Source organism: Aethalodelphis obliquidens, unplaced genomic scaffold, assembly GCF_003676395.1.
Source record: "Aethalodelphis obliquidens isolate GAN/ISIS:26980383/991018 unplaced genomic scaffold, ASM367639v1 scaffold73, whole genome shotgun sequence".
Lineage (NCBI taxonomy): Eukaryota > Metazoa > Chordata > Mammalia > Artiodactyla > Delphinidae > Aethalodelphis > Aethalodelphis obliquidens.
In genome coordinates, this window is record NW_020838017.1 from 3,601,193 (window position 1) to 3,745,371 (window position 144,179).

The 144,179-nt window shown below is 40.0% G+C and overlaps 2 protein-coding genes, 1 non-coding gene and 1 pseudogene across 17 annotated transcripts in view; 3 read left to right on the forward strand and 1 right to left on the reverse strand.

Annotated features, from left to right (window-relative positions):
• Positions 1-977: 977 nt before the first annotated feature.
• On the reverse strand, positions 978-1,532 carry LOC113612192 (myelin protein zero-like protein 2 pseudogene; annotated as a pseudogene).
• A 6,734-nt stretch (positions 1,533-8,266) lies between these two features.
• On the forward strand, positions 8,267-8,401 carry LOC113612225 (small nucleolar RNA SNORA61). The gene has a single exon (XR_003429784.1). It is a non-coding gene; the product is annotated as a small nucleolar RNA SNORA61 (small nucleolar RNA).
• Positions 8,402-28,054: 19,653 nt separating this feature from the next.
• LOC113612167 (uncharacterized) lies at positions 28,055-107,644 on the forward strand. 12 transcript variants are annotated; one of them, XR_003429746.1, is made up of 7 exons: positions 28,055-32,338; positions 32,833-33,010; positions 34,024-34,144; positions 90,239-90,387; positions 100,014-100,048; positions 106,968-107,068; positions 107,353-107,644. XR_003429746.1 is itself a non-coding variant. In XM_027091814.1 (6 exons), exons 1-6 carry the CDS (start codon positions 32,284-32,286, stop codon positions 107,555-107,557), a joined length of 651 nt encoding a protein of 216 aa, XP_026947615.1. In that variant the 5' UTR covers positions 28,055-32,283; the 3' UTR covers positions 107,558-107,644. The 12 variants fall into 12 exon arrangements, 6 of the variants coding, with proteins under 6 accessions (XP_026947615.1, XP_026947613.1, XP_026947614.1 ...); XR_003429749.1 differs by lacking the exon at positions 32,833-33,010; XM_027091814.1 differs by lacking the exon at positions 106,968-107,068 and having other exon boundaries at positions 107,445-107,644.
• Positions 107,645-117,239: 9,595 nt separating this feature from the next.
• The window catches only part of BICC1 (BicC family RNA binding protein 1), a 307,358-nt gene continuing 280,418 nt past the window's right edge, over positions 117,240-144,179 (forward strand). For 3 of the 4 annotated variants that reach the window (XM_027091823.1, XM_027091822.1, XM_027091821.1), the window contains exon 1: positions 117,240-117,637. In XM_027091823.1, coding sequence (XP_026947624.1) covers positions 117,448-117,637 — 190 coding nt within the window. In that variant the 5' untranslated portion in view covers positions 117,240-117,447. The remainder of the gene's footprint in view (positions 117,638-144,179) is intronic. The other variant, XM_027091820.1, reaches the window with a different exon arrangement.

Here is a 144,179-nt window from a genome sequence, read left to right on the forward strand (position 1 = left end):
CTCCGAGCTTCCACTGCAGGGGGCACGGTTTGATTCCTGGTCGTGGAATTAAGATCCTGCAGGCCACACGGAGTGCCCCAAAAAAAAAAAAAAAAAAGTTAAAAAAACCCCACTTTAACGCAGACATAGAGAATGGACTTGAGGACATGGGGAGGGGGAAGGGTAAGCTGGGATGAAGTGAGAGAGTGGCATGGACATATATACACCTACCAAATGTAAAGTAGATAGCTAGTGGGAAGCAGCTGCATAGCACAGGGAGATCAGCTCGGTGCTTTGTGACCATCTAGAGGGGTGGGATAGGGAGGGTGGGAGGGAGACGTAAGAGGGATGGGATATGGGGATATATGTATACATATAGCTGATTCACTTTGTTATACAGCAGAAACTAACACAACATTGTAAAGCTACAATAAAGATGTTAAAAAAAACCCCACGTTAATGCTTAAGTTTTCTAATAAGCTATAGAACACAAAATAAATATCATTTTTTGTATTGTTTTAATTTCCCAATACACTTTTTTTTTTGGTGTGGGGAGAATTAGCTCACCTTTTAATTGAGTGTGAGAAGGAAAGAGTAAACATGTTAACTTTAGCAGCAAGAATGCTGCTCTAAGGATTATGAAAGGCAAGTTGGCTTTTATCCAATTTGATGCCAATATATGTGTATACAAGTCATAATCCACAAGGAGTGTTTAAGGGCAAAAATGTAGCTTCTTAGCATACAAAAGCTAATGAGCATTTGAAAAATATTTGAACTTGGAAATTAAATAAAACCTTAGTAACAGGGCTGTGTGCGAGTCTGGTGATATCTGCTCAAGGACGGCCCTATGCTGGCACCAGAAGAACATTGCTTGTCTAGGTGTTTTTATACTGCAGAGCTGGTTGGAAGACAGGTTACAACTGGAAAAGCCAAAGAAAAGCTTCCATTAACTTCATCTTATTTTAGGGTTCTGGTTCTTGGAACGCTTCAGCTTCCATCTAAGAATGTTGGTCTGTGTCTTCCAAACGGAGAATATTTTTCTTGATTGAGCTTTTCTTTTTCTTTTTCTTTTATCTCCACCACTTTATGAGCTCTTTCAGCCCATCACTTTTTCCAGAAATCCTGGAAGAGGACCACCACAATTACTATTCTGACCATCAGTGCACAAGCTGAGCCGATGGCCAGAGCAAGGAAGTGGATCTCAGAGACACGTACAGTGTGCACGATGCTGAGCCAGATCTCCCCTATCAGCACATCAACATCACGTGGGTTCTTCACCTTGCAGGTTTATGTCCACTGTCATCAAACTGCAGCTTACAGAGGATGATGGAGACATCATACCGGCTCGGGGTTCCCATCCCAGACCACCCGGTCCTTGAAACGCCCACTCATGGGTTTGAAGGGATCCACATGGTAGTCGAAAACAAACTGCTCAGACACCCCCACCTCCAGGTCACTGTTAGTGCATCAGCCATAGGGGCAAAGCTGGAGAAAGTGCACAGAAGATAAAGAGAATTAAATTGTCCTGTTCTTGCGTTTAGAGAGTGTACCATAAAGCTCAGGGAATTTTATTCTCTTTTTTTTTTTTTTTTTGTTTGGTACGCGGGCCTCTCACTGTTGTGGCCTCTCCCGTTGCTGAGCACAGGCTCCGGACGCGCAGGCTCAGCGGCCATGGCTCACGGGCCCAGCCGCTCCGCGGCATGTGGGATCTTCGCGGACCGGGGCACGAACCCGTGTCCCCTGCATCGGCAGGCGGACTCTCAACCACTGCGCCACCAGGGAAGCCCAGGGATTTTTATTCTTAAGAATAAAAATTCTCGGGAGTTCCCTGGCAGTCCAGTGGTTAGGACTCCACGCTTTCACTGCCGAGGGCCTGGGTTCGATCCCTGGTCTGGGAAATAAGATCCCACAAGCTGTGTGGCGCAGCCAAGGAAAAAAAAACGAATAAAGATTCTCAGGAGTCACATGTAACTAAAGACTCTGAGAATAGAAAATTTGATTAAATCACGTGGTAATCAAATACAAAGATTACTACAAAAACAATACAGCTCCAGTCAATCCTTGTCTAAAATATATTATCAAGCACCTGTGAGCAACCCTAAATTGTACTGAAAACCACAGTACACTTAGGCCCTAGAGGGAAAGTCAGAAGCAAACCTTGATAATGCTTCCTGTCACTCCTTCACCCTAAGATTTTGAATGTCTGTGCTCTTCATAAATGAGACTTCATAAAAGCTGCTTTTAAATTTCAGACGTTGGATCACAGTAAATTCAGTGTGAAATAATCCACTGTGGGATAAAAGTTCACAGGGGTGACAAATGGAGTTAAGGGAGTCTCTGGTGCCTTCCTTCTGAGAAATACTACACCCACAGTTACAGTGGATGGCTAGCACCTCAGAAGGCTACACTTCCTCTGTATACAAGTGAAACTGCCTCAAGGAAACAGAAGCTTTTTTTCTGAAGTGATTAGTATGAGTACCACACCTAAGACTTAAATAACAGGTTCTAACCCCTCCAGGTGGAGTGAAGAAAGGCAGTGGCTTAGAGCAGGGACAGAGCCCCAGGGCAACCCTTTCAGAGTGGTAGCTGAAGATAGTAGGATTTCTGGTTCTCTTTTCCCTTCATCTAAAGCTGCACTGTGTGATAACGGGGCCATTTAGCCACATAGGCTTGTTGAACACTGGAAATGTGGCTAGTATGACTGAGGACCTGACTTTTTACTTTGTCAAGTACACAACATAACATTTACCATCTTAAACATTTCTAAGTTCAGTAGTGTTAAGTACATTTGGTATTGTGCAACCAATCTCCATAGTTCATTTTTATCTTGAAAACCTGAAACTCTCTGCTTATTAACAACTTCCCATTTCCTGCCTCCCCCCAGTGTCTGGCAGCATCACCATTCTAATTTCTGGCTCTATGAATCTGACTACTTTTGATACTTCATGTAAGTGGAATCACACAATACTTGTCTTTTTGTGACTGGCTTATTTCACGTAGCATAAGGTCCTCAAATTCATGTTCCAGAATTTCCTCCCTTTGTAAAAAGGCTGAGTAATATTCCCTTGTCTGTATATACCACATTTTGTTTATTCATTCATCTGGCAATGGACACTTGGGTTGCTTCCAACTTTTGACTATTGTAAATAATGCTGCTATGAACATTGGTGTACAACTATCTCTTGAGACTGTGCCTTCAATTCTTTCAGTTACATATCCAGAAAACAGAACTGCTGGATCATATGGTAATTCTTTTTAAATTTTTTCCACAGCAGCTGCAACATTTTACATTCCTATCAGCAACACACAGAGTTCCAATTTCTCCACATCCCTGCCTTAATGTGAATTTAAAACTCATAATTCAGTTATGGAAAAACTTTTAAGTATGTTTGGAACAACATGGATATAGGAATCTGCTTTTTCAACTCTAAATTTTATGAAATCTAAATATACATTAAGTATTCCTAATAAAAATTAAAATTCCTGACTTAAAAAAATATATGGAGATGTGCTGTAGGTGGAAGACACACACCAGGCTTCAAAGAATAAAAAAAGAACATAAAATGTCTCATTGATAATGTTATATATTGACTACATACGAGATATTTTGGATATGTTGATCCAAATAAAACTATTAAAATTAATATTACCTGTGCTTTTACTTTTGTAAATGTGGCTACTAGAAAAAATTTAAATTACATTTGCAGCTCACATTATATTTCTATTGGACAGCACTGCTATAGAGGTAGCTACTACCACTCGTACCACATAATGAAAGGCATCAGATTCTGGAAGACAAGCTCCTTCTGCAGTCCACATTGTTTTAAGTCAAGCAAGCCCTTTTTTTCTTTTTTTTTAAAATAAATTTATTTATTTACTTTTGGCTGCGCTGGGTTTTCGTTGCTGCGCGCGGGCTTTCCTTAGTTGCGGCGAGTGGGGGCTACTCTTCGTTGCGCTGCAGGGGCTTCTCATTGCAGTGGCTTCTCTTCTTGTAGCACATGGGCTTCAGTAGTTGTGGCACACGGGCTCAGTAGCTGTGGCTTGCAGGCTCTAGAGCTCAGGCTCAGTAGTCATGTCGCACAGTCTTAGTTGCTCCGCCCGCACCAGGGTTCGAACCCGTGTCCCCTGCATTGGTAGGCGGATTCTTAACCACTGCGCCACCAGGGAAGTCCTCAAGCAAGCCTTTTTCAACCTCTCTTCTGCCCTTGACATCTATATGTATCTTTCTTTTACTACAGGAGGATTACCTGAATGAAAATTTCTATCCACTGTTACTGTGAAAAGCTGGGCTATTATACTTAGTCCCTCAGTGACTATCTGGGGTCCAGGCTTGAGTATCCTATATTCTCTGTTTTGTTGGTGTATCATAGCCTGATGCCTTCCATTACAGTATCAATTAACTCCTGTGCCTGCGTCATGGCTGGGGGCTGTGTGACAACACCACACCACAGAAAGCTCAGGAGATGGGTCCATGTGTTTGCAGAGTCGAAAGAGGCATTTTCATTTCTTCTTCTTCGACTTGACAGTGCTTCCTTGACACAACTTCTCCTCCTGTATCTTTGTGATTCTTACCCACTTACAGCTTACTTCCACTCTGAAAGCAGTCAGGAATCTTACTTTTGTCTATGTGATGACAAAATAGTGGGGCAGGACCTAGACCAGGTGTGGTCACTTTCAGTGACTGTGGCTACAATCCCAGAGGGATGGAGGGGAGGGGAGGGGGGGCTATGGCGGGGCCCCAGTTAGGAACCCTGAAATGTCAGGTAGGGAAGATCCAGAAGCTGGAATTGAGGCAGAAGAGCTGTTGTGACTAGAGCTGTTGCTCTTGACTACACGTCTTCTCATTTCTGTTGCTCATACTGGGGTCACTCTAGATACAATAACCATCACCCCAGTTCAAAGCAAAAATAATCCTTCTCCCTAAAGGGTAAATTGGGCATAAGCTTTTTTTTTTAATGTTTTTTAAAAAATTTATTTATTTGGCTATATCAGGTCTTAGTTGCGGCACATGGGCTCTTCATTGTGGCGTGAAGGCTCCAGAATGCACAGGCTTAGCTGCCTCACAGCTTGTGAGATCTTAGTTCCCCGACCAGGGATCAAACCTGTGTCCCCTGTATTGGAAGGTGGATTCTTAACCACTGGACCACCAGGGAAGTCCCTGGGCATAAGCTTTTTTTAAATAAAATTTTTATTTTGGAATAATTTTAAGTCTACAGATAAGTTGCAAAGATAGTACAGGGAGCTCCTGTATACCCTTTACTTTTTTTTCCTGTATTTAATGTCTATATAACCATGTCACATTTGTCAAGACTAAGAAATTCACATTGGTATAATACTCTTAATTAACCTATAGACTTTAGTCTGATTTTACCGTTTATGTCCTTCTACCGTTCTAGAATCCAAACCACAATCCCACATGGCATTTAGCATACAAGCCTTTCATATACCAAGATCTTGCCCCATTTTATCATTCACATTAATGTTTGTTTTGATTTCTCGTTAGAGTATAGGCTCTAAAGTTTTGTATGGTTATGTATAATTCATAAATATAAGTTTATTCATACTGGTGATGCCCACCAAAGACTACCGAAACATAGTTATGGTCAAACAATGAAGGGTTAACTGCTATAGTGAGGGAGACCTGACACTATGGGCAACCATGCATCTCAGGAAATGGGTGTTAAAGAGGGCTTATTATATAGTGCTTGGGCTTGTGTTAGGTGATTTGGGGGCAGGCCCAAGGAAACAGGGGTCTGCTCTGGTGCTGTCAGAAAGCGGGGCAATTCAGTGATTCGCTTAATAGTTTTTATCTGGAAAGCAAGAAAAATGGATCATCACTGAAGCAATAGTCATTCATGTTAGCTAGGGAAGGGATGTTTGGTCATCTTTTTGTGGTTGCAGTGTCCATCTGTTTAGGCACGATTAGTCTTATTTTCTTCACCTTCCATCTCATCAGAGACTTCATCTGACATCAAAATTCCATGACGTCGCTTATGTGTATCAGGGCATTCAGGCCAGCTACCAACGGTGGCTCTGGGGGCTCCTTTACTTCTTAAGAGCTGAACCTGATCATAATTAAGATGGAAAGCAAAAGGAGATTGCTTAGCAGTTTTTACTACAGGATATGACAACTGCTGGAAACTGACACTGCTAATTCGACACTGTACATGTGCTTAACAAATAACTCGTCGCCAAGGGCTGGAAAGTTCGATCTGTCTTTTTCAGAGCAGAAACACGGCTGGTTTGGATGTAGCAGGAACTCAAATGACACTGAACTGGCGTACGTGTTTCTTCCAGAAGTGAAGGTCTTAGTGGTGGCATCCTCTGTCCCAGCACTTTGTCTCTGAGGACCAGGCCTGAACCGAAAGCCCTGCGGACCTGAAGCAAGGGTCACCAACCCCCTGGGGCCGCTACCAGTCCCTATCCTGTTAGGAACCCGGCCACACAGCAGGAGGTGAGCGGCAGGCAACGAAACTTCATCTGCTGCTCCCCATCGCTCACATTACCGCCTGAACCATCGCTGGAATTACTGCCAGAACCATCCCCCCCACCACTCGCATTACCGCCTGAAACTCCACCCCCCCAAAATTGTCTTAAACAGTCCCTGGTGCCAAAAAGGTTGGGGACCACTGGTCTGAAGGAACAAGCCGAGGGAGCCAGGCGAGGTCCCGTGACCCTGCGGAGCAGCGACCCAAGACCTGACAGCACAGCCTGCGGCCGCTCCTCAAGTTCTGCCTCTAGAGCCGCCATTAACGGTCTCCGCTGTTCCCGGTTCCCTCCCTCCTTCTCAACAGGAAATGAGTCTCATTTCCTTCTACCACGCTGGTCTTCAATCCAGGCGTCGTCTGGGCTCACTGTTTGGGGGACTCTCCCAGTCAGCAACTTTAGAAGCTCAGGCGTGCCTCACAAGCCCTTCCCTACCCCCGAGGAGGGATCACGTAGATCCCTCGCCTCCCGTCCCAGCAACGCCCGGCTCTGCAAGCCCCGGCCCCGCCCTGCGCCTGGCCGACCAATCCCCGGCTCCGCTCCGGACGCGTCACAATGGCGCCCTCGTGGCCCCGACCCCGGACGCCCTCCTCGGAGACCCCGCCCCGGCGCGGTCTTTGCGTCCTTCCGGCTAGCTTTCGGAAGTAGGATTGCGCCGCGTCTTCCTGGAGAAGAAGGTGGGGTTTGGCGAGAACCCGGAAGCGGGGCGGGGGCGCGGGTTCCTGGGGCTGTAGTTCCCTGATGCTTGGGCACAGGACCGACAGGGGGCAGAACACGCCGAGAGCCGAAGGGCTTTCGGAGGCGATGCATGCGCACGACGTGCGGGAGTTGTAGACTCCGGCCAGCCGAGCTCCTGACCACGCCCCTCGGAAGCCTCGCCCAGGGGTTTCCATGGTGATGTTAAACCAGCCTCAACTGCGACTGCAGAATTCGCCGCGTTTCACCCTCCTCTAGGTTCGCAGAGGGATAGGGACGACCGAGGTGCCGGATGTGGAGAAGAGCGGGAGCATGGAGACTCAGAACCCTAAGTGAAGGGTGGGACGGGGGCGGGACAGAAGGGGACGAGTTTGGGGAAAATCCCTTTTTTAGGGCAGGGATGTCTGGGAGTCCTGGACGGGTCCGCATCCTAGGACCCGGGGGTATGAGAGGTCTGCGCCAACATGTAGGGACACCTTTAAGGGTGTAGACGTGGTTGGAAGAAAGCTCTTTTTACTTTAGTTTGTTTTATTTCTTAAGGCAGTACATTCACATAGTTAAAGACTCACAAACTTGCAGAAGGCTTTATTACTCAGAAAATTTTCTCCTACCCATTTCCTGTACTCTGAGGAAATGTTTTCAAACCTTTGAATTTTTCTTCTCCAGAAGTTTTATTTCTTCCTTTTGTATCTGCATCTCTTCTCTGTATTTTTCCTTCATCAGCTTCACTAAATTTGAATACTTCAATCTGAAATATTTCCTGATTGATTTCCTTTGCCTCCTGGTCACACTTTGCTGCAGCATGTGTGTAGTCAGCCATTTGCTCTTCTCTTTTTCTAGTCATACCCTTGACTACATTTTGCACTGGTTCCTTTTTGACATCTCATTTTGGAATGAGCCTGAATTCAGCAGGTTGTGGGAGTGGGTCCAGGGCTTTGTCTCACGCTCTCACATTTTTCTTTATTATAAAGATTTGATTGTAGTTATGTTTTCCCACTTTAAAAATATGACATATACGAGATATATTGTAAAACATATCTCGAAGGTGTAAAGAATACAACTCAATCCGGGATCTGTGTATCCACCACTAATCTTAAGATGTAGTACTCTACCCGGTCCCCTTTCCCATTAGATCTGAACACTGCTCTTAGTGGTCATAAAGGGAGGAATAGTAGGAATGAAGCTGTCCTCACAGTGCTTGTAGTCTGCTATATAGCATGTGGGCTAGTTTCAAACAAGGTGTAATTCTCTTAGAACTTGTTTCCTCCTCCCCTGTAACATGGCATAATCTTAGGCTTAAAGGGAGGCTGTATGTGAAGCTTGGGCAGTTGGTACAGTGATTGCTGACTGGTATTTCTGTATTTGGGAGGGATTTATCAACGGCTTTCTTGACTCTTGATTGAAAGTGTTCCTTTTTCCTAAGATCTGTTACCAGTAAAGCTGCATTCATCTGTGACTGTGGATCTATAGAGTTGGGAGGGAAACTTTATGGGAAGACACAAGCTAAGAGATAATAGGCTCTTTTATGTGGAAACCTTGACCTTTTGTGGGTTTTTTTTTTTTGTTGTTGTTGTTAATGTTGGTACCTGGCATATAAGTGAACCAATAAAAGACTCCTGGATGTAAAAAACAAAGAAAGAAATAGAACTCCACCTTTTTTCTTATGACCCTTTGTGTGATCCCGATCATCACAGCTCCCCTCATCATTGTCTTGGATTTTATGTTTGTCAATTACTTGCTTTTCTTTATAATTTGATTAAAATTGTATCCCACAGAAAAATGTATTGAATAGTTTTGCATGTCTTTGGATTCTGTATATGTTGTTTTCATACTTTATGTTTTCTTCTGTGCCTTTCTTTAGTTAAGACCTTGTGTTAACCTTGTCTTAAGACCTTGTCTTAACCTTGTCTGTTGTCTTCACAGGAGTATTCCAAGACCAAGCGTAAAGCTCGAACCCATGTCCCCTGCATTGGCAGGTGGATGCTTAACCACTGCGCCACCAGGGAAGTCCCAATTTTTGCTGTTTTATAGTATTCCATTTAGTAAGTGGTCAACAACTTATTTCTCCAGTATTCTGTTAAGTGACTTATATGTAGGTTGTTTCCAGTTTTTGGTATTATAAACAGTGATGCTTTGAGTCAGCACATATCTTCTGGGGCACATGTGCCAGACTTAGTATTGGGTTCTATACATGTAATGCAATGGCATGTCATTGCATGAGGGATATTGCTCTACTGTTCTTTTTTTATGTTTTTGGGTTTGGTATAAGGGTGTACCTGACCTCATTAAATGAGTTGGGGCAGTGTTTCCTCCTCTTCCACTTTCTGAAAGATATTGTTTAAAGTTGGTTTTAATTCTTCTCTAAATATTTGGCATAACTTTTCAGCAAAACCATCTGGTCTAGAGATTTTGGGGAGAGTTTTTAAATTCAATTTTAAATTTATTATTTATTTATTTAAAAAATCTAAGTACAGTCACTATTATATGTTTACAGCTCATTTTTAAATGAATTTATTTATTTGTTTTTGGCTGTGCTGGGTCTTTGTTGCTGCATGCGGGCTTTCTCTGGTTGCAGCAAGCAGGGGCTACTCTTCGTTGTGGTGGGTGGGCTTCTCATTGTGGTGGCTTATTTTGTTGCGGAGCACGGGCTCTAGGCGCGTAGGCTTCAGTAGTTGTGGCACACAGGCTTCAGTGGTTGTGGCGCACAGGCTTAGTTGCTCCGTGGCATGTGGGATCTTCCCGGACCAGGGCTTGAACCCATGTCCCCTGCATTGGCAGGCAGATTCTTAACCACTGCGCCACCAGGGAAGTCTGCAAGTTCAATTATTTAATAGTTATAGGGCTGTTCAAATTATCTATTTCATATTGGGGGAGCTGTGGTAGTAGCTTTTTGAGGAGTTGGTACATTTCATCTAAGTTGCCAAATTTATGTGAGTAGAGTTCTTTATAGTTTTCCCATATTACCCTTTGAGGTTGTTTTGCCAAAATTGGAGTATTTTCGGTCATTATTTGTTCGGATACTTTCCAGGACCACACTCTTTTTTTTCCCTCCTGGGATCCCATGATGTGAACGTTAGCTCTTTTGTTATAGTCCCACAGGTTCTGGAGGCGTTGTTCACTTTTGATGCTCTATTTTCTCTCTCATTCAGATTGGATAATTTCTATTGTTCTTTATTCAAGTTCTCTGACATTCCCCCCTCTGTTGGCTCCATTCTGCTTTTGAGCCCATCTAGTGAGTTTTTAATTTTGGTAATTACATTTTTCAGTTCTAGAATTTTTACTTGGGTCTTTAAATCTTCTGTTTCTTTGATGAGTTGTACCTTTTCACTTGTTTCAAACATGTTCATAATTGCTCATTGAAGCATTTTTGTGATGGCTGCTTTAAACTCCTTGTCAGATATTCCAAATATTAGTGTTCATGTCTTCTGGTTTCCTTTGTTTTTTTTTTTTTTGTTGTTTGTTTTTGCCACGCCACGTGGCTTGTGGTGTCTAGTTCCCTGATCAGGGATCAAACCCAGGCCCCCTGCAGTGGGAGTGTGGAGTCTTATCCACTGCACCACCAGGGAAGTCCCTGATGATTTTTTTTGATACTGGACACTTTCAGCATTTTCATGAGACTCTGGCTCTTACCCAAATCTGCTCTTTTTAGCAGGTTTTCTCTGACACCACACTGGCAAAGGAAAGGGAGATGCTACCTCATTACTGCCAGGTAGGGTGGAAGTTCAGGTTCTCCATTCGGCTTCTGTTGACTGTCTGGGGATGGGCAATGGGAGAGGTGCCTCATTCTAGGGAACTGGGGCGGCTGTCAGGTTCTCTACTGGACCTTCAATGACAGCAGCTTGGCTGGGAGGGTGAGATGTGTGTGTTGCAGTCTGGTGAGGGGAAGTCTAGGCTTCCTGTTGGGCCTTGGCTGACATGGGTGAGGGTGGCATCACACTTTTTTTCTATGGAGCTTGGCTGGAGTAGGGTAGTTATTGTCTAAAAGTTTTGTCTTACAAGGCTGCCCCTTTCCTCATCCTTTGGCTCAGAAGAGCAGGCTTCTCTTAGCACCCATTGATGTTTTCATACTGCTGCCTTCTCAAACACCCAGTGTAGAATACATGAGGCAAAAAGAAAACCCAGGAGCCCAATGTCATGTCATTTCTTGGGCCCCAAGATCCCTTCTTGGTCTGCTGTTTTCTCTCCACCTTGTTATGTTTATTTATATAATATTCAGGATGTTTAGCTGTATTTAATGGGAGGAATATGAAGCACACCTTCTTTATCTTGTCCTGAACTGGAAGGTTTGCCTTCGGTTTTGAAAGGTATTTTTGCTCTCTCTGAAATTAGAGTCTGACAGTTTTTTCTTTCAGGACTTTAAAGATGTCATTCCACAGTCTTCTCTGTTGTATTGTTTCCAGTGAGAAATTTGATGTCATCCTTATATATGTTCTTTATTTAACATGTCTGTTTTTCTGGCTAAGATTTTTTTAAAATCACTTGTTTTGAGCAATTTGATTCTGATGTTATTTGGTGTCTTTTTTTTTGTGTTTCTTTAGGTTAGGGTTCATTGAGCTTCTTGGAACTGTAGGTTTATAGGTTTTTTTAAGTGTGGAAAGTTTTAGGCCATCGTTTTGTTACCGAACAGAGTTCGTGTGCCTGATGCACAGTGAGGCCAAACAAATCAAAATGTTGGCGTTTGGAGCAGGGAAAGGTTTATTGCAGGACCAAGCAAGGAGAACGGGTGGCTAATGCTCAAAAGCCCTGAACTTCCCTATGGTTTTAGGGGAGAAGTTTTTATAGGCAAAATTTGGGTGAGGGCTGCAGGGTGTGTGACTTTTTTGATTGGTTGGTGGTGAGGTAGCATAGCTGAAATTCAGTGTTTGTGCGCTGGTACCGAACTGAATCTTGGAGACAGAGTTTTGGGCAAAGTACAAAAGAATAGCTTTATTGCTTTGCCAGGCAAAGGGGGCCACAGCAGGCTAATGCTCTCAAAACTGTGTGTCCAACCCAGAGGTGGTAGTGAGGAGTTTTATAGTAATGGTTCACAGAGGAGGGCGTGATCAGCTTGTGGACGTTCTTCTCATTGGTTGGTGGTGAGGTAATTGGGAGTCAGCATCATCAAACTTCTGGTTCCAACCCGTCTGGGGTCTACGTGCTTGTGGGCAGCATACCATTAACTTCTTCCACCTGGTGGGGGTTTTGGTATCTGCAAAACAGCTCAAAGATATTGTTACGTGTATCCCTTGATGGGGAACCAGGACCCTGCCCCAAGGCTGCACTATTGTTTCTTGACTGCTCCTCCTCTTGTCTGAATCCCCTCCCTTCCCTGATTAGCAGTTGTTTGAACCTGCCCTTTGGAACTCAGGGAAGGTCATGGAGGCTGAATGAAGCCTATTTCCTACAAATAAGAAATGGGGGACACAGAAAGACTTTTGTGCCTGGGAGCCCACAGAGTCCTGCTCAGTTACAAAACCAGGATCAGATTCCAGAACCAAGAGATTAGAGTAAAGAACATCATCCACCTGGAGTCTGAAGTTCATCCCCTGCCCCCTCAAGCTGCACCACATGGCTTGTGGGATCTTAGTTTCCCAATCGGGGATTGAATCCATGCCCCCTGCAGTGGAAGCAAGGAGGCCTAACCACTGGACCGCCAGGGAATTCCCCCAGAACCTGTCTTCAGCAAATTAAAATAAGAATCATCTGCAAAACACGTAAAGTGCAAATTCCTGGGTGTCTCAGTAGGTCAACAAGAAGCTCAAATGATTCTGCTGCAAATGAAATATTGATTGTAATTTGAGAAATACCAATGAGACTATCAGAAAGACCAATTTAATGAAGAATCAGCAGGCTCCTAGGAGATATATTCTCTCGTTTTAGGACGGATTTTTTTTTTTTTTTTTTTTTTGTTTGGGCCCTTTTTTAAATTTTTTTTTTTTTTTTTTTATATTGCTTTTTTTTTTTTTTTTTTTTTTTTTTGGTGTGGACCATTTTTAAAGTCTTTATTGAATTTGTTACAATATTGCTTCTGTTTTTTGTTCTGTTTTTTTTTGGCTCCAAGGCATGTGGGTTACTAGCTCCCTGACCAGGGATTGAACCTGCACTCCCTATGTTGGAAGCCGAAGTCTTCTACTGGACAGCCAAGGAAGTCCCTAGGACAGATCTTAATATATGAATGGAGATTGGGGTTATCTACCAGGAGTAGAGCCATACCAGATAGATCTTTAGCTAGTCCTATCTGAAAAAGTGGTTGTTGATCTGGTATAGTTGAGAGGGAAGGCTGGCAATTTCCCCCTTAGAACATTTGGCTTTTGTAGACACTTTGATTGTCATGATTACGGGCAGTACTATTGGTATTCAGTGGATAGAGCACAAGGTTCCTGCTAAACATACATTGTGCAGGATAGTCCCCCAAACAAAAAAATTATCTGGTCCCAAGTGTCAATTTTGCTGCTGTTGAGAAAGCCTACTCTAAATCCTGTGTTGCCTGAAAACTGGGTTCTCCTCTTGGTGAGTGTTGAGTCAAAAGACACAACCAAGCCAAAGATCGGGAGAAGGATTTATTACTTGCAGCAAGTGAGGAGAACACCGGGGATCTTTCCCAAAGCACTGTCCCCCTAAACAGCAAAACTGGGAAAGTTTTAAGCTAAGGGTACATGCATATCCTTGAAGGGGCTTGAACAGGTGAATTCGGCATAGAATTGGGGCACAGGGTGAGAAAGTCCAAACTTTAGTTAATTGAAGTTGTGAAGGTCAGAAAAGGTCAACATCATCATCCCTCATGTTCCAGTTGATCTGGTGGTTGAGCTCTCAAGCGGGGTTTAAATTCAGCAAAGCAGTTCAAGAAAGTGCCTCAAGCTAATCTTTGTCATTGAAACAGAACTGGGAGTCTTTGCAACTGATTTACTATCTTTGCTATTGTTATCTCTCTTGCCTGATAACAGGTTGTTCTTTTGTTCCCTTAAATCATTATTACTGAGACCTGTTGAAGGGCAAGCATTGTGGCCAGGCTTAGATTCCAAAATGGCTTAGGCCAAAAATGGCTTCTCTTATGACAAGAAAGCCATGCCTAGTTCTTTTTCTCCTGGGATCCCCTACCCAATCTTCTTACACCTGGACTAAGAAAAGATCTTGGAATAAAGAGAAGAGTAATTGCTGGCAAGATTTAAGAGACATGGCTAAAGTAGTTCTAACTCATTTTCTTTGGGAGTTGCTACCATTAGCAATACCCACACCACCACCAAAAGAAATACTAAGCTTTGTGGCAAGAGAAGGATTAAGGGAAGAGTATACAATGGCCCAGGAAAGCCCCAGGAGCTCCCCTTACATCCGTGCTGTGAAGACTGATCCACGTTGATGACTATTTGCATGGTCTTGGAGGTCCTTGTAGAAAGCGACCAGCAAGGAGAGCTTGTATGTGTAAAGCACTTAGGTTTATGAAGCACTTATACATTCCTTAGCTTCTTTTCCTTGGGAGGTAACCAGAGTATATCAGTTTCTTGTGGCTGATGTAACAAATTACCACACTTGACAATTGAAAACGATAGAAATTTATTCTCTAATAGCACTGGGGGCTAGAAGTCTGAAATCAAGGGTTTGGTGGGGCTGCAATCCCTCTGAAATCTTTAGGGGAGAATCTGTTCCTTGCTTCTTCCAGCTTCCGGTGGCTGTCAGCATTTTTTGGCATGGAGTAGCAGTATCTCTCTCTGCTCTGTCTTCTTATCAAATTTACTTATGTGTATGTTTCAAAACTCCCTCTACCTTTCTCTCACCGGCAAACGTGATTGCATTTATGGTCTACTCAGATAATTCAGGATAAGGTTCTCCTCTCCAGATCCTTAACTTAATCAAGTCTCTTGCCATGTAAGGTAATATTCATGGGCCCCAGGGATTAGGATGTGAACTTTTCCTTCAGAAGAGTACAATTCAGTCCACTACACAGGGCAACAGCGACCCCCATTTTACATGGCTAATTAATTGTGGAATTTGGCTTTAAGCCCAAATCTTAGTCCCATCTTTTATGACTATACTGTAAATCATAACAAGAAACAAGAGTGAGAAAAATAATAGCTAAGGCACAAAAGGAGAACAGAGGAGAAATAGAGAAGTAGAAAATAAAATTAAATTGCAGATTTGAGATTTTGGACAGTAAGACAAAAGAAATACTGCTGTGAAAAAAGGCCAGTAGATGAGCCCAGGGGCAGTTGCCATTAATGAATAATTACTGCCCTCTGGGGGTTTTCTTTGTCACCACACCTGTGGGTTAATGTTTCAGGCCGGGAACTATCTACAGTGGAGATAATACTACCATTTACTTAGAACAGTGGCTCAGTGCCTTGCAAATAATAGCATTTCATCCTTGGAAGGCACCATAGGTACCAGCCGTGGTTATCAGTTAACATTTTTGTGCTTAAGTTCCATAAGGACTGTTGATTTGATATTTTTATAAACCTTGAAAATAGTTATTTGCCAGATGACTAATACTCTCAAACAGTAAACTGTGTAGCTCTCATTTTTTCTACTCCTTGTGTACCGAGAGAGAATACTATTTTCATACTAGCTGTTATCAACTTTGGGTGCACTTTAGAATCACCTGGGGAACTTTAAAAACCATGATGTTCCTGCCCACCCCAGATCAATGAAAGAGCAACCTTTAGGAACAGGACCGAGAGAAGGGGTACTCAAATTTTTTCCTACTATTTTTTAATTTTCACATTAACATTTTAAAATTGATACCTAAAATTTTATAAGTTTAAAGAGTTGTAAAGTATTAAATTTCTGGCATATTGTAAATATTGACTTCAAAAGATAAAAGTCACATTACTTCTTTAAATAATAGGTTGTAATTACCATGGTGCAACATGTAATAAACTTCTTACCACTGGGAAATTTCCCATCATTCTTTTCCATTCCACTCCCTCCATAGAATTTTATCCTACTAATATATTTTCATGCTTTAGTGTCTTTTATGACCGTCTCATAATTCTCTGGAGCAAAAATATGTATATAAATTTGGATTGAACTTTTAAGATTTCCTGTGTCCACAGGCTTTAAGTACTTAACGGTTCTGGATTGTGGGATCATTATAATACCTATTAAAACATAATTAATAAAAGCAGCATTAATATATTACAGTTTAAAAAAAATTTTATTGGAGTATAGTTGATTTACAATGTTGTGTTAGTTTCAGGTGTACAGCAAAGTGAATCAATTATACATGTACATATATCCATTCTTTTTTTAGATTCTTTTCCTATATAGGCCATTACAGAGTACTGAGTAGAGATCCCTGTGCTATATGGTGAGTCCTTATTAGTTATCTATTTTATATATAGTAGTGTATATATGTCAATCCTTATCCCCCAATTTATCCCTTCCCCCTGGTAACCATAAGTTTGTTTTCTACATCTGTGACTCGACTTCTGTTTTGTAAATAAGTTCATTTGTAGCCTTATTTTATTTTATTTATTTATTTTTTTGCGGTACACAGGCCTCTCACTGCTGTGGCCTCTCCCGTTGCGGAGCACAGGCTCCGGACGCGCAGGCTCAGCGGCCATGGCTCACAGGCCCAGCCGCTCTGTGCATGTGGGATCTTCCCGGACCGGGGCACGAACCCGTGTCCCCTGCATCGGCAGGCGGACTCTCAACCACTGTGCCACCAGGGAAGCCCTGTAGCCTTTTTTTAGATTCCACATATAAGCGATATCATATGATATTTGTCTTTCTCTGTCTGACTTATTTCACGCAGTATGACAATCTCTAGGTCCATTATATTACAGTTTTGAGGGGACAAAACCTAAATTTCCTTCACTAAGTGAGAGGATAGGGATTTACCTGGTGGTCCAGTGGTTAAGACATGGGCTTTCACTGCTGTGGACCAGAGTTCGATCCCTGGTTGGGGAACTAAGATCCCACAAGCCATGCAGTGCGGCCAAAAAAAAAAAAAAAAAAAAAAGGATAAAGTAAATAAGGTATATTTATACAATGGAATGCACAGCAATAAAAAGGAATGAAATACTTATATATACATTAGTATGGATGAATTTGAAAAGCATCATGCTGAGTGAAAGAAGCCAGACAAAAGAATATATACTCTATGATACCGTTTCTATAAAAATCCTAGAAAATGCAAACCAAATCTGTGGTGATAAAAAGCAGGCTTGTAGTTGCTTGGGGCTGGCAGTGGAGGGAAGCACGGATTGCAGAGGGTTATTGGAGAACCCTTAGGGATGATGGAAATGTTCTGGAACTTGAGTGTAGTGGTGAGGTCACAGGTGTAATCATTTATCAAAATTCATCGAATTGTACAATTTAAATTATACATCAATAAGGTCGACGAAAATGTATTCCAAGTTGTTGTTTTTTTAAAATATTTATTTATTTATTTGGCTGTGCCAGGTCTTAGTTGCAGCACGCAAACTCTTAGTTGCAGCATGCGGGATCTAGTTCCCTGACCAGGGATGGAACCTGGGCCCCCTGCATTGGGAGTGTGGAGTCTTAGCCACTGGACCACCAGGGAAGTCCCTGTTCTAAGTTTTAATAGACAGTAAACAGTACACTTTTATTGGAAATATGCAGAAGAATAAATCCCTACTCAGGAATTAAAAGAGACTAAAAGTCTCTCTTTATCTCTCTATCTTTTTTTTTTTGGCTGTGCTGTGCTGCTTGCGGGATCTTAGTTCCCTGACCAGGGATTGAACCCGGGCCCTTGGCAGTGAGCGTGTGGAGTCCTAACCACTGGACCGCCAGGGAATTCCCAAAAGTCTCTCATTTTTGAACCAAAGCCTATTTTGAATAATAGGCTACTGTAGATTCACACCTTCCCCCACCTCCCCATTTCCCTATCTGATCTCATTTCCTGTTCTACCCCTAACTCACCTCATTCCACTCATGTCTCACCCATATATGCACATTTGTGGGGTGTGCTTCTCTTCCTTCCTTTAAGTCTTTTCTCAAATGTCATCTTTCCAGGGAAGCCCATTCTGAACACTCTCTGAACTGGTAGTTTCCATTCCTATACTCCCATCTTTTCTATCCCTTCTTATTTTTCTTTATTCTGTAGACATTAATTCCTTTAAGTACTATATAATTTACTCATTATGTTTAGTATTTATTGCCATTAGGATATAAACTCCATGAGGGCAGCAAACTTTCTTTTGTTCTCTTTTGTACCTGGAATTGTGCCTGGCCCATACTTAGCCCTTAGTAAGTGTTGAATAAAAGAATGGATGAAAGTAGACTTAAAATGGAAGGCTTTCAGGTTAATACATATTTGGGTCAATAGGATCTCTCCTTAAACATTTTAAACCCTTCTCGGGATTTCTATGGGGGTACCCTGTCTGAAACAAAACCAAAACCAAACAACCTTCAGTTCGAAGAGGTTGACTCATTGTTTTTGAGATAAAACAAACAGGTTATATGGAATTCCATGGTGGTCCAATGGTTAGGACTCTGCGCTTCCATTGCCAGGGTCATGGGTTCGATCCCTGATTGGGGAATTCAGATCCCACAAGCTTCGAGGTGCGGCTAAAAACAAAACAAAACAAAAAACAAGCAGGTTATGAATACTATGGAATTCAGGAGTACTCAGTATAGCCATCTGATGAAGTAACACAGGGTCTTGGATTCTCCAAAGCTCAGTGCTCACTCTTCTTCCTCACAAGGAGAGTGCCAGACTTAGGAGGAAAAGTAAATTGGAGGGAAAGTGAATTTAGGATGGTTGTATAGGAGTGTTGAGGTGCCCAACTTGAAGTAAAATACCATTATCTGGGGGAACAAAATTCGTACAGCCTCTAAATAGATGGTTCTTCATATGAACTGAAAGAGCAGACCAGATGTGAAGCAGAATAGGAGACATCTCTGAAGCAGGAGGGGTGCGGCCAAGGATGTTGAACTTCCTACGGGGCTTCTGTTACATTTCTTTAAAAAAATTTTTTTTTGGTATTGTAATTATTGGTTGGATTTTATTTTCCATCTTGATATTTGTTTTCTTTTTCTTTCTTTCTATTTTTTTTTTTTTTTTTTGCCACACCGTGTAGCATGTGGCATCTTAGTTCCCCGACCAGGGTTCGAACCTGTGCCCCCTGTAGTAGAAGCATGGAGTCTTAACCACTGGACCGCCAGGGAAGATTACATTTCAGCTCTGTTACATTTCAGCTCCTTCCTTGTATAACATGAGAACTTTGCGCTTTCAGTCACATCACTGAAACCTAGTTTCTCAGAGCCTTTAATATTTTCCAAAGCAGAGGAACCTCCACCTTTGACACAAAAGTGTCATAGCTTAGGTCGATTTCTATACTATATATGTTAAGCACCCAAAACCTGTACATGGACATAAAAAGTCAGAACTGGGTCAGGAGAAACTGGCCCAGCTGTGAGGTTATTGTCAGCATTTAAAGGGCCTACTGAACTCTGGAATAGATCGAGTAGACAACAGTCTCTAGGAGGTCAGACCCATTAGCCCAATTAAGGGTGGGATGAAGATGAAATGTACAGTATTCAGAGGGAATGGAGACAACAGGCAATACTCAGAGACAAGTAGAAGCAACAGTTATGCCTCAGGAAGCCAGTTCCTAGGTTTCTAGGGCAAAGGCTGGGCTGCATGTCAAGAAGGGTGGGGTGCAAGCAAGGACCCCAGTTCCAGCAGAACTATCAAGACACAATGTAGTTGTAGGGACTGACCTGGAGCAGTGTGATATGTAGGGAAGATTCTTCTGAGAGCGCTGGGGAGGCCACTGAGCATTCAGATTTTGAGACCACTTAACTCTTGAATTAGATAGTATGGGGAGATTTCAGTTGAATATGGATTTCAATTAGGGTCAGAAGTCTAACTTTGACAGCAATACTGAGAGTCAACATGGCGTTGTGAGAATAGCACTTATAGTCTTGTTTGAAGATTAAATTAGTTATATTTATAAAGCATTTAGAACAGTACCTTACGTAGTGAGCACTACTTATCAGGAAACGGGTCTTATGTAGAACAAAATTTTTGAAAATGCATTGTCTAAGTTCTCACTCATTTAGTATGTAACATTGTACTTTCCTGAATAAAATATAAATTTACGGGACTTCCCTGGCGGTCCAGTGATTAAGACTCTGTGCTCCCAATGCAGAGGGCATGGGTTTGATCTCTGGTCGGGAAACTAAGATCCCACATGCCGCATGGCACGGCCAGAAAAAAAAAAAAGTATCTAAATTTAAGAAGTTGGTATTTTAAAAGTATTTATTTCATTTTTGGCTGCTTTGGGTCTTAGTTGCGGCACATGGGATCTTTGTTGCGGCACACGGGATCATCCGTATAGTGCACGGGCTTCTCTCTAGTTGTGGCCCGTGGGCTCCAGAGCGCACTGGCTCAGTAGTTGCAGCACATGGGCTCTGTAGTTGCGGTGCGCGGGCTCCAAAGTGCATGGGCTCTGTAGTCGCAGCACATGGGCTTAATTGCCCTGCAGCATGTGGGATCTTAGTTCCCTGACCAGAGATGAAACCCGTGTCCCCTGCATTGGAAGGCAGATTTTTAACTACTGGACCACTAGGGAAGTCCCCAGAAGTAGATTGAGTAATTTGAACTTTTAAAATTGTAAGCGAGGGCTTCCCTGGTGGTACAGTGGTTAAAAATCCGCCTGCTAATGCAGGGGACCATGGGTGCGAGCCCTGGTCCGGGAAGATCCCACATGCAGCAGAGCAACTAAGCCTGTGAGCCCCAGCTACTGAGCCTGTGCTCTAGAGCCCGCGAGCCACAGCTAATGAGTTCGTGTGCCACAACTACTGAAGCCCGTGCGCCTAGAGCCTGTGCTCCTCAACAAGAGAAGCCACCGCAATGAGAAGCCCACGCATCATAACGAAGAGTAGCCCCGGCTTGCCACAATTAGAGAAAGCAGCAACGAAGACCCAACGCAGCCAAAACTAAAATAAATAAAAATTTTAAGTTGTAAGCGAAACTGTGAATCTTGATGGATTTGAAAAATATTACACGGCTGATGAAAAGAATGATGAGAGTGGTATAAGAAAAACGTATATATGTTGCATATGTATTTACACTTCTATTTTATCTGAATCACATCTAAAAATAACAAAAGAAGTTAAGTAAAAAACAAATGGCAAAGGACAACTAATGAAGGAATAGATTTAAAGAAAAGAAATAAAGGTAATCGACAAAACAATGGAGCTACAATACTCATGCATTATGCGCATGAACTACAGTATGTATAATACGTAGAAGTGTATGAATGATCATTTAAGGGAATATCTATCTCATGTTGTTCACTGAGAAGAAAAGTGTCATCATCTAAATAGAAGTAGTTAAAACATCCTTAAGCCATAAACTGGGCAGCCAATTGTTTTGTGCTCATAAATCCAGATTTCCATCTGTGAATAACTCTGGGTGACCAGCAGTTACCTCTGTTGGATTTCCATTTTAATTATTAGAAAATGATATAGATAGCCTCAAGCTCAAAAGGACCAAAATATGAATATTTGTGGAAGGGCTTGTTTCTGTGAACAAATTTGTCAGAGAACAATAGCCAAATTTTAGGGCTCTTTTGAGCTTGAACTTGAGGCTAAATGGGTTGGCTGGGTTCCCCTCTCATAGATCCTCATCGATTCAGCACAGTGAGAAGACTTTAGTTCATCCCAGATGCTGGTTCTCTGGTTACTATAGCACACGTTCTCAGAGACTGGACCAAGGATCTGCTGCATCAGAATCACCTTTTGTGCTTGTTAAAAAAAAATGCCAGTGGGCCAAAGACCTTAACAGATATACACCAAAGAAGATATACACATGGTAAATAAGCCCGTGAAAAGATGCTCCTCATTATACGTCTTCAGGGAAATGCAAAATAAAACAATGAGATATCACTACGTAACTACTGGAATCTGAAAAGGCTACACACTGTATGATTCCAACTACATGACATTCTGGAAAAGGGAAAACTATGGAGACAGTTAAAAGATCAGTTTCCAGGGGTTAGGAGGGATAAAAAGGTAGAGCATAGAGGATTGTTGGGGCAGTGAAACAGCTCTGTATGATATTATAATGGTGGATACACATTATTATACATTTGTTCAAACCTATAGAATGTGCAACACCAAGACTGAACTGTAATGTAAACTATAGACTTTGGGTGATAATGACTGATGTGTCAATGTTCCTTTATCAGTTATAACAAAAGTACCACTCTGGCAGGGAATGTTAATAATGGGGGAGGCTGTGCATGAGTTGGAGCGGGAAGTATATGGAAAACCGCCATACCTTCCTCTCAATTCTGCTGTGAACCTAAAACTGCTCTAAATAGAAAGTCTATTTATTATTAATTAATTAATTAATCATTTATTTGGCTGCATTGGGTCTTGGTTGCTGCGCGTGGGCTTTCTCTAGTTGTGGCGAGCGGGGGCTCCTCTTGGTTGGGGTGCACGGGTTTCTCATTGCGGTGGCTTCTCGTTGCGGAGCGCGGGCTCTTGGTGCGTGGGCTTCAGTAGTTGTGGCTCGCGGGCCTTAGAGCACAGGCTCAGTAGTTGTGACGCACGGGCTTAGCTGCTCCGCAGCATGTGGGATCTTCCTGGATCAGGGATCGAACCCGTGTCCCCTGCATTGGCAGGCGGATTCTTAACCACTGCACCACCAGGGAAGCCTAGAAAGTCTATTTAAAAGACAAAAATCCCTTCCAATTCCAGGGTCCAACCCCAGACCTACTGAGTCACAATCTCTAAGGATAAATCCCTTGGGACTTCCCTGGTGGTCCAGTGGTAAAACTCCGTGCTTCCACTGCAGGGGGTGTGGGTTCGATCCCTCATCAGGGAACTAAGATCCCGCATGCCGCGCGGTGGTGCAGCCAAAAAAAAAAAAAAGGATAGATCCCTTAAATTTTCATTGTCAGCAAGTAACTCAGATGATTCCTATGCCCACTAAAATTTAAAATCTACTTCACTAGAGGACATAGATACGCTTGTTCCTCAGATGAGGCTGCCCAGTTCAGGAATAGCTCAGTACCCAGCTGGGTGATGTGAAGGCATCAGAGGCTGACAACAAATACTTCCTTCCAGCAAATACTCTTCCCCCCTCTTCCTTGCTTTATTAACCTCAAATGGTCGTGTAATACACATATTATTCTGTAGCTTGATTTTTTTTTTTGCTATTGTTTTGCATTTAGCAATGTATTGGGACATAGAGAACTTTTTTTTTTTAACTGCCCTGTATTCCACTGTATGGCTGTACCATAACTTTTATTTATTTATTTATTTAAAAAATATTTATTTTCTTTTTTTATTTTCTTGATTTTTTAGCTGCGTCAGGTCTTTGTTGCGGCGCTCTGGCTTCTCTCTAGTTGCGGTGCGCAGGTTTCTCTCTAGTTGTGGCGTGCGGGTTTTCTTTCTCTAGTTGTGGCGCACAGGCTCCAGGGTGCATGGGCTCTGTAGTTTGCGGCATGCAGGCTCTCTTGTTGAGGCCCGCGAGCTCAGTAGTTGTGGTGCACGGGCTTAGCTGCCCCACGGCACGTGGGAACCTAGTTCCCTGACCAGTGATCAAACCCGCGTCCCCTGCATTGGAAGGTGGATTCTTTACCACTGGACCACTAGGGAAGTCCCCCATAACTTTTAAAATATGTTCCCTAATGATGGTTCCTAAACATTTGCCATTACAAAAAATGCTGCCATAAATAATCTTGTACATGCATGTATGTACATATCATTTTGCACCTCTTTGAATATATCTGGAGGATAAATTCCTCCAAGTGGAATATGCTGGATTAGGAGTATATGCATTTGCAGTTTCCATCTGTGGTGCCAAGTTACCCTCCATAGAGGTAGTACCAATTACATACCCACCAGGAATATGTGTGTCCTACATTATTTTTTAATGGCTGCGTATTATTCTATTGTAGGGATTACCATAATTTGTTTAATCTGTCTGCTGTTTGTGAACATTGAAATTGTTTCTCTATCCCACATTTCTTTAGCTCTCAAAGCCACACTATTTGATTGTCCTATGACTAAACTACCCAGCATGAAGGATTTGACAATCTTGGGAGGATCCTTGTGGTTGACTTATTATTGTTGTGATTATCGTAACAACAGCACTACAGACTTCTAAGTGTGTCTCCACCTATGATCTCACTTCTGTGGTTAGACCTCACCTCTAGCCCCTGGGAATTTCTTCTGTGAACCCAGCAGGATGACATCCCTTAAGTCAAATTCCAAAGCTTTGAAGCAGATCAGCAGATCAGGGCCCCCTAATGACTGATTACACACAGCTCTGACCCTACACAGCTTCAAGCTTGTTGTTTTCTGCAGCCTTTCATCCCTGCATCCTGAAGATGAGTCCATTTCTTCCCCAGTGGGAAAGCAAACAGTGGAGTGGGAAGAGTGGTGATGCATGTCCCCCAGGCTATGCAAAGGGGGAACACTCTGATCTCTGCAGTGACTTGTTTGCAAATGCCTTTCCCTTCATGCCAGAGGACCCAAGAGAGAAGTGGGAGTGGGGACAGCTCTGGCACCTGGAAACTGAAGTTTTATCTGCGTGAAGCAATACACGAAGTGGTTTCTGCTCAGCATCTCCAGCTTGTTGTATTTTAGTACTGCTGTAGCCTCAAACTTGGATAGTTTCATACTGTTTGTGAAAGAGTTCTAAAATATTTAGAGGTTCTCAGAGATAGTGGTCTTGGGGTGGAGACACTTCTCCGAAAAGAGTGCTACAATTCCAGCCATGATGGCCTTTTCTCGTTAATCTCCTTGTTTTCTCTATCCTGTATCCGGTTAGAAATCAGAGTGAGATTGAAATGCTACTAGAAATTATTTTGGCCAGAGACACATGAATATTTAATCCTACCAAAGAATAACCAAGAAAGGCATATAGTCAAGGAAGGTTAGCAGAGGAAAACAGAGTAACACTTGATTGGTAAATTTGCTTTTGGCCCCTAATCCCAATATAGACAACTCACATGAAGTTGTCTATAAAGAGGAGGCCTATTCCCACCCAACTTCACCATCCAAAGATCCCAAACCATAGTACTGGTGTACCATGAAATGGCCATGAAGAAATAAGACGGAAGAGAAGGATATGACTACAACTTACTTCCTGTGAGCATGGACCCAGGACCTTATCACTTTAGCAGCTTGGAAAGAAGACAAAATAGGGCTTCCCTGATGGCGCAGTGGTTGAGAGTCCGCCTGCCGATGCAGGGGACACGGGTTCGTGCCCCGGTCCGGGAAGATCACACGTGCCGTGGAGTGGCTGGGCCCATGAGCCATGGCCGCTGAGCCTGCGCATCCGGAGCTTGTGCTCTGCAACGGGAGAGGCCACAACAGTGAGAGGCCCGCGTACCACAAAAAAAAAAAAAAAAAAAAAAAAGACAAAATAGCCACACTTCTATGGATGCACTATTGGGAAAAAGCATGTCCTAAGCAGGGAGAAGGTAAGGGCACCGAGGCACAAACATACTTGCTATGCCCAAGGGACAGCTTCTAATCCATGGATTTTATTATTTAATCCATGATTCTAGCAGGTGTTTTGGATTGCAGTTGATAGCTGTGGACTTAATAATTTTAAACGTAGCAGCCTTCACTTCTTGGTTGCACCAGGACTGTTAAGCACTTTGTTTTGTTTTGCTGACATACACTTATTCCTCTTGGCATATAAAATTCTGAACATTAGTGATATCATTCTTTTCCTAATCACCAACTGTGATGGTGGTATGGTCGGGGGGGACCTTGTAAAGATACATAACAAAGCAAGAAAATCAAATTAATACTGGCAATAAATTAAATACTTTGTTGGAAGTCTCTCGGGTTCATAATTTGTGTAAATGATTTATAATTTAATTGATCATCTGCTTTCCTGATTATTACATGAACCACAAGGAATACTTAAAACTACCCCACTCTGTTATGGAGAAAAAAATAACCCATATCAAGAGGTCTGAGTCAATAATATCTTGGCAAAACTTGATCTGAATGTCAATTGGCCGCATCATTTGGAAGCAGTTTTGGTGTCCAGTTCAGTGGATTTTTTCCAGTTTCCATGAAATACAGATATCCATAGCTCTTCATCCTGGAAAACTGCAGCTAGATGTGTTCTGTTTCAGCGTTTCTCAAAAGTAGTTTATTCCACAAACATTAGAGGGCAGCATTTGATAGGGATTTCAAAAAGGCCGAAAATTCTCCACATCAAACCCGCCTGAATGCTCCATTGGGCTAGGCTTTTCTTTCTTCTTTTCTGGTTCCACTTTGATTTCAAGCCAGGAAATGCCTTTCCCTGTGGCTTTCACTGTCCACTGTCCTCTTCTTCCTCAAGGGACACAGCGAGCTGGCTGGGGTTCATAGTGGATTAGTGCTCAGCATCTCTTTTCCCTCCTTTTAGGATGGGGCCAAAGGAATGCCAAAACTCTATCTCCCAATTCCCTTATAGTTAAGATTCCAGATGTGATTTAAGTTTGTCCAGTCAGATGCGCTTTTGGGATATTTGAAAGACAGATATGTACCTGGAGGGGCACTGTTGCTGCTTCTGTTTCCTGCAGGCAAGCCTGGTGCGGAGGGGTTGGGCTTTCTGGAGTAGCATGACCATGTCCAGTCACTAGCTTCATGGGGGTCATGGCGAGGGGTCTGAACATGCAGTTTTTGCTGATGCCAGTGTAGCAGTGTGACTTTGAAAGCAACAGCAGCAGCGGTGGGGCATTGTGATTCCGATTGCTTTGGGCTGTGAGTTTCTGTAGCTAACAGTTCCAGGGCAGTTTCTGATCGTACCTTCTTGATTTTACCTGGTTCCTTGGCAGACAGTTCTGTTGTCTGGGAGCCATTTCTGGAGGCGTTGCCTCAAATTTGCTTCTCCAGATCTTCCAGATTTTTCCTTTTTTTTTCTTTCATTCATTTATTTATTTAATACCTGTATACATGTAGTAGTTTCAGAATTGTTTATGTACACTTGTCTTTAGACTTGCAGTTTCTACTCATTCCCCAAGTTACTTAGGTCAGTTCTCTTTACCCCCATACTCTTCCATGAGATTTATCATAGTTTATTTATTTATTTAAAATTGAAGTATAGTTGGTTTACAATGTTGTGTTAGTTTCTAGTGTATAGCAAAGTGATTCAGTTTTATATATATATATATATATACACATATACACACACACACACATACACATATGCATATGTATGTGTATGTATATATATTCTTTTTCAGATTCTTTTCTTTTTTAAAAATAAATTTATTTATTTTATTTATTATTTTTGGCTGTGTTGGGTCTTCGTTGCTGCACGCGGGCTTTCTGTAGTTGCAGCGAGCGGGGGCTACTCTTTGTTGCAGTGTGCGGGCTTCTCATTGCAGTGGCTTCTCTTGTTGTGGAGCACGGGCTCTAGGTGCCTGGGCTTCAGTAGATGTGGCTTGCGGGCTTCAGTAGTTGTGGCTCACGGGCTTAGTTGCTCCATGGCATGTGGGGTCTTCCCGGACCAGGGCTCGAACCTGTGTCCCCTGCATTGGCAGGCGGATTCTTAACCACTGTGCCACCAGGGAAGCCCCCAGATTCTTTTCCATTATAGGTTATTGAATATAGATCCCTGTGCTATACAGTAGGTCCTTGTTGTTTATCGGTTTTATATATAGTAGTGTGTGTCTGTTAATCCCAGACTCCTAATTTATTCTTCCCCTCTGCTTCCCCTTTGGTAACCATAAGTTTGTTTTTGCTGTCTGTGAGTCTATTTCTGTTAAATAAGTTCATTTATATCATTTTTTTAGATTCCACATATAAATGATGTCATATGGTATTTGTCTTTCTCTGTCTGACTTCACTTAGTATGATAATCTCTAGGTCTATCCATGTTGCTGCAAATGGCATTATTTCATTTTTTTTATGGCTGAGTAATATTCTATTGTGTATATATAGCACATCTTCTTTATTCATTCATCTGTCGATGGACGTTTAGGTTGCTTCCATGTCTTGGCTATTGTAAATAATGCTGCTATGAACATTGGGGTGCATGTATCTTTTCAAATTAGAGTTTTTAAGTGTTTTATACTCACCCAATTCTCTGCATTTCTTAAATGCCTTCCTGCTTAAAATAGCTAAACTGGTTTCTGTTTTTCTAAAAGTGACCCATGAATGATACATTGGCTGAAGGTAAGCAAAAGCTACAGCCCAAGAATAACACTGTCATCCATATCTCTATGATCTTTGTAGCCTTCAGGTGAACTGATGAAAAACCACCATGAAATCTCAGGAGTAATGAGTTACTTCTTCCTGTGTTCCTTGCCCCACTTCTAAAGTACATAATTATATCCCACCACTGCTACTATTATAATGGATGTGAGGTGGTAATCTCTTGGACTGCGTGTTGGCAATCAAGCTCACAGCCATAATTCATTCAAAAATCGTTTACCAAGCAGATGACAGTGAGCCAGTCTAGAAAGGCTTGTTAGGAACTAACCACACTAACATTAGTGTAGTGTGGCTTCCCAGGTCCCACAGACCCACTGGCTGATGCATTCTGATATCACTGGCTTAAGGAATCTACAGATCTGAGGATGCCTGCCAAGTTCCTCAACTATTCTGCATACTTTCCTTGTGAATGAGGCACAGCTGGGATGGGTTCCCTGACATTATCCACACACTAGTATGAGAAATATCTAAGCCCTTTCGACCTCATAGGATTGGCTGTAAACAAGACACATTCTACTTATTTATGCTTTTCAACAACTGCTCTTCCAGTCCAAGGGCACTTTACATGCATATGCAGTATACCAGCCACTCTTAGAATGACATTGTTACTCCAGATGGTGTATCGTATACAGAGTCTCTGGTAAGTGGATTCTTTACTGATAAATGTCCAGATTTTCACATAAGATACTTGATAAGATTTCAAACTGAACCTACAGTGTACAAAATTAACCTCAGAGTTTGATTTTCAGGGAGTCACAGACTGAAATTCCTCAATTTTCTATGACCAGTATGCTACGAGAATCCCTAACTTTTGTAGCTGCAGGGCTGAGATTGCTATAAGAATGAGAAAAGGAATCAGAGATTTCCAAGTACTCAATCTCTCTTAAAAACCCACCATTGAAATTTCACTGCATAAGGAAGCCCTCTACCTTCTTTGTCCATAGAAACTTTTTTGCCATCCTGAGAGCTCCCTTCCGGGAGGAAGCTGATACTCCCCCCTCACATCTGCTGTCAGCAGGCCAGGCACTAGGACCAGGTCCCATTTTTCCCTGGGGTCATATGCAAAACCAGACATTTCAAAAGGAAGTTTATGTTTTGAAAACATTGCAAGAATTGCTTAATTTTTATCAACCAAAAAAAATAAAAAGCAAACTTTTTACAAATTGATGTTGAGCCTATTTGGCTCAGAAGCATGGCTGATACTTTCAGATGGGGTTAAATTTGTTTCCAGGGGTGACAATTCCCTGGTCTTTACCCTACAACTTGCTCCCTGGAACCAATTTTCGTATCTGTTAGGATTCTTCAGTTGTAACAACATAAATCAACTCTGGATAACTGGATTGTTGTAGTGGTTAATAGCTTAGGCTTTCCTAAGGTACAAATTCTGACTCTCTAACTTACTAATTGTCACTGGACAATCAAACTAATCTCCATTTGCTCTCTGCAAAAGGGAATAATAAAAATACTACATACTTCATAAGGCCTTGTGAAGAACAAGTGGGAAATTACATTTGAAGTTTTGGTACATGGTAACAGTTGGGTAGATTTTAATTATAATTTTATTTCTAGCTGGCCCTTCATTTCTTGAAAGAATCATAATGATCATTAAATAAATCCCTGCTGCCTCTCACCCTGGAGTCCACCACGTAGAGTTGTTGATGTAATAAATAAGTTGTTTCCGAATGAGCACTTGTACTTTGCAGTGTCGGCCCTCGTGGCGTTAAATTTGGAGCTTATGCTTGAAATCGTTTGTGTTAGTCCTAGAGTGAGCAGACCTGGACACAAAGTTGGGAATGCAAGAGGTTTATTGGGAGGTAATAAAAGAAGTGGGATCACCTTCAGACTGTGATGTAAACTCTGGTGGCAGCGAAGGGAGAGGAGGAGGAAGCAGGTCTGGGGAAGGAGAGCCTCAGACTGCGATGCAGAGATGACAGAACTTCAGCCAACCCAATGCGGAGCTCTAGAGCAAAGATTGCTCTTAGAGGAATATGCAGAAATGGCCAGGCCCTGATGTCCCTGCTGTGCTGTCATTGGCTGGGGGATGCCTTGGAAGAGAATGGTTTCAGCCTGAAAGTTAATGGCAGATCCCAAAAGCATGCACAGCTGAGGCTGCCAGCAAGTTCTTCCTTGAAGGGAGTTCTGAGTGGTCAGCCTCTATGGCTGTCGTGGTCCACCCCTTGTGCTGCATGGCAGCAGCTTCTCTAGGGTTTCAATGAGCCTCTCTTCCTAATGGCGAAGTTACGGGTTCCAGCTGGTATTCACTGTTCCCCTCCGGTGTCCATTCTAAATTCCTCTCTCCCTCATCTACCCCCTCTCTGTCCTTAGTGGCTTATCGATTGGTTTGACACCCATGTGCTAATTCTAAGGACTCTGAACCCCTAGGAACCATACTCTTCGTCTTCTCAGATCAGGATGGCTGCGCTTGTCCATTTACAGTTATGATTGGACAAGGGAATAACCAGAAGTACCCCAGTGGGTCACCTGAGTTCCACACATATTCCTGCCTGTCGCAGTTGTGTCACAGCAGCCCTGCCTCCTATGGATCGAGCTCAGTAACTCCTGTTAAGGCAGTAACTCCTGTTCTTGCCTGCTTATCCTAAATATAAAGAGACCAAAGTTCCCAGATGGCAGCCGTGTCTTACAGATTAATGGAAAACTTGCTATGTCCCTTTGCAAGGGTATGTCCCCTTTTGGAATCAGGACCTGTAATCCCGCAGAGCCCAGAGTTGTTTGGACAGAAAGCACAAAGTCCCCTGATGGGTCATTGCAAATGATGTTAAGTGGGGCCACTCCTGCTTGGTTCCTGGATCCATGAATTCTTCCTGTTGGGGACGTGGAATCAATAGGTCTCTGATTCAGTGTGTGCACTGCATCCTGGAGGATGGTACCCCATCCTTGCAGAGTATTACCTAGGAGTTAGTACTTCTGTAGGTCATTTCATTATTCTAACAGGTTGGCAGCTTCTGGATGGAGCAATATATGATATGACCATTGGAGCTCATGGTCTTGGCCCCTCCCATCCCTCCTTCTTTTCCCTACCTGATTGGATGCTATACTGTGTAGGGCTTTAAGACTGTGGAACAGGTGCTCCCTAGCCATGCCCTCCAAATCTGTTCTAGGTAACTCATATAAGTGACAAATAACACAATATTTGTTCTTCTGTATCTGGCTTATTTCACTTAGTATAATGTTTTCAATGTTCATCCATGTTGTAGCATGTGTGAGAAGATGACTTTTTAAAAAGCTTTTAATTGAAGTATGACATACAAAGAGAAAAGTGAGTAACTCCTCCCAAGTTGAACACATCAGGGTAAGCAGCACCTAGATAAGAAACCTAGTAACTGGCACCACAGAAGACCCCCCATGCTCCCTTCCAGTCCTAACCCCAGTGATAAGCTCTATCCTAACTTCTAAGAATACAGATTAATTTCACCTAGTATTTAACTTTATATAAATGAAACCATGCAATATTTATTCTTTTTCTGTCTGCTTTCTTTTGCTCAGTATTATGTTTGTGGCATTCATCCATATTGTTGTGTATAGTTATAGTTTTTTTATTCTTGTTGCAATATATGAATATTCTCATTGCTATGTGTGAAGAGTCTCATTCTGTTGTATGAATATACCACAATTTATTTATCCTTTATACTGTCGATGGTACTTAGGTAGTTTCTGTTTTTAGCTCTTATAAATGGTGCTGCTATGAACATTCTTGAACATGTCTTTTGGTGAACCCATGAATAGATTTATATTATTTATATGCATACGTAATATATGTTGAATATATGGTATATAATGTGAATATGTAATATGAACCTATATACAGGTTTCCCCTGTTATCTGAAAGCAGAGCATTCTTATGAAACCTTTTGTAAGCCAAAATGGCGAAGTGAAGAAACAATTACCTAAGGACACATCTTGCTAATGGATGCACAGGATAAATGGAACTAAAGCACAGATGCTCACAGACACAGTTCAAAGCTATGGCCGCTTGATGCTGAGATGCTGAGTGTAGCTCCCAGGGAAGGAGCTTGGCGGGGCCACTCTCATTACTCAGGTGAGCACTGCCTCTAGAATGGCTCCCTGTAAAACAAACACTGAACACTGTTTTCACTTTTCACCTTTTTTTTTTTCAAAAGCAATAATCCTCTTCAGATTTCTTTCAGTTAGCAAAAACAGGTACTAATGTAGCTCTTTCATTAAAGTGAAGGGGTGTAAAACAAACTTTCTAAAATGGGGGATATCTGTATATGCAATATACATACTCATTCAGTGGAAATGCTGGGCCACAGAGTATGTGTATGTTCAGCTTCAGCAGCTTTCCAAAGTGCTTTACCCGTTTAGAAAGGATCACATTCCAGCAGAGGCCCGAAGGACAAAGGGGGATGGAAGCTGCATTGAGATTTCTCTCCTAACATCTCCACGGCTGTTCTGCCAAAAAAGTGTCTTTTCTTAAAGTGGTTAGACCAAACGGGAGAAGTCCCCCACCTCCTTTCTGCTGCGGTCTCCCAGTGACACTTTGGTGAGAGGAGCCTCTGTCATTTCGGTCAGACTCAGGGCGACAGGAGATGATGACTGATGACTCAGCCTCCGTGGCTCCACTTCCCAGAGCTCCACTCACCACATCAGTAAGCCTGGCACTGAGGGGGAGACAGAATCACAACACGTGTTGCTGTCCATTCTCGCAGAGATGTCAAGAGCCAAGGCCCGAGAAGAGGAGAGAACTGGGGTAAATACGTCAGTGGGAAAAAGACCAAGCTAGGGACCTGAAATTCATGTCTAAAGAATTAAGTAACAGTGGCAAATGAAAACAAAAGGCCCGACTGCTAAAATAACCCATGGTACCTGTCTCAGATTCCCAGGCATCTCTATGTTTTGGGGAGGTCTTGGGACTCAGGGCTTGGCCAAATGTGTGGCCTGGGAGGAAAGCCATCAATAGAAGTTGGAATTTGGGCTTTCTTCTCAACAGAAATGAAAGGAGGCAGAAAAAAAACAAAAAAACAAAAACCTGGCCACAGTAATGCCTGTAAATGGTGTGTGGGTGTGAGGCCCTGCCTCTTTGTCCTGGTTCAGGAAGTATGAACAAAACTAGTAGAAATGGGTCATTTTGGGAAAAAGTTTCCAGTGTGAAAAAAGAGTATAGTTGCTTTGCCCTCCGATGTTTTATTAGAGTTTCCTCTGGGTACAGAGAGATGCCAGTGTGCTGTTTTCAGATGGTGCTCATAAAGTCCTGTCTTTTAAAGAAAAGAAACAGTAAAAATGATTGGTGCATCAAGGTGAGGTTTCCTTTTACACACATGTGGCCACAAGTGACTGATCTTTTTCTGAACTGCATGCAGTGTCTTTAAGGTGGCTAAGCAGGTGTGCAGCAAACTGCCCTTAGTCACAGTGCCCAGGGCTATAAAGGGCTGAGTCTTATGCCAAAACCTCTTTTGGTTATTTTTCTTTATTTAGTAGGTACAAAAAGTGAGATTTTGAAAGTAGCACAGGCTCATCATTTTTAACTTTAGTTGAGTGTTCATGTTTATAGATTAGAGCTGTAGATGTAGAAAGCATTAAAGACTGGAATGTATATATCCTGTCACAGTTGTGTGTATGTGTGTTCTAAGAAAATTTCTTGTATGAGATAAGTCTCTTTCATTTATTCGTTTTCCCCTAAGAGTTTTCTGGGAAAATAATGGTTAAATTAGCTAAGAAAATTCTGATTAGTTGAGTTTCACTTATATCAGTTTCCTTCTATAGGCATAAAGGAAAGAAGAAAGGGATAAATGGCCCATTTAAACATGGGGCCCCATGTGGTCCAGTCTGTATGACATGTCACATTCAACTAAACACAGGTTTGACAACTGAGACAAATCAGAAGGTAATTCATACATTTACTGAGACTCTCAAAGAATGTCAAAAGAGTAGAAATCCTTAAAATTATTTCTTCATCTCTTGTTCTATTTCCCACCCACTCTAAAGTTCTTTCCAAAGACTTTCTCAATTCATCAAATCTTTCTCATCCCTGCATGCACTCAGAGTTCTTGTCTTTCCCCTCTTTTTTCTCCCCCAACAAAGTAAGTTTCCACTCCCCCCTCCACTTCTAAGGTTAAAATTATATGCATCCTCAGTTTGTCTTCTAATATTCAGATCTTTCTTTTTAAAAATTTTATTGAAGTATAGTTGATTTACAATGTGTTAATTTCTGCTGTACAGCAAAGTGATTCAGTTATACATATATATATCCTTTTTCATATTCTTTTCCATTATGGTTTGTCACAGTTTGTTGAATACAGTTCCCTCTGCTATACAGTAGGACCTTGTTGTTTATCCATCCTCTATATAATAGTTTGCATCTGCTAATCCCAAACTCCCAGTCCTTCCCTCCCCTTCCTGCCTCCCCTTTGGCCACCACAAGTCTGTTCTCTATATCTGTGAGTCTGTTTCTGTTTCATAGGTATGTTCATATGTGTTGTATTTTAGATTCCACACACAAGTGATATCATTTGGTATTTGTCTTTCTCTTTCTGACGTACTCGCTTAGCATGATAATCTCTAGATCCATCCATATTGCTGCTAATGGCATTATTTCATTCTTTTTTATGGCTGAGTAGTATTCTAGATCTTTCTATCCATTGTTCTGATTAGCTTCACAGAAGGCCTGGAGACAAGCACACAGTCACAGAGGAGCAAAGTTGTAAACTCTTATACATTAATGGTTTTGGTGCCACTTGCTCAGTAATTTTTAATATAATCCACGTAACAGGAAGGGATGAGGGAAAGGGTTGAAATGTGGAACAAGATGAGCACGGCTTTGAGCAGAGAAATAATTCTGCCTAGACCCACCTCTTCCCCTCCTGTGTTGACATCACATATGCCCATACTTTTCCCTGGGAGCCCCATTTCTTGAAACCTGATAATCATAAACCAATAAACCATCCCCTTGGAAATGTGGCTACTTTTTGATGGTTATTTGATCAGAAGAAACCTAAAAGGGAGAGAACAGAACTTCAAGGTCAAGTTTAGCCATTTCTCTGGTATCTCATGTCTAATGCCTGAGAGTTTCTTCATTAAGACTATTTCTTTATTAAAATCAAACAGTATCTGGACTTTCCTGGTGGTGCAGTGGTTAAGAATCTGCCTGCCGGTGCAGGGTTCGAGCCCTGGTCTGGGAAGCTCCCCTATGCCACGGAGCAACTAAGCCTGCGGGCCACAACTACTGAGCCTGTGCTCTAGAGCCCGGAGGCCACAACTATTGAGCCCGCGCACCTAGAGCCCGTGCTCTGCAGCAAGAGAAGCCACCGCAGTGAGAAGCCCGTGCACCACAACAAAGAGTAGCCTCCACTCGCTGCAACTAGAGAAAGCCCGCGCGCAGCAAAGAAGACCCAACACAGCCAAAAATAAAGGAAAAAAACCATATAAGTATATGATTCGATAAGATAAAAGCATGACAAAAAGTTAGACTAGAAAAAATACTAAATACATACTCAATATATACTCAACATTCCTAAGAGATTGTCAGATAAGAGTTTTTATAGTGTGACAGAACAAAAAAATACTTCCTCAATGACTAGTATATTTAGAAAATTTCCATGTCATTTGTACTTGTCTAGAAAGAGCTATTTCAAAAGCATCTAGCTGTCTTGAGATTAAACTTGTCTGCCCTTGGAGAAAGAAGCAATTGCCTGTTCACTCATTCATTAACTCAAAATATATTTAAATAGAATTCACCATGTACCAAGCACAGTATTAGGTACTAGGAGTAGGACAGAGAATAACATGGGGGACTTCCCTGGTGGCGTAGTGGTTAAGAATCTGCCTGCTAATGCAGGGGACACGGGTTCGAGCCCTGGTCCGGGAAGGTCCTACATGCCGTGGAGCAACTAAGCCCGCGGGCCACAACTACTGAGCCTGTGCTCTAGAGCCCGCCTGCCACAACTACTGAAGCCCATGTGCCTAGAGCCTGTGCTTAGCAACAAAGAGAAGCCACTGCAATGAGAAGCCCGCGCACCGCAACGAAGAGTAGCCCCCGCTCGCTGCAACTAGAGAGAAAGCCCGCGAGCAGCAACGAAGAGCAACGCATCCAAAAATAAATAAATAAATAAATTTATATACATAAAAAAAGACTATCATGGGCCTTACCCTCAGGTAGCTTACAATGTAATAGGGAAAGCAGACATTGAGTAGGTTATTACTCATTCAGACATTGAATGTGTGCATTGAGAGTTATGATGGAGAAGTACATGGTGCTATTGAAGCTAGTCAGTCACGGAAGGCTTTAGGAAGAATATGATTTTAAATAAAAGAGGACAGAGTTGCCTTCCTTTCTTTGGCATATTAAACCATGTGAATATGTGTTGAGCGATCCAGGTGCTACTGCTGCCACCTCTGGGCATGTCTCTCTCCTTTGCCTGAAAAGAATACATTAACCTCAGATTAAGCAAAGAGCTCATAAAATGCCTGATGGCACACCGACCAATCAAAACATACCAAGCATTCTTCTCCAGAGGATTGGGAAAGAGATTCATTTTGAAATAATTATCTGGCAATAGGTTCAACCTGAAAAAAATAAACATGAAGCCATAATTATTTTTCAACAGAACTAGAGACATTCATCCTAGTTTTTGAAACTGTATATCTATTTCAGAGCACTGGAAGCTCAATACTATGTTTTATGTTCTAAGGGTAAAAACATGATGTCTGTTTTATTTCACAACATGAATTGAAAGCATTTGTGGGACACGATGTTGTTTTGGTTCAATAGATTGTTCAAGGTTCCTTAGGAGTTTTATCCAGTAACTGCTTTCAGCTTTAAGATATTAATGTTTCCTTTTGGTTTTCAAATCCAAAGACTGTGTAAGCAGATTTTTCTGTTTTTGATGCCTTAGTCTACTGCTAGGGTGGTTTAAGGTCATCAATCACATAACTGAGAGCAATAAAGGACTCTGGCTAAGAGTTTTTACACAAATAAAACTTGCATTGGTTTGAATAGGGATGGAGATTATTCAAGGATTGCGGGAATAGCTTGGAGTCAAACCTCAAAAATGTCCCAGGTTTGCAGCTCATGCGCTGGTTGGGAAGGCTGCCCCTCACGTTAATTCAGGTAGGATGCTGGCCAGGCTCAAGCTAGGAAAATGAGAGGACCTGATGGGAACAATAAAGGGATTGATACCCTTGGGCTATTCAGCAAGTCTTGGGAATCTTTCTGCCAAGAAAACCTGCTCTCTCTCCTTTCTTTCTCCGGGGATCCAAGTCCAGGGTTTGTGTTTAGGAACACAATGAACTAAGTCAAGTTTGTCATAGACTGTTTTCTCTCAGGACCCTTTTCCCCTTCCCGGATCTGTTATTTTTATCTTCCCGTGCTCAGAATTTTCCTACTGCCCTATAGAGGCCCAGAGTTCACCACTGTGGAGCCCTATTTGGTCTGCCCTACTTGGCCCAATATTGCTACCTGTTTTGGTATTTTCCCCCCAATTTTACACTTCCCCACTATTTCAGTTTCCTATTGTTGCAAACAAGTTCCTACAAACTTAGGGCTTAAAACAACACAAATTTATTATTTTACACGTCTGGAGGTCAGAAGTCTGAAATGGTCTCATTGTGTTAAAATCAAAGTCAGCAGGGCTGTGTTGCTTTCTGGAGACTCTAGGGGAGAATCCATTATCTTGTCTTTGCTAGTTTCTATAAGCGTCCTTTCATCTTCAAAGCCAGCAATGGCTGGTTGACTCTTTCTCGCATCATATATCTCTAACTTTGCTTTTGTCATCGCGTTCTATTCTGACTCTTAACTCTCCTAGTATTTCCCTTTCCAGTCATAACACTCTTCCATACCATTGGAGGTAACCATTGAAGTAACTTTTATGGGTTCATTACCTTTTCATTTTAGTTTTGCCACCCAGTTACATATACCTAAACAATATATTTTTATCTTTGAACTTTATATAAGTGAAATCACACACTACCTATTTTATTGTGGTTGACTTTCTCCACTTAAAATTTTTTTTGAAATAAAGTCAAATTTATAGAAAAGTTGAAAATATGGGTCAAAACTTTTTTTTCCCTGCACTATTTGAGATAGATTGCTAACATAATGCCCCATCATTTTAGAATATTTTAGTTCTTTTATAAACAAGAACATTCTGCTGCACAACCTCAATGCAACCATCAAAAGCAGGCAATTAGTCTTGGTGCAGTAACGTCTACTCCTTAGATTCCATTCAAGTTTTGTAAATTGTCCTAATAAAGTCATATATAGCTAATAGACCCCATTCAGAACCACATGTTGCATTTATTTGTCCTGTATCTTTAGTCTCCTGCAATCCAAAATAGTTCCTCAAATTTTCCTTGACTTTCAGGACCATGACACTTTTACAGATTATAGGTCAGTTATTTTGTGGAATGTCCCTTAATTGGAGCTTATCTGATGTTTCCTCTTGACCAGATTTAATTTATGCATCTTGGCAGAAAAACTATAGAAGTGATATTATGTTCTTTGCATTCTACCAGGTGGCACATAATTTCAATTTGTTCCATATTGATGTTGTCCATTTTGGTCATTTGATTAAGCTAAGTCTGCTAGGCTTCTCAGCTGTAGATTTACTCTTTTCCCCTTTATAATTAATAGATATTTTATGGGAAGATTTTTTATGATATTGAAGTACCTCATTTAAATATACCACAAAACTTTAAGCTTATTCATTTTAAAATGTATATTAAATTTGGGTCATGGTTTCCAATTTTACTCAATGGGTTATAATGCTTTAATATATTATTTATTGTGATGCTCAGATCATCCCAGACGGGGTCCCTTCAAGATAGTTCTTTGCCCCTCTGACATATCACCATCATTCTTTGAGAAATTTCTCATTTTCTGGCACAAGAAGAAAGAATGTTCCAGGATTGTCTTCTACTTTCCCTGCCTCTACCCTGGAACCAGCTATACCTCTGAGAAATTTAACTCCAAGATTCCACTTAATGGATATTTAGAGAACAAGATCCAGGCACTATGTGTGCTCACTGCTACTGAGGGTACTGCTGCTCCCATGCCCTTTTAGTGGACATAGCGCGAGAGTATGTGTATGTGTATACATACATTTATATGTATATATGCATATATACCTCATATGTATATATATAATATTCATACATAACAATATTCATTTATATCTGTATTCATTTCTCTATCAATCTATGTGTTAAAAACTATGAGTCCACAATGATAACTCTAATTTTAATTGAATACCACAGGGTTTGTTCTAGTTTTCCCTTTCCATATTTTTACTCCCTTTCTCTGAACAATTAGAAAGCTGCTTCCCATTATTCTTAACAAATTTACTTAATCGATGAATCCTTTGTGTACAACCAATCTCCCATCACAGCTGCTGGTCCCTCCCCTACTTTTCTGCTCTCATCATTTTACTGGTGCTCTGACACCATGCAATGGGCCTGTGACCACCCTTATGACCCTTTGTAATCCCTCCAACTTGCTCTTTCCTAAGCAACCACTTATTTCTATCTCAGTAGATTAGTTCAAATTTTCCACTGTAAGTGGAATCATACAGTGTGTACTCTTTCATTCAGCCTAATTAATTTAAGATTTATCCATGTTGTTGTGTTACTAGTTCATTCCTTGTTATTGCTGAGCTGTATACCATTGTATGGATATATTAAAAATTTGTTTATCTGTTCACCTGTTGATGGACATTTGTGTTGTTTCCACTTTTTGGCTAATAAAAATAAAGCTGCCATAAACATTCATGTGCAAGTCTTTGTATGGATATATATCTCCTTTTCTCTTGGGTATATACCTATGAATCAGATGACTAGATAATATTATAGGTATATGTTTAACTTCTAAAGAAACTGCCAAAATATTTTCCAAAGTGGTGTACCATTTACATTTCTACCAGCAGTGTGTGAAAGTTTCAGGTTTTCTACATCCTTGTCCAAACTCAGTCTTTTTTTTTTAAAATAAATTTATGTATTTATTTATTTTTGGCTGCATTGGGTCTTTGTTGCTGCACGCGGGCTTTCTCTAGTTGCAGTGAGTGGGGGCTACTCTTCATTGCGGTGCGCGGGCTTCTCATTGCGGTGGCTTCTCTTGTTGTGGAGTACGGACTCTAGGCGCGCAGGCTTCAATATTTGTGGCTTGTGGGCTGTAGACCGCAGGCTCAGTAGTCGTGGCGCACATCCTTAGTTGCTCCGCAGCATGTGAGATCTTCCCCGACCAGCGATCAAACCTGTGTCCCCTGCATTGGCAGGAGGATTCTTTTTTTTTTTTTTTTATCTTTATTGGAGTATAATTGCTTTACAATGTCATGTTAGTTTCTGCTTTATAACAAAGTGAATCAGTTATGCATATACATATGTTCCCATAGCTCTTCCCTCTTGCGTCTCCCTCCCTCCCACCCTCCCTATCCCACCCCTCTAGGTGGTCACAAACCACCTAGCTGATCTCCCTGTGCTATGCGGCTACTTCCCACTAGCTGTCTACTTTACATTTGGCAGTATATATATGTCCATGCCACTCTCTGGCAGGAGGATTCGTAACCACTGCACCACCAGGGAAGTCCCAAGGTCAGTCTTTTTTAATTCTAGCCATTGTAATAGGTATGTAGTACCTCATTGTGCTTTTAATTTGCATTTCCCTGATGACTAATGATGTTGAACTTACTTTCATATGCCCTCTGTATATCTTCTTCTTTTTCTAAAAAAATATTGATTTATTTATTTGGCTGTGCTGGGGCTTAGTTGCAGCACGTGAGATCTTTGTTGAGGCATGTGGGATCTTTATTTTTCTTTTAGTTGTGGCATGTGGGATCTAGTTCCCTGACCAGGAATGGAACCCAAGCCCCCTGCATTGGGAGTGCGGGGTCTTATCCACTGGACCACCAGGGAAGTCCCTGTATATCTTCTTTGGTGAAGTATTTGGTTAAATCTTTTGCCTAATTTTTAGTTTTGTTGTTTGTTCTCTTATAGTTGAGTTTTGAGAGTTCTTTGTATATTCTGGTTACAAGTGTTTTATCAGATATATACTTTGCAAAGATTTTTTCCCAGTATGTGGCTTGCTTTTTCATTTTCATTTGTTAATTTCATTTCATTTTCATTCTTTCATTTAAGAATGTTTCTTAAAGAGCAAAAATTTTTAAACTTTGATGAAGTCCAGTTTATGAATTTCCTTGTTATGAATTATCTTTTTGGCATCATATCTAAGAAATCTTTACTTAACCCAAGTTTACCATAAGTATTTAATATTTTTGCTGCTGTTATAAATGGTAAGCCTTTTCAATTTCAATATCCAGATCTTTGTTGCTAGTATATAGATGTAATGCTATTTAGTTCCTCTCCATCATGTTTGGAGGCACATAATGACTGGTTTCCCACTCTTAGTCATGCTAAGATTTTTTTAAAAATAAATTTATATTTATTTATTTATTTGTTTTTATTTTTGGCTGTGTTGGGTCTTTGTTGCCGCGTGCGGGCTTTCTCTAGTTGTTGCAAGCGGAGGCTACTCTTTGTTGCAGTGCGCGGACTTCTCATTGCGGTGGCTTCTCTTGTTGTGGAGCATGGGCTCTAGGCACGCAGGCTTCAGTAGTTTTGGAACGCTGCCTCAGTAGTTGTGGCTCACAGGCTTAGTTGCTCCGCAACATGTGGGATCTTCCTGGACCAGGGCTCGAACCTGTGTCCCCTGCATTTGCAGGCGGATTCTCAACCACTGTGCCACCAGGGAAGTCCCAGTCATGCTAAGATTTGAATTGAGATAGTGTAATCAATATGATCTACAGTATCCATGAAAATGTTACCCATCAACCTTTCACCTAATATTTCTGGACCAAAAAACATTGCCTAAATGATCTATTTTCATTAGGGGTTGCAAACTGATGATATTCTAATGCTATTGTTCTTCTTGCATTTACTAGCTGTGATTCATTTATAAAGAAGAAATTTCCTTGGTCATTTATTTTGTTAGCCTGAAGTAGTGTATCAGGAAACAATATAAAAACTTGATTCTTTCTTTTTTTTTTTTTTTTTTTTGCGGTACACGGGTCTCTCACTGTTGTGGCCTCTCCCGTTGCGGAGCACAGCCTCCAGACATACAGGCTCAGCGGCCATGGCTCACGGGCCCAGCCACTCCGTGGCATGTGGGATCTTCCCGGACCAGGGCATGAACCTGTGTCCCCTGCATCGGCAGGCGGACTCTCAACCACTGCGCCACCAGGGAAGCCCTGATTCTTTCTTTTTATTGATCATTTTTAGAATAAAGATTTCATGCTCTAGCAACTTCTAAAAGTGATGAATGGGGACTTCCCTAGTGGTCCAGTGGTTAAGAATCTGCCTTCCAATGCAGGGGATGTGGGTTTGATCCTTGGTCAGGGAACTAAGATCCCACGCGCTACAACTAGTGAGCCTGTGTGCTGCAACTACAGAGCCCATGTGCTCTGGAGCCCACATGCCACAACTAGAGAGAAGCCCACATGCCGCAACAAAAGATCCTGTGTTCCGCAAATAAACCCGTCGCAGCCAAAAATAAATAAGTATTAAAAAATAAAAATAAAGTGATGAATGAGTTTTTATTTTTGGATTATCATTATGAACACGTGTTTTTGTATATATTTCACATGCTTCAGCTTATCAAGGCTATTATATTTTAGATGCTGGAATTGTCCCATCTTGGCCAGTATGAGACCCCTTCTAATTGGCTCCTGTGTTCTTTCAGTATGACTCTAGTAGTAACTGATAACTTTCTTGCTTTCAGGCCAGACAAGATGTCTCAGATTCATCCTGCATATTTCCTATTACAGATTTGGAACTGCCATTTCTATAAGGTGCCCTGGGTCCCTTCTTGGAGAAATGGTATAGAGAGATCACAATCTAGATGCTAGGGGCACTCATTGCTCTGGGATTGTCATTGTTTCTTTCAGTGGTGAATGTTCATAAGCAGAAGTATTTAATTTAATTTTTGTCAAATTTATTAATTTTTTGGGGGGTGTCGTGCCACATGTCTTGAGGGATCTTATTTCCCCAACTTGGGATTGAACCCGGGCCACTGGAGTGAAAGCACGGAGTCCTAACCACTGGACTGCCAGGGAATTCCCCATATTTTTCTTTTTTTAAAAAATTGATTAATTAAATTTTGCCTGCGTTGGGCCTTCATTGCTGCAGACAGGCTTTCTCTAGTTGCAGCGAGCGGGGCCTACTCTTTGTTGCGGTGCGCAGACTTCTCATTGCGGTGGCTTCTCATGTTGCGGAGCACAGGATCTAGGCGTAGGCTTCAGTAGTTTTGGCTTGTGCGCTGTAGAGCGCGGCCTCAGTAGCTGTGGCACACGGGCTTAGTTGCTCCATGGCATGTGGGATCTTCTGGGACCAGGACTCGAACCCGTGTCCTCTGCATTGGCAGGTGGATTCTTTTTTTTTTTTTTTTAACATCTTTATTGGGGTATAACTGCTTTACAATGGTGTGTTAGTTTCTGCTTTATAACAAAGTGAATCAGTCATACATAAACATATGTTCCCATATGTCTTCCCTCTTGCGTCTCCCTCCCTCCCACCCTCCCTATCCCACCCCTCCAGGCGGCAGGTGGATTCTTAACCATTGCGCCACCAGGGAAGTCCCCCATATTTTTCTTAATATTAACCTTATCTTTTTTGTGTGTGTCTTGTTTGAGAATATTTCCTTACCCTGAAGTTCTAAAAATGTTCTCCTATATCATCTTCTAAAATTGTTTGTTGTCCTGCCTTTCGTACTCAGTGCCATGAGCTAACTGGAATTGATTTCGTTGCATGGTAAGTGTTCCAATATCATTTTCCTCCCAAATACTGCTCAACTTTCCTGTCATTATGTATTGAAAAGTTCACCCATTTCTAATTACTCTGCAGTACTACCTTTGTCCTAAATCATCTATCCATATATGTGTAGGTCAGTTTCTGGAGCACACATACTTTATGCTATTGGTCTAGTTGTCTGTCTGTGCACCACTATTATAGTTTAATGTCAATTTCCAGTAGAGTCAATCTTCCTACTGTAATTATTTCTTGTGTATTCTAGGCTTTTTGTATTTTATACATATTTTAGAATTGGTTTGTTAATATCTCTCTGAAAACCTATGGAGATTTTTATTGGATTGCATTGAAATTTTAGATAAAATTGTTGAGAACTGTTATCTTTATGCTTTTGCATCTTCCAATCCATGTGCATATACCTCTTTATTTCTTTAGGTCTCTTAATTTTCTTTATTAAAATTTTGCAGTTTTTGCTGTATAAATTGTAAAAATCTTAAGTTATAGTTATTCCTAGTTACTTAATATTCTAATATTATAATAAATGGAATATTCTTTTAACTTCTGTTTTCTAAATGTTTGCTGCTCATATACAGAAGTAACAAAAATTATTGTATAAGTTTCAGGTACAGCATTATAATTTGATATCTATAACACTACAAATTGATCACCAGCACAAGTCTAGTTACCATCCATCACCAACAGTTGACCCCCTTTACCAATTTGATGCATCCCCCAGTTCCCTTCCTCTCTGGTAACCACTAATGTGATCTCTGTATCTATGAGTTTGTTTTTGTTTTATTTTATTTGTTCATTTTGTTTTTGTTTTAGATTCCACATGAGTGAACATATATGGTATTTGTCTTTCTCCATCTGACTTATTTCACTTAGCACAATGCTCTTAAGTTCCATCCATGTTGTTGCAAATGTCAGAATATCATTCTTTTTTATGGGAGAGTAGTATTCCATTGTGTGTGTGTATCACTGTCACATCTTTTTTTATACGTTCATCCATCAATGGACACTTAGGTTGTTTCCCTATCTTGGCTAATGTAATTAATGCTGCTGTGAATGTAGGGGTGCATATATCTTTTCATGTGTTTTGTATAAACACCCAGAAGTGGAATAACTGGATCATATGGTAGCTCTATTCTTAATTGTTTTAGGAATCTCCATACTATTTTCCATAGTGGATAAACCAATTTATAGTTCCACCAGCAGTGCACTAGCGTTGCCTGTTTCCCACATCCTCTCCTACCTTTGTTATTTCTTTCTTTTTTTTTTTTTTTTTTTGGTAAAATGCCATTCTAACAGGTATTAGCTGTGAGGTGATATCTCACTGTGGTTTTGATTTGCATTTCCCTAATGATTAGTGATGTTGAACATCTTTTCATGTGTCTGTTGGCCATCTGTATGTCTTCTTTGGAAGAATGTTTATTCAGATTTTCTGCCCATTTTTAAATTGGGTTTTTTTTTTGTTAAGTTAATGAGTTCTTTATACATTTTGGATATTATTCCCTTATAAAATGTACGGTTTGCAAATGTTTTCTTCCATTCAGTAGTCATCTTTTCACTTTGTTGATGGTTTCCTTTGTAGTGCAGCAGCTTTTTAGTTTGATATAGTCCCATTTGTTTATTTTTGCTTTTGTTTCCTTTGCCTTTGTAGTCAGATCCATAAAAACATCACCAGAACAGATGTCAGTGAGGTTACTGCCTATGTTTTCTTCTAGGAATTTTATGGTTTCAGGTCTTACATTCAAGTGTTTAATCCATTCCTAGTTAATTTTTGTGCATGGTGTAAGATAGTGGTCTACTTTCATTCTTTTGTGTGTGGCTCTTCAGTTTTCCCAACACCATTAAATGAAAAGATTGTCCTTTCTCCATTTTATGATCTTTGCTCCTTTGTCATAAATTGTCCATATAATTGTGGGCATATTTCTGGGCTCTCAATTCTGTTCCATTGATCGGTGTATCTGATTTTGTGCCATACTGTGCCAACAGTACCATACTGTTTTGATTACTGCAGCTTTTAAGTAGAGTTTGAAATCAGGGAGTGTGATACTGCCAGCTGTGTTCATTTTTCTCTCAAGATTGTTTTGGCTATTTGGAATCTTCTGTGGTTCATACAAATTTTAAAATTATTCATTCTAGTTTTGTGAAAAATGTCATAGGGATTTTGATAGGGATCATATTGAACCTGTAGATTGCTTTGGGTAGTATGGATATTTTAACAATATTAATTCTTCCAATCCATGATCATGGATTTCCTTTTATTTGTGTCTTCTTTAACTTCTTTCATCCGTGCCTTATAGTTTTCAGATCTTTCACCTCTTGGTTAAATTTATTCCTAGGTAGTTTATTCTTTTTAATGCAATTATAAGTGGAATTACATTTTTTCTCTTGCTTATAGTGCATTATTAGTGTATAGAAATACCACAAATTTCTGTATATTGATTTTGTGTCCTGCCATTTTACTGAGTTCATCTATTATTCCTGAGAGTTTTTTTGTGAAGTCTTTAGGGTTTTCTACATATAGTATCATGTTATCCATAAATAGTGACATTTACTTCTTTCTTTCTGATCTGGAGGACTTTTATTTCTTTTTCTTGACTAATTGCTGAGTCTAGGACTTCCAGTACTGTGTTGAATAGAAGTGGTGAGAGTGGGCAACCTTGTCTTGTTCCTGATTAGAGGAAAATCTTTCAGCTTTTCACCATTGAGTATGATGTTAGCAGTCAGCTTGTCCTATGTGGCCTTTATTATGTTGAGGTATTCTCTATACCCACTTTGTTGAGATTTTTCATCATAAATGGATGTTGAATTTATAAAATGCTTTTGTTTTGCATCTGTTGAGATGATCATATGATTTTTGTCTTTCATTTTGTTAATGTGATGTATCACATTGATTGATTTGCAGATGTTGAACCATCCTTGCATCCCACTTGAATGTGGTGTATGATCTTTTTAAGGTATTGTTGGATTCGGTTTGCTAATATTTTGTTGAGTATTTTACATTTAGGTTCATTAAGGATATTGGCTAATAATTTTCTTTCTTTTTTCAGTATCCTTGGCTGGTTTTGGTGTCAGGGTAGTGCTGGCTTCATAAAATGTGTTTGGAAGGTTTCCCTTGCTTCAGTTTTTTCTTTGAAAGACTTTGAGGGGCTTCCCTGGTGGTGCAGTGGTTGAGAGTCTGCCTGCCGATGCAGGGGACATGGGTTCGTGCCCTGGTCCAGGAAGATCCCACATGCCGCGGAGCGGCTGGGTCTGTGAGCCATGGCAGCTGAGCCTGTGCGTCCGGAGCCTGCGGGAGAGGCCACACCAGTGAGAGGCCTGCGTACCAAAAAAAACAAACAAACAAAAAACCCAAAAAAACTGTATGAAAGACTTTGAGAAGGATAGGTATTAAATCTTCCTTGCGTGTTTTGTAGAATTTGCCAGTGAAGCTATCTGGTTCTGGGCTTTTGTTTGTTGGGAGATGTTTGATTACTGTTTCAATTTCCTTACTAGTAATTTGTCTATTCAGATTTTCTATGAAATAACAGATTTTTGTATTGATTTTGTATTTAGCAATCTTGCTAAACTGAATTAATAATTTATTTCTAGATTATTTTTGTATTTCTATATATAAAATCATATCACCTGCAAATAATGACATTTTTGTGTCCATCCCTAATATATTTCTTTTTTTTGAATTTTATTTTATTTTTTTATACAGCAGGTTCTTATTAACTATCCATTTTATGCTATTAGTGTATATATGTCAATCCCAATCTCCCAATTCATCGTACCACCCCCACCGCTTTTCCCCCTTGGTCTCCATACGTTTGTTCTCTACATCTGTGTCTCAGTTTCTGCCCTGCAAACCAGTTCATCTGTACCATTTTTCTAGGTTCCACATATATGCATTAATATATGATATTTGTTTTTCTCTTTCTGACTTATTTCACTCTGTATGACAGCCTCTAGATTCATCCACATCTCTACAAATGACCCAATTTTGTTCCTTTTTATGGCCGAGTAATATTCCATTGTATATATGTACCACATCTTCTTTATCCATTTGTCTGTCGATGGGCATTTAGGTTGTTTCCATGACCTGGCTATTGTAAATAGTGCTGCAATGAACATTGGGGTGTGTGTGTCTTTTTGTATTATGGTTTTGTCTGGGTATATGTCCAGTAGTGGGATTGCTGGGTCATGTGGTAATTCTATTTTTAGTTTTTTTTTTTTTTTTAACATCTTTATTGGAGTATAATTGCTTTACAATGGTATGTTAGTTTCAGCTTCACAACAAAATGAATCAGTTATATATATACATATATTCCCATATCTCTTCCCGCTTGCGTCTCCCTCCCTCCCACCCTCCCTATCCCACCCCTCCAGGCGGTCACAAAGCACCGAGCTGATCTCCCTGTGCTATGCGGCTGCTTCCCACTAGCTATCTACCTTACGTTTGGTAGTGTATATATGTCCATGCCTCTTTATCGCTTTGTCACCGTTTACACTTCCCCCTCCCCATAGCCTCAAGTCCATTCTCTAGTAAGTCTGTGTCTTTATTCCTGTTTCACCCCTAGGTTTTTCATGACATTTTTTTTTTAAATTCCGTATATATGTGTTAGCATACGGTATTTGTCTCTCTCTTTCTGACTTACTTCACTCTGTATGACAGACTCTAGGTCTATCCACCTCATTACAAATAGCTCAATTTCGTCTCTTTTTATGGCTGAGTAATATTCCATTGTATATATGTGCCACATCTTCTTTATCCATTCATCCGATGATGGACACTTAGGTTGTTTCCATCTCTGGGCTATTGTAAATAGAGCTGCAATGAACATTTTGGTACATGACTCTTTTTGAATTATGGTTTTCTCAGGTTATATGCCCAGTAGTGGGATTGCTGGGTCATATGGTAGTTCTATTTGTAGCTTTTTAAGGAACCTCCATACTGTTCTCCATAGTGGCTGTACCAATTCACATTCCCACCAACAATGCAAGAGGGTTCCCTTTTCTCCACACCCTCTCCAGCATTTATTGTTTCTAGATTTTTTGATGATGGCCATTCTGACTGGTGTGAGATGATATCTCATTGTAGTTTTGATTTGCATTTCTCTCATGATTAGTGACGCTGAGCATTCTTTCATGTGTTTGCTGGCAATCTGTATGTCTTCTTTGGAGAAATGTCTATTTAGGTCTTCTGCCCATTTTTTGATTGGGTTGTTTGTTTTTTTGTTATTAAGCTGCATGAGCTGCTTATAAATTTTGGAGATCAATCCTTTGTCAGTTGCTTCATTTGCAAATATTTTTTCCCATTCTGAGGGTTGTCTTTTGGTCTTGTTTATGGTTTCCTTTGCTTTGCAAAACCTTTTAAGTTTCATTAGGTCCCATTTGTTGATTTTTGTTTTATTTCCATTTTCTAGGAGGTGGATCAAAAAAAATCTTGCTGTGATGTATGTCAAAGAGTGTTCTGCCTATGTTTTCCTCTAAGAGTTTGATAGTTTCTGGCCTTACATTTAGGTCTTTAATCCATTTTGAGCTTATTTTTGTGTATGGTGTTAGGGAGTGATCTAACTTCATACTTTTACATGTAGCTGTCCAGTTTTCCCAGCACCACTTATTGAAGAGGCTGTCCTTTCTCCACGGTACATTCTTTCCTCCTTTGTCAAAGATAAGGTGACCATATGTGTGTGGGTTTATCTCTGGGCTTTCTATCCTGTTCCATTGATCTATATTTCTGTTTTTGTGCCAGTACCATACTATCTCAATTACTGTAGCTTTGTAGTATCGTCTGAAGCCAGGGAGCCTGATTCCTCCAGCTCCGTTTTTCGTTCTCAATATTGCTTTGGCTATTCGGGGTCTTTGTGTTTCCATACAAATTGTTAAATTTTTTTGTTCTAGTTCTGTGAAAAAGGCCAGTGGTAGTTTGATAGGGATTGCATTGAATCTGTAGATTGCTTTGGGTAGTGGAGTCATTTTCACAATGTTGATTCTTCCAATCCAAGAACATGGTATAGCTCTCCATCTATTTGTATCATCTTTAATTTCTTTCATCAGTGTCTTATAATTTTCTGCATACAGGTCTTTTGTCTCTTTAGGTAGGTTTATTCCTAGATATTTTATTCTTTTTGTTGCAATGGTAAATGGGAGTGTTTTCTAAATTTCACTTTCAGATTTTTCATCATTAGTGTATAGGAATGCCAGAGATTTCTGTGCATTAATTTTGTATCCTGCTACTTTACCAAATTCATTGATTAGCTCTAGTAGTTTTCTGGTAGCATCTTTAGGATTCTCTATGTATAGTATCATGTCATCTGCAAACAGTGACAGCTTTACTTCTTCTTTTCCAATTTGGATTCCTTTTATTTCCTTTTCTTCTCTGATTGCTGTGGCTAAAACTTCCAAAACTATGTTGAATAACAGTGGTGAGAGTGGGCAACCTTGTCTTGTTCCTGATCTTAGTGGAAATGCTTTCAGTTTTTCACCATTGAGGACAATGTTGGCTGTGGTTTTGTCATATATGGCCTTTATTTTGTTGCAGAAAGTTCCCTCTGTGCCTACTTTCTGCAGGGTTTTTATCATAAATGGGTGTTGAATTTTGTGGAAAGCTTTCTCTGCATCTATTGAGATGATCATATGATTTTTCTCCTTTAATTTGTTAATATGGTGTATCACGTTGATTGATTTGTGTATATTTAAGAATCCTTGCATTCCTGGGATAAACCCCAGTTGATCATGGTGTATGATCCTTTTAAGGTGCTGTTGGATTCTGTTTGTTAGTATTTTGTTGAGGATTTTTGCATCTATGTTCATCAGTGATATTGGCCTGTAGTTTTCTTTCTTTGTGACATCCTTGTCTGGTTTTGGTATCAGGGTGCTGGTGGCCTCATAGAATGAGTTTGGGAGTGTTCCTCCCTCTGCTATATTTTGGAAGAGTTTGAGAAGGATAGGTGTTAGCTCTTCTCTAAATGTTTGATAGAATTCGCCTGTGAAGCCATCTGGTCCTGGGCTTTTGTTTGTTGGAAGATTTTTAATCACAGTTTCTATTTCAGTGCTTGAGATTGGTCTGTTCATATTTTCTATTTCTTCCTGATTCAGTCTTGGCAGGTTGTGCATTTCCAAGAATTTGTCCATTTCTTCCAGATTGTCCATTTTATTGGCATAGAGTTGTTTGCAGTAATCTCTCATGATCTTTTGTATTTCTGTAGTGTCAGTTGTTACTTCTCCTTTTTCATTTCTAATTCTATTGATTTGAGTCTTCTCCCTGTTTTTTTGATGAGTCTGGCTAATGGTTTATCAATTTTGTTTATCTTCTCCATGAACCAGCTTTTAGTTTTATTGATCTTTGCTATTGTTTCCTTCATTTCTTTTTCATTTATTTCTAATCTGATCTTTGTGATTTCTTTCTTTCTCCTAACTTTGGGATTTTTTTTGTTCTTCTCTCTCTAATTGCTTTAGGTGCAAGTTTAGGTTGTTTATTTGAGATGTTTCCTGTTTCTTAAGGTAGGATTGTATTGCTATAAACTTCCCTCTTAGAACTGCTTTTGCTGCATCCCATAGGTTTTGGGTCACAACAAATTTCTGTGCATTAATTCTGTATCTTGCAACTTTATGAAATTCATTGATTAGCTCTAGTAGTTTTCTGGTGGCATCTTTAGCATTCTCTATGTTTAGTGTCATGTCATCTGCAAACAGTGACAGTTTTACTTCTTCTTTTCCAATCTGTATTCCTTTTATTTCTTTTTCTTCTTTGATTGCCATGTCTAGGACTTCCAAAACTATGTTGAATAATAGTGGTGAGAGTGGACATCCTTGTCTTGTTCCTGATCTTAGAGGAAATGCTTTCAGTTTTGCACCATTGAGATTGATGTTTGCTGTGGGTTTGTCATATATGGCCTTTAGTATGTTGAGGTAGGTTCCCTCTATGCCCACTTTCTGGAGAGTGTTTAAAATAAATGGTGTTGAGTTTTGTCAAAAGCTTTTCCTGCATCTATTGAGATGATCATATAGTTTTTCTTCTTCAATTTGTTAATATGGTATATCACATTGATTGATTTGTGTATACTGAAGAATCCTTGCATCCCTGGGATAAATCCCACTTGATCATGGTGTATGATCCTTTTAATGTGTTGTTGGATTCTGTTTGCTAGTATTTTGTTGAGGATTTTTGCATCTATATTCATCAGTGATACTGGTCTGTAATTTTCTTTTTTTGTAGTATCTGTCTGGCTTCAATATCAGGGTGATGATTGCCTCATAGAATGAGTTTGGGAGTATTCCTTCCTCTGCAATTTTTTGGAAGAGTTTGAGAAGGATGGGTGTTAGCTCTTCTCTAAATGTTCGATAGAATTCACCTGTGAAGCCATCTGGTCCTGGACTTATGTTTGTTGGAAGGTTTTTAATCACAGTTTCAATTTCATTACTTGTGATTGGTCTGTTCATATTTTCTATTTCTTCCTGGTTCAGTCTCAGAAGATTATACCTATCTAAGAATTTGTCCATTTCTTCCAGATTGTCCATTTTATTGGCATAGAGTTGCTTGTAGCAGTCTGTTAGGATGCTTTGTATTTCTGTGGTTTCTCTTGTAACTTCTCCCTTTTCAGGTCTAATTTTATTGATTTGAGTCCCCTCCCTCTTTTTCTTGATGAGTTTGGCTAGTGGTTTATCAATTTTGTTTATCTTCTCAAAGAACCAGCTTTTAGTTTTATTGATCTTGGCTATTGTTTTCTTTGTTTCTACTTCATTTATTTCTGCTCTGATCTTTGTGATTTCTTTCCTTCTGCTAACTTTGGGTTTTGTTTGTTCTTCTTTCTCTAGTTCCTTTAGGTGTAAGGGTAGATTGTTTATTTGAGATTTTTCCTGTCTCTTGAGGTAGGCTTGTATTGCTATAAAATTCCCTCTTAGAACTGCTTTTGCTGCATCCCATAGGTTTTGGATCCTCATGTTTTCATTGTCATTTGTCTCTAGGTATTTTTTGATTTCTTCTTTGATTTCTTCAGTGATCTCTTGGTTGTTTAGTAACATATTGTTTAGCCTCCATGTGTTTGTATTTTTTCCCTATAATTGATTTCTAATCTCATAGCGTTGTGGTTAGAAAAGATGCTTGATATGATTTCAATTTTTTTAAATTTACTGAGGCTTGATTTGTGACCCAAGCTGTGATCTATCCTGGAGAATGTTCCATGCACACTTGAGAAGAAAGTGTAATCTGCTGTTTTCGGATGGAATGTCCTATAAATATCAATTAAATCTGGTCTATTGTGTCATTTAAAGCTTGTGTTTCCTTATTAATTTTCTGTTTGAATGATCTGTCCATTGGTTTAAGTGAGGTGTTAATGTCCCCCACTATTATTGTGTTACTGTCGATTTCCTCTTTTATAGCTGTTAGCAGTTGCCTTATGTATTGAGGTGCTCCTGTGTTGGGTGCATATATATTTATAATTATTATATCTTCTTCTTGGATTGATCCCTTGATCATTATGTAATGTCCTTCCTTGTCTCTTGTAACATTCTTTTTTTTTTTTTTTTTGGTTTTTTTGCGGTATGCAGGCCTCTCAATGGTGTGGCCTCTCCCGTCGTGGAGCACAGGCTCCGGACACGCAGGCTCAGCGGCCATGGCCCACAGACCCAGCCACTCCGTGGCATGTGGGATCTTCCCGGACCGGGGCACGAACCCATGTCCTCTGGATCGGCAGGCGGACTCTCAACCACTGCGCCACCTGGGAAGCCTGCATTCTTTATTTTAAAATCTATTTTTTCTCATATGAATATTGGTACTCCAGCTTTCTTTTGATTTCCATTTGCATGGAATATCTTTTTCCATCCCCTGACTTTCAATCTGTATGTGTCCCTAGGTCTGAAGTGGGTCTCTTGTAGACAGCATGTAGATGGGTCTTGTTTTTGTATTCATTCAGCGAGCCTGTGTCTTTTGGTTGGAGCATTTAATTCATTCACATTTAAGGTAATTATCAATATGTATGTTCCTATTACCATTTTTTAATTGTTTTGGGTTTGTTTTTGTAGGTCCTTTTCTTCTCTTGTGTTTCCCACTTAGAGAAGTTCCTTTAGCATTTGTTGTAGAGCTGGTTTGGTGTTCCTGAATTCTCTTAGCTTTTGCTTGTCTGTAAAGCTTTTGAGTTTTCCATGGAATCTGAATGAGATGTTTGCCGGGTAGAGTGATCTTCGTTGTAGGTTCTTCCCTTTTAGCACTTTAAGTATATCATGCCACTCCCTTCTGGCTTGTAGAGTTTCTGCTGAGAAATCAGCTGTTAACCTTATGAGAGTTCCCTTGTATGTTATTTGTCATTTTTCCCTTGCTGCTTTCAGTAATTTTTCTTTGTCTTTAATATTTGCCAATTTGATTACTGTGTGTCTTGGCATGTTTCTCCTTGAGTTTTTCCTGTATGGGACTCTCTGCACTTCCTGGTCTTGGGTGGCTATTTCCTTTCCCATGTTAGGGAAGTTTTTGACTAAAATCTCTTCAAATATTTTCTCAGTCCTTTCTCTCTCTCTTCTCCTTCTGGTACCCGTATAGTGCGAATGTTGTTGCGTTTAATGTTGTCCCAGAGGTCTCTTAGGCTGTCTTCATTTCTTTTCATTCATTTTTCTTTATTCTGTTCTGCAGCAGTGAATTCCACCATTCTGTCTTCCAGGTCATTTATCTGTTTTTCTGCCTCAGTTTTTCTGCTATTGATTCTTCTAGTGTATTTTTCACTTCAGTTATTTTGTTGTTCATCTCTGTTTGTTTTTTCTTTAATTCTTCTGGATCTTTGTTAAACATTTCTTGCATCTTCTCAAACTTTGCCTCCATTCTTTTTCTGAGGTCCTGGATCATCTTCACTATCATTATTCTGAATTCTTTTTCTGGAATGTTTCCTATCTCCACTTCATTTAGTTGTTTTTCTGGGGTTTTATCTTGTTCCTTCATCTGATACATAGCCCCCTGCCTTTTCATCTTGTCTGTTTTTCTGTGAATGTGGTTTTTGTTCCATAGGCTGCAGGATTGTAGTTCTTCTTGTTTCTGCTGTCTGCTCTCTGTATATCATATTTCTTTGTCTTGCTTAATAGTTTTGGCTAGGACTCCTAGGGCAATGTTGACAAGAAGTGGGACAGTGGCATCCTTATTTTGTTCCTTATATTAAACAGATAATTTTCAGTGTTTCCTCATTAAAACTTGTTTACTTATGGGTTTTTATTTTTATTTTTGAAAATATTTATTTATTTAGTTTTGGCTGTGCCGGGTCTTAGTTGCGGCACGTGGGATCTTCATTGAGGCATGTGGGATCTTTAGTTGCAACATGTGTGGTTCTTAGTTGTGGCATGTGGACTTCTTAGTTGTGGCATGCATGCGGGATCTAGTTCCCCAAACAGGGATCGAATCCAGGCCCCCTGCATTGGGAGTGCAGAGTCTTACCCACTGGACCACCAGGGAAGTCCCTGCTTATGGATTTTTAAACTTTATTTTTATTTATTATTTTCACGTAAGGAGGATCCATTCTATTCCTAGTGTGCTGAGCTTTTTCTTTTTAACTACAAAAGAATATTGAATTTCCCCTTTTTTCTCCATCTATTGAATTTTTGTTTTTCTTCTTGAACTTCTTAAAATGGCAAATTACATTGGTTGATTATTTTCAAGTGTTAAACCAAAACACAGTGTGAATTGCTGGTAAAAACCCTTCCTGGTTTATATCATTTAGCTATACTGCCAATTCAGGTTGCCACTTTAGTGGGGTTTCAAGGATGAGTGAAAGTAGGTGCATGTTTTCAGTGTGCCATCTTTACATGCAAGTTAGTAGTCAGTAATTTTTGCCAGCTGATTTACTATGTTGGCACCTTCACTTCTATGCAGTATTCCTTGCCACCCTTCTACCCCGAATCCTGCCATTGCTATTTGCATTGTCTTCTGGTTGTAAATGTAATATGAAGGTTCCCAGCATTGTGCTTATACTACATTGCAAATATTTTATTTGTGCTAATTTTCCTTTATTGGCAGTGAACTCCTTGATATCCCAATCTTGCATGTTTGTCTTTGTGCTATCAGATGCCTCACACAGTACATGTCTAGTAAATTTTGATGAAAGAGACTGGACAGGAAACTCCATCTTTCCCTGATATGTATCAAAAAATCCCTTACTGTCACATTACCATTTGCTGACTGCTAAGAATGACAGCTGCCAAATGGTGTACAAGAATGGGTTTAAATGCCCCATGAGGTGTAGTAAATTACACTAGTATAGAGCCATTCTATTTAATCTTTCAAAGCATTTTCACAATTATCCTCTTCTTTGATCCTCATAGCAACTGTGAAGTAGGTAAATTAGTAGCTCTAGCCTTACTTTACACATAAGTAAATAGGACCCAGGGAGACTAAATATTTATCCAAGACCATTTGGCTAATGTTTGGTCAAATTTGTGTTAGAATCCAGGTCTCCAGCCATTTAAACTTGGGCTCTTCTCAATAGACCAGTGGTTCTGAAACTGTGGGTCTCAGGGGTTGGCACTGAATGGGGATGGGAGATAGGATGGAGGGTGAATGATCAGGGATCTGAGCCCTCCACCGCTCTCACAGTTCTGCTTTTGTCCCCTTTACACGTTACTCTTCCAAATAATTTTTCTTTTTGAAAATAGCTCTGTTGCTGATTACAACCTGAATTTACTAGTCTTTAAGCACATAATTGCTTTCTGGCACTATGTGATGTTTCAGTTTTACTTTGTACATTCCTTGTCCTAGACTTGGTATCAACCATTTCTCCAAGGAGTCCTGGTTCCTTTTGTGGGGAATGAAATTTAGAATATAATAACTGGGCTCTAGGTGTGCTTATTGCTACTCGTGCCTCATTATTTCTAACTCTTTTCAGGGACAGTACTAGGAAATTACCTTTTTTTTTTTTTTTGAAATTACCTTTTTTAAAAATCCCGAGTGTTTACTGATACATCTAATTCAAATCTAATGCCACAGTGTTTCTTATCTTCTCCCATTCCATTCTTGTATTGCCCTTCTCCCGTTATGAAAACCCTGCTTCCCAAATAACACTGCAAACAATATTTACTCATTTTCTCTATCCTGAAATGCACACAAAACAGTATTAGAACAATGCCACCAGTACCCTTATTCAAAACAAAACTACTAAACAGAGTTCAAATTTTCTTTGTGGTTCTTTTTTTATCCTTAGACTATATCATAGTAAGTGTGAACAGTCAGAGAATTGTGTGCAAAATTTACTTGAATTAGTTATTTTCCCTGTGTGATTAAGTGTTCTATCAACTTGATGTATCGGTAGAGTCATTTGTTTTTGTTTGTATTCAATTTTAGAGTTTGGGTTTTAAAAATCCATTTTGATTTAACTTAAAAATATTTATAATATTTACATGTTTTATGGGTGAATATATATATTTACTCAGAGAAGTCCTGATCCCTATTTCTTCATTCTTCACCCCATTTCCACCTACTCCACTCCATATAGATAATCATTTTCATCTGTTGTCTATCTTTTCTCTGCTTCTGTATACACACTCTTTTTTCTTCTTTCTTATAGAAATGGTAGAATAGTCCATACTCACCCTATTGTACCTAGCTTTAAACTTTTAAAAATATGTTTGAATTTATCAGTTTATAACTTTAGTACTTTTTGTTTCTTGTTTAAGAATCCTTAACTTCCCAAAGGTCATGAAAATTTTCTACTATATTATCCTTTAAATTTTTAAAGTTTTGCCTCTTTCATTTAAGTCTTTAATCAGTCTAGAGTTGATTTTACATATGGTGTGAGAGAGCGATCCATTTTTTTTTTTTTGCTGTTGTTTTTTTTGTTTTTCAGTATGAATGTCCATTCATCCCATATAGTTTGTTGAGTAGTCTGTTTTTTACCCACTGATCTTTAATGTCGGTTTAGTTATATGTCAAGTTGATGTACTTTCATGGATTTGCTTTTGGGCTTTTTTATAAATTTACTTATTTTTATTTATTTATTATCTTTGCTGTGTTGGGTCTTCGTTGCTGCACGCGGGCTTTCTCTAGTTGCAGCGAGTGGGGCCTACTCTTCTTTGCAGTGCACGGGCTTCTCATTGCGGTGTCTTTTCTTGTTGCGGAGCACGGGCTCTAGAGTCTGCAGGCTTCAGTAGATGGAGCACGTGGGCTCAATAGTTGTAGCTTGTGGGCTCTAGAGCGCAGGCTCAGTAGTTGTGGCACATGGGCTTAGTTGCTCCGTGGCATGTGGGACCTTCCCGGACCAGGGCTCGAACCTGTGGCCCCTGCATTGGTGGCAGATTCTTAACCACTGTTCCACCAGGGAAGCCCTGGGCTTTTTTTTTTTTTCTGTTTTACCTGTTATTTCATCTATTTCTGAGAAAAATCTCTTATTTTTAAATTTCAGACATATTTTTTCATTCTACTATTTCCATTTTTAAAAATAGTTACTGTTTCCCTGCTGGAGGATTTTCTACTGTTCATTCATTTGAATGTTTTTCGTCTATGTTCTTGAGGATACTTACAATAAAATCTTTGCTAATTCTAACAAATGGTCAGTCAGTCTCCACTGATTACCTTTTCTCTTGAATGTGCATCACGTTATTCTATTTCTTTATATGTCTAGCAATTTTGAAATATATCCTGGATGCTGTAAAGGCATTTTGTAGACTCTGAATTCTGTTATATTCCTCTGAGAATGTTGATTTTGCAGACAATTAACTTTGCTGAACTCAGACTCCTAAATACGTCTACTTTGCCAGTGAAATCTCTGCTTAACTACTCTAGCCTTAGCAGAGCTGCTTAGAGTCTGTTCCACACATGCACAGTTCAGGGATCAGCCAGAGATTTGGGAAGAATTTATATACAGAATTTGGGACTTTCCCTTTTCAGCTCTCTTCTTTGCTGGATTTCTCCCCTCAGTTTTTAGCTATTGTTTCTGCCCAAACTCTGTCCTTTGGTTTTTCAAGCCACTGACATTACAGACTGAGTTTCAGCCAACTAATTCCTGCCCTCAAATAAAAATCCACTTGAAAATGGAAAACTCACCCAATCTGTTACCTTTATCTAAGTGTAGACTCCTACCCAGTTTCTGCCTGCTTTTATTTTGTTATTATTTTTTTATTTTGAAAGACATTTCTTTTTTTAAATTAATTTTTATTGGAGTATAGTTGATTTACAATGTTGTCTTAGTTTCAGGTGTACAGCAAAGTGAATCAGTTATGCATATACATATATTCACTCTTTTTTAGATTCTGTTCCCATAGAGGTCATTTACAGAGTATTGAGTACAGTTTCCTGTGCTATACAGTAGGTTCTTATTAGTTAGCTATTTAATATATAGTACTGTGTATATGTCAGTCCCAATCTCCCAATTTATCCCTCCCCTCCCCCTTTCCCCCTTGGTAACTATAAGTATGTTTTCTACATCCATGACTCTATTTCACAAAAAGTGGAGTTTTGTAAATAGGTCCATTTGTACCATGTTTTAGATTCCACATATAAGCTACCTGCTTTTAGTTGCTTTCGAGTTCTTTCAGGAAGTTGTCTTTTATATTTATTCTAGAATTTTAGTTCGTATATGTGGAGAGTTAGTCTGATAGGAGCTTCTCAGTCATTATTAGGAACAGAGTACCCACACTATTTTATTTATTTTGGCTTTTAATTAAACTCATATCTTGTATAACAAGTCCCCTCACCTTAGTCTAATTCTTCAGAAATGTATTAGATGTTCTTGTGTAGAACCTGAAGACTTACATAGTAACGCTTCTGCCTCCCAAGTATGAATGGACGGACTTCAGAATTAGTCATGCCAAAGAAAGGATATGTGAAATATAGGGAAGGAAGTTGTTTGTTTATGCATTGTACATGCAACTCTAATGTCAGGGATGATGACAGCCTGAGACACAGGCATGATATACATGTGCGTGTCTGGTGTGCTCAGGGAAGGCCATTTAATCACCAGGACAGAATATTTGAGGACAGTAAGTATTTTAGTTGAATGCAGAAACACCTGGGAAGTCTGAAAATGGAGACATGGGTGATTTAGTAGGCTATGGCAGGAGTCAGGTGAACTGAGAAGCTGAACCAAAGCAGTGTCAATCAGAATGAAGAAAGGGACCAGATTTGAAAGAGAATTAAAAACTGATAAACCTTGTATTCAGTGATATGGTGCTGAAGGAAATATTTATAAGGGTAAGACACATTTTCTCCATTACTCAAATCACAGCATGCATTAACCTCTTACTTGGCTTACACATGTAATAACACTCTAGAAAGTCTAGAAAAAGAGGAAAAATCACCCCAAATTCTACTATCCTTATAAAATAACAAATATTTTATATCCCCTTCCAGGCCTTATTCAGAAACAAAGGTATATTTTTCAAATATGTAATCATACCCCATGTTGAATGGCCTTGATAATTTTGTATTATTTCTATCATCTCAGTGAATAAGAAGATTTCATCTTGCTCGTCTTCATAATTACATCATTTTTAATGTCTGCATATTATTCCATTATTTCACACACCCCAACTTTCTGTACCATTATTCAATTTCTTGGACATTTATATTGCCACTAACACTACTGTAAATAATACTCCATGGGAATTCCCTGGCGGTCCAGTGGTGAGGACTCCGTGCTTCCGCTGCATGGGGCCAGAGTTTGATCCCTCGTCGGGAAACAGATCCCACAAGCTGCGCAGCGCAGTCAAAGGAAAAAAAAAAAGCTCCATGAACATGTTTATGTATATAATTAGTCTTTCCCTTTTGTGGGAGATTGACTGTCAGCATTAAGGTATCTGTAGTAGAGTTGATACATTTAATATTGTTTAATGTATTTTAATATTTACTCCCTAGAGCCCTGACATTACAAAGCCCTTAGAGTGATGTGTGTGAGAATCTTTATATTCTAGATCATTACTAAGAGAAGGGACTTTGCCTGTTGATGGCTGTAGCATCTAGCATAGTGCCTATTATTAAGAGTCATAAGAGCTGTGTTCTGAATGAGTAAATCAGTGAATAAATTAGTTCAGTTGTCTTCTGTGGAGAGTTGAACTCATTTCTCGCCATCTGGATGCAGTTTGATTTCAGGTGTACCCTGTGATATTGGCAAGGTCTGGAGAGCCATTTAGATAGTCACTCCTGCAATCTGGATTTTACAGAAGTCTGGAATGTTGCCCTGAGAACACAATCTGCAACAGCCTCTGTCTGGGATTTTTACTTTTGCTTCCCGGATCACTACAGACCCAAGTATTTCCATGGGCTTCCTTCTGGAAAACAAAACAAAGAATGTGCTCTTTTCTTTCTGGAGAAAACTTTCCCATTAGTTTCTACCTCAGTGGGACAGGTCCTTGTAGGGCAGGCTAAACTTGGGCCAGAACGTTTGGAAATCTTGACTCTATTCTCTCCTTGGCTTCAGAAAACAACTGGGATCACGCTCAGCTTAGACTGGATAAGTTTCTGTTTTGTTGCTGATGCTTTTTCTTTTTTTTCTTTTTTTGTAAAGGGAGCGAAACAATTTTGGTTCAGATCAGTGTATAAAAAAGAAGGTTGGTAATCAGAATCATAGAATTATAGAATAGAGAGCTTCTATCGATGTCATTTTTCTTTTACTAAAAATAATAATGATTACTTATGGCATTTTGTGCCAGGCCTTGTTCTAGCACTTTCCTTACATGACTTCACTTAATTTAATCATCACAACAACCCAGCCTTATGAAGTAGGTATTATGATTTCCACTCTGTAAATTAGGAAAATGCTGAAAGATTTTTTTTAATTGAAGTATAGTTGATTTACAATGTTTTGTTAATTTCTGCTCTATGGCAAAGTGACTCAGTTATACATCTATATACATTCTCTGTTATATTCTTTTCCATTATGGTTTATCCCAAGATATTGAATATAGTTCCCTGTGCTTAAAGATCTTAAGTCATCTTTTCATAAGCACGCACAAGTGGTGGAGTAAGGATTCAAAAATAGGTCTGGCTGATACCAATGTTCATGCCTGTATATCCATTTGCAAAGCACTTTCCTTTCGATTCTGCTCTCTAAATCACAGCTGCAGCATCAGGAAGGAGACTGATTAGTCCTGTGAGGCAGAGGTGGAGACAGAGATTCAGAGATCATGTTCTTTGCCATCCAAGTTCTCACAGGAAAGAATGATAAGAGCCAGGCTGTACATGTGGACTGTCTCATTCCGTGTCCCATACCCTTTCCACTGCTCCCCCTGGAGAGCTCTCTGAATCTTCCCATTATAGTTGAGGAAACTGGGGCCCAGAGTATTGCAGTGATTTACCAAGCTCATACAGCTGGCTAGCAAACTAAGACTGGAGCCCAGATTTTCTGCCTCCCAAGCTAGTGTCTTTATTATTATGTCTACATGGCAAACAAAAGCTAGTTGTTAAAGAATATTCAATGTGAGTTATATTCCAAATCAGAAAAGACATTAACGCAGTCCCTCCAGTGCAGAGACATTTAACTCATCATCTTCATTGTGTTAAAATCTCCTCCATCATATGAGATACCTAGTCGATCTGTTAATCATCAAGTATGTACTGAGTGACTAATATAAATGTGCTTAGCACTGGGAACAGCCCCTGAGTGGGGTCTCCATGGTCAGTCTATGAAAAGTCTCAGGATTAGCAGCTCTCCCTCCTCCAGTATAGACCTCAAAAGAGTCAAAGTAAATAGAATTTTCTGCCTCAACAGCTGTATTTATTTTGGGCTGTTTCTCCACCTACAACGCCCATTTGCTGTCCTTGGAGCTTCTGAACCTGTTTATTTTCAACCTCCCAGAGGCAGCCAGCTGTTGTATTCCTGTGTCATGGCAGAGAGAAGTCTTCTGGAGGGAAGCAAGCCATTTCAAAAGCATAAAGGAAATAACCCAAAGTAGAGTTTACCAACTGAGGCTATTTCCTGAGCAGGACACCAACCCTGCTCTCAAATATCTTATTCAAATAGCTTAACAAGACATAACTGGAGACAGAACTTGAGCACCGAAAATTACACAATAAAATAAAAAGAGCTAAGGAGTAATATAAACTCAGGTCTTAAGTGATATCAAGTGAATGTGATTGAACAGTCTCCTAGTTGAACAGTCTCCTAGTCAGTTAGATGGGACTAAACTCAGAGAAATATTTTGTTTGGGCTACAAGTTTGCTTCTTTATGTGCTTGCTTTTTAGTGACCCAATATTTAAAAACTGAGAGCATTTACCTAAAAATCCAGATTTCTGACTCCTTCTGAAAAAAAATGGAAGGTCTACTAATATGTGTTTGTCCTCATGTGGGGTATCTATGGGCTGGAGAGGTGGGTATGTTAGGTGAAACACACACTCCCCAGTTTGCCACAGTCCTCAGAGGTAGTGTGACAAGCACTGTGGCAGGCATGACAGCTCATTGACTACTCACAGAAGACTCTACTAGGTAGGTATTATCCTTCCTATTTTATAAATGGGAAAAGCAAGGCTCAGAAAGGTTATGAGGTCAGGCGGAAGCCACCTACTTAGTGAATAGCTAGGATTCACACCCATGGCTGCCTGAGTACGTCCCTTCTAGATGCTGCCTCCCAGAGAACTAGGAAGTGATAAAGCTGGGTCTTGAATCCAGACTGACTCCAAGCCTACTGGCCATTCTAAAATGTCATACTATGTCAGAGGCACAGACCCTGCTACATGCAATGGAAGCTAGCAAGTATGTCACGATGAACCAAGAAGAAAAGAACCATTCCTACTGGGAAATGACTTACAAGTCCAGGAATAACTTCTGAAGATAATACATTGTGATAGAAAAATTATAAATAGGCCAGACTATCACCAAACATTTGAGCGGTGCTTCTTAGGTAGGTTGAAAGTTTTGGCCATTAGCAGCATACTAGAGTTACTCGAAAGCACTGTTCGCTATTTTTATGGGAAGGATTGAATCCTGTGAGGAAGCTAAACAAGGAGTACAAATTCCAAATGGCCTGGGCAGAGTAAAGGAGCAGGAAGACCTGTATTTTAGGCCTTGGAGGGCAGACCTAGGCCCACCGTCCCCTGGGCAGTGGCCACCAAGGGCTGGACCTCAAAGAGACTGAAGCACCATGTCAAAACTCATCACTTTGCCTAAAGCTTATCCTGAGTAGTGGAAATACAAAAGATTTAAATGTCAGTTATTCTGTTTTGTATTTTTTTAAAAAAAGTGTTCATAAGTTGCAAAGCTTGGAATCAAGTCCAGGACTTCTTGGGTTCTCTCTACTATATATCACCTTCCAGAAAACAGATGGTAGAGAGGGCAGGGCAAGGTATTCCAGGTAGGGGGATGCTGTGTTAGGAAATTTCAGATTCTGTTTGGATAGAGAAGGAAAGAAAATAATAGAGGTTGAAGCCTCTGACAACAGTCACCAGATTTATCACTTACCCTGTTATCACAGGTTGCAGAGGACTGATCATGCTGTCACCACCGAGATGCCCAAGGGCCGTATCTCTAATGACCACTCTGCCCTTTTTACTCTCCTTTCCTTGGCCATTTAGCCCCACTGCAGGCCATTTAGCCTCCCTACTCCAAGTTCCTGGATCAGTCTTCTTCCTGATCAGGGTAAGTTATAGGCTGGTGGGTAAACCGTGAACCAGCTGTAATGGGAGTAATGTGTAATAACAGCAACACAATCCAAAATGATAATTGCTATAACAGTAATAACAGCAGTTACTTTTACTGAGCCATTTCTGCATTCTAAGCACTTTGTTAGGGCTTCCCTGGTGGCGCAGTGGTTGAGAGTCCGCCTGCAATGCAGGGGACACGGGTTCGTGCCCCGGTCCGGGAAGATCCCACATGCCACAGAGCGGCTGGGCCCGTGAGCCATGGCCGCTGAGCCTGCGCGTCCGGAGCCTGTGCTCCGCAACGGGAGAGGCCACAACAGTGAGAGGCCCGCGTACCAAAAAAAACCGCAAAAAACAAAAAACACTTGTTAAATAACTTACATGCTTTAAACCATTTAACTATTATATCGTCCTGTAAAGTCTCTATTATGAGGAGACAATTCTCTGAGGGTCTCTTGCATTTCTGCACATCTTGTGAGCAAGGCACTGGCTCCCCTTTGTTCCAGACTAACTTTTAAAAAATTTTATTTACTTATTTTTGGCTGCCTTGGGTCTTCGTTGCTGCACACAGGCTTTCTCTAGTTGCAGTGAGCGGGGGCTAGTCTTTGTTGTAGTGCGCAGGCTTCTTATTGTGGTGGCTTCTCTTGTTGCGGAGCACAGGCTCTAGGCCTGTGGGCTTCAGTAGTTGTGGCACGTGGGCTCAGTAGTTGTGGCTCCCAGCCTCTAGAGTGCAGTCTCGGTAGTTGTGGCTCACGGGCTTAGTTGCTCCGGGGCATTTGGGATCTTCCGGACCAGGGCTCAAACCCGTGTCCCCAGCATTGGCAGGCGGATTCCCAACCACTTCGCCACCAGGGAAGTCCCCCAGACTAACTTTTGAAGGATGCTTGTATAACAAACAGCCTTGGAAGATAGAGATGGTGTTTCCTGTCAGAGCGAAGGACAGACATGTTTATTGACCATAATAAATGATTCATGTTCCTTAAACTCAGGGTTCTTCTTGTGTAACACAACCTTCTTTGCATCTCCATGTGGGGAATGGGGCTTGGGGAGCCAGCACAGAAATGGCTGATCCTCTGGCTACTGCTGTTGCCGTTAAGTAACTGTCCTTTGCCTCTGACCCAGGAATTTTATGTCTTCTACTAGCACCCATGAAACTGTGGCAGGCTAATCTATTAGTTTGCAAGTAAGGCAGTGTCTCAGAGTCTACATGGTCTTTGAAAGATTTTATTATTCCCATTTTACAGATTAGAAACTGAGGTTGTTGGAGGTGTTTTCAACTGCTCGTATTTATTATATCTGATGCTATACTTCAGTCTGTTGCCTGGATATTTGGCTTTTAGAGATTAAATCTCCATTTTGAAGCATATTTCTGGCACCCAAGTCCCAGTTTTATTCTCTGTTCCTGAGATAGTCGTCTATTCATCTCTCCCAGTGTTTATTCAGTGCATAATATCTGTGTTGTTCTCGTCAGTTCTCCTAGGGAATGAAATCTTTCCTTGAACTCCAACTCCCATATCTCATAGTATTGTGGTGGAAATTAAGTAAAAATAATGGATGTAAAAGCACCTAACACAAATGATTCTCAAACTTTAGGTGGTATCTGAAATACTGGCCTATTTCTCTTAAAATGCAGAACCCCAGCCCTCATCCCAAGAGATTCTGAATCAGCAGATCTAGATTAAAATAAAAAACCAGGATTTCCATTATCTTAGTCCTTGCTTACTTCTTGTCCTGTCCTTCCTTACCCTGTGCTTTATGTTCTAGTGACTGCTAGCTGTGTGTAATTCTCTCTGCTTCTGCTCTTCTGTACTTTGGCCATCTTTCTTCTCTAACTAGAAGAGCTAACCCCTCCTTATCCTTTAGCTCAGGTGTCTCCTCCTTTAGGAAGCCTTCCCCATCTAATGAGGGGATATCATTTCTTCATCCTCCCAAAGCTTGCTGTTGCTTACCTCTATCATTTACTTGTACCTTTTATTAAGATTATGTGTGTCTCCACCAGCAGACTCTCAACTCCTTGAGGGCAGGTAATTTGTCCTATTCACTTTTACACTTTACATGGGAAGCCTTTTATGGAATAGTAGAGTATCTGGTTCACAACAGGTACTGGACTTTGAAATCAATTTTTGTTGAATGAATAAAAGAACGGGGCTTCCCTGGTGGCGCAGTGGTTAAGAATCCGCCTGCCGATGCAGGGGATGCAGGTTCGAGCCCTGGTCCTGGAAGATCCCACATGCCGCGGAGCAACTAAGCCCGTGCGCCACAACTGCTGAGCCTGTGCTCTAGAACCCGCACATCACAACTACTGAAGCCTGCATGCCTGGAACCCATGCTCCACAACAAGAGAAGCCACCACCGTGAGAAGCCCACGCACTGCAGCAAAGAGTAGCCCCCGCTAGCTGCAACTAGAGAAAGCCCATGTGCAGCAACGAAGACCCATGTCAACCAAAAATAAAATAAATAAATTAAAAAAAAAAAAGAAAGAAGCCATTTGTTTGCAGAAAGCTTTCAATATAAAATCCCATTGGGACTTTCCTGGCAGTCCAGTTGTTAAGACTCCATGCTTCCACTGCAGGGGGCGTGAGTTCAATCCCTGGTCAGGGAACTAAGATCCTACATGCTGTGCAGCCTGGCCAAAAAAATTTTTAAAAGTCTATTAATGATAATACTCTTGATTTTCTTAAAAACGTTTATTTCATGTGAGGTAAGACCAGAAATATGAGGAAAGAGAGAGAAAGCAAGAAGTTGAATTTTAGCATGGGTAGAGAGAGTAAAATGTAATATAGCCTGGCCTCCTCATTGTTTTTTCTTTTCCATTATGGTTTATTAGAGGATATTGAATATAATTCCCTGTACTATACAGTAAGACCTTGTTGTTTATCCATCCCATATATAATAGTTTGCATCTGCTAACCCCAAACTCCCAGTCCCTTCTTCCCCCACTCCTCCTCCGCCTTGGCAACCACAAGTCTGTTCTCTATGTCTGTGAGTCTGTTTCTGTTTCGTAGATAAGTTCATTTGTGTCATATTTTAGATTCCACATATAAGTAATATCATATGGTATTTGTCTTTCTCTTTCTGACTTACTTCACTTAGTATGATAATCTCTAGGTCCATCCGTGTTGCTGCAAATGGCATTATTTCATTCTTTTTAATGTCTGAGTAGTATTCCATTGTATATATACCAGATCTTCGTTTCTTTTTAATTTTAAAAAAATGTATATTTATTTATTTATTTATTTCTGGCCGTGTTGGGTCTTCGTTGCTGCATGTGGGCTTTTCTCAGTTGCGGTGAGCGGGGGCGACTCTTCGTTGTGGTGTGCGGGCTTCTCATTGTGGTGGCTTCTCCTGTTGTGGAGCACGAGATCTAGGCTTGCGGGCTTCAGTAGTTGGCATGCGGGCTCAGTAGTTGTGGCTCGTGGGCTCTAGAGCGCAGGCTCAGTAGTTGTGGCAGACAGGCTTTGTTGCTTCACGGCATGTGGGATCTTCCCGGACCAGGGATCTGAACCCGTTTCTCCTGCATTGGCAGGTAGATTCTTAACCACTGTGCCTCCAGGGAAGTTCTTTTTAAATTTTTACTGGAGTATAGTTGATTTACAATGTTTTGTTAGTTTTGGGTGTACAGCAAATTGATTCAGTTATACATATACATATATCCACTCTTTTTTAGATTCTTTTCCCATATAGGTCATTACAGACTATTGAGTAGAGTTCCCTGTGCCATACAGTAAGTCCTTATTAGTTATCTATTTTATATATAGCAGTGTGTATATGTCAATCCCAATCTCCCAATTTATCCCTCCCCTCCCTTTCCACCCTGGGAACCATGAGTTTGTTTTCTACATCTGTGACTCTATTTCTGTTTTGTGAATAAGTTCATTTGTACCATTTTAAAAAAATTTACTTATTTTTATTTATTTATTTTTGGCTGCGTTGGGTCTTCGTTGCCGTGTGCAGGCTTTCTCTAGTTGCGGTGAGCAGGGGCTACTCTTTGTTGCAGTGTGCGGGCTTCTCATTGTGGCGGCTTCTCTTGTTAAGGAGCATGGGCTCTAGGTGTATGGGCTTCAGTAGTTGTGGCATGTGGGCTCTAGAGCGCAGGCTCAGTAGTTGTGGCACCTGGGCTTAGTTGCTCCATGGCATGTGGTATCTTCCCAGACCAGGGCTCGAACCCATGTCCCCTGCATTGGCAGGCGGATTCTTAACCACTGTTCTACCAGGAAAGTCCCTGTACCCTTTTTTTAGATTTCACATGTAAGCGATATCATATGATATTTGTCTTTCTCTGTCTGACTTACTTCACACATCTCTAGGTCTATCCATGTTGCTACAAATGGCATTATTTTGTTCTTTTTTATGGCTGAGTAACATTCCATTGTATATATGTACCACATCTTCTTTATCCATTCCTCTGTTGATGGACATTTAGGTTACTTCCATATTCTGACCCTTGTAAATAGTGCTGCAATGTATTTTGGGGTGCGTGTATCTTTTTGAAGTATGGTTTTCTCCGGATATATGCCCAGGAGTGGGATTGCTGGATCATATGGTAGCTCTATTTTTAGTTTTTTTAAGGAACCTCCATACTGTTTTCCATAGTGGCTGCACCAATTTACATTCCCACCAACAGTGTAGGAGGGTTCCCTTTTCTCCACACCCTCTCCAGCATTTGTTATTTGTAGACTTTTTAATGATGGCCATTCTGACCAGAATGAGGTGATACCTCATTGTAGTTTTGATTTGCATTTCTCTAATAATTAGTGATGATGAGCATCTTTTCATGTGCCTATTGCTGGCCTCCTCATTTTACTGAGAAGGAAACTGAGATTAGAGAGAATAAGAATAACATCACATAGCTTGTTAGTGGCAAAGCGAGATTGGAAGCTTCATCTCTGGTTTTTCAGTCTTAAGCTCTCTAGACTAATCATGGTCCCTCCCTTCCACCAAGTTATGACCCTACCCAAAGCCCAGCTAAGGTTTTCACCATCCTGGCTTTTATTGACCTCATCTGATATTAATAATGCTGTTATTTCACATTATCTGAACAATTACTACACCATGTTTTCTTTACGTAAATTTTGTTTTCTCTGATGTATACCCAGTGTTGTGGGGTATTTTTTAAAAGCTTTTATTGTGTTTATCTTCGATGTTTAATTAGAGTTTTGCTTCTGTATCCTGTGAATCAAATTTGCCTCCCCATCTTGACTGACTAGTTTTGATCTAATAGGTTTTTCTAGAAAAATGACTCTTTCACTAGTATTTAGGGGAGGAAAATGTGGTATAACATTAAAAAAAATAAGCCTCCTTGGCTTCCCAAATTTCATCCAAAATGTAATCATCTCCATGTGTGTTTCTTCTCTCACTTTTATAATCAGATGTGGAAAATATTTAACATCCCATTGAGTCCTCCAGTTTCAATCAGTACACATGATAAATTGCATGGGGGTGTTTAATTTGCCTTGCAATGGAAACCTTTATCTTTGCCCTGTGGCCTGACTGTAGTTTAATAAAAGAAAGGCCCTTTGAATAGGTCTTGTGCAATGTGGGGTCCCAACCAGGTCTATGAATAATTTATTAGGCATGGATCTTGTTTCTGTTTATGAAATACTATTCTGGAGACCGTTAGGGCTAGACCTGTGCAGTAGTCACAAAGTTCTTCTTGAGTTCCAGCTAGAAATATGCAGAAAATTATTGTTGCTGTAACTCCTCAAGCATATGGCTAGGTTCAGGGCAATCTGTTAACTTCTTGTGTTGTGTCCAAAAGTTTCCAGTTATCAACAAAAGATGGCATACCAGCCCGATTACTCCTGATGTATTCCAGTCAAGGATTCCAAGTAACCATAGTTGTGTGGGCGTATGTGGTCTGAAATAACAGGAATCAGTGAAAATTTCAAGTGTAAATACACAACGGAGATCATTTACATATCACAACCAGATGAACGTATCCCACTGAGCTGAGTGTGCTTTCCACAGGAAGCAGGAATTTTTGGGCCACCTCCCAACCCCTGATTCTCAGCGGTTGTAAACTATTTGAGATACATTTTGTTTCGAGTTTTGCAACAGACTTCTCTAACAGCTTATTTGCTTCATGTGTCAACAAACTTGAAAAACTAGCCTCTTACATAAGATAATGAGAAATGTGAAAAGCTATTGTTAGTGACCTGGTTCCCCCCAAAACTTGGTCAAAGATATTACAGACTGTGACATGGAAGTGGGCTTATCTTGATGGGTCTCAGTATGTCCCTTCAGTTCCTAGGTAACTCTTATGCTCATTGGAATGAATTGGCTTGGGATCCTTTTCAAGGATGTTTATATTTAGTGACTCCATGAGCCAAAAAATAACAGAGTAAGAGAGGGAAGAGTGGACTTTGCATCATTCCAGGAAAATAGTTGCTGCCTGCGTTGGAGGCAAGTTATCCCCCGGGATGAGGCCACAGGGAGATCCCGGAGAGCAAAGTCCTGACCGCCCAGGTCCTGTGACCACACTCAACACTTTCTTCATCTGCTCAGATATTAGCAGAAACTACCAAGCCTGTCTGTGAAAGTGGCAAAAGTTCAAGCTTGATCTTCCCAAAATGCAGCTCAGATGAAGTCGCTGAATTTTTACCGGTTCTCCATCATTTATAAAATTAAGTGCAAACTCCTCAGCATGGCTCTCAATACCCTCCCCAAATAATTATCCAATCTTATCATTCCATTAATCACACAGATTCTGAGAAAGCTAGATTACTGGCTAGTCCATGAAACAGCCCCTATCTTTTCTATTTTGTTGTCTTTGTTCATGCCGTATGACAAACACTATTGATATCGGTACAGTTATTAACTCTAGTATTTGTTCAGTACTGACTGTGTACCGGGCACCATGTGATGACTGTCCATGCATTGTCTTATTTAATTCTCATAACAGTCTGGACACAGACTTACTAATTAATTGCTTAAGATCACAGAACCTGCAAGTGGCAGAGTAAGGATTTTGATCCTCTCATGTCATATGTCTGACACGAGAGCCCTCATTATACTGCATCTGGACTTCCATAAAAAATCTTATCTCTGAGAGAGATCATTTTCTCTACCTTTTTTTTATAATATGTAATTTTATTTGTTAATTGTCCTTTTGAATGCATTTTTGAGGTGGCCGAAATGTAAAGGAAAAAGTAAATCAGCAGAAAAGACAAGAAAAGTTTAATCCAAAGCATCAGTGCTATCATTTCAAAGCATCAGTGCTAACATTTAGCTGAATGGCTATACAATGAAGTACTTTCATAATATATTTTTTAAAAATTTTATTGGAGTATAGTTGATTTACAATGTTGTGTTAGTTTCAGGTGTACAGCAAAGTGAATCAGTTATACATTCTCTACCAGTTTTAAAACTAATCACCTAGCAATCGTTCTGACCTCTTCTCTAACTACATCATGACTCTATATTTTCTACATCCCATGCAACACCGTGGTCTTGCTCAGAGTAGGTCTTCATTTGTTCTAGGCAACTCTCTGATTATCTGGAGATCAGCACAGGACCCCGAAAAGGAAAGCATACTAGACCAAAAGGAGGATTTGGTGAGGTTGATCTCTGTCATCCCAGCCTCTCTCTTTTCTTCCTGAGAGAAGGTCCCGTTCTCCAGTGCACCTTTCTAAACTTTGTGTTTAGAGACGTAACACTGGAAACTTGAAATTGGCCAAGTGGGAGTATTTACACTATGGAAATCAGCTGACACTACAAATTAGGACCCCTGCCCCCCACCAAGGAGCTGGCTTGCCAGTATGCTAGGGTCTGCCCAAAGATGTGAGGGACACGTGATTCCAGTTGCCTCTAGCCTTCTCCCTGCTCCCTTTGACCCTCTCAACTTTTGGACCCACAGAACTTTGTTAAGTGCCTTCTATAAGCAGATACTCTGCCAGGTGATATGAAGAATACTATGATTACTGCCATCTAATTCCTCACGAGGAAAGTAACAGGTACATGAATAACATGAATAATTGCTAACTGATAACCTTATTTGTTTTTTTCTCTTGATTTGTTTTAAAATTATACATATTTACATATATGAAAGTATAGAAAAAATGTAAGTGCCATGAGGATAGGAACTTTACTTTTCACTACTTCTGCCCAAATGCTAGAACAGGGTGAGGCGTGTGCTAGATGTTAAACAGTGAATGAATTTCATTACAGATTAAAAAACTGAAAAGAATATACTAAAACACTAACAATGCTTATCTATGAATAGTGGGATCATGGGTCATTTAAATTTTATCCTTCCTCTTCCTCCTCTTCTTCTTCCTCCTCCTCCTCTTCTTCTCCTTCTTTTTCTTCCTCTTCCCTCTCCTTCTCCCTCCTCCTCCTCCTCCTCCTCCCCCTCCCCTCCCCTCCCCCTCCCCTCCCTCTCCTCCTCCTCCCCCTCCCCCTCCCCTCCTCCTCCTTCTTCTTCCTCTTCCTCTCCTTCTTCCTTCTTCTTGTTTTTCCTCTTCCTCTCCTTCTTCTTTCTTTTTCCTTCTTCTTCTTCCTCTTCCTCCTCCTCTTCCCCTTCCCCTCCCCTTTCCCTTCACCTCCTTTTCTTCTTCTCCTTCTTCTCGCCTTATCTGTATTTTGCAAAATTTTAATAATGTGCTTGTATTATGTTGGAAGACAAATAAAAATAAAAGAAAAAACAACTGGAATTATGCAACATAGCAAACATTAAGAGGCAGAAGGCACAGAAACATAAGACTTATTGAAGTCTAGTTTCAGGAGAGTCTTGTGGGAAGGCTTCTTGAAGGAAAAGAGGCTTGAGGTGCATTTAAAATCTCTTTCCCTTATAGTCATTTTAAGCTAGCTATCACAGGGGAAGAACCAGGTAAAATAGTTTACACTAAGGGCTGAGTGACTGGCAGCTGATGACACCATCCCTCCCAGGAACTGAAAATCCAAACAGGGGGACTGTGCAGTAAAATCTTCTAGAGCTTTACCATTTTTTTTCATTTGCTTCTTTATCAATTACGGAGAAATGTACATTAATATCTCTTACTATGGTAGCAGATTTGTCAGTCTCTCCTTCAAATAAAGTGCTTCATTCTGTGTAATTTTTTCAGATCTATTTTCCAGGTCACTAGTTTTCCTTTCATCTGTGTCTAAACCAATATTTAAACCTTCCATTGAGGTTCAAATTTTAACTATTAATTTTTAATCTTTAGACATTTAAAAATTTGGTCTTTTTCCACTTTGGCTCATCAATTTTGATACTTTAAATACTTTTGTACAGTTCTTTAAACTTAGTTTGTATTTGGTATCTGGTAATTCCAGCATCTGCTGTCTGTTTAAAGCTGACCCTACAGTTTAGTTATTTCATGATGATGATGATGATGATGATGATGACTTGTTTCCAAATACGCTCAGCAACTTTTAAAATTGTGTACCAATTCCTCTGGCATCCTTAAGGCCTGTCTTTAAGCGTGTTCTTCAAGAGAGGATTGGTGTTTGCTTCTGTCAGGTGTTTTATGATGCTATCAACCTGAAGCTGCTTAGACGGTATGAGTTTTAGCTCCAAACCTGCATGAGGGTGGGTTCATGGTGAGTTAGGAAGTATCAGGGGAGATTTTTTTCTTTTGTTCTGCTTCATCTAGAGCTAAGGCTGAAATAGCCTTAGCTCTATAGTGTTCCCACTACCCATCCTCTTATGAATTTTTTTTCCTGTTTATCCACTGACCTCATTATCTTTTAGGGGCTCCTGAATTTATATGGTGGTCTATAATACAACCTCTTACATTGCAGTGGTCTCAGGATTTGTCTTTTGCCACTTGAGCTTAGGCCATTAAACCCAAACTGTCATCTACTAGAGACTTGTAAAATGACCCTCAGTGAAAGGTGGTTCCAGTGCTTACTTTCTTCTTTGAACTTGTACTTTCTTGTTATTTCTTCCTCTTTCTCACCAGTTCAGCTATGTATTTAAAAATAAGAATTTTATATTTTAGAAAAAGTTTTCAGGTGCTCTGTACTTGGGGATCCTGTCTGGAATCCTGATTGCCTTAGGGCCAAAAATAGATTTCCTGTGTCCAGGCAACAACTTGCCATCCCAGTTAAGAGGAAACACTGCCCTTATTACCTTTCCCCTCCTCCACAAATTTTATTCATCCTCATCCTCTCCTCATTATCTTATCTATCCCAACTAATAAATAATAAGAGCTCCATTTATCTGAACGCTTGCTATGTGCCAGTAACTGCTGTAAGTCCCTTACAAGCTTTATTTCATTTAGAATTTAGAGTAGTCCTGTGAGGTAGGTAAAGTTTCAATCTTTATCTTGTGGAAGAGGAGCCTGAGGTTCAGAAAAGTTAAGCTGTGTGCCCACAGACGTCTGTGTGCTTGTCCACCAAACTGTACTGTTTGTCATGACTGATAGGCAAACTGATGTGACATTCTCAATCAATGTCTTGAACTCAAATATGTTCAGGAAACGCAGTTAGTTAAAATTAAAGGGCCTTCTTTGCAGAGGAATCTCCGAGCCTTCAGTACGTTAAATGAGCGCAGTGAGTCGTTAAGGGAGTAATGTGGGTAGCTCTCCCCAGACCCCTCTGAGCACAGAACTCTTTTCCAGGGGAACATCTGCAGCAGGTGTCACAGAACACATTTTGGGAAATCTGGGTCTAAAATAATGAAATTTATCCCTCTCCTTCTGTACATTGAAGCATCAAAAATTTTGGAAACTTCAGAGAAAGATGAAAAAGTCTTTATAGTGCCGATGATGATCCTCACGTACACCAAATGGAGGTACCTAGCTTGATCGTTCTTCTAATCAAGTAAAGACAAATCAAATCAGATTTGTCTTCAAGTGACTTTTCCAGTATTCAAAACTAGCCTCACATGACTTATCACCAAGGGCATTCAAAGGACTATGTCACAATATATACACTACCAAATGTAAAGTAGATAGCTAGTGGGAAGCAGCCGCATAGCACAGGGAGATCAACTCGGTGCTTTGCGATGACCTAGAGGGGTGGGAGGGAGGCTCAAGAAGGGGGGGATATGGGGACATATGTATGCATATGGCTGATTCACTTTGTTGTACAACAGAAGCTAACACAGTATTGTGAAGCAATTAGACTCCAATAAAGATCTATTAAAAAAAAAAGACTATGTCACAGTCTACAGGGACTTAGTTATCAATGGGGATTTGCCAACTCCCTACTATATGGACAGCGTTGTTGGCACAGGTGTGAGCATCAGAGAGATATTAAAGGGGCAACCCTCACTGGGAGTTGTATGTTCAGCAATACTAAAAGCCCAGCAGTCTCACCAAAGGAATACACAAAAGTGTTAACAGTGGTTATGATTGTTATTTTTCTTTAAATGTATCTGTATTTTTAAGTGGCTACAATATTATTTTTATAATAAGAAAAGTACTTTTTAATTGAGATGTAATTGACATATAACATTATGTTAGTTTCAGCTGTACAACATAATGATTTAAGAAAAGTATTTTTTAAAAAGGAATCTTGTAACCACTTAAAAGGGCAAATGCATTTTAAAAATTTCAGAATCTGAAACTCAGAGAGGAAAGTGACTTTTCCCAAGTCATGCAGTCTGTCAGAGGTCAAATTGGAATTCTTAACTCCCTGGTCAGGACACTCCTCAGGATACTCTAAATGACCCCATAGTCACCCAGGGTGAGGCAGTGCCGGGACTGCCCCTCCTCAGGAAAGGAGTCCCCCAAAGAAGAAAAACATGTATCTTCTGGGTGGATGGGTTCCCTCCCTCCCTCCCTCTCTGGGCAAACAGGAAGCATACTGCCAATTCCACGGATTCTCTTGTCCATGCTTCAGGGTTGCGACCATTTTTCTCGCCAGAGGGGTGTCATGAAAGGAAGGAGAAGGGTTTGCATTAGGAGTGTGGGAGAATTCGTCTCTCTCTCCAGGACGCCATCCTATAATCCGCGGAGCTGCTGTTTTTTTTCCCAGGCTGTTTATTCCTGTTGAGCACCCCCGGAAGACGTGGAGAAAGAATGTTACTTGGCTTCCCCTCTAGGGAGGAGTGGCTGGAGCCACCTAATGGGAAAGTTTGGGGAATCTTTGGTTGCTGAGGTTGAGAGATTGGGAGGTCTGTGGTGATTCTGGAACTCATTTTACAAAATAGACAATGAAGTAATTGATTGATTCACTGTTTTCCATTAAGACTGCATTTTTGTGGTTTTTCTTGTGGAAATAAGAGCTCAGAGGGATGATGGTATAACATTGGAGAAAGGATGTTGGAACCTCACACACCTGTATTTGCCTTCCCGTACAACTTGAGCAGTGGAAGTTGGAAAGTGGGTGATGAAATGAGGACTGAGAGCATAGATCCTCTCACAGTGGCATAGAACTGGAAGGAGTACCCAGAAAGCCTTGGTGTCTCCTCAGTTTTCACATGGGGAAACTAAATTTTACAGAAGAGGCAATGGTAGATATTTAAGCATCCATTGAATATCTAGTATGTACTAGAGACTGAGCTAGGCATTGAAGGAAGATCAAAAACCAATATAGATGAGTCCCTGCCCTCTGCAATCTAGAGACCCAGGAGGCGAAATGACAAAACAAACCCCAAACCAGAATCCAGATCTTTTAGGTCCCAATTGGTGATCTTTCTTACATCTTCCATCTGTTATACTTTTGGCACCTAAGTCTTCAATATGATTTTGGGCAACTCACTAAACATACGCAGGCTTCAGTTTTGCTAACATACGAAAAGAAACTTACACATTTATTCGTTCATTATTAATTTATCAAATATTTACTGAGAACCATCTATATCCTAGGTGTATAGAACTCAGAATAGGATCTCTCTTTTTTAACTTTTAATTTTATATTGGTGATTAACAATGTTGTGTTAGTTTCAGGTGTACAGCAAAGTGGTTCAGTTATACATATACATGTATCTAGAATAGGATCTTTTTTTAAAAATATTTATTTATTTATTTATTTGGCTGCGCCAGGTCTTTAGTTGAGGCATGCAGGATCTTTGTTGCCACATGTGTGATCTTTTAGTTGCGGCACGCGGGATCTTTGGTTGGGGTATGTGGAATCTAGTTCCCTGACCAGAGATTGAACCCAGGCCCACTGCATTGGGAGCGCACAGCCTTAACCGCCAGACCACCAGGGAAGCCCCTAGAATGGGATCTTTTTGCTGAGAGTTAATTTCCATCTGTCAGTGAGCAATTCTTTCCAAACAGTAACCAATAGGTAGCTGGAAATTCCAGAGTTGGCTTTATTTTCTTTTTGCCTTTCGAAGTTGTCTTACTCCTCCAAGTATCTGAATCCCAACTTGGATATCTTACTCCCTCTCTCTCCCTCCCTCCCTCCATTCTTTTCTCTCTTGTTTGTTTCTATCCATCCATCTTCCTTCTACCTGATGTGTAAAACAATACCAGTAAATTGATTTACAATAAAATTTCAAGGTCATAAAGCTGAACACTTGGACTGGCACAGTTTGCTGCTGCTCCACATTGTGACTTTTATTTATTATTCCTAAATGAGAACTTCTCTTAAATCTCAAGATTTTATTTAACATAGGGAAGGTCAATACTGGATTATATCCACCACCCTATCAGGAAAACATGTTGCTGGCATTAATCCCAAAGAGGGCAACGTTGAGGGAGAGAAAAAGGAAAAATGCAAAATGACATGACTGATTCTTGACAAGTCCAGATAAAAAGGAAGAAAAAAGCACTGGTCATTATCAGAGCAAATAGTGTTATCTCCCAAAGTACATAAGAATTTCCAATATTAACCAACCTGTACCCTTCAAAAGACATTTTCTCATAGCTGAAGAATCCCATTCATGTTGGCAGCAGATTAATAAAGGCAGGAATGTGTTTCCTTGGACCTCATTAAAATGGAGAATGTGTAGAAATAAGTGGTGCTCATCTGTTTGTTTTTTCAGTTCCCTTGCATGTACGTTTTTGTTTCAACTTTCAGGAGATTATTGGATAGTAGTTACCTGAAATTAGTAAGTTTATGGGCATAGTTCTAAACACTGCATAGTAGCCCTTTCGGGGTCTTATTTCAATAAGTAAACAAGGTGAATCTGCATACTTTTTTTTTTTTTTATTTGCGGTACGCGGGCCTCTCACTGTTGTGGCCTCTCCCGTTGTGGAGCACAGGCTCCGGACGCGCAGGCTCAGCGGCCATGGCTCACAGGCCCAGCCGCTCCGCGGCATGTGGGATCTTCCCGGACCGGGGCACGAACCCGTGTCCCCTGCATCGGCAGGCGGACTCTCAACCACTGCGCCACCAGGGAAGCCCTGCATGCTTTTTTTGAAGATCATTGTTACATCAGCATAAAGACTGACCATCTCACTGAAGCATTCCTCCTGTTAAGCTGGTAGCTCTCCCAGGCACTCTGTGTCCATTCACTGCTCATGGTGTGTGTGTGTGTGTGTGTGTGTGTGTGTGTGTGTGTGTGTGTGTGTGTGTGTGTGTGTGTGTGTGTGTGTGTGTGTGTGTGTGTGTGTGTGTGTGTGTTTCAGAAGGCCCTGGGAGACCTCAGCAAGTACAGGTGATGGATCTGTGGTCTAATTGGTAAAAAAGACGAGTCCTAACTGGAGAAGCACAATCTGCACCTCTCTTTTGGTAGGATCTTGATGCTGCTAGGACTTGGCTTTTCGCAGGCTGGGAGCACTTTCCTGGAGACCAGTTATGTGCCATTTCAGGCATTTTCCTATGGGTGGGAAAAAATGGCAATGTTTTTAGTTTTAGTCTATCCAGAACAAGAGGATCACAGCCAAACAGTAGGCTGGGAAGAAAACTGTTCTCCAGAAAATCCCACTTGATACTCCATTTCACTGTTTTGTTTTGTTTTGACCTCGTGTCTGTACTTCTGTTTCTTCTATTGGGCTGGCCAAAACGTTTGTTTGGGTTTTTCCGTAAGGTCTCACCAAAAAAATTACAGAAAACCTGAACGAACTTTTTGGCCAACCCAATACAATACTGTGCTGCCCATTGCAAATGTAAGTGTTTTGCAGAGTGCCGCAGATAAGTGCTTTGTATCTCTTAGCCACAATTCTTTTTTTTTTTTTTTTTTTTGGCTGCACCACACAGCATGTGGGATCTTAGTTCCCCAGCCAGGGATCGAACATGTGCCCCCTGCATTGGGAATGCAGAGTCTTAACCACTGGACCACCAGGGAAGTCCCATAGTTATTATTATTATACTAGTTTTACTAGTTATTATTATATACTACTACCACACACCACCACTAATGATTGCTGCCACTCTTTTATAATTACTAGTCTGGGTCATCTCAATATTGTATTTGGACACTCAACAACTATAGTATTATTTTGAACCCCAGAAAATTATGTTTTAGAAGTCTGTCTTTGTGCTTCCCTGTGGCACAGTGGTTAAGAATCTGCCTGCCAGTGCAGGGGACACGGGTTTGAGCCCTGGTCTGGGAAGATCCCACATGCCGCGGAGCAACTAAGTCCGTGTGCCATAACTACTGAGCCTGCGCTCTAGGGCCCGCGAGCCACAACTGCTGAGCCTGCGTGCCACAACTACTGAAGCCTGCGTGCCTAGAGGCCGTGCTCTGCAACAAGAGAAGCCACCGCAGTGGGAAGCCCGAACACCACAACGAAGAGTAGCCCCCGCTTGCTGCAACTAGAGAAAGCCCACGTGCAGCAACGAAACCTAACGCAGCCAAAAATAAATAAAATAAATAAAATTTTTAAAAAAGCCTGTCTTTAAGTAACAGAAAATTCAGCTCAAATTGGTGTTTAAAAAAAAAAAACCCACTAGAGTTGCACTGCTGGCAATACAGTGAACTCAGAGAACCTGAAATCTTCCCACTACAAACAAAAAGAAGTGCTGGATAATTTGTTTCTAGATTTTAAACCATGAATTCAATTTCTTAAATAGTTTTGGGCTATTCACATTATTTGTTTCATCATGGATAAGTTTTAGTATTTGTGGTTTTTGAGGAACTGGTCATAGTATTTGTGGTTTTTGAGGAACTGGTCAGTTTCATCTAAGTTGTCAAATTTTTGTGTGTAGTGTTGCGCACAGTATTGCTTTATTTTTTCTTATGTGCAGGGTCTATAGTGATATTTTCTCTTCTATTCTCGATATCAGGATTTATGTCTTCTTTCTTTTTTTGTAGGTTTCGCTATAGGTTAATTTGTATTTTATCGAACAAGATTTTGGTTGTTTTGACTTTATTATTTTTCTTTTTTCAATTTTATTTACGTCTGCCTTTATGATTTCATTCTTTCTGCTTGCATTGGATTTAGTTTGCTCTTCTTTGTCTAGTTTCTTAAGGTTCTTTCTGTAAGCATTTAATGGTATAAATTTCACTCTAAGCATTGCTTTTAATCATCACACAAATTTTGATGTGTTGTATTTTCATTTTTGTTCAGTTTAAAATATTTTCTAATTTCCCGTGAGATTTATTTGATAAATGGGTTTATTTAGAAGGGTGTTTCAAATTTCCAAGTGTTAGGAGGTTTCCTGTTATCTTTCTATAATTATTTATATTTTTATTCTGTTATAGTCAGAGAGCATACTTTATTTGATTTCAGTTCTTTTAAATGTGTTGCAATTTGCTTCATGACCAGAAATAGAGTCTGTCTTAGAAACTGTGCCACATGCACTTGAAAAAAATGTGTATTTTGCTGTCGGAGGCAGAAGATTCTAAAAATTTCAGTGAGATCCACTTGTTTGATGGTTTTCGGTTCGTCTACATCCTTGCTCATTTCCTATTAGTTCTATTGGTTACTGAGAGAGGCAAATTGAAGTCTTTAACTATACTTGTGGATTTGTCTATTTCTATCGTAGTTCCATCAGTTTTTGATTCATGCCTTTTGAAGTCCAGATAAAGGTACAAACATGTTTAGAATTGCTATGTCTTCTTGGTGAAATGAGCCTTTTATCATTATGGGGTGCCCTTCTTGATCCCTAGTAAATTATTTTGCTTTGCAGTTTACTTTTATATTAATGCAGCCACTCCAGCTTTCTTCTTCTTTTTTTTTTTTTTTTGCGGTATGCGGGCCTCTCACTGCTGTGGCCTCTCCCGTTGCGGAGCACAGGCTCCGGACGCGCAGGCTCAGCGGCCATGGCTCCGTGGCATGTGGGATCTTCCCGGACCGGGGCACGAACCCGTGTCCCCTGCATCGGCAGGTGGACTCTCAACCACTGCACCACCAGGGAAGCCCCCAGCTTTCTTTTGATTAGCGTTTGCCTAGAACCTCTGTTTCCATCCTTTTTCTTTTAACCTGCCTATGTCATTACATTTGAAGTAAGTTTCTGAAAGACAGCATGGAGTTGGGTTATATTTTTTCATCTACTCTGACATTCTCTTTTTTTTAGTTAGTGTGTCTCAACTGAAGATGATTTTGTGGCATAGTTGTGACAACCCAGAATTTCTCCAGATACTGCCAAATCTCTCTCTCTCTCTCTCTCAATACTTCTCTCTCTCTCCTTCTCTGTCAGCTATCTACCTGTCTATCTATCTATCTATCTATCTATCTGCCAAATGTCTCTTGATGGGTAAGATTGCTCCCAGCTGAGTGCCATTGCCCTGGAGACTTCAATACACATCCTTAATTCATTACAGTCTCCCTCACCAGTACATTTCCTGGAGAATGTAAGAATCTTCTAACTTGATTCCATTTGCCACGTCCTACCTTTTGTGCTGTTGTTGTCATATATTTTATATTATATGTTTTAAACTCTAAAAGGTGTTACTATCACTGTTGATTTAAAGAGTTAGTATTCTTTTATGTTTTTCCACAAGTGTATATTCTTTTCAGTGCTTTGCATTTCCTCACAATTTTCTTTGTTTCTACCTGGGAAAATTTCCCATCTGTCTAAAGAAGTCTCTGTAGTACTTACATCAACGGTGTGCTGCTGGCAATAAATTTTCTTTGTTTTTGTTTGACAAAAATATTTTCAGTGGTAAATAATTCTAGATTGGCAGGGTTTTTTTTTTTCTTTCACCACTTTAAAGAAATTGTCTTCTGATTTCCATAGTGTGTTCTATGAGAAGGAAACGTTTTTTTCTCTACTTCTGTGTCTCAATTTCTGCTCTGCAAACTGGTTCATCTGTACCATTTTCTAGGTTCCACATATATGGGTTAATATACGATACTTGTTTTTCTCTTTCTGACTTACTTCACTCTGTATGACAGTCTCTAGATGCATCCACGTCTCTACAAATGACCCAATTTCATTCCTTTTTATGGCTGAGTAATATTCCATTGTATATATGGACATACTGTTTCTTTCCAGTTTAGTTTCTCTCTGTGGTTCAATTTGCATAGTTACTATTGATTGATCTTTGAATTCACCAATCCTGACTTTTATGTCCTGTTTGCTCTTAAGGCAACCCAATGAGTTCTTAAATCCAGAAATTCTATTTTTCAGTTCTAAAATATACATTTGTTTTATTTTGTGGATTCTGGTTCTCTCTTTAAATCCTTTGTCATTTCTTTTGTTTTCTTTTACATATTAGGCATACTTACTGTATTGTACTTTAATTATAAGTTCATTATCCTAATCCTCTGGGTTTGTGTTTATTTTATTTTATTTATTTCTTAAAATATTTATTTACTTATTTATTTGGTTGCACCAGCTCTTAGTTGAGTCAGGTGGGCTCCTCAGTTGTGGCTCGTGGGCCCCCCAGCTGCAGCACACCGGCTCCTTAGTTGTGGCATGTGAACTCCTAGTCGCAGCATGCATGTGGGATCTGGTTCCCTAACCAGGGATTGAACCAGGGCCCCCTGCATTGGGAGTATGGAGTCCTATCCACTGCACTACCAGGGAGGTCCCTATTTTATTTTTTGATTGTTGATCACTATTCCTGCTTTTTTCAATATATGATACATTTCGACTGTATGCTGGGCATTGTGTATAAAAGAACAGCAGACGCTTCTGATGATATCTTTCACTAGAGAGGTATCTCCTTTTTTCTTTTTTAGGAAAGTAAGGCCAGGGGCTAATTACCTCAATTCAGTCATAGACTGAGTTGCGGTAGGGCTGGATTTACAATTTTAGCAAGATTCTATCAGTCCCTGGTTTTTCTCTGTCCTTTAGGACAGGCTTTTGATTGAGAGCCTGGAGTATCTATGTCTTCCCAGCCCTAAGAAGGGCTTTTCCCTCTGGACTTTTACTTCATCCAATTCTCCACAGCTCTTTGATGCCTTTAACATGTTTCTTTCCATTTATTCATTTGTTTTCAGTTGTTGCAGCAAGAGCTTTGACCTCCTGTGACCTCTCCTACATTGTAACCAGGAGCAGAAGTGTCTCAAACCTGTTATTCTTACTAATAGTATCACAACAAATAATCTTATAATGCTTCATTTCATACAAATGTGGTACAGCTATAGAACAAATTCTTAGATCAAAGACATGTACAGTTCATAATTTTAATAGACATTTAGAAATCCTCTCCTTAGAGACTGTACCAATTTACACTTCCACCAGCAATATATGAAAGTGCCTGTTTCACAGCACCGTTACCAATGCTGTGTGTTAACTTTACAGGTCTTTGTGCACAAAATGACATGACCAGAGCTTTGCATTAAGAAGGTTAATTCAGTGACAGTTTGATAGATGGATAGGAAAAGGCTGAGGACAAAGTTTACTTACCCCATAGTTTCATTTTGTTTCTAATGATCTACCAAGTGAAAGCCGACTGTATTCATGCTTGAACACATTCCCAAACTTTTCCTATCAGGCTTCTTTATAGCTGAAGAGTTCATGGCTCAAAGTCTTTTCATGGACTCAATACAAACGTTAGGAGATTTTTTAATGGCTGCGGTATAGTACATCTGTTTGTCACGCCAATCTCAGCATTGGAGTCAGGAACAACCAGTTTTGTGATTCAAGAATAGAAGGGACAGAGATGACTGTGGTTTCCCCTTAGGGCTCTAGCAGAGGAGACAATCTAGGGACAGTAAAGACATGAGATGATGTCTCTGTTAAGAAGAAATCTGTTCCTGCCTCATTCTTGGCCCAAACAGCCATAAGCCTGATAAAACAATATTGCATGTTAGTTTCAGGAATGTAACTCAGCCATTTCAGTGTTTCCTTTCTGGGTCTCTGTGGACTTCTAACCCTCACTTTAACAGTAAGGCTATATTATCCTCATTTTCTCCTGCCATCACTCAGCTGTTTTTCTTTCTCCTGCGTTCAGTGAGTCATTTCCTCAAGTCTTCCCTGGTTTGGCTTCAAAAATTTAGGATAATCATCAAGAGCTGTCCTCTTCTTCCCTTCAGGCTTAAATTCCTCTCAGTGTTCGAGACCTTTCGCTTCCCAGTGTGTGAGGTGGGTGGGCTCCAGCTAATATCCTTCCTTAAATCTTAGTATGTGTGCTAGAGAGAGCCCCACAGAATGATCGTAAGAAAGAGGTAACAAAATGAATGTTACAGAGAGAGAGAGAGAGAGAGGCAAACCCATGCCTCATCCAAATTGCTGATATAGATGCATTGTTAAAATATATAAACTATTGGAAGTTTCCTTCAGAATAACATGGAAACATTAAACGCTTTGTGAGAAACTTCACACAGTTTCTATTCTGCCTTCTAGGTATTTATATTCTTTTATCTGATGTTGTTAAGCACACTTGAGTCCTTAAGTGAGATGGATCTGGGTTCAAATACAGAAAATACCACCTCCTAGCTGTCTGACCATTGGCAGGTTATTTGACCTGCCTGTGTTTTTCATTTTTTTATCGGAAAACATGGAGAGCATATAGTATCCATCTCACAGGACCGGTGGAGCAATTAAGTGAGGAAAGTCACATAGGAAGTGCTTTATAAATTGTAGCCATGATTACTATCACTCCTGTGGGAATTTAATTGATGCCCACTATTTGCTCATATGTTTTTCTGGGATGTTCACATGGTGTTTAATAAATAACTAGGTCTAGATCAGGTGTTGAAAAACTGCAACCTACTGGCCAAGTCTGGCCCACACCTTGTATTTGTAAATAAAGTTTTATTGGAATAAAGCCATATCCATGTGTTTATATATTGTCTATGGCTGCTTTTGTTCTACAGTGGCAGAGTTGAGTATTACAACAGAGACCATATGGCCCTCGACACCAAAAATATTCACTAGATGGCCCTTTGCCAAGCCCTGGTCTAGATAGTCATATTTTAAGTGTCTTAAGGTATATAAATAAATAGATGTGGACAAATTTGTAATTCTGTGTCTCAGTTTCTCTAACTGAAAAATGCATATATTAGGTAAGATGACTCCTAAATAGGATCTTTCTAGAACTATTCAGTTATCATTGTAACTTGTGGAATCTGCGAATTTGCAGTTGGTTTATTCTTTCTGGTGGGCTCTTCTATAAGCTGTAAGGAGAGAGGAAAAGCAGAAGACAACCCTCAGTGACTCAGATGTCAAATATCACGGTAAAGCATGAGAAACGATTTATCAGAGAGGGGGAGGGCACTTTTGTGAGGCTTTTACTTTTCTCTCTCTGCTGCCAGGTGCAGGAGATCTTGGTAACCACTGGGCCCCTTCCTGGCTGATTTAACAATTTCGCCAATTCTTTGGCTTCAAAACACCCCCTTCTTCTGTCTCCTCACTGCCTGCCCTCCGTAACACTTCCTCTGCAGGCTGGCCCCTGACTTTTTGTCTTCCTCTAGCCTGACTTATTCTCCAATGGTTTCTCAGCCCTTGGTTCTCCACTCCCTCCCCCAAATGTGATGAAGGCGGGCTGCCAAGTCTCCTGGCCTCCCTCAGCTATGCCAACGGTCCTGCCTCCAGCAGGGCCTCCAGCTCAGGGCCTGAACTTCCAGCAGCAGGGGGACCAGCAAGTCCTATGAAAGGGAAATACCACCAACCAGTAATCTTGTGTCCTTTGAACTTTTGGATTGGGAAGCAGGGAAGGCTGGGAGATGTTTGACGATTTCCATTGAGCACCTAGGGAACAGCCTTAGACAGTGAGTCATGACCCCGTCTCAGCTCTGCCCCAAACCCAGTGCGAAGTCCTTGGGCTAGTCCCTTAGCTTCCCTGAGTCTCAGTTTCTCTGTGTAAAATGAAAACAGTTCCTTTCCTGCTCTCCTCACAGGGCTTTATGCTGGTCACATGTATGTGAAAGAGCTTTCTTTTTTTCTTTTTAAAATAAATGTTTGATTTATATTTTTTCCATTTCAAAATTACCTCATGCTCAATGGAATATTATTCAGCCATCAAAAGGAATGAAATAATGCCATTTGCAGCAACATAACCTAGAGATTATCATGCTAAGTGAAGTAAGTCAGAAAGAGAAAGACAAATACCATATGATATTACTTATATGTGGAATCTAAAATATGAAACATATCAACATATCTGTGAAACAAAAATAGACTCACAGACATAGAGAACAGACTTGTGGTTGCCAAGGGGGAGGGGGTGGGGGAGGGAAGGAGTGGGAGTTTGGAATTAGCAGAGGGAAACTATTACATATAGGATGGATAAACAACAAGCTTCTACTGTATAGCACAGGGAACTATATTCAGTATTCTGTGACAAACCATAATGGAAAAAAATATGAAAAAAAATTGCCTGATGATTATGTGCTATAAGAACATGTGTCATTTTATGGCCACCCAGCAGCATACACACCCTTCATTACACACCCTGATTTCCTCTGGGAGAGTCAGCCTACAACCATTGTGTATCATCTTGATGAGATTAAAAAAGTTCAGCTGCCTGTGCTCTGAGGGCTCAGATTCTTTCTTTCTTTCTTTCTTTTTTTTTAAAAAATTTTTATTGGAGTATAGTTGATTTACAACATTGTGTTAGTTTCAGATGTACAGCAAAGTGAATCAGTTATACATATACCTATTATCCACTCTTTTTTAGATTCTTTTCCCATATAGGCCATTACAGAGTAGTGAGTAGTGTTCCCTGTGCTATACAGTAGGTCCTTATTATATCTGTTTTTTATATAGTTGTGTGTATATGTCAATCCCAATCTCTCAATTTATCCCTCCCCCCTTTCCCCACTGGTAACCATAAGTTTGTTCTCTACATCTGTGACTCTATTTCTGTTTTGTAAATAAGTTCATTTGTATCATTTTTTTAGATTCCACACATAAGTGATATCATATGATATTTGTCTTTGTCTGTCTGACTTACTTCACTTAGTATGATCATCTCTAGGTCCATCCATGTTGCTGCAAATGGCATTGTTTTGTTCTTTCTGATGGCTGAGTAGTATTCCATTGTATGTATGTACCACATCTTCTTTATCCACTCCTCTGCCAATGGGCATGTAAGTTGCTTCCATGTCCTGGCTGTTGTAACTAGTGCTGCTGTGAACATTGGGGTGCAGATTGTTTCTTTCCTGCCTCCTGTGGCCAGAAGGTGGGCTGTGGCTTCAGCTCAGCCCATAGAAGCTCTCTGCTGGGACTTTGATTTTGAATGTGTGAAATTGGTCAGTGAAGGGATTGGCATTCTTTTATCAGGGCAGCAATGTCTCTACCAGGCTGCTCCACTACAAGACCAGTCCTGTAATTCCTGCTTTCTAGCCCCTGAAGCTAAAGCGGTTTCTGCCTATTTCTGGTTGGAGGCCTAGCTCTCCAACTTTTCTGCATTATTTTCAATAAATTTTGTTTAAGTTGGTCAAAATTTATTTCTGTTACCTGTAATCAAAACCCCCAAATGACACACATGTTGAGAACCATTTATGGAGCACTTATTATATGTAGGGCCATGTACTTAGGGCTCTGCATCCATTATTTAAATTAATCTTCCTAAGAACTGGACATTATTATTTCTACATAACATATGAGGAAACTGAGGGTTTGTGAGGCTGAATAACCTACGCACGTTTGTGTAAGGAGCAAGTGACAGAACTGGGAACCAAGGAACCAATGTTTGAACCAAGATGTCTTTGATTCTAAACATTTTAAACTTTATACTATGTGAAAATGGTATAATAGCGAGAGTCTTGTTTTGTAACCTGTGTTTTTGGTTTAGAAATTTATTATGAACTTCTCCATGTCAATAATATTCTTGAACAATATGACAATAATGGCTACCTAATAATCCGTCGTTTGGATTCACTAACACTTACCTAACCAAATTCATATTGATTGAATTATAAAATGCACTTAATGAATATTCTTAAACTTTACTTTTCTACCTATCTCAGATTTTCTCCTTAAAATAAGATCTTAGATATGAAACTTCTGGGTTTAAAATTCCTGCATAATATTAAGGTTTTTGATGCATATTGACACAGTGCCCATCAGAGAAATCTTATCAAGTTTTGTTCCCATTAAGCAGTGTGTTTGGGTACCAACGAAAGGGTTTTTCAATGGGGAATATTGCTAAAACGTTACAAAGAGCTCATAAATTAATGCCCCTCTTATTTGAAAAAAAAGGTAAAATGCACTTCTAAGTTATATCTACCACAGGGAAATAATATAGAAATAAAAATAAATAAGGATGCAAATTAAGGTACAACCCGAAATGCAATTAGTATTCAAAGTGTCGGCATTGGGTTCCTATACAGATCCTTGGAGAAAGGAAATTAGTTTTGAGGGTTTTTTTAAAGGAGCGAAATCAAAGAGGGAAACAGGAGGATGATCATGATGCTGACGATGATAGAGGGGAGGAGGAAGAGGCGGATGGTCATAGTAGCTGCTTAGATTTTCTTTATTTCTGAGGCTTTGCATCTGCATTCCTGCAGGAGACAAAGGAAAGTGAGGTTTCTCAGACTTTTGGTAGCCCCTGTGGTAAGAAGGCCACCCAGACTTACATATTTGAGGCAATAAATGGTGATCAAACAGTATGACTTAAAGGGAACAAAACTCTTCTTCTCCATATACCACCCTTTTTATTCCTCAATAAATACACATTGGTTTCTTTTGTAAGAACGCCTACATTAAGATGAAAAGCTGACATCTGAAAATTTTATTGCCCATCATGAAAACTCTAGCTGTAATTACGTCATAAATTTTATTCCAATCATTTAACAAGACCTAAGAGAATGAGATACAGGACTGAATTATTTTCAAAGGGACAGGGGAGCTAGAAAAGTTAAAAATTATCATAATGAGGAGGAAGAGATACTTCTAGGAAGTTCTGGAGACATTTGGGAAACAGATGGGAGCTTGAGGCTTCAGGGAGCCTGGAGTGAGGGTATGAAGAGCCATCAATAGATAGGAAGTGGGATGTATCACAGGGAGAAATAAGAATGAACTTTGCACTATTTGATAGAGTAGTACAGGTATGTTGTAGCAAATGCTAGTAATATGTCAGGGTTTAACGTGAGAAGTGAGTCTCCCAGCACCTCAGTGTATTTCATAGATTTTAGGATCCAGCCGAATATCTTTGAAAGTGGGATGCATCTTACAATCAATGGTGCATATTAAAATCTATGATGTCTTCAGCTTTTGTGTGTGTGCATGTGTGTGTGTGTGTGTGAGAGAGAGAGAGAGAGAGAGAGAGTGAGAGAGAGAATACTCTTCATAACAGGAAATGTCTGACAGAATATATATTGACTACTTATTCCATTTACATTAATAGTTGCTGTCCGCTTAGGTTTCATTTATTCTTTTTTTTTGAGAAAGGACCTTATAGTTCTGAACCTGGTGTCTTCATTCTACCAAAGAGGAAATGGCTCTGAGGTATTAGGTGACTTTGTCCCTATCACATGTGTTTTGCGAGCAGTGGTCTGAGTGAGCATTCAGAGCATCACTTCTCAAAAATGACTTTTGAATTACAGGGGGTTGGGAGCCCCAAGCAATCCGATCTGTTTGGAGCTGGAAGGACCAAGAGTGGTGAGGGCTGTGCTGTGTGGAAAGTGCTCCTCGATAGCAGCAAACCACGGAAGGGGAGGGAGATGAAGACACTGATCATGGCCTGGGGCAGTCGGTAAGTATGAGAGTGGTGGGACTTCCCTGGTGGCACAGTGGGCAAGAATCTGCCTGCCAATGCAGGGGACATGGGTTTGATCCCTGGTCCGGGAAGATCCCACATTCCGCGGAGCAACTAAACCCGTGCGCCACAACTACTGAGCCTACGCTCTAGAGCCTGCGAACCACAGCTACTGAGCCCACATGTCACAACTACTGAAGCCCGGGTGCATAGCGCCCATGCTCCACAAGAGAAGCCACCACAATGAGAAGCCCCCGCACCGCAACGAAGAGTAACCCCCGCTTGACACAACTAGAGAAAACCCGCACACAGTAACAAAGACCGAACGCAGCCAAAAAAAAAAAAAAGAGTGGTTCCGTTTTACTGACTTTTTCTCCTTCCTCCCTCCCTCCCTCCCTGCCTTCCTTCCTTCCTTCCTTCCCTCCCTTCCCTCGCTTCCTCCCTCCCTTCTCCATCCCCCTCACTTTAAAAGGCTGTGAGGCATGATAAGATAGTGAGTTCATTTATCCCTTTGAATGAGGAGGGTGCCTCTTGCCTTCTTGGCCATGGAAGAGACACCTGTTCTGTGTTCTCTCCCTAACTTATGGGAATCAGAGTTGCACTTGTTATTTAAGTATAGATTTGTGTTCAGGTGGGCCTGGACGAAGCAGACTGGTCACATTTTTCCCTCCTGAAGGCCCTAAAATTGTCGCACCTCGTTTTTAGCCCCCTTACTGATATTGTACACTCCCTTCCCACAATTTTCTCTCTCTCCAATTAAATGATATTCTGACCATCCTCAGGTCTAATTGGGACACAGCTGAGTAGTATTTTCAGGAACTCTTTTCCAGTCACTATCTTCTTTGAGTCTTAGTGCTGCCATTTGAGCCATGTGACCTTGGGAATGTTGAACCACAGTTTGCTCATCACATGTAGGGATAGTGAGAAGATGAAATGAAATAATGCACACAAAGTCTTTTCGTTTCTCAATGTCAGATGCATCACTTACATTCAGTAAATGATAGCAATTTTTATGATTTTTTTGTGGTAGCCCCACTTCCCCTTCATCAAGCACTATATTACAATTCTTTCACCATTATAGCAAATTGATTCTCTATAAAGTATAGCTTTTAATATTAATTCATGGTATTTGTGTAATTTTGAGTTGTTACTCTCCCAAGAGTGTTTGCATTCTTCAATTTTATTTTTGCAGAGCGTAATGGCCCTTCTTATATTGAAAGAAGTTCAGTGAAGTCATTTCATGGGGTACGCTACGGGGGAGGAGAGGAGGGATGCCTTCCTATCCCCTTTCTCTCCTACTTCCACCTTTAGTTAAGGCTGATCTTATTGTCTACATAAGCATTTCCCCTGGTTCTAAATGCCCTCTTTGTGACAGTCCCAGTCTTGTGTACACTGATTCTAGTCGTGGTCTTCCTGAAGGCCCGTCCCATTTAACTTATCTGTTCCAGAAAACCATTCTACACCTTTGAAAGCAGGGACTCTTTTCTTTTTCTTTCTTTCCTTCCTTCCTTCCTTCCTTCCTTCTTTCTTTCTTTCTTTCTTTCTTTCTTTCTTTCTTTCTTTCTTTCTTTCTTTCTTCCTTTCTTTCTTCCTTTCTTTTCTTTCCTCCCTTCCTTCCTTCCTTCCCTTCTCTCTCTCTCTCTCTCTCTCTTTTCTTTTTCTACTACCACCTCCTTCCTTTCTCCTGGTAGTGATACATTGGATACCCCAGCCAAGCTACATTTCGGATATTTCCACCTCGGACAACTCTCTCCCATGTCTCAAATCCTTGTTAGATCTCTCTCTCTTCCCATGTCTGTATAATAAAATATACTCTTTCTTCTATTTGTGAATCTAAAAATGACTATGATCATAAATCATAAGTATAGGAGACAACAGTGTCCAGTAAAAGGAAGCTGTAAAGATTTTTGTCTTTTTATTGCATTTATTCAGATTATAAAAGTAAGACAGAGTGGCTTAAAAAGTTTGACGGATTTAAAAATGTGAAAGAGAGTCTCATATAACTTCACCTACAAGAGGCAACCTCTGATAACAGTTTGGGGCATACTGGTTCAGGTTTTTGTTTTTGTTTTGTTTTGTTTTCCTGGTGGTGTTAAATTTTGAGGTGTATTTAGACATAATGAAGAAGAGTTGGTTTCCTGAAACTCTAAAAAAATTTTGAGGTGTATTTAGGCATAATGAGGAAGAGTTGGTTTCCTGAAACTCTTAAAAGCCTTTGAAAATACCCAGACCTGCTCTTAGGAATCTGCATTAAATCTCCAATAAAATCTGGTCTTCCTCAAACTGAACATTCAAAATACATAAAAAGAATTCTTACTCAATTTACTATTTTGTTTAATAACTACCATTGCTAAAGTATTGTATTGCACTATTTTCTTAATAAACAAAGTGGGGTTCAGATTCATGATAGGTAAAACAGGCCTAATCTTGAAACTTGGCCATCTTAAAATATTATTTCTGTAAGAAAATGTGTACCAACAAACTTTGGGAAGATAATTTGGGAACAGCTAGTATTTACTTCAAAGGGAATGAAGATTTTGGTCAGAAGCATGCAGAAAAGGACCAGATTTGGAGCAGATTCCACTTCATTAGGTGGCAAAGGAAACCTGGCTTAGGATCCAGCTCTGGCTCAGATGATAAAACCTTGGGCAAGTCAGTGAACTTTGCTTGGCTGTCTGGACCTTGCTAGGTAATATTGCAGCAGATATCAGCTGTATGCATGAACATTGCATTGTGGCTGCCAGGAAGGCAACAAATAATGGCTTGAGAATGGAAAATGGGACTGTTATGTTAAAAAAAAAAAAGTGCAGTCAAGTTATTTTAGAGAAAAAAAGAGTTGATTTTTAGGGCTAACACTAGCAAAGGGCAGCAAATTAAGAACAGCTGAGTTAAACAGGCAGTGAAAGTGAAAACTGGGGAATTGAGGCTATACCATTACTTTTCAAAGGCAGCAGGATCTGCATTCTTGTGCTCTTCTCTGAACACTGGCTATCGCTGCTCTCCCATAATTTTGCCTTCCAGGTGATGGGTCTGGCTGTGAGCTTGACTCTGAGCCAAATTTTAATGTCCTTGAAACTTGTCTCCTCCAGCTAATTGAGCCTGTCTTTCAGTGTCCCAATGGCAAATTCCCAGAATGGAAAAATCTGATTGGCCCGGATTATTGTCAAGTGTCCCTCCATCATCCAATCAGCTGTAACTGGAGATGCAGTGAGCACTGGGGTTGGGAGTAGATTCCCTCAGAAAAAAGCTGTGGCAGCACTGGCTGCCATCTTTGACATAACAGGAAAAGAAATGGGGCTTTATAACTTCTAATTGTTCCTTGACAGCTTTTATTTCAATTTAATTCCATTCAAAAAATACTCAAATCTCTTCAATTCTAAAGACATGCTTTTTCATAAGTTAATGTATCTGATATCTAGTCATGCCCCACAATCATTGTGTTCATTTAATGATGTATGTTGTAGTATTTCTTCTTCCTCCTCCCCTCCCACAGCCAAAAACTATTATTAAACTGATGAGATTTTTAAACCGAGGGAATATTGCATGTATTATCGACAGGGCATCCATTGCTTTCCATGGAAGATATAATGCCCCTAGATATAGGGCAGGGTTGGAAGATGGGGAAATATTACAGTGTCTTCTTTCCACCACATCTTTTTTTTTTTTAAATGGCAGTGCCACACTTTTATTTTTTAAAATCAATTAATTTATTTGTTTTTGGCTGCGTTGGGTCTTCATTGCTGCACGCGGGCTTTCTCTAGTTACGGTGAGTGGGGGCTACTCTTTGTTGCGGTGCGCGGGCTACTCATCGCGGTGGCTTCTCTTGTTGCGGAACACGGGCTCTAGGTGCGCAGGCTCAGTAGCTGTGGCTTGTGGGCTCAGTAGTTGTGGTTCGTGGGCTCTAGAGCACAGGCTCAGTAGTTGTGGCGCAGGGGCTTAGTTGCTCCGGGGCATGTGGGATCTTCCTGGACTAGGGCTCGAACCCGTGTCCCCTGCATTGGCAGGCGGATTCTTAACCACTGTACCACCAGGGAAACCCTCCACCACACCTTAAATCCTGCACCAAAAGAAAAAGGAGGCTGTTTTCCTCTTTGCTATAAGAGATGAAGTTCATTAAAGATTCTGAGGTGGTCTCAGGATTTATAGCCCTGAGAAGCAAACATTTATTTTATAGAATAATAACTATCAGTGCTGACTGAGCAGGAAACCAACACTAGAGCACGTGTGGGCACAAAATGTAGCTTTGTATGCAACCAAATTCCAGGCAATTGCCTCGTCTAATTCACTCAGAATTTTTTTTTAATGCTTCCTTTGGAACTGAAGTTCTTTCTGTTTGGTTTCAGCCCAAAGGTGAGCATTTTTTTTGAGAAGGTTAAATCTTTTCAGATGTTTCTGAGGTGTACAAAGAGGAAAAGCTAAACCATCTTCTATTTTGCATACTTCTAGCTTCCATTACCCAAATGGGTTTGAACTTTACTATTTTTATTCTATTTTGAGTCTCATGATCTGCTCAAAAAGTAGCTTATGGAAAAAAGTTCTTCTCAGATCAGTCCTGAAAATAGCTACTTTTGTATTTGCTTAGGTGAGTAAACTTTTCAAACTATGTGAGAGGCCCACATAAGGCCTATATATAGAAATTCATCAACTGGAAAACTGGCAGAATGAATCTATTAAAATCCAGAAAAAACTTGAATCAAGTTTTTAAAAAATAGTTAATCTTTAAAGCATCCATGAATTGGCAAGCCTTCAAGCAAATTATTGAGGCAGCATATATAGTGGGTCAGCTTTGATGCTTATTAGCTGTGTGTGGTTGGTTAAATTGCTTCCCCTTTCTGTGTTTTAGGTTTCTCATTTATAAGAGCGTGATAATAAAAGAACTTATTTCAAAAGATTGTTGTGAGCAATAAATCAGATAATAAACCCAAAGCACACAGAACAGTGAGTGACATTATAAGCTATCAATAAACTGTTTTCTATTCATTACATTGAGACCACCTTAAGATAGCTACAGAGCTTCCCTGGTGCCCCAGTGGTTAAGGATCCGCCTGCCAATGCAGGGGACACGGGTTTGAGCCCTGATCCTGGAAGATCCCACATGCCGTGGAGCAGCTAAGCCCGTGTGCCACAACTACTGAGCCTGCGCTCTAGAGCCAGGGAGCCAAAACTACTGAGCCTGCGAGCCACAACTACTGAGCCCACAAGTCACAAGTACTGAAGCCTGTGTGCCTACAGCCCGTGCTCTGCAACAAGAGAAGCCACAACAATGAGAAGCCCGCACACTGCAATGAAGAGTAGCCCCCGCTCGCCAAAAGTCGAGAAGGCCCATGTGCAGCAGCGAAGACCCAACACAGCCAAAAATAAAAACAGATAAATAAATTTATAAAAAAAAAGATAGCTACAAATACCATTTAATTAAGAAATCAGCATTGCCATTTTAGTGATCACTTGGTGTTTCAACTCATTATTTTCAAACTCAATTGAAATTTTTTTTTCTTATTTCAATGATTTCAAGTGTTTCTTTACAGTTGAAGCGACCTGCCAAATGCAGATGGATTGGGCCGTTTGGAAATGGGACAGTTTCTGAGTATGAGCATTCAATATGCATAGTAAAAATTCCATGCTACTCACTCGACAGCACATTTGGAGATACTCTTTCTGACATTTAATATGTCTCTGGAAAAACAAAAGATGACTCATGTAGAAATAGTAGATTCTGTTGGCTCCCAGCAGATCCTCCTCGGCCCATCCACACCCCACCACCCCCGGTGTTAGCTTTGCCTAAGAACCATACAACGTGGGGTATCACTGTGATGCCACCAACAGTTTTTAAACGGCTTAATACACTTCTTTTGTATGATGCTAATGGATTCCTGGTATTTCATTTTAAGGCTGGCTAGGCCAGAGCTCCACGCTTACCATCAGTGACCATTTCACAAAGTGCCTGGAAACAAGGCAGACACTCGATTTGTTCAATGTGTAATAAGCAAAGGACAGATTTCCACTACAGATGAATTTTGATTTCCATGTTATATATGTTCCTAAAATTTGTGCTGTCAACTAATTTTTTATAAATTGAATATTCATCATATTGCCTTTTTCATAGACTTATAATTTCAGATACCTTTTTACTCATCTACAGATATTTAACACTTAAGGTTTAAGTGTTTCTTCCCTCTTCCGATTTCACAGCTTTCTAACACCCACTCCCTCTTAACTGTAAGAAATTAATGGTATGTGGGCATCTCTTTTGAATAGAATAATCAGCTGCCCCCCCCCCCCAGCGTACTGCTTGCAAATTTTAATTCCCAAGGATAGGTTATCTTCAAGTCAGGGCATACTTATAAATACGTTTATTTCACCATCAGGAGGCAAATAGAAAATAAATTTCAAAGGTAGATAATGTCTCAAATTTTATAACCCTAAAATTAGTGATTAGAGACAATACCAAGCCTGAGAAAATAAAAGATGAAAATTTTGGGTTAAAATCTCTTAAATGTAACAAAAAACCTTGTTACATTTATGACTCAAAAACCAAGGTACCTATTTTGCCTTGGCATAAATAATATGTTGGCTAGCTAGGAATGGTTGTAATTATGTGGTATACAATAAAGGGCTCTATAGATGCCAAAAACAGAAAAATGGAACCAGACCAGAAATCATGTACTGGGTAAACAGCTTCCCAGACAAATGAATTTGGCTGATTTTTTTAAAACTAGTTTCTCTTACTTTCAGTTTTATGATCTTTATTGATAGATCCAAATTCTTTATTTAAAAATTGAGGTACAAGAGTTAGTATCATATACTTCATTCCATGAAATAGTGTAGTCACATATTTAACGGAATAAATTGACCAGACTTTGGGATACTACTTTTAGTACTTTAAATACCAAGCAACTTAAAGCTAACCTTTGTACAAGTTATAAAATAGAGTAGGAAGCTACTTTCTTGATTGATATCTTGAGATTTTTTGTTTTTGCTTTTTGGGTTTTTGTTTTCATCTCAGGAGAAAAATTTAATTCAATTTAAATTTTAATTCAACTTTAAATTCTCTTTGGTAGGAAGATGTCCAATAATTATGATTGTGAGTGTGAGAAATGTCTAATATTTTTTAATTTATAATATTTTCACCCAGAGATAATCACTCTTATCTTCAATATGAATATACCCCTCCTCTTATTCCCCCACCATTTACAATCAAGATTTTTTTTTTTTTTTTTTTTTCAGTACGTGGGCCTCTCACTGTTGCGGCCTCTCCCATTGCGGAGCACAGGCTCCGGACGCGCAGGCTCAGCGGCCATGGCTCACGGGCCCAGCCGCTCCACGGCATGTGGGATCCTCCCGGACCGGGACACGAACCCGTGTCCCCTGCATCGGCAGGCGGACTCCCAACCACTGCGCCGCCAGGGAAGCCCTGGCATTTCTTATTTATGTGTAGGACCCAGCCAGTCCAGGAGAATTGATGGCTTTGGAGGCATCCAGTTACTGTAGACTTGGCAAACACATTGGCATTGAGATGTCTTCAGAGCAGTTTTACGAGAAGTGGAAATGAATAAGTGGGAGCTGGAACATTACTTTGTGGATGTCTCATAATGGATTGTGCTAATAGATTGATGTGTGACAATGTATAATGTCCTCTTTGAGGATTCCTTTGATGTGGCACTAAACTGCTGCTTTAGCTGGTAAATAAGTGCTTGGCTAAAGATAGATGTAACCCTTATTTGCAGTCAGTCTGATGAAGGGGAAGCAGATATCCTTGTTTCCTTAAGTATGAACGATGCATTAACCACCACAGTCAAACAAGACATCAGAGCCCAGTCAAGAAAACAAAAAACACACTAGTTATTTTTAACAAAGAGAATTTTTTTGACCATTTCATCCAATAGGTATTTTATTTATTGATGATCTGCTAGAGCACCCCACTGATTATTTTTCATACATTTCATATTTAATCATCATAACAACACTGTAACCTAAGTATTTTTCCTATTTATTTATTTATCTATATGAATTTCAGGTGTACAACAGTGATTCAATGTTTTTTTCAAAATATTTATTTATTTATTTATTTGTGTTGTGCTGGGTCTTAGTTGCAGTAGGCAGGCTTCTTTGTTGTGGCTGGTGGGCTCCTTAGTTGTGGCTCGCCAGCTCCTTAGTGTGGCATGCAAACTCTTAGTTGTGGCATGCATCTGGGATCTAGTTCCCTGACCAGGGATCAAACCTGGGCCCCCTCCATTGGGAGTGCAGAGTCTTAACCATTGCACCACCGGGGAAGTCCCTTAATATCTTCATAGATTATATTCCATTTAAAGTTATTATAAAATGTTGGCTATATTTCCTGTACTATAGAATATATCCTTGTAGCTTATTGATTTTATACATAGTAGTTTGTACCTCTTTTTTTTTTTTAGTAATTATGGCGCCCGGGTTTAGTTGCTCCGCGGCATGTGGGATCTTCCCGGATCAGGGCTCAAACCCGTGTCCCCTGCATTGGCAGGCAGGTTCTTAACCACTGCGCCTCCAGGGAAGCCCTAGTTTGTACCTGTTAATCCACTTCACCTGTCTTGCACCTCCCAGCTTCTCTCTACCTCCCAATCCTGTAACCACTAGTTTGTTCTCTATATCTGTAACTCTGCTTCTGTTTTGTTATATTCATTCATTTCATATGTTAGATTTCACATATAAGTGATGACATTTGGTATTTGTCTTTTTCTGACTTATTTCACTAAACATAATATCCTCCAAGTCAATCCACATTGTTGCAAATGGCAAAATTCCATTCCTTTTTTTTTTTAACATCTTTATTGGAGTATAATTGCTTTACAATGGTGTGTTAGTTTCTGCTTTATAACAAAGTGAATCAGCTATACATATACATATATCCCCATATCTCCTCCCTCTTGTGTCTCCCTCCCTCCCTCCCTATCCCACCCCTCTAGGTGGTCACAAAGCACCGAGCTGAGCTCCCTGTGCTATGCAGCTGCTTCCCACTAGCTATCTATTTTATATTTGGTAGTGTGTATATGTCCATGCCACTCTCTCACTTCATCCCAGCTTATCCTTCATTCAATGCAATCTCTATCAAACTACCAATGGCATTTTTCACAGAACTAGAACAAAAAATTTCACAATTTGCATGGAAACACAAAAGATCCTGAATAGCCAAAGCAATATTGAGAAAGAAAAACGGAGCTGGAGGAATCAGGCTCCCTGACTTCAGACTATACTACAAAGCTACAGTAATCAAGACAGTATGGTACTGGCACAAAAACAGAAATATAGATCAATGAAACAGGATAGAAAGCCCAGAGATAAACCCACGCACATATGGTCACTTTATCTTTGATAAAGTAGGCAAGAATATACAATGGATAAAAGACGGCCTCTCCATTCTTTTTTTAATGGCTGAGTAGTATTCCATTATGTAGGTATGTGTATGTATATGTATGTAAATATGTGTGTGTGTGTATGTATATATCTTCTTTATCTTTATCCATCTTCTTTATCCATTCATCTCTTGATGGACACTTAGGTTGTTTTCATAGCTTGACTATTGTAAATAATGCTGGCTGCTATGAACATTGGGTTCATGTATCTTTTCAAATTAGTGTTTTTATTTTCTTCAGGTATATACCCAGCAGAGGAATCACTGGATCATATGGTAACTCTATTTTTAGTTTTTTGAGGAATCTCTATGCTATTTTCCATAGTGCCTGCACCAATTTACATTTCCACCAACAGTGTATGAGGGTTCCCTTTTCTTCACATCCCCTCCAGCTTTCATTATCTGTAGACTTTTTGATGATAGCCATTCTGACCAGTGTGAGGTGACTACCTCATTGAGATTTTGATTTGCATTTCTCTAATAATTAGCAATGTTGAGCATCTTTTCATGTGCTTGTTAGCCATCTGTATGTCTTCTTTGGAAAAATACTGCTTTAGGTCTTCTGCCTATTTTTTGATTGGAACTTTTCTTTTAATATATATATTGAGTCATATGAGCTGTTTGTATATTTTGGATATTAACACCTTGTAGGTTGCATCATTTGCCAATATTTTCTCCAATTCCATCGGTTGTCTTTTAACTTCTTACTCTCTTCATTCAATCTTCTCCTGAGTTCTCTGATCATCTTTGCTATCATTGCCTTGAAGTCTTTATCAGGTAGATTGCCTATCTCCACTTCACTTAGTTCTTCCGGGGTTTTATCTTGTTCCTTCATTTGGAACATGTTCCTTTGTTGCCCCATTTTGTCTAATTTGCTCTTTTTATTTCTATGTATTTGGTAGGTTTGTTATATTTTCCGACCTTGAAGAAGTAACCTCTTGTAGGAGATGTCCTGTGTGTCCCAGCAGTGCACTCCCCCCTGGCCACCAGAGTTATAAGCCCTATATGGGCTGCATGGGTCTTTCTGTTGCAGCAGGCTGACTACTGTGGGCAGGCTGGTAGATGTGGCTGGCCCCCAGTCTGGTTGGTTGCTGGGCTCTGCCTTCTGCAGAGGCCGCTGGCTGCTGGTTGGCATGGCCAGGTTCACAAGGCAGATGGCTGCAGGGCCCCACAACTGCCTTATTATGCTGGTCCACTATCCTGGGATTAGGTGGTTACAGGGCCTGGGTTCCCAGTGGCTGCCTGCTGGGGGGGGAGCCAGTTTCTGACACAGCTGGCTCTGGGTTCTGGGGTGTCCCAAAGCTGGTGCTGGCCTGCTGGTGAGTAAGGCTGTATCCCAGGGCAGCTGGCCAAGGGGTCTAAGGTGTCTCAGAGCTGGTGTTGGTCTGGTGGTGGGTGGGGCTGAGGCCCAGGGGTCATGAGGCTAGTGCTGTCACTGGTGGGTGGAACTGGGTCCTGTTATATCTGGCTGTGGGGCCCTGGGGTTTGGGGGCTAGGGCTAGTGCACTGGTGTGTGTGGCCAGGTCCTAGGCCCTCTGGTGGACAGGGCTGTGCCCCAGAGTGGGATCAAGGATCTTAAAAAGCAGCCTGCTTACTGGGGAATAGGGTATGTCCTTGCAGGGCTAATTGCTTGGCCTGGGGCATCCCAGTACCAGTGAGGACAGACTGGTACGGGGGGCTGGGTCCTGGTGCTGATAGGCTCGAGGGAGGGTTCCAAAATGACGCTCCCCAGCACCACTGTCCACCTGGTAGTAGGAGCTCCCCAAATGGCTGCAGCCAGTGTCTGTGTCCCTGGGGTGACCTCCGGGTTCCTCCTGCCTCTCTAGGAGTCTCTCCAAGATCAGGAGGTGGCTCTGACCCAGGCTCCTTTCAAATTATTTCTTCTGTTCTGGGTCCTGGAGCATGTGGATTTTGTGTGCATCCTTTAAGAGTGGAGTCTCTACTTCCCACAGCCCTCTGGCTCTCCCCAAAGTAAGCCCTGCTGCGGCCGTCAAATCCAAACATTCTGGGGGTTCATCTTCCTGGTGCAGGACCCCTGGGCTGGGGAGCCCAGTGGGGACCTCAGACCCCTCACTCTTTGGGGGAGAACCTCTGCAGTTGTAATTCTCGTCCCATATGTGAGTCACCTGTGGGTATGGGTCTTGACTATACCGTGTCTCCTACCCATCTTGTTGTGTTTCCTTCTTTATATCCTTAGTTGTAGAAGACCTTTTCAGCTTTTTCCCAGTCTTTCTCGTCAATAGTTGCTATGTAAATAGTTGTAATTTTGGTGTGCCCATGAGAGGAGGGGAGCTCGGCGTCTTCCTACTCCACCATCTTGCCCACCACTCCAACAGAGAAAATTTAATAAAGGAAATTGATTAAATAGTATTGGATGTAGGCAAAAAGGGAACATTAAGGTAATGCAGGTAAACACTTTCAGGGAGTAACTGTGACCCCCATGGCTGGGGGAACAAAAGGAAGAGTTAGATGTGCAAAATCTGCAAGCTTGGAGGGGCCCTAAGAAGATGGGTATACGACCTCCACAGAGGGGGTGCCGCCACCTGCTCTTGGCACATTACTGGGGGAGTGATGACATTGGCAAAAGGGATGGAGCAAATCCCTTCTTCCTCCTCCAGGCTTTTTGTCTCCCTCTACTGTTCCCATTCACAGAACCTAACAGAAAATGCTCTCGCAAAAGAGAAATGCCAGTCCCAGCATCATGGAGCATGTATACAAGGGTGGGTTTGTAGCTGAGAGACAGGAGCTTAATCCCTCACAGAGAGTGCTAAATGAGATCTGGACATTCCTGTTCCTCTGGTTATGAGTTATTAATCCATAACCACAAGCAAAGAAGCCTATGAAAAAGACAAGTTGTCTAACTAAGTAAGCCTAAGTTCATGGTAATTGAGTTCTCCATTAATCTATGCTTAGTAAGGAAATCCAATTGATTTTGTCAATAAACAAATAGCTGTAGTTTCCAAAATTATTTTAAAAACCTTTCTGAGAGAAAAACTTAAAATTGAAGAAATTCATATATCAATTTGGTATTTTTAAATAAATTTGGGGGAAATGTTGCATTATTCACTTGAGAATTTGAACAACTCTGCATTCTACCAGACATATTTAGAACCAGCATCAAACTGGTAGTAAATGGCTGTAAAGTGTAAATAGACACCATATATCAAGGGCTAGTCCACTTTTTCTGCTTCTGTTATTTAATCCCTTCCTTGAAGTAGCTCTCCTTTTAAAGTCCTTGAAAACAATCATGTAAAAGCCATGTATATATGTCAAAACAGCCGGTCACTTAAGAAAAAGGGCAGGAGAGAAATCATGTTGGTTATTGTGTTTGAGCAGAACTCCTGATTGTTTTATTTTTTTCACTTTTTATTCAGTTTTGTTGGAAAGTAGAACATTAATTCATTCACTTTATTTAGTGCCTCCAGTGTGTTAACTTTGTTTAGTGCTGGGGATATAAAGATAGAGAGATTGAGTCTGCTTTTTTTGTTTTTTTGGCTACACTACCATGCGTCATGCTTGACCTTAGTTCCCCAGCTAGGGATCGAACCTGTGCCCCCTGCAGTGGAAGCATGGATTCTTAACCACTGGGCGGCCATTGAAGTCCTGAGCCTGTTCTTAAGGGATTTAATGATTAATAGACAAAGATGGGTATGTATACAGTAACTGAATTATCAGATACCATGATAGAACCAGGTAGTCTGTGCCATAAAGACACTTGAGGAGTGGTCAGTTCTGCCTTTGGGATGGGGATGGATAGGAAAGTCTCCCCTGAGGAAGTGACATTTGAGTCTTAAAAGTGTGAACATGGGGCTTCCCTGGTGGTGCAGTGGTTGAGAGTCCGCCTGCCGATGCAGGGGACAAGGGTTCGTGCCCTGGTCCGGGAAGATCCCACATGCCGCAGAGCGGCTGGGCCCGTGAGCCGTGGCCGCTGAGCCTGCACGTCCAGAGCCTAAAAAAGTGTGAACATGGAGATCAATCAAGTAGATAGTGAACATAGGTAAACAGCCTCCATTGATTCTTTTTCTTTCCATCCCCTGCCATTTTTTTTTTTTTTTTGTCGATCAGATATAGTATGTGGAAATGTCAGAGATATGGTACCAATGGAAGAGTAAGAACAAACCACAGTGGTAACAGGGCCAAAAGAAGAAAGAATTCAAAAAATATAAAGATTTTTGCCAAGATGAGTAAATTTGTTTTATTTTTGTTTTGACCTTGAGCTTTTACAATACACTATTTCCTCTTCTATCTACCTGATCACATGCTCCCTTTAAATGTTATTGTAGCCATATTGCCTTTGGCCTTATAAAATGCAAATTATACTATGCAAAAGCAATTTTAATATAGGAATTAAATACAGACTCCATTTGTTTTCACTAAGTATGTGCTATAATCAGTGAATATTGATCTGTATAACTGATGGTAGAATTTAGCTTGGAGTTAAAATATGGCAGAAACTGAAACATATTTGAGGGAGGACTTCAATAACAAATATGTGGGGTTTGGGTGGTTTGGATTTTTGAATAATGTATTTGAACATGGGTTGAAGGATGGGTCTGGGAGTTTTTTTTGTTGATTTTTAAGAGGAAAAATATCATCTAAGTGTTTAATTTATCTTTTTATTTAAAAAAAGAATATGTAATTGGATACCTTATTACTTCAGTGAAAGGCATATGCAGGGACTGACTGTATTCCACTGTCATTTGTGTTCCAGTCACCAAGACCCAACTGTAGAGAAAAGGGACTACACCTGCACATAGAGATTATGTTTTGTTGGAGTAACAATTTAGAATAGTGATTTTCAAATGACTTCTGCATCTTCCGGAAAACATGTTAATGTATAGATTTTCAAGCACTCTTCCTCCATCTCCCACTGTGAGATTCAGATATAGCTGGTCTGGGAAGAGTCCCATAAATCTGCATTTTTAATAAGTACTCCAAGTGATTCTGATATAGATGACCTTGGATTATACTTTAAGAAAGGCACCGTAGGGAATTCCTGGCGGTCCAGTGGTTAGGACTTGGCACTTTCACTGCTGTGGCCCCGGCTTCAGTCCCTGGTCAGGGAACTAAGATCCCACAAGCCATGCAGTGCAGCCAAAAGAAAAAAAAAAAAAGGGACCATAGAAATTTCATGCTGAAATTTTTCGTATATGAAATTTCATAATGCAGAATATAGAGCTATTAAAAGGCAAAAGGCTTGGAACAGTTCTTATAGATATTCTTCTTACTGACTTCTGCTAAAGAAAGATGACTTCCTTAACTTAATTAATGCCTGTAAGCGTGAGGGTGATGATTATATATGGTATTGTTAGTTATCCTGTTCTTTTTCTTCTCTCTTTCTCACTCTCTCTTTTTAAAGATTTTTCTATTTTTCGTATCCTCTCCTGATTTTTCCACCTGTCTTTCAGTTGTTCTGTATCTACATTGAAAATATATAGAGACATTGCGTACTATACTATCTCCTTTATAATCATAATTTAGCCTTAGGTCTTAATCATAATTTAATGTTCAGTCCTTATGTTGGATATCTCCCACATCATTTTGTGTGATGAGAGCTTAAAGTAGATTCTTTAGAAGACTCTGTAAGAAGGGCTCATGGGAGCAATATTTCCTAAGTATATTCATAACAGTTTATCTGTAGCCTTGTTATACTAGTGAACAAGTTTAGCTGGCTATAGAATCCTTGATATGGGAATTTTCTTATTTTTTTCTTGAATGCCTCAATTTTTCTCTTCTTGAATACTTAAAATATATTATTTCTTTGTCTTGTGGCATAAGTATAGCTGTTGGAAAGTCTAATTGCAATCTTATTATTTTTCCTTATAAATGACTTCATCTTTTTTGTGTGGTAGTCCAAAGAATTTTTATCTTTTCATTTAAAATATAATACCTTTTACTAGAATAATCTCAGGGTTGGCTATTCTAAGTTGATTGCCCTAAGTTCGGGAAATTTGATTTAAATATGTAGATTTATATCATCTTTTATTTCGTGAACATTTCTTTAAATTTATTTATTTATTTATTTATTTATGGCTGCGCTGGGTCTTAGTTGTGGCATGCGGAATCTTTGTTGTGGCATGCAGCATTTTCTTAAATTACAGTTTTTAGTGTTGTTCTGCCCCATTGCTTTGCTTTTCTTCTTCAGAGACTCCTATTATGTAGAAGTCCCCCTCCCCTTGTTCTATCACTTTCTCTCAAATCTCTTTAAAAACATATTTTTATTTTTTACCTAAAATATTTTTTCCATTTTCCATTTCTCTTCAGGCATTATTCATTGTGTTCATTTACTCTTTAGTTTCTTCTAGTTTAGTGTTAATTTCTTAATTTAAACTTGTTTGATTCTTTCCTGAGTCCTTTATCCTCTCTTTCAAACCTCCATTTCCTCCATTCATATTAGAGTTTTTTCAATTCTGATTTGTTTCTTCTTTTATAGTTCCTATTATTTAAAAACATTTCTTTTCACTTGTTTTGAAATTTTAAGTTCCAGTTTTCAGCTTTTTGTAGGGATGTCTGACATGTTTTCATTATCTCTAGGGATATCTTCTACATTATTTAAATTCTCTTTCCTTTTGTTTCCCATCATAATTCAATCTCAATTTATTTCTGTTGCTCATTTTAAAGTGAAAGTAGATTTCTTTAGCAAAGAGGTAAAAACACATGGCCCCATATGCTTAAGATTTGCTTCCTCTGTTCCCTTCCTCCATTTGTGTCTTGAACTTCTCTTTCCTTTGCCCCATTTCTCTGTCCTCCTTAATTTGATCCTATTTCCAGAAGTTTCTCCTCAATACAGGGATTTGACTTGAAAGAGAGTTTTGTTCACAGGGGCCAGACTGCTTCAGCACCGACACTCAGACCTATCGCCATCCCATTGCTCTCACCTACAGACTAGATCCTGCAGGACTGCCACCTGGTTTCAGCTGAGTTCAGATTAGCTTTCTGTACTTTCTAACGAGTCCTTGATGGTAGTTTTGCGGTTCTCCTGATGCTGTCCCCACTAGCCTCTATTCTGAGGTTTGAGGGAATATGTAGTCATCTAGTTTTCTTGTGTATATTCTTGGTGAGTTTTTGATTTTGCAGACTAATTGTTCTGTCTGGGTGTTTTTGGAGGGGGAGCAGGGCAGGGAAGAGGATTCACAGAGTTTCAGAAAATAAACCACTAACCCCACCTCAATCTTCTTTTATTTATATTTTTCAGGTATGTGAATATATCTTCTCAAGTAGATTTCTCAATTTCTCTACAGAAAACAATTTTTAGAAATGATACCCACCATTTATTGAGTACTTACTACATTCCAGGTACTGAACGAATTAAATGTTTTATAAAGTATTCATTGAGTTTTACAACAACCTTTGGATGTAGTTACTTTATGCCCATTAAATAAGGGTAACCACAGTTTAAAAAGCTAAAATATTTGATCCCAGGTTGGGGTAGGCAGCTTCTAAGTTGGCACTAATGAACCCTGCCTCCTGGTGTTCATGTGCTTATGTGATCCCTTTCCCTCCGCGTGGATGGGATCAAGTGACTTGCTTGTAATAAACAGAGTATGGAAAACATGATGGTATGTCACTTCTGAAATTAGCCCACAGGAAGACTGTGGCTCAAGCACTCACTCTCTCTTGCTTGCTTGCTCATCCTGATGGAAGCCAGCTGCCATGTTGTGTGTTGCCTTAGGAGAGGCCCATGTAGAACGATCTGAGGGACGCTTCCAGACAACAGCCAGCAAGGAACTGAAGCCCTCCGCCCAACAGCCCATGAGGAACTGGATACAGCTAACAACCACATGAATGAGTTGGAAGTGGATCATGGAGCCTTTGAATGAGACCACAACTCCAGCTGACAATTTTTTTTAAATTAAATTTTATTGGAATATAGTTGCTTTACAATGTTGTGTTAGTTTCTGCTGTACAGCAGAATGAATCAGCCATACATATACGTCCAGCTGACATTTTGATTGCAGTCTTGTGAGAGATTTTGAGCCAGAGGCACCTGGCTAAGTTATACTAGGATTCTGGACCCACAAAAATCCACAGATAATGTTTGTTGTTTTAAGCTGTTAATTTGGAGGTAATTTATTATACAGCAAGAAATAATTAATGCACAGGTCATAGAAGTAATAAGTGTTCCAGTTGACCTTGAACACAGGGGTTCTCATTCCAGGGTCTATATTCACCTCTTTGTGACACTGACCTTGAGTAGCCTTTAACTTTATGAGCTACTATTTCTACCACATTGAATTTGACGGTCTTCCTGCTCTTCCTTTGTTCTATTAATTTTTCTTTAAAAGAACCTTTTCTGCGTAGAAACTGCCTGTTGCTGAACTGAGTAGTAAGTGAGCACTTTCTCTAAGTCATGGAAATTTGGAGTCAGAAGGAACTTGAAAATTCATATAGTCCAGACCAACCTGTTCCCAGTTTTTACAGGTAAGGAAATTAGGTCCAGCAAAATTAAGAAACTTGCCTAAAGTTACAGAATTAGTGAAAGAATGGAGATTAAAATCCAGGTCTCCTGATGTCCAGTTTAGGACTGTGGGCAGGTACATACTGGTAGTTCTACATGGTCGTAGCTCACAGCACGTTCTGAATGTGCAGTAGATTCAATTTGATTCCCATTCATTTTCTCTGTACAAAAACAGAGGGATCATGAAGGGAACAGCCGATGATGAGTAGGATATTTACTTCCTTTGCTCTTAGGCTCACCTTCTCTGAAGGAGAGGTCAACAGTCTGAGTCCAACTGAATGACTATTCGTCTTCCAATCCCTTAACCACAGCACTGGCTCCAACATGGCAATGAAGTTTCATACTCAGAGCCAGCTTCAAATGATTTGTCTTGGCTCTTTGGATTCATTGAGAAGCATTTCCTGAGCTGGAGTGGAAGGGGCTGTGATCAACTAGTAATGTCAGCCATGAGTGGAGGTTGAGGGTGTGGTAGACTTTGTGCCATGTATTTGCCCACTGGTGTTTCTGTAGTTTTGGGCCTGGTCCTTCCTTTGATGACCCATGCTTTTCCTGCTATGAACGATTCTTGCCACACAAGCTGCCCATGAAAGCCCTCGTTTCTGGGATCTTTTTCTTCTCATTTGATGTGAGGTTTAGCACATAAGTGACATTGGTGAAATTTACCTTGTAACTGAGTATAGTGTTAGAAGAGGAGCCAGTTCTCACATCCCTGAAGGCTGGATGCTTTTATGGCTCCATTTCTGGCTAGATCTGAAAATCACATTGCCAGCAACCTGCCAGTCCATCAAAAAAAAAAAATGCAGGAAGGTACAGTTTTGCACATGCTTACTCTGTTGTCTTTTGCTAAACGTTCCCTCTTCTTCAGTCCCAGGGGCTCATGAGGATAAATTTGCACGTTAGTATTAGTCCGGTTATCCTGAACGATAGGGTAAAATATTGGTATTGTAGATCAAAAGCACAATTAACATGTGCCTTGAAACTTGGACAGAAACTTGTAGGAGCTGTGAGGCTGAGGCTTATACATCTCCGTGGGTGGTAGTTTCAACATGGCACTGCTAGCTTTTTTTTTTTTTTTTTTCCCCTTTCCCATTTTGGTAAGTGGAATATTGGGCAATGTTGGAATTCAGTGACTGGGAAAGTTTGTTTCCTCCTTCTATTCTTCTATCTGCTGTTTAACTTTCTTCTTCCATTTGGATTCATTCTATTCTCTTTTCAGTGACCTACGTTTTCTCTTTTCCTTTTCAGCATTGGGGTATTGAAGCCCCAATGAAAATGTTTACTTTTCATAATATTCTTTATCAGAAGCCTATTTTATTGAAATAGTGATAGAATCCAACATGCCCTCTGGCAACTAGATAGTCTCTGCCCTTGACTTCCGGAAAACACAAAACCATTCCTTTCCTGATGAGAAAGCTGTAAAAACTTGAACATGCCTTGATGCTTTGAGCTGTGGAATTTAGGCAAGTCACTTTTGTTCTATATGCTTTATTTGTACCCAGATATAAATGTGTGTGCCTGTGTGTGTGTGTGTGTGTGAGAGAGAGAGAAAGAGAGATCAGTAGTTTTGTGAGCCTTTGGAACCCTGGGATCATGGAAGGAAAAGGTGAAAATTGAGCTAGTAAGAATCCCCTATCCTTTTTCGACCAGAATAACTCTGTTATTATTAGTTTTCTATAAGAGCTTTCTGCATTAGAGTTTATGTGAAACACAGATTCTGTTTTTTAAATGTGAAAACTACCAGCATCAATGAGCCTCAGATTCCTTCCACCACTAACAGTTTGCATTACCTCCATGTAATCAGGCCCAGACAGGAGAGAAAGCCAGTGTGATGGAACATCATTTCTGTCAGGTGTCTCTGTATTTCAGTCACAACCACTCCAGACTGTGGGTCTCCAGGCGTGTTATCCTCGTGAGGTATTAGCTATTCTCTTCTGTAAAATGGAGATGATAGTTGTACCAACCTTATAGGATTGTGGTGAGAAACAAATGAGATAATTAGCAGTGTCCAGCAAATTAGAAATACTCAATAAGTGTGAGGCGTTACTGTTAGTCTGAAAAGACTAAAAGACATGCTACATGGCATGCTCATCTTCTTTTATTACTTCATTTGTGTTTATGTCAAGTAAACCTCCTCCTAGAACCAAATATAAAGGTATTAAAATAGAATATCAATACTTTGCTGCTCTTTTGACACTACAGGGAAATTTTATATAATTTTAGAATGTTCACTTAAGATCTCTAAAATATACTGTACCATACCATGGCTATAATTTTGGGCCAAAAAGTTGCAGTGAAAAGTTAAAGTGAAAAAAAATGAGATGGAACAAATAGTTTCTTGGGTGATGCTTTGCTGAAAATCAACTTTTTCATAAGTTTTAAGCATATCTTTGCACAACTTCATTTTTCTTTGAGTTTTTAGGTCTCAATTTTTTGAACTGTGAAGTAAAAGGACTGGACCAGATAATTTTTCAGGTTCAACATTGATGCTTCTCAGTTGATTTTCACATAATCTGGCACTCTAATCAGTTTGTCTCATTTCTCCAGACCTCTGTTTCCTCAGCTGCAAATTAAGAAGAGAACGTTCCTACCTATCAGCTGGTTTTAATTCTAGCATCAGAGTTTTCTAACTTTTCTATTTATGCTCTTCTTCAACTTGGTTACTCTCTGGTTACATAATCATCCAAACTGTATCACAAAATAATTTCTAAACATATGTTTCTATGTGCATGGTTAAAAGCTTGTTAGACTATATAGTACCAGGCAATTGCTGGGTGTTGGAGACACAGTGATGTAAAGATACATTTCTTGCCTTCGGGAACTCAGTCATCAGATGTATAATCATGATGATGATAAAGACAATAAATGCAAAGATAATTGCTTTAATGGGAATGAGCACAGTATTCATTGAAAACAAAAGGTAAGGAGAACCTAGATCAGCCTGATTGTGAGGTGTTTGTGAAGGTCAGACAAACAAAAGGGGAGAGAGTGTTCCAGCTGGAGGAATACTATTTGCAAAGCACAGAGCTCCAGATGAGAGAGCAGGACTAGACAAGGAATTACAAATTGCTCTGCACTGTTGGAGTGTGAAATGTACAAAGAGAATGAGTTGGGATTGCTAAGCGAGGGGACTTCCAAGAGCTTTGTAGGCCATTGAATTGAGTAATATCTGTCCGTGTATTGAGATTATTCAAATGTAAGTGAAATGCCAAGGTTTTAAATTTAAATTGAAAAGTAGTTATTAATATAAATTTCTGAAACTCTTACAAAAATACATCAGTTTAGGATCAATAGTTTTGTATTTTGTCTTAGAAGAAACGAATTCAGGGAAACTAATTAAGAGAATCTGGAAAAGAACACCAATCCATTTTACTTTAAAAGTTCTCAGAGGGGGCTTCCCTGGTGGCACAGTGGTTGAGAGTCTGCCTGCCGATGCTAGGGGACGCGGGTACGTGCCCCGGTCCCGGAAGATCCCACGTGCTGTGGAGCGGCTGGGCCCGTGAGCCATGGCCGCTGAGCCTGCGCGTCCGGAGCCTGTGCTCCGCAACGGGAGAGGCCACAACAGTGAGAGGCCCGCGTACCGCCAAAAAATAAAATAAAATAAAATAAGTTCTCAGAGGAGTTTTTTCATTAGATGACCACTAATCAAAGTTCGGCGTGCATTTCTAAAGTAAATGTAAGATAACACTCCTTTTTTTTTTTTTAAAGTCTTATGGATTTTCATATTTTGTAAACTTGAAGATTTAAGGTGATCTTAGTTATTTAAGTTTTTCACAGGGATTTAAAAAAATTATTTATTTATTTGGTTGCTGTGGGTCTTAGTTGCAGCAGTCAGACTCCTTAGTTGTGGCATGCAAACTCTTAGTTGCAGCATGCGTGTGGGATCTAGTTCCCTGACCAGGGATCGAACCCTGGGCCCCCTGCACTGGGAGTGTGGAGTCTTATACACTGCGCCACCAGGGAAGTCCCAGACTTTTCTTTTTGAGAGTTTTACTCCATTAAAAAAAAAAAAAATCTGCACGATTACCTGGCATCTGATCTGTTCCTATCCTTCCGAGTAACTGAAATTTATTCTTTTCTTGAATGATATAGGAAGATAAAGACAAAAAAAAACAAATATACTTAACGGAAACAAAGATTTTCAATTATTCAAACTGTTGTTCAATTTTTGTAGAAAGAGCACAGCACTCAATGTTGTGAATTCAAGGTTCTGTTATTTATATACCATTTCAATAATGGTATTATGTATTACTTCATTACCTTTTCTATAATCAAAGTTATACATCCATATGGTTTAAAGAATCAACTTGTTCTAGAAGACTTGTGTAATAACCAGAAGTATAACATATGCCTTCCCTCCATTTCCCATTTCCTACAGGCAACCACTTCCAACACTTTCAGCTCCATTCTATTTTTACCTCATATCTCCAAATAACATGCTTATATTGCTACTTCTTGATTTTAGAAAAGCTTTAGTCATTATCTATTGGTGTTCCCCTAGAGCAGATGAGGTCTCACTTTTTTACTACTGCCTCCCCAAAGCCCCCACTACCCACATGTATACTTCCCAATCCTCAAATTCCTAATCTAGTTATATTTATAATTTAGGTTAGATCAGTATCCAGAGTTTACATCATTACAACTACGTAAATACTAGTTACAGCTCAGCCATGGAGAATACTGTAATTTTTCAGCACAATGTCTTGTTATATCAATACTTGGAGTTATTAATAGTTTTCTATGAACCAATCATGAATTTAACCCCAAAGTCTCCGAAAACTTTCTTAATCTCTGAATATGTTCATAGTCAAGAATTCTATCTATTTAATCTAGAAGAAATCTCAACCCTGGAGATGTCTGACCTATTCCAATTTTTGTTCTCCTTTCACCATCATTCTGAGGGGGCCCTTTGCCTCTATCATGTGCTGGATCTCTTATTTCCCACGTTCCATGTTTTCCTCTTCATCTTGATTTACTCTTTTGTTTTGGTGGCACACAACCTTCAGCAGCTTGTTCAGGTAGAGTATAAGGAGAGGTCTTTGAGACCCCGCATATGGATGCATGAATTCGTCCTTGTGTTTGATCGATAGTTTTGCTGGATTCTACTTCTACGTTGGAGAAGTTTCAACTTCTACATTGAAAATTATTTGCCATCAGGCACTGTTCCATTGCCTTCTAGCTCCTGGTGTTTCACCTGTTTGGCAGGACTCCTATGTTTTCTCTGTGCCTGCACCCATGAAGCTTAGTACTGGTGGAGAAAGTCAGGACAAGCAGACTGATGCCATTATAAATTTATGACTACCAACATGAACTGGACTCTCAACAGTACCAATTTATTCTTTTAAAAAATTTGATTGAAGTATAGTTGATTTAAAGCAGCAGCATTCCAATTCATTCTTTTACAGATGCAAAAGCTATTTTAAAACCTCTAAACACACACACACACACACACACACACACACACACACATGCACACACACACCCCTCCCTACTTTTCTCAAACCTCTGGCAGCTCTTCTCCCCACTCTCAACAGATAACTTTGACTTTTACTTTTTCTGGAAAATAAAAGCCATCAGATGGGATGCCCTTGTGTTCCAGAGATGATGTTTCTCCTCTACTTGTATCTTAAAGTCTATTCTGTTCCTGTTTTCAAAGCCCTATAATAATGACGACTCCTTTTTTTTAATATACGTTCCATCTCTGTCAACTGGACCATGTATAGTGGTTTTTCCAGTGCTCAAACCTCACCCATTAAATCATCATCCAACCTAACAGCCAACCAACCCGATAAACAAGAAACATCTACCCACATTATCCTTCAGCTACTACTATTTCCTCCCGTTCTTAGCCAAACTTCTCCTAGATTGCTGTCTTTACTCCTCATTTCATTAGCTATATTCACTTCTCTACCACACCATTCTGGCTTTCTTACTAAGGTTCCAGTGACCTCCATCAAAACTTTTTGACCTCTCTTAGTGCACAAAGATGATCACACTTTCCTGTTTGGAACAGAATCATTCCTGGGCTTACATGATAAAACTTTGTTTTGTTTTTTCTTCTCATTACTTTTTCTATTACATTTCCCATTATACGGTCATCTACTTGATCACTTAATGTTAGAATTTGTGAAAGGCTCTTTGCTTGGTTCTCTTTAATTCTCTTCTCATTCCTTAGACGGTCGTACCCATGCATACGACTAGAATTACTCCCTATAAACAAATAACACATTTTAATCTATAGCCAAGATCTCTTTTCTGAACTCCAGACCCATATATCCAGTTGCTTACTTGACACATCTTTTTGGAGGTTTCAGTGGCACCGTAATCTCAGTATATCCATTTCAAGGTTATCTTTCCTCCAAGGTAGCCAGTCCTTTTCCAGTGTTTCCTATTTTAGTTAATGGTACCTCTCTCTCTCCAATTATGTTAGCCAGAACCCTAGAGTCATTCTTGGCATTTCCCTTCCTACTACTCCATATCCAATCCATCACCCATCTAGCTGATGATATTTACAATCAAAGTGTTTTTCAAATCCTCTCACATTTCTCCATCTTCACCACTCTAGGTAAGCTACCAGCATTTCTTATCTAAACTTCTGGGGTAGTCTCTTAATTGACCTAACTACTTCTATCAGGTCTCTCAATCTGTTTTCCATATTATAGCCACTGTCATCTTTTTAAAATGTAAATCTAAGTACATCATCCTTTGCTTAAAACCTCTACATGGCTTCCTTCTGCTCTAGGGATAAAAACAAAAACTCCCTAACTTGGTCTGAAGGGTTTACAAGCTGTACTCCTTACATACTTCTGTCTTGGCAAACACCATCTAATTTCTCATTCTCTTGTACCAGCTGTGCTGGTTTTCTTTTAGCTCCCCATGCCGCCACCTCTAACTACATGAGCTTTGCTTACACTGTGATCCAATTGAGAGCCAATACAGCTTGGCTGCTAAGCATGGCACACTTCACGCCTAATTTTCAAGGGAGATTGCCCGGGTTCAAATCCCGATTCTACAATTTACTTATTTGTGCAAACTTGGGCAAGTTACTTTATCTCCTGTGCCTCAGTTTCCTCAACTGGAAAATAAGGATAATTGTAATAGATTTGATCATAATCGTGTTATTATGATCAAATGATCATTTTCAGGGAAGGCTCTTTCCTCCCCTTTCTTGCCCAGTTAATTTCTTCTCAAACTTCTGTTCTCAGCTCCAGAGTCACCTTCTCAGAGAAGCCTCCACTGACCTCTCTGACTGAATCCAATTACTTCTTTACAGCTTTTCTCATATGTTGAGTCTCTTATTTGGAATGCTTAATACAGGTGCAATTTTGTATCTTTCTGAGTGATTTATGTATTTATTTTTGGTTAACATTCTGTCTTTCTCACTGAAATGTCCGCTCCAGGAACCTAGGGATAGTGTTTGTTTTTTGTCACTATTCTTCATGCCTAACACAGTGTTCATTACTTAGTAGGTTTCCCCCCAAAATGTTCGTTGACACAAAAAATGGTAAACCTCTCTAATGCAAGGCTCTTTGATAACCTCTTTTGCTGCTTAAATTAGAGCTCTGCACAGTAAGTAATAAGTTCTGAGAAGGAACACGGATGGTGAATCAAAGACCGGTTAAGTTGTACGTCTGCTCCTGGTTCTTCAGGAGGTGGCTCTGAGCAGGAGGGTTCCCTGTTCAACAAGGCAGGGTTTTGTGGAGATTATGTGCCGGATACCCAGACCTGGGTTCAATTCTTGGCTCCATTATCTGCTGCTGTGTGACCTTAATCATGTCACTTGACTTCTTACAGTCCGAGTGTCCTCATCTGTCAAATCACATCACAGTACTCAGCGCAGAGTCAATTCTTGTTAACTAGGCAACGGAACTGATAAGAATCTCACTTAATTAAGCACAGTACATGATTATCCACAGGCTCATGCCAACGATATGGCTTGCCCCTTATGTAGGCCAGTAAGTCTCCTGTGGTCGGTGACAAACAGCTATCCCATCCCCTGCCCCTAAAAATGTCAAAAAAAAATTTGTGCTTTTGGTCACAAGAGAGTAAGAATCAATGTGAACTGGAAAAACAGAGTTCCAACAGGATTTCCTGGTGCTTCAAGTTCAAGTTTGAGAGTGGCAGTGGGTGAGCCGGCTTGGTCAGGTAGGCTCAGAGGTTCGTTTGCTGGAGGGACTGACCTTGGGAACAGAGAAAAGCCTTCAGTCCCTGACAAGACAGCCCTGCCCAGATGCCAGTGGGACCCAGCTAACCGCCACTGCAATCTCAGAGCCTCTTTTCTCCTGAGCCCTCCTTGTTTTTTTTTTTTTTTAAATCAGCTGAATCCACTCCTTGAGAATCACATAGAAAATGACTCCCTCCTCACCTCATTCAAGAAAAAAAAATCCCATTCCTCACAATAAAAAGAGTAAGCCTCTTGTCCGCCTCTTGTGCCGCTGGCCACTTTGCTGAGATGGAGGAGAAATCTGGTTTTAGCATTTGGTGGACGAGTGAGCTGCCTGGAAGCAAGGACCACAGTGATGTGTGAGAGAGATGGACGTTGTTTCTTCCGCAATCCTTCTCTTTTTCTCCTTCCTCCTGTTTCAAACTTGTGGGACCGACTGGGGCTGTGAATTTTAGGGTGTAGTGTGTGTACGTCAATAGAAGGGGCATTGTGTGTGTACTTCGAGCGCGTTCAGGAGAGTGCTGTGCTTGGACTTGCGAGTGTCTGTGACGGAAGAACTATGAAAGCATGTGTGTGGGACAAGATTTAGACGTGTAAGCGCAGGAAAGTGGTAGCGTGTACGTGGTGAGTGTGCGCGCGAGTAAGTGCGCGAGCCAGGGGCCGGCCGCCCGCCCGCCGCGGCTCCCCGTGGGCCGGCCCGGCCAATGAGCGCGCGGCTGCAGGGGCGGCGGGCGGGGAGGGGGCGCAGGGGCCCTGCGGATGGAGGCGCGGGCGGCGCGGCGCACTCATTCCGCGCGGGCGTTGCTGGCGGGGGGCGGCGCAGCCACTGGCCGGGGACCGGGGCCCGGACCAGGGGCGGCGGGCGGCGTAGGCGGCGCCCGGGGCTGGGATGCGCAGGGGGCTCCGTGGCGGCGGCGTTGGCGGCGGCGTCGGCGGCCGCGGGGGCACGAGCTAGCGCCGCGGCGCGGGGAGCCAGTCGAGCCCGGTGGGCGAGCGGAGGCGGCGGCGCAGGCAGAGCGGCGGCCGCAGCCGGAGCCCGAGCGCCGCGCGCCCACCATGGCCGCTCAAGGCGAGCCCGGCTACCTGGCGGCGCAGTCGGACCCGGGCTCCAACAGCGAGCGCAGTACCGACTCGCCCATGCCCGGCTCGGAGGACGACCTGGTCGCCGGAGCGCCCCTGCACAGCCCCGAGTGGAGCGAGGAGCGCTTCCGCGTGGACAGGAAGAAACTTGAGGCCATGTTACAAGGTAGGCATCCACCCCGCGTTCTCGGACTCCCGGGCTGCGCCCGCGACTCCTTCCCGGACATCCCCGCCCCGCGTCCCGGCGCCCGCCGCTCCGGCCCAAAGCCGACTTAGTTCCCCCGTCCCTTCCCCCGCGGAGCCGGAGGACATCCAGGGAGTGCAGACCTCGCGGGAGTCTCCACCCTTCCACGCCTCTCAGGTCTCCGGGCACCGAGAACCCTGTGCTAACTTGACCGGCTTCAGAAAAGCCGAAGGCCGTGTTTGTACCCGCGCGCCCAAGTTGCGTTCTTGGACTTTGGAGATGCCAGCTTTAGTCAGGACACCTGGGCTATGCTATCCGGACCCAGTCGGACCGCGCAGAGTATGCGTGACTCCCTCCCCACTCTCTGGCACTCTGGAATTCTAGCTCTGTCTCTGTTTCTCTCCCTCCTCTTGTCAGTATCCACTTCCTCCAGCTGAGGGGCCTTGTCTCGCTATTGGGAAACGCTCTGCAGATGTCAAAGCTTAGGACAGGAGTTCCCGCCCCGCACCCAGAGTAAGAGGGGCCAGCATGGGGGTGAGCGGCCAAAGTGTCAGGGCAGTGCTGCTGGGTTGGGGGACAGTGCGTGTTCATCTCCTGACAGGCTTATAAAACACATCTTGAGTTACACTTGGTTCATAAAAGTCTTCCCGTATTATGGGTATCTATCTGACTTTGTCTTTCACAATTTTTTTTTTTTTTTTTTAAACTCCCTCGTTTCTCTGGGACTTTCCCAGGCGTAACAGCTTTAACCATACAGGACTGGGAACAAATTTTGACTTTTAATGGGAGGATTGGAGTTCTCAGAGTGAGTGCTAAAATGTCCAACGTCATTTTGATCTTCCCTAAAAATGTTAATTACTAGCTTACCTGTAGTTCCCAGTGTGGTTCATTTCCATCATCCAGAGAAATAAGGTAATTTGAATGACTGTTATTCTTAAAATAGTAGAGGGACCAGGCATTACTTTCACTAAGGGTGCAGTGGTGGATTCATTCAGTAGCTCGTATCCTTATATGAAGGGAGGATTGGAGCTTTCCAACTTTCTTTTGTGGCTTGGTGCCTAATTTACTTTGACTTGATCAGTTAGTGCATCGCAGTGTGGGAGCTATTTAGCCCTCCGTGGAAATGCATTGGTTTTTTAGAACAATTAGGCAGGTTATTTTAAGACAGAACAAGATGTTTTCCAAAACAATAACTTGGTGGAAACAAATAGCAAGTGTTTGGTAGGCATTTTTGGATGAGTTACAAACTCATCTCTCTTTTTGCTTTTTTTTAATTGATAAACATCCCCAGTGCTTATCATGTCTCTGTCTTACTCCCTCTTTTTTTCCTCCTTAAATTATGTAACTTTCTAGGAGAGTTACTTCTGTGATAAACTGTTCAAATAGGAATATTGCAAAGTGGATTTGGAAATTAAAGCCCCAGTTGCCTTTCAGTAACCTATTTTAGTTATTCCATTTGTTCCGTGGTTCTTTTTTGCCTAGTTCCTATTATAAAACAAAATATTAAATTTATTCAGAAAAATATTGCTGTGAGATTGTTTGGGTTGAACTGATAACACACATACCTATCCTTTCAACAAGTTTCTAGTTTATTTTGTACATTTGGAGGGTTGTGAAAGATGGATCTTCTACGTCTTCCTTACCTGTCTTGCCTACGCACATGCAAGTAAAGACAGTGATGTTAGCTCCTAGGAAGCCCTCTTGCATAACCTGAGCTTTAGAAGTGGATTTCTTTTTTGAATCAATTAATTTCCATTTAGAATAAAACAAGATATAGGTAAGACATTTTTTAAAATTTGAAGGCCATTCCCTTTGTAGATATGATATTCTGACATGAGATAGTTTAAAATTTCTTTGCTGTGGTGAAGTTTCTTTTACAGAAACTCTTGAGTTAGTATTTCTTCAACAACCTATGAATTAGTGAAGTAGTCACACTTCAACTCCAAAGATTTCTTGAATAATTGAACATAGTGCTTTGATTAACTTTCCAAAGTCACTAGTAAGTGAATTATGCCTTCCAAGATAGTAAGTTTGAACACATTTGACAATAGCACCCAGTGCACTGTGTACGAAGGCATTTTGTCATGCGTGCTTCCTGGTGTCAAATTTTGTTAGAACCACCATGTTTGAAGGAATAAGACTAGTTTCTGAACCAAACCTAATCACGTGTCTCATTGCTCGATACTAGGTGGTTAAAGCAAGCGTGGGCAACTGGAATCACTCAGGCCTAGGTTCCCTGTGGAACCTTGGGACAGTTCCTGGGCACCTCCCCATCTCAGTTTGTCCGTCTGTAAAATGGAACTGACATTAGTACCTTTCTCTTAGAGTTTTGTGAGAATTAACAGAGATAAAGCCTAATAAGCTAAAACTTGCCACACTGTTTTATAAATGCTAACAGCTTAATATATATCAGTTGATTTTATTATTACTACTAATAAATATTATAGCATGGATTCAAATGACTTCCAGTGCCTATCACAATTTCTGACAGTACTCTGTATCTAAATATCTAGAGAACAAAAGAATTTTGCAGTTTCATAATTGCAGAAGTAAAATAGAGAACAAGGTAGGAAGTTTGGAAAGTCAACAAATATTCTAATATTGTTAGATATCCTTGGGTGGAAAGTTTTTCATTGAAAAGTGCCAATTAAGAAAAGTCTGTATTTGCCTGGTTGGGTTTCTGATTTGGATTTGCCATTTTTCCTCAGACAATCGCCTTAAAATATGTGCAGGTTTCCAATTTAAATCAGGGTAAATAAGATTCTCTGCCTTTAAGTCTACATAGTGCAAATTGGTGATTATAATGCTTGGAATTTGTTTCCAGAGAGACTGTCCTGGGGGTAAGTTAATCTTTAATGGGTTGTATTTTTATTAGTAGAGAAATTCTTCTACGCAATGGACCAAAAATTCAGTGAGGTTAAAATATAGGCAGTAGGGTAGTGGTCAAGGAAATGAAAATACCATTCTTGGATGAATCCCCAAAGAACTGATACACATAAAATCCACCAGGCCAAAAATGTAGGAAAAAAGATCACTAGTTTTTTGTTTTTTGCTTTTGTTTTTTATCTAATAACTACTTTGGAACAGCCATGCAGAGTATCTGACCCTTCTGTTTGAATCTAAATGAAGATTATTGATTATATTAGTCAACAGTTTTGTAAATGGGAATTGATTTTCACGTTTAGTTTAGGTTTTTGATGGGGATGGTAGGCCTTGGAACAGATACGATGGACAACATAATAATGAAGAAAAATTGTTCTTGATTTACTTAATACTGATCTTCAGAATTTAGACTTCATATTTCATGTGGGATAGTAGTAGTGATTCATTTCAGTCAATTAAATGTGACTTATGGTATGCAAAGAGGGAGAAGAGTGGTCTAGAGGAAAGTCTGGGAGAAGGTAGCAAATAAATGGGTCAAGAGTCAGAAATATAGCCTTGGTGTTGGCCAGTGTCCTGAGAGACAAACATGGATTTTGTATATTTATACTTTTCCTTTTTCTTCTTTTGGGGTTGTTTTACATCTTATGATTATACTTTTATTGTTACACTGAAAAACATATACACGTGCTGTACAGTTAAAAATCCCTACATAAAATTTAGACTCATAGGCATTTTCAAGGTTTGGAATCCCTTGTATTTCATCATAGAAAGAATTGTGGGCTGGGGGCAGTGGCCTGTTTTTATGAATTGAGGTTAATGTCTGGTGGGCTTTTAGGATATTGCTGTTAAAGACATTAAGAACCATGTTTTGGGGACTTCCCTGTTGGCCCAGTGGTTAAGACTCTGTGCTTCCAATGCAGGGGGCACAGGTTGGATCCCTGGTTGGGGAACTAAGATCCCATGTGCCATGCGGCGTGGCCAAAAATTTAAAAAACAAACATGTTTTTACATGTTCACAGTGATGGGCAGAACAGGAATCACTGATCACTGCTTGCTTGAGGAGTAGAACTAGCCACTAAAACAGCGGATCACACATTGATTAAAAGCAAGAGCAGCAGTTATATAATTACATATCCTTTTTTCTTTTTTAAATTAATTAACTTATTTATTTTTTTGGCTGTGTTAGGTCTTTGTTGCTGCGCATGGGCTTTTCTGTAGTTGTGGCGAGCGGAGGCTACTCTCCGTTACGGTGCACGGGCTTCTCATTGCGGTGGCTTCTCTTGTTGCAGAGCACAGGCTCTAGGCGCACAGGCTTCAGTAGTTGTGGCTCGTGGGCTCTAGAGCGCAGGCTCAGTAGTTGTGGCGCACGGGCTTAGTTGCTCCGTGGCGTGTGGGATCTTCCTGGACCAGGGCTCGAACCCGTGTCCCTTGCATTGGCAGGCGGATTCTTAACCACTGCGCCACCAGGGAAGTCCCTACATATCTTTTTAATTTGGCAAACTTTAGTGAAGGTTGTCTTATAATTTGGTAAATAGATAATAATCTTTTAGATGCTTTTGTGGGATCAGGGAGAGATGAAGTAAAAATACATGAGAATGGGGGAGTGCTGAAAATGAAAATAAACAAGAGCTAAGCTGAATGTAGTTTTCTAGCTAAGGCTTGATTAAGGCTAATAAACAATAAGAACAAATCCAGTAACTTTATGAAGCTTAATGGTTGAAAGCAAAGTGTTCTTGGCCAGATCTGGATTTGAGTCTTGGTCCTACCTTTAAATAGGGAGCTTGGGAAAATTCATTACCTGCAGCCCCATTTATGAAAGGCGGTGTTAATCATGGTGCCTACATCTGAGGTGGTTGTGACCATTAAGAGAAAAAAAGATGGATGTAAAACATCACAGCGCTGGCCACAGAGTAAGTGCTGAATAAATCACTAATAACCATATTTATTATAAACCATAGTTCATAAAATGCACATTCTTATATTGAAAATGAAAATCAAATATATTTGAAAATGAATTAAATGGTTTATAATAAATGAACATTCACAGCTATCTAAATATTTTTATTGGCTTTCCTGGTAGCTCACCGTATGTCCAGCGTATTAGCCCCTTGTAAAGGTGGATGAGCATGTACTGAGTAAAGCTGTATCGGACACGAGTGTGGAGTTTTAGATTTTGTGCAGGAGGAGAGGGCTTTGCACTCTCTTTAGCTGTCATTGTTCTTGCCTTGAGTAGTTTTCATTCTTCGAATGGTCCGGAGCCCGTCACTTCTAATATTTTTACTGAAGACTAGCGGCAAAAATCCATTAATCTCCATTGTAGTTTGATGTTGCTCTGAACTTGTCATTCATTGGTGTCTCGAAAGAGACTTTTTCAAAGAAAATGTTGTGCCTGGGCTAACGTGTTCTGTTTGCTCACCTGTAAAATGGGGACCATGATGGTCCTATCTTCCAGGGGTGCTGTGAGCTCAGAACGAGACGATGTGTGTGAAAAGTGGAGCTCAGTGCCAGGCACGTGGTGTTTGGTAGACGGTACTGCAGCAGCCCCAGCAGCCCCGTGCCATGTGATGCATAAGGATTTCAAAACACTGGAAAGCAAATGCTTGTCAGGTTTTTTGTTTTAGTTTTTTAAAACAACTGCATATGAATCTTTTCCTTTTTTCTTCAGTGAAAGTCTTCCTCCAATCAGAAAAGTTTATTACGACAAGCGTAGTAGGCTCAGAGAGCAGAACTGAAGGTTCAGATTGTTTTAGAAACTAAATGAATAAAATCCATCAGAAGTTGTGTAGCCTGGCGGTGAAGAGTTCAGGAACTGCTATCACTCTGGCCTGGGTTGGGGTCCTAACTTCACCTCTTGCAGAGCCCCGCGAGGATGCTGTGAGAGGGTGTTACAGCCCTGCACTTGTGGGCAGGGGGTCAGCGCTCTCCATCAGTCTTATCTCTGTGAAGACTTCTGGGGTTTTGCTTAAGTTGATCATTGATAAGTTAAAACATAGAAAGGGCTTGTTATATCGATGATTTTAACAGGCAGGAATGTATTTATTTGGCTGTGACTATCAGAAAACCCAACACAGAGTGACTTAAACAAGCCAGGGATTTATTTTCCTGTTGAAACAAAAAAATCTGGGACTAAGAGGGCCAGGCCCCAAGAGCTGCTCAGGGGCTTCAGGGAGCCCAGCAACCTACCCCCTGACCTCGGCCATCCCAGCTGATGGCTTTGGCCTCATTGGTGCAGTCCGGCCAAGGCTATGCCTTGAGATGCGCCTGTGGTCTCTGCAGGGAAAAGGGAGGGAAACAAAAATGTTTTGGTTTGTTTTTTTATTCAAGATTTTGCCTTTTTGTGTGACAAAGAATTCTCTCTCCTGGAACTTCCATCTGTATTTCTTTGGCCACTCTTTGCTACAAGAGATTCTGGGAAAGCGACTTCTTTTCTAGCTTCTCTCGTAGAAGTAGGCAAAGAAGAAGGGAGTCAGAATGGATGCCCAGTGATCCAACCCGTAGTTTCCCCACAAAGGGCAAAGCAGAGGGCACTGTGACAGAAATTCCAAGTTGTACCTGATGCGAAAGCTTCCCTGTGTCAGAGACTTTGGCCTGCATTGATAACCCCTAGAAATCTAGATGATTTGGTAATGCTTATGTGGGTGGAATTTCTTCTTGGCATAGTCTGGGAATAAATCTAATTCCCAAAGAGAAAACAGCTTTGATCATGGAAAGCAGTTCTCATGTTGTTACTCCTTTTACAAACAAGACCTAGGGCCCCCAAGTACTGTAACTGTCTTTTTCTCCTCCACTGTTTTCTGCCTGTCAGGTGTTTTTTTCATTGAAAATCATGCAACACAATACAAACGTCCATTTTACTTTTTTAAAAAAATTTATTATTTTAATTTATTTAATTTTTTATTGAAGTATAGTTGATTTACAGTGTTGTGTTAATTTCTGCTGTACAGCAAAGTGACTCAGTTATACACATATATTCATTCTTTTTTATATTCTTTTCCATTATGGTTTATCCCAGGATACTGAATATAGTTCCCAGTGCTCTACAGTAGGACCTCATTGTTTATACATCCTATATGTAAATAGTTTGCATCTACTAACACCAGACTCCCAGTCCTTCCCTCCCTGACATTTTACCTTTTCTTACTCTAAGATATCTTTTCTCCCCTCCCACCACTCATCTCAAGTCGCTTTTAGAATAGACAGGTTCATTGTAGCTCACACTTCTGCCCTTCTTTAGGGTTTTCTTGGAGTGGCCACTGCAACAGCATCTGGCCAGCGAAGCCAGAATTTGTTCAGAAGATGAAGTCGTTTTGCAGGCAGTTTGATAATAGAATTATCATCAGATTTATGCCGTGTTTTGCTGTTTGAAATTGTCCAGAATGATGAGCTAATAAAAATACCAGTTGTCTCATCCTTGGTTCGTTCTCTTTATTTAAAAATCTAGTTCTTTAAAAATGCATGGGATAATAGTGACCATGAATATTCCTTTATGTAAAATGCTTAATAAACTACCTGGGATGAGGCACAATTTTTTAAAAAATTTATATTTTATTTTTTTGGCTGTGTTGGGTCTTCGTTGCTGCACGCGGGCTTTCTCTAGTTGCGGTGAGTGGGGGCTAGTCTTCGTTGCGGTGCGCGGGCTTCTCATCGCGGTGGCTTCTCTTGTGCTTCTCTTGTTGCGGAGCACGGGCTCTAGGCGTGTGTGCTCAGTAGTTGTGGTTCGAGAGCTCTAGAGCGCAGGCTCAGTAATTGTGGCACACGGGCTTAGTTGCTCCGCGGCATGTGGTATCTTCTCAGACCAGGGCTCGAACCCGGTTCCCTGCATTGGCAGGCAGATTCTTAACCACTGAGCCACAAGGGAAGTCCTGAGGCACAATTTTAATGCTAACCTATAATGTCTTTTTCAGTGTGGGGATGATCTTGGCAAGAAACCCTTGTTGTTATTGCTGCAAAAGCCACCACATTTGATTTTTAATCCTTATGGTATTAGTATTTAGGGAAGTATCCAAAATGCACAAACCATTAATAGAAACATTTTGTAGATGTTATACACTTATAAATCTATTTACCACCTAATAAGCTACTAATAACTGTAGTTGATGAAAGCATTTATATTTATAACACATATTAAATCCTGTTCCCATTTATGATGCTGGCATATAAAAAGATAATGCTCACTTTCTAGCCAGAAAGTAGTTTCTTTGTTACAGTGAATAAGATAAACCACATATTAGTCTGCATACTGAGTTGATCTGGAGCTTAACTCTCTTGTATAGGAAGATGCTTAAACAGAAGATTTGAAAATTAGCCATTGTATTTTTTTTCAGATTATGAAAGTAATCAAACTTATTATAGAATACTTGAAAATACAAACAGATGTAAAAAAGAAAAACCAAAAGTCACCTCTAAGCCCAGAAGCCAGCAATAACCACTGATAATATTTTGGGAATTTTTTCCTGGTCTTTAAAAAGTACGCTCACACATAATTTATTTTTGCAACAGATATTGAGTTCCTACTATATGTCAGGTACAGGGTTGGGCTTTGGGGGTGCAGACGAAACCAAGGTAGATATGGTTCCTACCCTTGTGTGACTTGTGCCCCTTAAATTCTAAACTGGGATCATACTTCCCTTCTTTTTCACTTTACATTGTATCACGGATATTTTCCATTTCTTTAAAGATTCTTGAAGAATATGGTTTTATTATTTAAAAAATTTTTATTGGAGTAGAGTTGACTTACAATGTTGTGTTAGTTTCAGGTGTACAGCAAAGTGAATCAGTTATACATATACATATATCCACTCTTTTTTATATTCTTTTCCCATATAGGCCATTACAGGGTATTGAGTAGAGTTCCCTGTGCTATACAGTAGGGTTGTATTAGTTATCTTTTTAAATGTAGTAGTGTGTAATGTCAATCCCAATTTTCCAAGTTATCCCTCCCTCGCCCCTTACTCATTGGTAACCATGAGTTTGTTTTCTACATCTTTAACTCTATTTCTGTTTTGTAGATAAGGAAGAACATGGTTTTAAATAGCTATATAATATTACCTTGACATATTACCTTGACATTTGCTTAAACATTATGATATTTTATAACATTTTTAGGTGGCCAGGCAGTGGAAAGAACCTAATGTTTCTACTCAGAATGTCCCAGATTCAGGTCCTGGCTCTATCATTTATTGGTTGTGTGGCCAGGGGCAAGTTAATAATTTCTCTGAACCTCAGTCTTCTCATCTCTAAAATGGAATGAATATCATTTCTAGGTTGTGAGGGTTAAAAATACTGTATGACAAGCATGCACCAGTGCCAGATGTAGTGCATATACTCAAGAATTGGCAGGTGATGAATGTTAACACTGCTGCCCCAAATACTTTTGCCTAAAAACCTTTTTTTTTTCATCCTTAATTATTCTCAGAGGAAAAACTCTTACTAGTGAAAATTTTAGCTCAAAGGGGATAGGTATTTTTAAGGCTTTTGATAAAGTTTGCAAAAAAATTTTCTGGAAAGATTCATGTGGTAGGCAGAAGAGACAACAAATTTGTAGGCTCTCTTCTCCTTGTACGTGTGATCCCACATCCTGGCTTATTTGAGCTGGCGGTTGTGAGAAGTTAGGAAATAATTGAATCACCAATCCAGAGTTAGAGTTCTGTTTGTTTCTTTCATAGCAAACTTTGAATTATGTTTATCATACCTGAGTAGCATGACTGTGAATCACTAGTTCTTAAAATCTGTGTGCATAAAAATCTCCTGGGGAGATTGTACAAAATGGCTAACTCTGGGCCTCTCAAGAGATTCCAGCTCTGTAGGTTTGAATCTGTACTTTGTGGTGCGAATCTGTATTTTGAAAAGAATCTTGTGTGAGTCTAATGTAGGTGTTCCCAGGAATACACTTTGAGAAATATTGCTAGATAGTTAGATGACGGTGATCAAAAGTAAGAATGTTCAGGTTCTTTTCTTTCTTTGATTCCCTTTACTCCTTTTTTTTAAAAAAACTTGTTTATTTTTGGCTGTGTTGGGTCTTTGTTGCTGCGCGCGGGCTTTCTCTAGTTGTGGTGAGTGGGGGCTACCCTTGGTTGCGGTGCGCGGGCTTCTCATTGCAGTGGCTTCTTTTGTTGCGGAGCACGGGTTCTAGGCACGTGAGCTTCAGTAGTTGTGGCACGCAGGCTCAGTAGTTGTGGTGCAGGGGCTTAGTTGCTCTGCGGCATGTGGGATCTTCCCGGACCAGGGCTCGAACACATGTCCTCTGCATTGGCAGGCTGATTCTTAACCACTGCGCCACCAGGGAAGCCCTGATTCCCTTTACCCTTGAACCTAGTACTTTCTCCATGTTATTAAACCACCTTGAAGCATTTTAGTCTAGGAGCATAATTTATAACTGGCACAACGTTGTTTAGAGAGTAGCTTGTAAGGAACTGGGGGGAAGAGCACAACCCTATATATTTCTGTGGAAGGGATATACTATATTACGGCATAGCAGGCTCAGAATGCATTTAGTTGTCCTACAGACTCCTATAAAGTTAGGTGTAACAGACATCTGTTTAATATATTATCAAATAACTTAATAGCACACATTTTTTATTACAGAAATTTAAAAAGTAGTATGAGGGGGAACTTTTAAAAAGAAAAATAATCATTGGTAATCTCACCTTCCTAACAGCTATTTTCATTTTTCTGCCTTGAAATGTAGTCCTTAAAATACAGTCCTTGACTATTGGCGTAAGGGTTATGTAGCTGTTGTTGTAGCATTGACTACTGTTTTGTATTCAGCATTAATCTAATATATTAAATGTTTTTGTGTTTCTAAGCAAGTACTCAGAATTAAAATTTTATGGTTGGATAATGGTACCTTTGATCAAAAAAATTTTTTTTTGCAGTTATAGACCACCTTATGGTGAATGCGAATTACATAGCTTTTTTCTCCTTTGAAACTATATTCCGAGGAAAAAATTTTGAGGAATATGGTTACTGAAGAATAGCGGTGATTTTGAAAGCAGCGGCCAACTTTAATTAAGCACTTACTATGTGTGAGACACTGTTTTGGTGCTTTATGCCTGTTCAGTCATCTCAGCCTCTCATGCAACAACCCAATAGATATAGATACTGTTTGGGTCTTTGTTTTATAGACACAAAAGCTGTAACTCCTTTATTTAATTTTAGTTTTTAATTAATTAATTTTTATTGGAGTATAGTTGCTTTACAGTATTATAGTTGCTTTACAGTATTTTATTGGAGTATAGTTGCTTTACAGTATTGTGGAGTATAGTTGCTTTACAGTATTGTGTTTATACTGTACAGCAAAGCAAATCAGCTAGATGTATACATATATCCCCTCTTTTTGGATTTCCTTCCCATTTAGGTCACCACAGAGCACTGAGTACAGTTTCCTGTGCTCTGTAATAGGTTTTCATTACTTATCTATTTTATACATAGTATCAGTAGTGTATATATGTCAATCCCAATCTCCCAGTTCATCACCCCCCTCCCCCCCACTTGGTGTCCATATGTTTGTCCTCTAGTTTGTGTCTGTAAGTCCTTTAAATCTGGGGCATGGGTTTCTTTTTGGAATTCTGAGTGGACCTAGACACTGGTTTTCCTCTTGGGTTTGTTACAGAGTCATAGCTGTTACGTAGTGTGGAGACATATCAAATCTGAGTCTAGGATGATAAACTATACTCCAGAAAAGGTTTTATTGCTTCCTCAGTTTCCTGCCGAAATGCAGGGCTGTGGTGGTAGGCACAGAGGTGGTTAGAATCCTTGGTGAGAATGCAGACGTTCCAGAGCGCTGCCTTCTGCTAGCTTTGGTTAAGTTTTCTCTGTTTCTTCCTTTGTGAAACTGGGATAATAATACCTCTCTCCTAGGATTTTTGTGAAGATCATATGAGAATGTACGTAAAGTTGGCTCGCAGTTGGTGCCCTGTACATGGTCTACATGTTTCAAATTCATTTCTTATTCCTGTGCAGCCTCCAGCCCAGTGCTGTGAAAATACCTGTGTGTGTTTGCAGAGTAAATGGCTCATGATGGATCTGGATTAAAGACTACCATTTTGGGCTGGTGGACCTGGCATTGACCTCATAGAACGGAACTGTAAAGCTAGGACATGTGCTTGGCCTTAAGAAACACCAAATAGTTCTGCCTTACATAAGTAAGTAAGGCAGAGTAATTCCCTACGTGCAAGGTAGTCTTTCTTCACCCTCAGTCTAGGGCTTGTGTAGAATGTTGTGTTATTAGTGATAGTGCATTAGCGTGGTGTTTTGAATGAGGATATGCAAAACTTAATTCAAGTGAGGTTAGTGTGGGATAATTTATGGCTGTGTCTGATTAGTTTTATAAATTGAAATTTGTCAAGGTGAATATAATTTTTCAATTTATTTGGTTACAGATTATCTTATTCTTAGAATAATACATCTCCAGATACTTGTTTAAATATGCTTTTAAAGCATCTCAGATAAGAGATTTTTTTAATGTTAGTTTGTTCATTGCACTAGGATACTCACTGAGGTATTTTGGGTTAAGGGAAATAAACCTCTCCTCGCAGCAGAACGGGTGACTGGGAACTCAAGGCAACTTGAGTTCATGACCTGGTCTTTCCACTGACACTGTCATCTTGTATAAGTTATTTAACTTTTTAGGGTTTGGATTAGATGTCCCCTAAAATCCTTTCCAACTCCAGTATTCTGAGTCTTTTGCACAGTATACAGTACAAGGCCAATAGTACTTGGCATGTGGTGTTAGGGTCTGACTCAGCTCTACATCCATGAGTAGTTTTGGTACGCATTTGCCTTGATCTGAAACACGCACATGAGCATTCACAGCAAATGGGGAAGATGCTGGAATGAAGGCAGTTGGAGTATCTTTGGAGGAGCAAGTATTCCCAAGGCAGCTGACCACAAGCTCTGCTTTCTGACATCTTGGCAGTCAGGTTTACAGTGCCCTCTATTCTGTGGGATAGATGTTAGCTAATTTAAGGTTTTCGGCAGTAACTGAGCAGGAATGACAGTGTAAACCATAGCTGAGACTTGCTGGTGTTGACACACTGTGTTAGATGAGCAGAGGAGATCGTATGCTTCCCCAAGTAGCATCTTTTTGTCACATTTTCCTTCCTCCTTGGCCAGTGTGTCCAGTTACCAAGTTCCACGTGCCAGGGTTTATATCTGTCATGTAAACCACTAGAGAAATGTAGCAGGGAAACATAATAGTATTCATTAGAGTAAAATCTCAATTGAAAAGACATCTGTATGTCCAGATTTTAAGTATTTTCAGAATCACTTTAATTGCTTATCAGTTATTGAGAACTAGCAAAATATTTCTCTTGTGTTGTACAGAATACCACTAAAGCTTGTATTATCTATGTTCTGAGTTGATTCCTTTATCATATGCTGAGCTTTTGAAGTGCCATTCAAACAAAGTCAATATTTTGCATATTTGTGTTTTGTTTTTTTTTTTTTTGGCCGCATGGCATGCGGGATCTTAGTTCCCCGACCAGGGATTGAACCCATGCCCCTTGCATTGGAAGCACAGAGTTATTACCACTGGACTGTCAGGCAAGTCCCGAAGTCAGTATTCTGACAAGCTTTTATAATGTTTTAAATTGCTTGATTATAATGATTTAACTTTAAAAAGTCAGGAAAATATATGTTTAGCTTTTGTATTGCAGGAGCAATCCTATAAAGAAATGTTTATTTTAGTCCAGGGGACTGTTTTTCTTAAATTAAAAAAATTTTTATATGGGAAATAGGAACCCAAGATTAGCATAGATCTATAGAGTTTTAATTTATTTTACAGGGATCTGTAATTTAGTAAAACATTGCTGGCAGTCATACTGTCACCTAAACAGAAAGATAGCTTCAAAAATATATTTACTGGGAATTCTCTGGTGGTCCAGTGGTTAGGACTCAGCGCTTTCACTGCTGGGGTTGGGTTCAATCCTTGGTCGGGGAACTAAGATCCTGCAAGCCACACGGCGTGGCGCCCCCCCCCCCAAATTTTACTATCAGTGAATGAATATCTGGGATGCATTATCTATGAAAGTTTATTTGACCAAGTCAAAACAAGTAGGCTTGAGCAAAAAATATTATTAAAATGGATTTGATTTTGAAGTTCTGTATGAGTCATTAGCTTTCAACCTTGTGAAATTTGTCTCTCATTATAAATTATTCAGGAATAATGAAGCCATTTGAAAAACCCAGTGGGAAATTACTGTATGTGTTAAAATCATGAAGTCATATAATGGGACTGCATAAGTGAATGAGGCCCTTTACCTTTAAGAGGAATACAATCTAGTGGAAGAGAGGAAACCTACCTGAATTTGTTAATAGAAAAGAAAAGGAGATCCCATAGAATAAGGCTGTGCTTACTTAATGTGCATCGTAGTCTGGGGTTGCCTACCTCTCTCCCACAAGATGAGGGCTTGCGATAGCTAGTTTATTTGGGAAGTACTCTCAAGGAGAGGAAGTGAGGGAATAAGGAGAGTCACATGGGGAAGAAGGCAAAGCCACTACTAATGATGTATAATTGAGTTGGTTACCTCTGAGGGTGATTGCTATTTCTGGTGAGTCGCAGAGTCTGCATCCATAAATCATCCATATAAGGGACTCAAAGAATCATTTGTCTATCAGCTTCTGTCCCTCTTTGAAGAGGATTGAGGGTTACCCCATGAGGCTTGCCCCTTCTGTACTTCCGGGTTACAAACGTGTGACACCTATCAACCCCTGCATACATTCAGCAAACTCCCAGAGCAGGACATGAGAAGTCTGTCTGCTGTAAGCTTGAGGTGAGTCACTGTCAGTACAAAGTGGGTTTACATATGAGCAGAGCCATCTACTGTAGCCTGACTGGAATCAGAGATGAAGTGTAGTGGGGGTGAGATGGTGTATACAGTACAATATCTTTATTTAATTAATTAATTAATTTAAATTTATTTTTCATTTTTGGCTGCATTGGGTCTTCATTGCTGTGCGTGGGTTTTCTCTAGTTGTGGCGAGTGGGGGCTACTCTTTGTTGTGGTGCATGGGCTTTTCATTGCAGTGGCTTCTTGTGTCGCAGAGCACAGGCTCTAGGCACAGGCTTCAGTAGTTGTGGCTTGCAGGCTCTAGAGCGCAGGCTCAGTAGTTGTGGCGCCCGGGCTTAGTTGCTCTGCGGCATGTGGGATCTGCTTGGACCAGGGCTCAAACCCATGTCCCCTGCATTGGCAGGCAGATTCTTAACCACTGCGCCACCAGAGAAGTCCCTACAGTACAATATCTTTATATACTTTGAATGCAAAAAAAAAAAAAAAAAAAAAGGGAGACAGAGAAGTGGATGCTTAAAATGTGACATACTCTTTGTTCTAAATCAAAGAAAAGTCTTTACTGTAAATTTTTGATGACTTCTATCGTGTATGTTTCTGTTGAGTTTGCTGTAATGTGAGATGACAGAAATAAACCTTTCTGTGGCCAGAAAGATGGTGGAGTAAGGAGCTCCAGAACTCACTGCCTGACAGAAACACTGACTTAACAACAATATACAGTTCAAAAAACCATTATGAGAATGCCCAGGCATGCTCAAAGGCAAGAACAGCTGCAGTGAAATGGATTAGAAAAGTGGTTTCATTTCACCTACACCAGCCCCTTTCCCAAGCCAGCAGAGCTAGCAGTTGAGAGAAAAAGCCCAATATGCTGCTTCTCCCTTGGAAGGCAAAGAGATTAGTGGAACATACATTCAACCTTCCAGCTTTTTTGGGGACTACCCGAGGGGTTGGTTTCTATTTTGCCTGACTTGGAGTACTGATGGGGGAACTGGCATAGTTTTGATGCCTGGAGGTTGTTGAGAACTAGAGAGAGCTTAGCAGCCTGTGGCAGTGCCAGAGAACCTGCAGTGCTGCAGACAGACATCAGAGGGAGTGAGAGACTCATGAAAAAGAAACCAGCAGACCTCCCTTCACCCAGCATGCCTGGAGAAGAGGCATGCTTGTAAAAGGTTTGAAAGGCTTCCAGAATCTCTAGCTGGGCTGACTGATATGGAAGTCTTCCTCTGTACAAAGCCAATCTATAAAGGTTGGGAGAGGTGGCCGTTTTTTAAGTGCAAAAATCATAACAAAGATAACAAGGCACACAAAAAAGCAAGAAAACATGGCTCAATCAAAGGAACAAAATAAATCTCAAGAAGCTGACCCTAAAGGAATAAAGATCTATGAATTACCTGACAAAGAGTTCAAAATAATCATTTTAAAGAAACTCGGTCTACTGTAAGAGAACACAGTAAATTAAATAAGGAAAGCAATATATGAACAAAATGAGAATATCAAAAAAGAGAAACTATAAAAAAGAACCAAACAGAAATTCTGGAGCTGAAGAATACAGTACTGAATTGAAAAATTCACCAGAGGGGATCAATATCAGACTCGGTCAAGCAGAAGAAAGAATCAGTGAATTTGAAGACAGTTCATTTGAAATTATTGAATCAGAGGAATGATAGGAAAAAAAATGAAGAAAAGTGAAAAAAGCCTAAGGGACTTATGGGACACTATCAGGACTAAATATACTATATGGGTGTCCCTGAAGAGAAGAGAGAGATAAGCAGAGAGCTTCTTTGAAGAAATAATGGCAGGAAACTCCCCAAATCTAACGAAGGAAATGAACATCCAAATTCAAGAAGCTTGAAAGAGTCCAACTAGGAAGAACCCAAGGAAGTCCATACAAAATGATCAATCAAAAGTCAAAGACAGAGAATCTTGAGAGAAGCAAGAGAAAAATAACTTGTTATGTTACAAGGGAGCTCCTATAAGATAATCAGCAGATTTCTCAGCAGAAACATTATGGGTCAGAAGGGAGTGGGATGATCTATTCAACGTGCTGAAAGAAAAACACTTGTCAACCAAAAATGCTATATTCAGCAAAACTGTCCTTCAGAAGTTAAGGAGAAATAAAGACCTTCCTGGATAAATAAAAACTGAGGGAGTTCGTAATCACTAAAGCATATGAAAATATAAAGCTCTCTGGTAAAGAAAATCCCTATAGAAGATGCACAAAAGAAAATGAGAAAGGAATCAGAGCATGTCACTATAAAAAATCAACAATACACAAGGAAAGGCAGCAAAAGAGGAAAAGAGGGACAAAATACTGACAAGACCTACAGAAAACAGTTAACAAAATGGTAATACTAAGTCCTTCCCTATTGGTAATTACTTTAAATGTAAACAGATTAAACTCCCCAATCAGAAGACGTAGAGTGGCTGAATGGATAAAAAAGAAAAAAAAAGGCCAATTGTATGCTGTCTACCAGAGTCTCACTTTAGGTATAAGGACATGCACAAGCTGAAAGTGAAAGGATGGAAAAAGGTATTCCATGCAAATGGTAACCAAAAGAGAGTAGGGGTTGTCATATCAGACAAAATAAGCTTTGAGTCAAAAACTGACACGAGACAAAGAAGGTCATTATATAATATGAAAGGCTTAATTCCCTAAGAAGTTATAACAATTAAAATATATGCACCTAACATCAAAGCATCCAATTATATGAAGCCAACACTGACAGAATTGAAAGGAGAAATAGGCAGTAACACAATAATAGGCGGAGATTTCAACACCCCACTTTTAATAAGAGATCAGTCATGCAGAGGTTAACAAGGAAACAGAGGACTTGAACAATATGATACACCAGTTGGACCTAACAAACAAATATAGAACACTCTACCCAACAACAGCAGAATACACATTCTTCTTAGGTATGCATAGACCATTTTCTGGGATAGATCATATGTTATGCTGCAAAACTGGTAATAACAACTTTAAGAAAATTGAAATGATAGCTGGTATCTTTTCTGATCATAATGGATGAAACAGTGAATCAATAGCCACCCCCCCCAAAAAAAAAACAAAATTGAAAAACTCACAAATGTGGAAATTAAACAACACACTTCTGAATAATCAGTGGATCAAAGAAGAAAACACAGGGGAAATTAGAAAATATCTTGAGACAAATTAAAATGAAAATAATTATGTACCAAAACTATGGGATGCAGCAAAAACAGTAGTAAGAGGGAAGTTTATAGTGGTAAATGCCTCATTAAATAAGAAGAAATATTCAAATCAACGTCTTAACTTTACAACTCAAGGAACTAGAAAAAGAAGAATAAACTAAATCCAAAGTTAGCAGAAGGAAGGAAATAGTAAAGACTAGAGCAGAAATCAAAGAGATAGAGGATAGAAAAACAATAGAAAAAAATCAATGAATTAGGATTGGTTCTTTGAAAAGATCAATACACTTGAAAAGTTCTTAGCTAGACTAAGAATAAATGAAGTCTCATGTAACAAAAATCAGAAATGAAAGAGGAAGCATTACAAGTGATGCCACATAAATAAGGGTCATAAAACACTTCTGTGAACAATTATATACCAACAAATTGGATAGTCTAGAAGAAATGGGGAAACTCCTAGAATAATAGGATCAGTAATCAAGAACCTTGCAACAAAGAAAAGCCCAGAACCAGATGGCTTCATTGGAGAATGACACCAAATATTTAAAGACGAATTGACATGTGTTCTTCTCAAACTCTTCCTAAAAATTGAGGAGGAGGAAACACTTCCAAACTCATTCTATGAGGTCCCCATTATCCTGATGACAAAATCAAAGATCTTCATTTTTACAAGAAAAATTTTATTTTTACAAGAAAAGGAAGCTACATACCAATATCCCTGATGAATATTGATGCAAAACTCCTCAACAAAATATTAGGAGACTAAATTCTAGCAAGTTAAAAAGATTATACATTATGACCAAGTGGCATTTGTTCCTGGAATGCAAATATGGTTCAGTATATGAAAATTAGTGTAGTATACCACATTAACAGAATGAAGGACAAAACCCACATGAGCACCTCAATTGATGCAGTAAGAACATTTGACAATATTTAACATCCTTTCATGATAAAAATGTACAACAAACACAATAGAAGGAAATTACCTCAATGTAATAATAAAGGACATACATGAAAAGCCCACAGTTAATATCATTCAATGGTGAAAAACTGAAAGCTTTTCCTCTGAGATCAGGAAATAGGCAAGGATGCCCACACTCACTACTTCTATTCAAAATAGTACTGGAAATCCTAGCCTGAACAATCAAACAAGAAAAAGAAAAGACATCCAAATAGATAAGGAAAAAGTAAAATTATCTATGTTTGCAGATGACATGATCTTATATATACTTGATATTGTGTAAACTCTAAAGATTCCATGAAACCCTGTTAGAGTTAATAAATGAATTCAAAGTTGCAGGATATAAAATGAACACACAGAAGTCAGTTGTGTTTCTATACATTAATAATGACCAATCCACAAAGGAAATTAAGAAAACAGTACCATTTACAATAGCATCAAAAAGAATAAAACAGGGGCTTCCCTGGTGGCGCAGTGGTTGAGAGTCCGCCTGCCGATGCAGGGGACACGGGTTCATGCCCCGGTCTGGGAAGATCCCACATGCTGTGGAGCGGCTGGGCCCATGAGCCATGGCCGCTGAGCCTGCGTGTCCGGAGCCTGTGCTCCGCAACAGGAGAGGCCACAACAGTGAGAGGCCCGCGTACCGCCAAAAACAAAAACAAAAACAGAAAGAATAAAACAGGAATCAATTTAATTAGGTGAAAGACTTGAACATTGAGAACTACAAAAATTGTTGGCAAAAAGACAAACAAATGGAAAGACATATTGTTTTCGTAGATTGGAAGACTTAATATTGTTAAAATGTTTATATTACCCCAAATGATCTACAGATTCATTGCAAACTCTATCAAAATCTCAATGTCATGTTTGAAGAAATAGAAAAAAAATAAAAATTCATATGGAATCTCAAAGGACCCCAAATAGCGAAACCAGTCTTGAGAAAGAAGAACAAAGTTGGAGACCTCACACTTCCTGACTTCAAAACATATTACAAAGCTACAGTAATCAAACCACAGTGGTACTAACATAAAGACAGACATATAGACAATAAAGAGCCCAGAAATAAACCTTCTCATTGACAAAGGTGACAAGGCTATACAATAGGAAAAGGATAGTCTCTTCAGCAAGTGATGATAAGAAAACTGGATATCCACGTTGAAAAGAATTAACTTGGACCCTTACCTTTCACCATATATAAAAATTAACTCAAAATGGATTAAAGACTTAGGAGGATAGAAATTATTTCAAGCATCTTTTCTGACCACAGTGGTATGAAACTAGAAATCAAACACAGAAAGAAAAATGGGCAAAGCACAAACACATGGAGACTAAACAACATGCTACTAAAAAACCAATGGGTCAACAATGAAATCAGTGAAGACAGCAGAAAATACCTTGAGACAAATGAAAATGAAAACACAGCTTCACAAATCTATGGGATGCAGCAAAAGCAGTTCTAAGAGGGAAGTTCATAGCAATACTAGATTTCCTCAAGAAACAAGAAAAATCTCGAATAAGCAACCTAACCTATTGTCTAAAATAATTAGAAAAAGAAGAACAAAGAAAACTCAAAGTAGGAGAAGGAAGGAAATGATAAAGATCAGAGAGGAAGTAAATAAAATAGAGGAAGAAAACAATAGGAAAGATCAATAAAACTAAGAGCTAGTTTTTTGAGAAAATAAACAAAATTGACAAACCTCAAGCCAGGCTCACCAAGAAGGAAAGAGAGAGGACCCAAATAAAATAAGAAATGAAAGAGGAGAAGTAATAACCAATACCACAGAAATACAAAAAATCATAAGAGGATGCTATGAACAGTTATTTGCCAACAAATTGGACAACCTAGAAGAAATGGACAAGTCTCTAGAAACATAGAGCCTGCCAAAACTGAGTCAAGAAAAAAGAGATAATTTGAACAGACTGATCACTAGAAGTGAAATAGAAGCTGTAATTAAAAACTCCCTGCAAACAAAAGTCCAAGACTGGATGGCTTCACTGGGGAATTCTTCGAAACATACAAAGAAGTTAAAATTGTCTTTCTCAAATTCTTCCAGAAAGGTGCAGAGGAGGAAATACTCCCAAATTCATTCTGTGAAGCCACCATTACCCTGATACCAAAACCAGACAAAGACAGTACAAAAAAGAAAATTACAGGCTGATACCTTTGAGGAATATGGATGCAAAAATCCTCAACAGAATATTAGCAAACTGAATCTAAAATTACATAAAAAAGATCATACACCATGATCAGGGTGGATTCATTCCAGAGTCTCAAGGATGGTTCAACATATGCAAATCAATCAATGTGATATACCACGTTAACGAAAGGAAAGGCAAAAACCACACGATCATCTTAATAGATTCAGAAAAAGCATTTGACAAAATTCAACCTACATTCATGATAAAAACTCTCCCCAAAGTGGGTGTAGAGGGAACATGTCTCAATATAATAAAAGCCATTTATGATAAACCCACAGCCAATATAATACTCAATGGCGAAAAACTGAAAGCTTTCCTGCTAAATTCAGGAACAAGAAAAGGATGCCCACTCTCACCACTTCTATTTAACATAGTATTGGAAGTCCTAGCCACAGCAGTCAGACAAGAAAAAGAAATAAAATTATCCAAATTGGAAGGGAAGAAGTAAAACTGTCATTTTTTGCAGTTGACATGATACTCTATGTAGAGAGCCCTAATTAGAACTAATAAATGAATTCAGCAAGGTAGCAGGATACAGAATTAGCATACAGAAATCTGTTGCATTTGTTTAGTCTAACAATGAAATATCAGAAAGAGAAAGTAGAAAAAAATCTTATTTAAAATTGCATCAAAAGTAATAAAATACCTAGGAATAAACTTAACCAAGGAGGTGAAGGACCTATATGCTGAAAACTATAAGACTTTAATAAAGGAAATTGAAGGTGATTCAAATAAATGGAAAGATATCCCCATGCTCTTGGATTGGAAGAATTAATATTTTTAAAATGGCTATGCTACCTGAAGCAATCTAGAGATTTAATGAAATCCCTGTTAACATACCCATGACAGTTTCCACAGAACTAGAACAAATAATCCTAAAATTTATATGGAACCACAAAAAACTCAGAATTGCTAAAGCAATACTGAGGAAAAACAACAAAACTGGAGGCATAACCCTTCTAGACCTCAGATTATACTACAAAGCTACAGTAATCAAAACAGCATGGGGGGGGAGGGGGGAGGAATTGGGAGATTGGTATTTACACAATTTACACTATTGATACTATGCATAAAATAGATAACTAATGAAAACATACTGTATAGCAGAGGGAACTCTACTTAATGCACTGTGGTGACCGAAATGGGAAGGAAATCCAAAAAAGAGGGAATATATGTATATGTAAAGCTGGTTCATTTTGCTGTACAGTAGAAAATAACACAACATTGTGAAGCAACTATACTCCAATAGAAATTAATTTAAAAAACCCACCATGGTATTGGCACAAGAACAGACATATCGATCAATGGAACAGAATAGAGAGCCCAGAAATAAGCCCACACACCTATGGTCAATTAATCTACAACAAATGAGGCATAAATATACAATAGAAAAAAGACAGTCTCTTCAACAAGTGGTGCTGGGAAAGCCAGACAGCTACATGTAAATCAGTGAAATTAGAACACTCCCTTACACCATATACAAAAACAAACTCAAAATGGTTTAAAGACCTAAGTATTAGATATGACAGCATAAAACTCCTAGAAAAGAACATAGGCAGGCAACACAGTCTCTGACATAAATTATAGCAGTATTTTCTTCGATCAGTCTCCCAAGGCAAAAGAAATAGAAGGAAAAATAAACAAATGGGACCTAATCAAACTTAAAAGCTTTTGCACAGCAAAGGAAACCATAAACAAAATGAAAAGACAACCTACAGGCTGGGAGAAAATATTTGCAAACAATGCGACTGACAAGGGCATAATTTCCAAAATATACATACAGCTCATACAACTCAACAGTAAAAATACAACCCAACTGAAAAATGGGCAGAAGACCTAAATAGACATTTCTTTGAAGAAGACATACAGATGGCCAACAGGCATGTGACAAGATGTTCAACATCACTAATCATTAGAGAAATGCAAATCAAAACCGCAGTGAGGTATCACTTCACACTGGTCAGAATGGTTATTATCAGAAAGTTTAGAAATAATAAATACTGGAGAAGTTGTGGAGAAAAGGGAACATTCCTACATTGGTGGTGGGAGTGTATATTGGTGCAGCCACTATGGAAAATGGTATGTAGGTTACTTAAAAAACTAACAATAGAGCTATTATATGATCCAGAAATCCTACTCTTAGGTGTTTGTCTGGGAAAGGCAAAAACTCTAATTTGAAAAGAAACGTGCACCCTAATGTTCATAGCACTATTTACAATAGCCAGGACACGGAAACAACCCAAGTGCCCATTAATAGAAATTTGGCTTAAGAAGATGTGACACCTATCTATCTACCTATCTACCTATGTATCTATCTATCTATCTATTTTTCTATCTATCTATATCTCACACAATGGAATCTTAGCCATAAAAAAGGATGAAATACTACCATTTGCAGCAACATAGAGGAACCTAGAGAATATTATACTTAGTGAAGTAAGGCAGACAAAGACAAATATATCACGTGTGGATTCTAAAAAACAATACAAATGAACCTATATACAAAATAGAAATAGACTCACAGACATAGAAAACAAACTTATGGTTACCAAAGCAGAAAGGGAGGGGAGAGGGATAAATTAGGAGTATGGGATTAACAGATACAAACTACTGCATATGAAATAGATAAACAACAAGGATTTATTGTATAACATAGGGAATTATATTCAATATTTTGTAATAACCTGTAATGGAAAATAATCTGAAAAAAATATATAACTGAGCCACTTTTTTTTAACATCTTTATTGGAGTATAATTGCTTTATAGTGTTGTGTTAGTTTCTGCTGTATAACAAAGTGAATCAGCTATACATATACATATATCCCCATATCTCCTCCCTCTTGCGTCTCCCTCCCACCCTCCCAATCCCACCCTTCTAGGTGGTCACAAAGCCTGGAGCTGATCTCCCTGTGCCGTGCAGCTGCTTCCCACTAGCTACCTATTCTACATTTGGTAGTGTGTATATGTCAGTGCTACTCTCTCACTTCGTCCCAGCTTACCCATCCCCCTCCTTGTGTCCTCAAGTCCATTGTCTACATCTGAACCACTTTGCTGTACACCTGAAACTAACACAATATTGTAAATCAACTATACTTCAGTAAAAAATGGATTAAACACCTAAATGTAAGACCTGAATATCCTGGAAGAAAACAGGGGAAAAGCTTTATGACCCTGGATTTGGCAATTATATTTCTTGGATATAACATGAAAAGCACAAACACCAAAAGCAATAATAGACAAATGTTTGATCTATTTGATCTAGATCAAATAGATCAAACTTTAAATCTTCTGTGCTGCAAAGGAAGCAATCAGCTGAGTGAAAAGGTAGCCTATGGAATGGGAGAAAGTAGTTGCAAACCGTAGATCTGATTGAGGGACTGATAGCCATAATAAAGAACAAAAAACAATATAATTAAAAAGTGGATAAAGGACTTTAATAGCCCCTTTTCCAAAGAAGATATTCAAGTGGCCAAAAATGAAGAAAATATGTTCAACCTCAAATAATCATTAGAGAAATGCAATTTAAAACCACAGTGAGATATCACCTCACATCCATTAGGTTGGCCGTTATCAAAAAACTGGGAAATAACAAGTATTGTGCTGAAGATGTGGAGAAATTAGAACGCTTGTGCACTCTCGGTGGGAATGTAAAACGGAGCAGCTGGTATGGAAAACAGTATGAAGGTTCCTTGAAAAATTATAAATAGAATTGTCATATGATCTGGCAGTCCTACTTCTGGGTATATATACAAAAGAATTGAAAACAGTATCTCAAAGAGATAGCTTCACACCCATGTTCATTGCAGCATTATTTGCAATAGCCAAGAGTTAGAAGCAGCCTAAATGTTCATCAGTAGATGAATGGACAAAATATGGTATGTACATATAACAGAATGTTATTCAGGCTTAAAAGGAGGGAAACCTTGTCACATGCTACAACGTGGATGAAGCTTGAGGACATTATACTAAGTGAAAAAATGAAGTAAGTCAGTCACGAAGAGACGAATATATACTGCATGATTCCACTTATATGAGGTATCTAAAATAGTCAAAGTCTTAGAAACAGAAAGTAGAATGGTGGGACCAGAGGCTGGGGGGAGGGAAATGGAGAGTCGTTGTTCAGTGGTTATTGTGTCCATTTTGCAAGATGAGAAACTTCTAGAGCTCTGATGCACAACAATGTGCATATAGTTAACACTGCTGTACTGTACACTTAAAAAAGGTTAAGATGGTAAATTTTATGTTTTATTGACCACAATAAGAAACCAAAAAAGAACAAAATCCTGTGTGCTGTCATCTGATTTTTAACCTAATATGACAGATTCGCCTTAGGTAAACCTTTATGAACAGTCATGATCTTTTAAAAACTCTTTAAAAGTTTTCAAAATGAAAGAGCACAGGCACTTGAAGAATCCTAACTAGTTCTTTATCTTTCGTTAAAAGTTTCAAGAGGGGAACACTTTGTGTATTTCATAAGGGTGAAAGCATTCATCCATTGAAACCTGAACCATGAGTATTTCCTTCTGAGAGATGCATTAAAATAAGTCAGCACAGAAGGCAGAGTCCTGCGGTAACTGGAACCTTGTAATAGCATTTACATTTGGTGTTAACATGCACATAACAGGAAAAAGGATTCAGTTATTTTCAAGCTCTCAAGTCCCAAATGTGCTGAATAAACATTTCTTTAAAAAAATAAATGTACGAAATGGATTTGTATGACTTGAAGTTTAAATGTTCTTGCATTCCATAGTTAACAATTGTAGCAGTATCACTTTCTCAAGTTTCCCTATTTTTCAAGTGGACTATCATGGTTTGGCTCAGGTACTAAATTAAATTATTGCCTGCTTGCACATTCCTGTTGGTTACACTATAATCTTTACCTCCATTGGAAAATATGCCCTATTTTGAATGTTTGTTTCAGGCTGCTTGGCTTGAAACACCTCTGGTTAGTGGTGAAGCGTGGATATATATGTGTGATCTGCATTATGAATCTAAAAAGGAAAGAATTAAAAGTGTCGTACACTGTGTTACAATTCACATGACTAGGGATATGAGACACTTTAGAAGTGGAATGAAAAATATTCAGTACAATTAAATTGTCTCGATAATTGATGAGAATGGTTCTAGTTATATACATACATGTAGCATATATACATGCATATATATATATATATAATGTACACATACATACATATCTATGTATATGTTGTAGAATGAATTGTGTCCACCCCAAATCCGTATGTTGATGTTCTAACCCCTAGAATCTCAGAATGTGACCTTGTTTGGAGACAGGGTCTTTACATAGGTAATCAAATTAAAGTGAAGTCATTAGGGTGGACCCTAATCCAGTATAACTGAGGTATTTATAAAAATTGGGGAAATTTGAACACAGAGACACATAGAGGGTAGACAATGTGATGACACATAGGGAGAACCTGGCCATCCCTCACAGCCCTCAGAAGAATCCAACCCTGCAGCACTTTCATTTTGGAATTCTAGCCTGTAGAACTGTGAGACAGTAAACTT

What these genes read in the sequence shown, in the direction of transcription:
- LOC113612167 (XM_027091810.1), top strand. Translation starts at nt 32,284, where the DNA reads ATGCTGAGTGTAGCTCCCAGGGAAGGAGCTTGGCGGGGCCACTCTCAT. An exon ending in GGGCCACTCTCATTACTCAG is followed by an intron (nt 32,339 to 32,832) that starts GTGAGCACTGCC and finishes CATTTCGGTCAG; the next exon opens with ACTCAGGGCGACAGGAGATG. An exon ending in CAACTGAGACAAATCAGAAG is followed by an intron (nt 34,145 to 90,238) that starts GTAATTCATACA and finishes TTTGAATTACAG; the next exon opens with GGGGTTGGGAGCCCCAAGCA.